This window comes from Halichoerus grypus, chromosome 10, assembly GCF_964656455.1.
Source record: "Halichoerus grypus chromosome 10, mHalGry1.hap1.1, whole genome shotgun sequence".
In the NCBI taxonomy this organism is placed as follows: Eukaryota; Metazoa; Chordata; class Mammalia; order Carnivora; family Phocidae; genus Halichoerus; species Halichoerus grypus.
In genome coordinates this window covers 51,117,202-51,244,866 of record NC_135721.1, presented here as the reverse complement: position 1 = coordinate 51,244,866, position 127,665 = coordinate 51,117,202, and the positions used below count along the sequence as shown (strand labels likewise).

The 127,665-nt window shown below is 40.9% G+C and overlaps 5 protein-coding genes and 1 non-coding gene across 23 annotated transcripts; 1 reads left to right on the top strand and 5 right to left on the bottom strand.

Moving 5' to 3' along the window:
- Positions 1 to 12,618: 12,618 nt before the first annotated feature.
- Positions 12,619 to 40,417, bottom strand: C10H2orf42 (chromosome 10 C2orf42 homolog). 3 transcript variants are annotated; one of them, XM_078056437.1, is made up of 11 exons: positions 40,356 to 40,416; positions 29,237 to 29,463; positions 28,194 to 28,475; positions 26,976 to 27,810; positions 26,141 to 26,251; positions 23,133 to 23,237; positions 20,887 to 20,991; positions 19,348 to 19,455; positions 17,083 to 17,183; positions 15,580 to 15,742; positions 12,619 to 13,301 (listed from the first exon to the last, which is right to left on the bottom strand). In XM_078056437.1, exons 4-11 carry the CDS (start codon positions 27,796 to 27,798, stop codon positions 13,093 to 13,095), a joined length of 1,725 nt encoding a protein of 574 aa, XP_077912563.1. In that variant the 5' UTR covers positions 27,799 to 27,810; positions 28,194 to 28,475; positions 29,237 to 29,463; positions 40,356 to 40,416; the 3' UTR covers positions 12,619 to 13,092. The 3 variants fall into 3 exon arrangements, with proteins under 3 accessions (XP_077912563.1, XP_077912564.1, XP_077912565.1); XM_078056438.1 differs by lacking the exon at positions 40,356 to 40,416 and adding an exon at positions 40,192 to 40,291; XM_078056439.1 differs by lacking the exon at positions 19,348 to 19,455 and having other exon boundaries at positions 40,356 to 40,417.
- Positions 40,418 to 53,822: 13,405 nt separating this feature from the next.
- On the bottom strand, positions 53,823 to 82,501 carry TIA1 (TIA1 cytotoxic granule associated RNA binding protein). 14 transcript variants are annotated; one of them, XM_036087931.2, is made up of 14 exons: positions 82,217 to 82,487; positions 80,654 to 80,758; positions 71,932 to 72,028; positions 69,262 to 69,360; positions 68,444 to 68,498; positions 68,239 to 68,271; positions 66,930 to 67,017; positions 63,701 to 63,776; positions 59,917 to 60,025; positions 59,434 to 59,529; positions 59,235 to 59,319; positions 58,737 to 58,860; positions 57,637 to 57,779; positions 53,823 to 56,529 (listed from the first exon to the last, which is right to left on the bottom strand). In XM_036087931.2, exons 2-14 carry the CDS (start codon positions 80,704 to 80,706, stop codon positions 56,403 to 56,405), a joined length of 1,185 nt encoding a protein of 394 aa, XP_035943824.1. In that variant the 5' UTR covers positions 80,707 to 80,758; positions 82,217 to 82,487; the 3' UTR covers positions 53,823 to 56,402. The 14 variants fall into 14 exon arrangements, 11 of the variants coding, with proteins under 11 accessions (XP_035943824.1, XP_035943821.1, XP_035943844.1 ...); XM_036087928.2 differs by having other exon boundaries at positions 57,637 to 57,782; positions 82,217 to 82,485; XM_036087951.2 differs by lacking the exon at positions 68,239 to 68,271.
- A 281-nt stretch (positions 82,502 to 82,782) lies between these two features.
- Positions 82,783 to 82,853, bottom strand: TRNAG-CCC (transfer RNA glycine (anticodon CCC)). Its single transcript has one exon. It is a non-coding gene; the product is annotated as a tRNA-Gly (tRNA).
- A 6,094-nt stretch (positions 82,854 to 88,947) lies between these two features.
- On the top strand, positions 88,948 to 107,815 carry PCYOX1 (prenylcysteine oxidase 1). Its single transcript, XM_036087914.2, has 6 exons — positions 88,948 to 89,123; positions 90,395 to 90,601; positions 91,826 to 92,000; positions 104,160 to 104,371; positions 104,688 to 104,840; positions 105,259 to 107,815. Exons 1-6 carry the CDS (start codon positions 89,012 to 89,014, stop codon positions 105,915 to 105,917), a joined length of 1,518 nt encoding a protein of 505 aa, XP_035943807.1. The 5' UTR covers positions 88,948 to 89,011; the 3' UTR covers positions 105,918 to 107,815.
- Positions 107,816 to 109,194: 1,379 nt separating this feature from the next.
- Positions 109,195 to 119,883, bottom strand: SNRPG (small nuclear ribonucleoprotein polypeptide G). Of its 2 annotated transcripts, XM_036088068.2 has the most exons (4): positions 119,733 to 119,883; positions 115,682 to 115,704; positions 114,692 to 114,816; positions 109,195 to 109,388 (listed from the first exon to the last, which is right to left on the bottom strand). In XM_036088068.2, the coding sequence occupies exons 1-4, from the start codon at positions 119,762 to 119,764 to the stop codon at positions 109,338 to 109,340; spliced, it is 231 nt and encodes a 76-aa protein (XP_035943961.1). In that variant the 5' UTR covers positions 119,765 to 119,883; the 3' UTR covers positions 109,195 to 109,337. The 2 variants fall into 2 exon arrangements, with proteins under 2 accessions (XP_035943961.1, XP_077912560.1); XM_078056434.1 differs by lacking the exon at positions 115,682 to 115,704 and having other exon boundaries at positions 119,733 to 119,869.
- Positions 119,884 to 121,005: 1,122 nt separating this feature from the next.
- On the bottom strand, positions 121,006 to 125,704 carry FAM136A (family with sequence similarity 136 member A). 2 transcript variants are annotated; one of them, XM_036088055.2, is made up of 3 exons: positions 125,529 to 125,704; positions 124,490 to 124,630; positions 121,006 to 122,498 (listed from the first exon to the last, which is right to left on the bottom strand). In XM_036088055.2, the coding sequence occupies exons 1-3, from the start codon at positions 125,613 to 125,615 to the stop codon at positions 122,310 to 122,312; spliced, it is 417 nt and encodes a 138-aa protein (XP_035943948.1). In that variant the 5' UTR covers positions 125,616 to 125,704; the 3' UTR covers positions 121,006 to 122,309. The 2 variants fall into 2 exon arrangements, with proteins under 2 accessions (XP_035943948.1, XP_077912559.1); XM_078056433.1 differs by lacking the exon at positions 125,529 to 125,704 and adding an exon at positions 125,048 to 125,437.
- Positions 125,705 to 127,665: the final 1,961 nt, after the last annotated feature.

Sequence of the window (127,665 nt, the reverse complement as noted above, 5' to 3'; positions counted from 1 at the left end):
AACCTGAGCGGTGGCAGATGGTAACCGACTGAGCCACCCAGGCACCCCTACCCAGAGAGAACTGTTAATAAATTACTGTATATCCATAAGATAAAATGCTATACAGTCATTTAAAACAATGAGAAAAATATTTTATGACATGGAAATAGGATTGCAATGCACTGTTAACTAAGAAGACAGGTTACAAAATAGCACGTACAGTACCATTCCATTGAGAATTTGTTATATGCACCTTTGGTTAGAGAAATAACTAGAAAGACACAGATCAAAAGTTAGCAGTAATTTTTTTTGAGTGATAAGATTATAAGCAATTTATATTTTTCTTTTTACTTATCTGGACTTTTTAAAACAACAAACATGCACTGATTCTGAAAAAAATGTATTTAAATGTATATGATTGCTCTATTTCAGTAGGAGCAATCAAAATATCTTCTTTTTCAAGAATATGTTCTAGTATGCCCAGTTGCAAGGTATATTGTTTTTACTGAGCACCTACTTACTATCTCTCAAGTTCACCGTATATTATATTACTTAATCTTTCACAGCAATGTATGGGACAGGTAATAAAAATATAAAATAATTCCCATTTTACAGATGAGGCAATGAGGCCCAAAGTCAATCACCTAGTTAACATAAGGACTGGGATTTGAAAGCACATCTTTTTTTTTTTTTTTTTTTTTAAGATTTTATTTATTTGAGAGAGAGAGAGAAAGAGAGCACATGAGAGGGGAGACAGTCAGAGGGAGAAGCAGACTCCCCACTGGGCAGGGAGCCCGCTGCGGGACTGGATCCTGGGACTCCAGGATCATGACCTGAGCCGAAGGCAGTCGCTTAACCAACTGAGCCACCCAGGCACCCCAAAAGCACATGTGTCTTTAAAGTCCATGCCCTAATTTGTAATTTGAAATAACCTAAATATCCCTCAGTGGGAACCAGTAAAATTATAGCATAACCATATACTGTAAAACTCTATAGCCATAAAAATAAAAATGACAATGCTCTATTACTGATAAGGAAATGTTTCAAAAATACAGTGTTAAGTGGTGGGGGGGAAACCCCAACAAGGTGCAGAAGATGTGTATAACATGGTACCATTGAAGTTAAAATGGAATAAAGAGGAGTATATCTTTATTCCAGCTTGTATATACATAAAAACAACATTAGAGGGATAAGCAAAAACCTAAATACAGGGGTATCTATTTGAAGTGGGGGAAATGGGCAGATGGGGCCTAGGAACAGGCCAGAGACTTTTCATTCTATGCCTTTTTATATTTTTTTAGGTTTTTTTTTTTTAATTTTTTTATTGTTATGTTACTCCCCATACATTACATCATTAGTTTTAGATATAGTGTTCCATGATTCATTGTGCATAACACCCAGTGCTCCATGCAGAACATGCCCTCCTCAATACCCATCACCAGGCTAACCCATCCTCCCACCCCCCTCCCCTCTAGAACCCTCAGTTTGTTTTTCAGAGTCCATCGTCTCTCATGGTTCTTCTATTTTTTTAGTTTTGAAGCACGTAGATGAATTACCTATTCAGAAAGTAAACACATATGAACATTTTAAAAGCAAAATAAAATAAAACAAAGCTCCTGTCTTTTCTACTCTCCCACACCCCTTAGACATCCTTGGAGGGCAGGCTGCGTCTCCTTCCTCCTCCAGTGGCTCTAACAACAGCATCAGCACACAGCCCAGGGGAGACTGCCTTGCCAGCAAGCAGCGCCAGGCCAACCACACTCTCTTTCCTTATCCCTAACTTAGAAAAATAAAACCAGTAGGCAAATCGACTTGTCAGCATTTCTGAAGCCAGCTGTTAACCAATCCTCATTGCCCTTTACTCTCTTTTCTTCCTTTTTCCAGAAAAACCTGGAAAGCTCTGCAAAACTTTGCAAAATGCTTTACTAGCTCTGGCGGCCTTGTTTTCCTTCTCTCCCTTGGCCTGTGTCATCTTCATAGGCAAGGACCGCAGTCTGACTTCCTGCCAGCTCACCCTGCTGTGTTCATCTCAGTGCCTTAAAAAAATCTGTATTTTCCTAAATCTACAAACCTCAAATTAGAGGTCATTTTGTACAACTCCTCACCCAAAGGAGAACATTCCAGTTGTAAAATTTAGCAGAGTAAATATATTTGGTTTAAAAACACAATCCCTTGGTTTCACTTTGTCTAGCCAATCAACTCGAGTGACAGCTCTCATAAAATATCTCCTCTTGCTAAGGATCCCACAGGGCAGGTCTATTTGTGTGTGGAGTCTAACAGTGCAGAGAGCCCCAGTAAATTTCCATTTAGTAACTCCATGACTGTTAATCGACACCTAATATGTATCCATGGCTATCTGAGGCCCTGTGCTGGGGACAGAAACAAACAGGAGACCCAGCTCCTGGTCATCTCTAATAATCCTGTTAGGACACCGTCAATTCATAAATGTGTCTGGACTCATTAGTTTTGTTCTTTAAATCCATTTGCAAGGTATCAATTATATCACTGAGTTGTGGACGTTTTCGTGGTTAGCTGTGTGTGTCAGAAATAAGATTTATAGGAATGGCTTTCTCCTGCCTCTCCCTTTTTTAAAGTTTTGGGGAAATAGCTTTTTATATTGCAAAGATCACAGCCAGAGGTCAAACTCTAGGTAATGTAATCCACATAAGATTCATTAACCTTTCAGGGTGTTAATTTAGTCATAACAATGTCACAGCTTTCAGTTTCCAGCTTTCATTAGCTAGAATTCTTTCGCTAACATGCAGGAAATTTGAGATGTATGCATGCCAGATGTGTCCAATGAAAGGTTCTGCTTAAATCAAATGGGAGTCTAAAAGCAAGTCATTTTCAGCGACGCCGAGCTTGGCAAGGATTCAGGTGTCTAGAACCATACCACATACCTCTGGAGGGTGCTGGGCCAAAACACTGCCATCGAGCATTTTTAAATTTGCTAGGAACGCCGAGCCAAAGGCCCCATGGACTGCATGCCCACTCCTTATTACACATGAACAGTATCACCAGGAGTGATACCACGAGATTCATTCTGCATTAGTTTATTCTCAGAGGAAAATCCCAACCAGGTTGAGGATAATGTGCACCAGAGAATATAAAAAGCAGCAAGAAGCTACTGCACCGTTGTGGCTTCTACATATCCACACAACACATCAGCAGGAAGAAGGAGCATTTTATTACTCTCAGGTTTCCTGTCAGGACATCCTGGCTTGAAACACAGTTTTGCGACTGAAAAATGTAAGATAATCGACAGATGCGAAACTGCCAGATTGTGTCCTTGAGGCTCCCAGAAATCTGTCAGCTTGCAAGGAGAATTCAAAAGCAGGTATGAAAAATCACCCATTCCAATTACTGAAAGGTAGGTTTTTTTTGTTTTTGTTTTTGTTTTTGTTTTCCAGGGAGGAAGAGCATGGGAATATGGGGACATGAACTGATTCAAGGAATCTGGCCTGGGGAAAGCCTCATGCACAGATTTTGAGCAGACAGGACCCTGTCTTAAACAGCCTTGGACCAAATTTATAAGATTTTACAAACTTGGGGTACAAGCCTTACCACATAAAGTGGTAGGTGAAACCAGGAATGTAAATTACTGAGCCAAGTTCAGCTACCAGCCTCGCCTCCACCCCCATTTCCCCAGCTTCAAAGAGAATGTAGGTGACCACAGACTCTGAAGTCTTGCAGGCTGGCGCAGACTTCTGAGGGCCTGCTGTACACCTCTCTGCCTTGTTCTGGTGGCTACTACCCGTTAACACTAGTACTCATACTGCCCCACATTTGATCTTTCCTTCCTCAACCACAAACGTATACTACCTTCTACTATTCTGTCTTCAGAATGCCAATTTTTTGTGTTCCAATTTCATCTCTGGTACCAAGCAGTATGATGAACTTTTATAGTTCCGAAATTCTTGGTTCAGAAAAATAGTGCCGTGGAGCACCAGGTGGGCAGGTTTCACTCTCACCCATGCCTGCACCCGTGAACAGGGACCCTCCTAAGGAAACACATGGAGTCTCAGCATAGTCCACGGCCACGTGGCCACCCATCTCAAGGCCTGACTTCCTCTCCTCCCCACTCCCCAGTCCCTACCCCCTGGCCAGGAAAAGTAACAGAGAAGGTGCTTCTTAGAACCATAGTGTTTATATTTAGAGGTCTAGGGTACAATTCCATTTTCCTCTGTCATCACACCTGGCTTTTCTGGCTTTCAGAAGAAAATGCTCCACTCAGAGATCTTGACTTATTTCTTCCCAGGCAGTGAGTCATATTCACAGACAAACTCTATCCCCTGGGTCACAACCTCGTCACCTACCAACTCATAAAAAATGATCAAAGACTGTGTGTCCTTGTACCTCTATATTAACTTGCAAATAATTCACTTAAATTGGGAGGAAAACACCTCAGCATATCCTCCTACCTCCCCACCCCTTGTTTTAATTTTCTCCATAGCACATCTGACATACTATACCACCCTTCCTCCCTCCCTCCTTCCCTCTCCTTTCCTTCCTTCCTTTCATAGTCTTTCTCTCTTTCCTCACTGGACTATTAACTTTTTGAAGGTAGTGCTTCTGTTTTTGTTCATTTCTGTATCCATAGAACCCAGCTCAGTGCCTGGCACATGGTACTCAATAAATGTTGAATAAACAAATTGTTGAATGAACAGTTGATTTTTCCTTCGTTTTCTCTGGGGCCTACCACTCCCTCTCCTGCCACAATGTTTTTCCTTTGGCTTAACAGCTAAGGGATCAGGTGACCGCATATTTTACATCAGCCCTGGAGGGTAACTTCACTAAAGTGGGAGTGGGTACTTCTCCACCTCTGATATCTCCATCTGCTGAAATCACATCCACTTGGCAAGTCTTACCGACCTTCTTGGGGCACCATCCTTTAACCTCCCACAGTAATCTCACCTTCCTCCAAATCCACAGCACTCAATGCTTGTATCACTCAACTATAATTTAGCACTTTCTGCCTTGTGCTGATAATTTTCCTGGATGTGACTGCAACAGGAAGGTCAACAATTAAGACAAGGGTAGTATTTCCTTGGCAAAGCTGGCTTCCTGCCCTTGCTCCCCCACCTCCTACCCTTTTCCCACAGGTCCCCATGAGGCAGTATTTACCTTGCTGAATTAAAACAAGAACCCAGATCTGGGCCTTATACTTTCAGGCTGGCCCACTGCAAGGGGACCCATCTCTCAAACACTATAAACTAAGCTCACACAGAAGCCAAGGGACATATAAACCAAATGCCAATCAACATACAGATTCACACAAAGAATAGCAGACATTCTAAGTGACTGGAATGCTTTAATTGACCTGACTGGCTGATCTTCTCCTCATGGTCTTAAGATTGCTTGGTAAATGTGGAACTTAGGGGACACCTGGGTGGCTCAGTCAGTTAAGCGTCTGCCTTCAACTCAGATCATGATCCCAGGGTCCTGAGATCGAGCCCCGCCATCAGGCTCCCTGCTCAGCAGGCAATCTGCTTCTCCTTCTCCCGCTCTCTGCCCCTTCCCCAGCTTGTGCTCTCTTTCTCAAATAAATAAAATCTTTAAAAAAGATGTGGAATTTAGAACAAAAGTAACTAACCTGAAGTTACATCTCTCCTTTAGGGCAAGGCCTCTCTTCCCTGCTACAAGAGCAGTCTGACTAAGGAAACCATGGAGCTCAATTCCCCTTAGGCAAGACCTGCCCTGCCCTTCCAGTGCTGGGGCTTACTTCTATGCTTCCAAGGATGGCCAAACCCCTTGTGTTCAGGTCTCCAAAATGCTTTATAACACAATTGATTAGACTTAACCTAAATTACAACCACTTTCCAGCCATTCCTTCCTGAGATTGCTCTGAGTCATCTAATCAGCATTTGGGGTGTCCTCAAACTTTCAGGCAATAAATTTACAACCTCAAGGTTTACGTTCCTGGTTAGCTAATCATCCATTACATGTGATTTTTACTGGGCTGAAGGCAAACTTATTTCCTGTCACTTAGGTGTGCAGACTTTATTAGGCAAAACAGAAGAAATATCTCCAATCAGACTATAAGCACCTGTCTTGTAGATTTCAAGAACTATGTCTACGAGTCAGGACATAAAGGACTGCTTTGGCAGCAAACAGGAAGAAAAAAAAAAAAGCTGCCTATTCAAAGTGGCCCTGGGTCAAATAGGCTCATCTGCTCTCTTGAGCAGAAACTACCTGCATTGCTCAAAACCAAGGAGTATTTCCTTACAAACCCTGGGTTTTAAGGACCTACTCCAAAATACCAGAGTCCATATTAGCTTGCCTTATCCTGGGAATTTCTCTATCTTTTGCACTAGCCAAGTTCAAGATTTAAAAAAATGAAAATGAAGAGAGGACTTCTGCCTTTGTTGCCTTTCTCTTGTCTCTTGCAGTTCCACATACAGCCTCAGCAGTGGGTACGGGCTGCCATTCTCACAACATAATACAGAGAACACAGCCATCCTCCCTGAGGTACACAGGATCCAAATTACACAGGCACCACATTTCTGCCTTTTGCGTTGCTGACTGGCAAATGAGTAATGGTTTGTAGAAGCAGCAGGTGCAAGGAGAGGTGGCTCCTGCCAGGCAGTGCTAAAAAAAGGCCCAAGTCTGATATACAGGAGTCCTTCCATTAACACATCCATGACTAAGGCAAAGTAGGGGGAAGCTGCCCCTTCTCTGTCTTTTGGAGCCACAAATGCTGCCCTTTATCTGTAACTTAACCTGGTTTTGTTTTCATACAAATGGCAGGGGTGGCCAGAGTGGGGATATGGAGGTGAAGCCCACAGTGTAATATGTCTTCAGTCATACCCTCTAGGATGGTCCTGAGCATCACATACCCCAGAGAAAGGCTGACCAGGCACTATCTCTTTCTTGCCAGAGCCATGCAACCACACCTTAGTATGGTCTCCAAACACACTGGCTCTACCATATCCTTGCTGTAAGATATGAGGCATGTTATTTAACCTGCTGAACCATAGTTTCCTCTTCTATGTAAAGGGATGATAATTCCACCTAGCTCACAGGACAGGTTGTGGAAGTCGAATGATAGGGTAACTTGTGTGAAAAACCTAATACAATCTGTGACACATGCTAAATAAGCACTTCGGGATACGTAAGTGTTCCTCCTTCCAGGAGATAGTGTTGCATTCTGTTTACTCAGACCAGCCTCCTATAAGCTACTGGAGGCTTGCATGTCCCCAGGGATCAGGCCATCCCAGGAAAAATGACTTGGCCACAGCAACGTAATATGAGATGAAAGATTCTGAGAAGGCACAGCAATAGGAGAAAGACAACTGAAGGGTGCCCCAAGGCAGTGTGCGCCGCAGACAGGGCTTCCAGCAGGAAATCCTGTGGTTCCTCATTAAGTAGTTTCACAGGGGCTGGGGCCCAGGGAAAATTCCAGTAACTCACCCCTCCTTAAATTCTGATTAGGCCCCAGGTTCAACTCATTAGGTCATGGATGAGCCCTTTGCTCCTTGCCTTCCAAAGCCACTGGGCAGACTGTGGAGCTCATACTAAGAAAAGGGAAGCTCTGTCTCTTAAAAACCGGTACACAGAACTACACAAAGTCTTTTAAGGGCACCCAGGGATTAATGCTTGGGTGGCAAAAAGTGGAAATTAATTTTTATATTTTGACTGATCATCATCTACCCTTGCTAGGGGCAGACGAATATATCTGTTAAGTGGACGGTACGCTCGGTATTTTACAAAGCACAAAACCGACATTCAGAGGGAACCGTATGACTCCCTCAAGGCGGAGTAAGCGGCGGGCCGGGATTCAAACCCACGCCTCCTTGCCGAGCCCACGTTCCTCCTCTCTCCCCCGCTGGCAGGACCAGCACGAGTGAGGGCTGGCCAGAATTAGGAGGCGGGGGAGGAGGACAGCCTGAGCCGCGGCAGGGAGGGCGCGACTCCGCCTTCCCCAGAGAGCCGCGCGGTCTGCAGCTCGGGTGCGGCCCGGCCCCACGTGCCCGTGTCCACTCCGCTGCCCCGAGTTGCCAGAAAGTCGGTGCCCAGCCCAAAGGCGGGTCTAGAGGGGCCCGGGCCGAAGAACGACAGCGAAAGGCCCCGCGCTGGGCCCGGCGCCGCTCCCAGCCCAGCCCAGCCCAGCCCAGCCCGCCTCGTCAGCACGTTTGCAGCCGCTCGGCCTCATAGTGGGTCACGAGGCGGGTGTGGCCAGTCAGCCGGCGCGCGGCGCCACCTCCTCCCCTCTCCCTCCCCGCGCGCGCCACGTCCCCGACCCCGGCCCCGCCCCCGCGAGCCACGCGGGGAACCCCAGTGTCGTCACCACCCTCCTGCACACTCGCCTTCCCGCGCTCTCCAGAAAAGACGCGAAGGTGGTGACGTGTCCCGGGCGCCAGCGAGGCTGCGCAGAAGCGTCGGCAACAGAGCGTGCTGCGGCGCCGCCTGGTGGAAGAGCGAGCTGCCAAACCGGCCGGAAGCGGAGGCGCGGGCGGGAGGAGAACGTGACTGACGTCATCTCGGGGTGGAGGGGGCAGGGGGTAGCCGCCGCGTGACCAGCCCCTGCCCGCGGCGCTGGGGCGTCTTTCTCTTTCTCTTCCACCTTTCTGTGGAGTGTGGAGTCGTCTTTATGCCCGTTCTTTTAAGGGTATAACCTTGCCTTTTTCGAACTTATCAAAGTTATATTGTTCGTCATAGAAAATTTGAAAAAAAAGGGGGAAAGATATGTACAATATGAATACTAGCACCACACCCTCCCCCTTCATATTTACTTCCAGCCTTTCTGTTACATTAAACAGAAAAGCACCATACGAGCCTCAAGGCTGTTAGAAAAAAACGGTAGAAGCGGAAGAGAAGTGCAAACAATAGGCGAAAGGGTAATAGCTAGTATTTAATGAGGATTTCCACACACAGTATCTTATTTAGTATGCACATCATCCAGATGAGGACACCGGACCATGGGGCTGAATAACCTGCCCAAGGTCGCACAGTTAATAGCGGGTGGCAGAGTCCGGGTTTGAACCCAGGGCTTAAATTCTGAACCAGATGGTGTGGAGAGAACAATGAAAAAGTGGTGCTGGGGAGAATGGAGAAAAACCGCGCAGGGAGTATGTGTGGTTACAGACTTTATACTTCTGTAACTGTCGAGTTGGAACCAGTTCGGAGGAGTCAGGCTAGTGGCTCCATGCGTTGGAGCAACTTCGTGGGAGCGTGCCATAAAGCAGCTCACACTAACACACTGCCCTGAAGCACTTAGGTGCATGTTAGCTGGTGCTCTAGCAGCCACCGATTGCTAGGTGTCACCGACCTCCAGCACTGCCCTCTCCCATTAGTGCCAGTGAGCAGTGGGAGTCCAGTACCAAGTCAGGCATTAGGTCTTGCTACTCAAAGTGCAGTCTGGAGTCCAGCTGCATCTCTGCAGTCCTGTACTTTCTGCATCCAGCTTGATGACACAAATGCAGAATCTTGGACCCCACCCTAGAACTTCTGAATAGGAATATGCATTCTAACTAGATCCCTGGGTGATGCCTATGCATGTTAAAGCACTATTGTCGAACAAGGCATCCTGCTGCCTTGGTGAGGCAGGTGGGATGGTAGAAAGACGTGAACTTGCAGAGCTGGATGGTGGGAGGGCAGGCAGACAGGGAGGAAGAAGGTCTGGAAGAAGGGTTAAAAAAAAGCATCCAAGGGGTGCCTGGTCGGCTCAGCCGGTAGAGCATGCAACTCTTGATCTTGGGGTTGTAAGTTGGAGCCCCAAGTGGAGTGTAGAGATTACTTAAAAAAAAAAATAAAACCTTGGGTGCCTGGGTGGCTCAGGTCGTGACTCTGGAGTCCTGGGATGGAGTCCCACATTGGGCTCCCCGCTCAGCAGGGAGTCTGCTTCTCCCTCTGACTCTCCCCCCTCTCATGCTCTCTGTCAGATAAATAAATAAAATCTTAAAAAAAAAAAAAAAAAACCTTAAAAAAAAGCATCCAATAAGGAGTATCCGAAAATATCACAAAATGCAAAGGAAGAAAACTAGGAAATCAGAATCTGGGAGATAAAAAAAGAAAAGAGAAATAGGTTAATGGGTAAGGTTTTTCTCTGTGGTTGGCTTTTCTGTGTTATATGTGACACATACTTGAGAGTGTCCAGGTCATTCAAAGTGCTGGAGGAGAGCAATCCCTGCCCATTCTCTCACCTTCAGCAGGTACAGTGGGATTTCCTTGGGTTATTCTAGCAGAGGGCAAGTTCTGGGCCCTGACAGGGGGGAACCAGACGCTGACACAACAGTGCCTCTTATTTGACATACACAGGTTGCATTCTGTAAGTGGCCAGAGCTAGGGGCCACCTACTCATGCAGGGGGCTGGAGTGTGTGTGGTGTGTGTGCATGTGTGTGCACATGTGGGCTGGAGGGAAGCACAGGTTATTCGCAGACTGGACATAACAGGAATCCGTGAAAGACAGGATGGACTTCTGTGACTGGAAATTGCTGGGCCGAGAAGGCCATAGGGCTGATGACATCTGGTACCTTGAGAGAGCCAGGTGGCAGGCCTACAGACCTTCACTCAGGTGGGTGGTTCTTGGAGTCAGATTTTCAGGTCTCTGAGTGGCCTATTACTACTCCTCTAAGCTAGCAAGCTGCTAAGATGACAGCAGTTCTAGTAGAAGCAGGGACAAGACAGGTTAGAACCAAAGTGTTCCAGGCGGATGAGTAGCAAGTTGTTCTCATGGTGCCCACAACATTAGGGGTGCAGCCACGTTGTCTGGAGAAGTTAAGGCAGCATCCCTCTTAGACCTTTTAATTTACTCAGTCTAAGGATGATCAGTCTGTGCAGTAAACAGGTGGCTATGTGAACATGGAGGATTTTGAGCTGTTCACCCCAGAATACAGATGGTGGCTGCAATGTTGAAAGGCAGCAGCTGAACAGCCATCTCCCAGGGATGGGAGATTCCTATGACTAATGGAGGAGGTGTACAATGGATAGCAGGTGCAAGTGTGGACAGGTAGGGAGGCAGGTGGTGCGGGGTTTGAAGAGCCCTTTCCTGGTGGAAGTATCTAGGATCACTCTGTAGTGGTAGTGTGGGGTAAGTCTGAAATGAGGTCAATGCTGGTGGTGTCCCAGAGGTGTCTGGATGTTGAAAGTGGGTGCAGCAGTCCCACTGGTTGGTACTCCTAGGCCCATGCTTGACCTGTTAAGAGAGGATGTCAAGTTATAAAACAGAGTCACCGTAACTCTGAACCCTATTCCAGATTTTGATGGGCTGTGATGGTGGGCTGGGGTGGTCCTGGGTGAAGACCTTAGCACTTGAGTGTGCACCTCTTTGGGTGGATCATTTGTCCCAGCCATGTGTTTTATGGCCTCGATTGTGCTTCTCGTCCCTGTGGCTGTAGTCAAGTACTGCTAGACCCAGGCATTGCTTGTCACTCACAGATTTGTCTTGGTCCAAAAGCTGTGACTACCGTCCTCAAAGTACTCAGGTTGAAGGGTTTCTTGAATGGGCCAACCACTATGTTTCCTTAGGTGGTCTTCCTTTTCAGGCAGGCTCTGCTTCACCTAATTTTAATTTCTCCTCTTTATATCTATGCAAACCCTTTCTCCTTTAAAGCCCAGTGCAAGTTCTAAGTTCTCTGTGGACCTCTCTGGAGTCTCTTCAAGGAATTCCACCACTGCCTAAAGCATTGTGAGCTCTCCACACACACTAGCCCCTCAATCACACAGGATAGACACTTAATTTGCCTACCCGCCTCCCCCTTAGGGGCCCAGCTCCCCCTTTTACCAAAAATGCCTATTAGAGTCTTTCCTCTGGGTCTTTGCCCTTTGGATGAGAGACAGAGCAGAGCAGTCAGTCCTGCTCTAGTGTGGAAGGAGAAGTCACACTTTCAGGCACCTCAGAGGAGTCAGAATTCTGGCCAGAGGGAGCTGCTCGGTGCTGAGAGTGAGTGAAACCCCAGGAGAGACAGTGATGGGTCACATGGGCGAGGGCTCCAGGGTTCCTGAGGCCTAGTCACATCCCAGTGCCACCACACGACAGCTGTCCAGCCCTATTTTAGAGTCCATGAACCAGTCATTCATTCTCATTTTTGCCTGAGCTGGTTAGAGTTGGGGTTTTGTTACTTGCCGTCAAAAGAAAACCAAGAGCCTCCTTTATATGGATTTTTCTTGTGTTCCCAAGGACAATGAATTACAAGGAATTTATATCAAAGCAACATGATAAAGTAGAAAGAACATGTCCTTTGCAGTAAAATGAAACATTATTTTTAACACTGTTTCCAGCAAGATAACCTCAGAGAGGCTGTCTCTTTAACTTAAAAGAAGGGGTAATGCCTAAATTCAAAGAATAATGAGGACTAAATGAGAAAAATGATTGGGAACGTATATGAGAGTGCCTGGGACATAGTAGGCATATAGGATATGTTCATTCCCTTCTTTTCTCCCTGAACACAGGCTTCCAGTTCTGTGTCTTTCAGTATCTCCATTCTGTGATCAATGAACTCAGCAATAGGAATTGAATCTTACTGTTAAACTTTTTTGAGAATAGAGAAGGAAATAAATATCAATGAAATAAGCAACTAGAAGCATTAGTTTGAAATGTCAATATTCCCTTGACACATGGACCTCTTTTTCCTATTTCACTATTACTTAAATCTCCCCAAAGGTTTATAATTTTATCATCAGGCCAATATGATATATACTTTGGAAAAACTAGTGACACTGTGCTTTATTTGAGAACAGGATAAAAGGGCATGACTGGAACTCTGTCAGGATGGTCCTTACCATTCTGCCCTAAGGGTATTAGTAACTTTCCAACACTGTTGGTGTAAGGCGGAGTGCTGCTTACTTCTTAGAGAATTAGAAAAAGGTTGAAACAAACTCTAAATGGGAGTCCTTGAAGAAGGAAAGTGAGCTGGTTTCCTTTTTGTTCTTTAAAAATTCTAGCTAGAAATATCACCTAATTTATAATGAAGACTATACACAGCAGCACCAAAAAGGCCATTTACAAGAGGAGTTTTTCTTCAAAAGAATCCACTCGAATGTGCTGAGAACTTGTATCTTAACTAAGAGCAGTTCACTAAGGAACAGGGCCATCTAAATGCCTAACTAGTATTTAAAATTGTCAAGGGGTGGGGATGTGCAAATTTAGCAGCAAAAGACTGTTTCATTTTGCCTCAAGGGAAAGTGATGGTGGTCAGAGGGGCCAGTTCCAAGGGCTGGTCCAGTGGCGGCCGCTGGTCTTGGTACTCTGCAACATGCCCATTTCGGTGGTGACCATACTCAAACTTGATCCGCAGCTCGCCAATCTTGGATTGGGGAAGGATATCTGGGATCCACTCAATGATGAAAGGTGTTGGCTCCTTTTGATCTGGGGAAGTGTTGCCTGAAGACAAAGAAAGAAATGAAAGAAAGAGAGAGAGAGAGGGAGGGAGGGAGGAAGGGAAGGAAGAAAGGGAAAGCAAGCAAGCAGGGGGAGGGGAGGGAGGGAGGGAGGGAAGGAGGGAGGGAGGAAGGAAGGAAGGAAGGAAAAAAATACTGATTAGTACCATTCCAGAATTTGAGGATGGACAGATGTTACTCTGTTCAGGAATAGAAAAGAAGAAAAAAAATGAAAAAAAAAAAAAAAACCCACAACAAACTAAGAGAAAAACAAGGAGAAAAACAAGAAGAATCAAGGGAAAGGAAAAGTGATTACTGGTATACCTATCCAAAAGAAAATTTCAGGCAGGGCGCCTGGGTGGCTCAGTCAGTTAAGCGTCTGCCTTTGGCTCAGGTCATGATCCCAGGGTCCTGGGATCGAGCCCATGTTGAGCTCTCTGCTCAGTGGGGAGTCTGCTTCTCCCTCTGCCTACTTTCCTGCTCTCTCTCTCTCTTTCTCAAATAAATAAATGAATATATAAATACATAAATAAAATTTTTAAAAAGAAAAAAAGGAAAACTCTGGTTAAAAAATGCTTTTGAAAAAATATAAAACACTAGCAGAATTAAAAATAATACAGTATAGCTTTCAAATATAGTATAGGCATCTGGCTGCTCTGTCAGCAGTGTGCAAATCTTGATCTTGGGGTCGTGAGTTCAAGCCCCATGTTGGGCACAGGGCTCACTTTAAAAAAAAAAAGAAAAAAAGAAAGAAATTTTGACACATGTTCCAACATGGATGAACCTTAAGGACATTATGCTGAGTGAAATAAGCCAGTCAGAGAAAAGACAAATACTGTATGATTCTACTTAGATGAGGTACCTAAAGTAGTCAAATTAAGAAACACAAAGTAGAATGGTGGTTGCCAGGGACCAGGGGAGAGGTGAGAGTGGGGAGTTACTCTTTAATGGGTACAGTTTCAGTGGAGGAAGACAAAAAAGTTCTGGAGATGGATGATGGTGCTGGTTGCACAATATAAATGTACTTAATGCCTAAGAACCATACATACACTTAAAAAAATTTATATTATGTATGTTTTATAACAAAAAAAGTTAAAAAATAATGTTGAAAATAGACATGGAAAGCAGTTCATGATGTATTTTTATGTTAAAAAAGCAGCTGGGGTATGATCCCATGCTTTATAAATTCTTTTCATGCACAGAAGAGAGTCTGAAAGGATAGATACCAAAATCTAATGGTGATGTCTTCCATGATGCATGGGATTATAGGTGGTTTATTTTTCTCTTTGATGCTTTATAATGAAATCTATGACTTCTCTGTAATGAACATGTGTTACTTTTATTCTATTCTTTTTTTTTTTTAAGGTTTTATTTATTTGTCAGAGAGAGAGAGAGCACAAGCAGGGGGAGTGGGAGAGGGAGAAGCAGGCTTCCCGCTGAGCAGGGAGCCCGATGCGGGGCTTGATCCCAGGACCCTGGGACCATGACCTGAGCCGAAGGCAGACGCTTAATGACTGAGCCACCTAAGCATCCCACTTTTATTCTATTCTATTCTATTTATTTTTAAAGACTTTATTTTTACATAATCTCTACACCCACATGGGACTTGAACTTACAACTCCAAGATCAAGTCATGTGCTCCACCGACTGAACCAGCTAGATACCCCCTGTCATTTAAATCAGTTAAATTAATTACTTTTTGGAGAAAAAGAAAGAGAGAGCCTGTGCACAAGCAGGGGTTGAGGAGGGGCAGAGGGAGAGAAAGAGAACCCCAAGCAGGTTCCACACCTAGCCAGAGCTTGACGCCGGGCTTCATCTCATGACCCTGAGATCATGACCTGAGCTGAAATCAAGAGTCAGACGCTTAACTGACTGAGCCACCTAGACGCCCCGTAATATTATTTTAAAAGCATTGTTTCAGGGGTGCCTGGGTGGCTCAGTCGTTGGGCGTCTGCCTTCGGCTCAGGTCATGATCTCAGGGTCCTGGGATCGAGCCCCGCATCGGGCTCCCTGCTTGGCGGGAAACCTGCTTCTCCCTCTCCCACTCCCCCTGCTTGTGTTCCCTATCTCGCTGTGTCTCTATCTGTCAAATAAGTAAATAAAATCTTTAAAAAAAAAACAAAAACATTGTTTCAAAAGACACAAAACACTTTTTTTCCATGATGGCCTTTACAAGATGAATGAATATTTGTTTAAGGTCAAGATCCAAAGTCTAGGACAGTGCAATGCACACAGCTGACCCTCTAAGGAAGCTGCGCTATTGAAAACACAATTTCACTTACCAACTTTGAGAAAGGTTTTTAGTTCCAAGGGTCGCAACACAGGTTGCTTTTCTATACGACCATAGGTTTCTGCTATGCTCTCTACTTCCACTTTAGGGCATTTAAACAGCTCATAAGTCCCATCCCGGTTCTGGATAAAACTCCGAGTGATTTCCAAGGGCATCTGGACACAGAGACAATACCAAGAAAAGGTAAGAAAGGAAAAACTCAAAGTAGACAAACATTTGGATGACGACAGATCTTTTACTTATTCTTTTTTGTTAAGTACACTCCAATTAATTAAAACTTCCTCTTGTATTTTCAAGTAAACGCTGTCAACTGATCTGCCTTTTCTCCTTTACATCATTCACGGCTTTCCTTTTCCTTCTGTAACTTTAAGTTGAACCCCAGCCAAAGTATATACGAACAGAACCCCTAACATCTTCACAGCTATTCAACGGCTACTGGCATGGACTTGCTCTCCAGTCCGTTTTATTCCTCCCGCTGCCGCTCTGCCGGCATCATTCTCCTCCTGGAAGCCCCACTGATACTGCCTGTGGGGGACCTCACACCTGGCATGCTTTACACCATCCTTGGGACTGAGCCACACAGAACTTGGACTGGTCTTTGCCACTAAACAGCACGGTGAGCTTCTCATGGCCTGTTTCTCATCTGCAAAATACAGTTAATACCAATGCATGGCTGTGAGTCTGAATGAGGTGATGCAGGTAAGTAATGGCCAGCAGACCGACACGCCATGATTCTTAGCTCTCTTCCCTCGCCTCACGGTGCCTCCCTGAACCCCTGCTCTGGGCCAGAAACTGTGACACCAACAAAGAGTTTCTCAAATGTCTTTAGTGCTAACACAGGCCTTTTCTAGGGCTCACAATTAAGTTCTATAGCTTCCCAACAACTTATTTTTTTTTTCTGAATGTAACAACACTTTGCAATTAAGCTAATCTTAATGTATCCAATCATACTATGCTGAATTTTCTACATTAACCCTAAAATTTTCAGGATCTGCTTGAAAAAGAAAATGTTTAAAAATGTCTAATATTTCCCTTGCAAAAAGAATGCAAACTAACTAAGGGTCATTTCTCTAATGAGGACTAAATTGCAGTTTGCGGAGAAGCATTCAATTGTGCTGGGTTCACTGACTTTACAAATAGTATATCATCTCAAATTATTTATATACTTTCTAGCTCCCTGCCAGTTAATCTAGGGCTCACCATAGCTAGTAGGGGTTCGTTATTTAATTTACAAGAAAAATGATCTCTGTTTTCTGATCCCAAAGGCAGAGAAAAGGAATACTCTAACTTAAGATACTTTTTCAAGCCATAAGAAATAACCATTAAAATCATAGCACCAGACAGCTATGAATATTTCTGAATAATCTCTTAGTATGAGAAAAAGCAATTCTCTTTGGTGTCTATAACTCAAAGAACTGGTGCAAACGTATTTCTTGCACTTGTTTCTCTCTCTTCCCCTCTTTGCCCTCCTACTATTGTAGAAATACCCTCTTACCTCTGGGGTATCTAAGATTTGTTTAACTTGCAGGATATTAGTGATATGCCAGGTATACTTGGAAAAGGTTCCCAGTGGCAAGGCATCTTTCCGAACAAAAGCTTCAATGTAAAAAGGGAACATGATTAGACTACCAAAAAATAACATTCTCTTTCATTGTATATGTTATCCAGTTTCTAGAAAGTTCAGTGCAGTACTATCCTCTCCTTATAGAATCTCAGCACTTTGAAAAAGAAATTCTAGAGGCAAATCTATAATGGCTTTGGCAAAATGTGATAAATGATATGGATTTCTGCTAAATAAAGTCTCTGATGCTTCTTTGAGATACTATTTATTTTTGCTACCTTAGAAACTTATTTCTTAAACAAACAAAAAAAAGAAACTTATTTCTTTAATACAGCTACACACACTGGGCTCCATTATAAGATAGCCTCTTACAATCTCTTACAACTTTAGATATATCAGAGGTCAAATTATAGTTCTTAAAAGGATTATATGGAGTTTAAGCCAGTTAACGTGGTTGCCAATCTATTGCCTTGCCTGCAGGGTTATAAAGGGTTTCACCAAAGGGCCTGCAAAAATAGCAAAGGGATGGGTTAAAATTAATGTATTAGGAGGCCTAAAGTTTAACGTGAAAGAAAGAATCAATGCTGCCTCAGATAGATAAGCTGTGAAGACAAAAAAAAAATTTTTTTTTAAAGATTTTATTTATTTATTTGACAGAGACAGATACAGCGAGAGAGGGAACACAAGCAGGGACAGAGGGAGAAGCAGGCTTCCCGCCGAGCAGGGAGCCCTATGCGGGGCTCAATCCCAGGACCCTGGGATCATGACCTGAGCCGAAGGCAGGTGCTTAACGACTGAGCCACCCAGGCGCCCCGAAGACAAAATTTTTATGGCCCTAAACAGTGATTCACAGCTTGGACTATTCAAATATAGAATTAAACCTCAAACAGTCCCTATCATATCATCAAATAACTACTAACTAAAGAAATAGCATTGATTTCCAGCTGTAGTTACTGTTGGGCTATTTGCCACTGAGCCATCCTTTCTTCCTCCTTTTCTCCCTCTTATTTCCTTACACTACCTAATAAGTATCTTGACATTTCTAGTAGAAAATGTAATGGAAAACCAAGAAATATGCACCACAATAATGCAAATATAAGGGTTCCAAGCCTAAGAATTACTCTAAAAATAAAATCTTCCTTCATCAAAAATTGGGAGTTGTGAAAAACAAGTTTGTTTTTTTTTTTTAAAAACAAGATTTTAAAGATTTTATTTATTTATTTGACAGAGAGAGGGATCACAAGTAGGCAGAGCAGCAGGCAGAGGTAGAGGGAGAAGCAAGCTCCCTGCTGAGCAGGGAGCCTGATGTGGGGCTTGATCCCAGGACCCTGGGATCATGACCTGAGCGAAGGCAGACGCTTAACCGACTGAGCCACCCAGACACCTGAAAAAGTGTTTTGGTTTTTTTTTAAGATTTTATTTATTTATTTGACAGATACACAGTGAAAGAGGGAACACAAGCAGGGGGAGTGGGAGAGGGAGAAGCAGGCTTCCTCCGAAGCAGGGAGCCTGATATAGGGCTCAATCCCACGACCCTGGGACCATGACCTGAGCCGAAGGCAGATGCCTAACGACTGAGCCACCCAGGCACCACAAGTTTTTGTTTTTGATACATACTGTAGTATGCCTACAAGAAGCCAGCCCAAATAATGATTAGAGCCTGCAATGCTTTTGTTGAAATGGGTTCATATCTAAAAATATCAAACTTCAGGATGCCTGGGTGGCTCAGTCAGTTAAGCATCTGTCTTCAGCTCAGGTCATGATCGCAGGGTCCTGGGATCAAGCCCCAAGTTGGGCTCCCTGCTCTGCGGAGAACCTGCTTCTCCCTCCCCCTCTGCCCCTCCTCCCAGCTCAATATCATGGTCATGCTCTGTCTCTCTCAAATAAATCAATAAAATCTTTTTAAAAAAATAAAATAAATTTTAAAAAATTATCAAACTTCTTGGTGGGCACCCCTATTGCACTTCATTGTTCTTTTACCAGGTTTGTGCTTTCTGAATCTTTCCATTACTCCTTACTGGAATAAGTATGGGGCCTTTGAGGAGGGTGATCATTATTCCAAGAGCTGACTGGCTAAGCCTTCATGCTCTGAGCATGTGACTCAAAGTCCTAATCCTGAAAATTCCACATGGTTTTTCTAAACATAATTCTTTAAGGTCAAGACATCTACTGCTATTCCCGAGGAAAAAAATCCCATACCTGTGGTGGAGTTGGGAAGCCGTTTCTTTGCACTTCCTATAGATATTCTTTGTTGCAGGGCATCGAAAAAGGACTGAGGAATGTGGAACACCAGTGGCTCTGGTTTGCCTACAGCAAATAAGAAGAAACTCATTTAGAGAAACTCAGTGGGCTTTCTGACGTGGAGGGAGAAGTGCAGGAAATGGAACTGGGTGGCAATAATAACTAAAACTGCCACGGAGGCTGCTTTATACACAAGCAAAAGGCTTTGATTGACCTTTATGTGTCAAGCACTGTCACCAGCCCTACTCTTGATCCCTCATAATTGTAACAAATACAGCAGGCCCTTGTCATCCACCAAAGATAAAATTTTAAATCCCCTGTTTTGTAAACACCACCACAGCCCAGACCTTTCCCTTTAAAGAGTATATGAAATGAAATGAGAACAATGAGGCTGAGTTGAGAAGGTAAACTTGATTCAGTCCTGCTCACTGTCCCCAGGCATTTGCTATGTGTGCATTCATGTCCAAGCAAAGTAACTGCAAGCTCCCACTCAGATGGTCTGGGCCATGAGCACTGCAGACCCCAAAGTCAGGACACTGTTTATCCAATAAGCATTGGCCTTTCTCTCTGAATATGATCTCAAAGCAGGCAAAATGTTTGAAAATACTTAACAAACCTCTTAAAGAAACTTGCAAGACACAAGGGTCAACAAAAAGTCAGCAGAAAGAGTGTTCAGGGGAGGGGTCAGAAGAGTTCAGACTTTTTCCTTAAAAATTGTCCAAGCGGGGGGCGGCGTCTGGCTGGCTCCATGGGTAGAGCATGCAACTCCTGATCTCAGGGTCATGAGTTCAAGTTCCACACTGGGTGTAGAGCTTACTTAAAAAATAAAATAAAATCAGGGTGCCTGGGTGCTCAGTCAGTTGGGCGTCTGGCTCTTGGTTTTGGCTCAGGTCATGATCTTGGGGTCATGGGATTGAGCCCCACATTGGGCTCCACACTCAGCAGGACATCTGGTTGGGATTCTCTTTCCCTCTGCCCGTCGGCAACCCCCTCTCTACAATAAATGGATAAATCTTTAAAAAACAAAAAACTGCCCAATAGGCTAGCCCCAACAGAGGGGAAACATCCAGAACCACTACCTGCCTGGATATAACTTAAGAGTGACTCTTAGGGGCGTCTGGGTGGCTCAGTTGAGCCTCCGACTCATGATTTGGGCTCAGGTCATGATCTCAGGGTCCTGAGATCGAGCCCTCTGTTGGGCTCCATGCACAGTGCGGTGTCTGCTTAAGATTCTCTCTTTCTTGGGCGCCAGTCGTTAAGCGTCTGCCTTCGGCTCAGGTCATGATCCCAGGGTCCCGGCATTGAGCCCCGCGTCGGGCTCCCTGCTTGGCGGGAAGCCTGCTTCTCCCTCTCCCACTCCCCCTGCTTGTGTTCCTGCTCTCGCTATCTCTGTCTCTGTCAAATAAATAAATAAAATCTTAAAAAAAAGAACTACAACACAATTACTTTAATTTCTCCTCCTTTCAAAAATAGCCAAGTCAGGTGACCAATACTTACCATCAAACTGATAGTGCATGGTTTGATGGATGCGTTCTGTGACGCTGGCCAGCCAGTCTTGGAAGGATAAGGTCACTTGTGTCTCATCCAACAGCTGACCGGAGGCTAGGAAAAACAAACAAAAAACTTTTCAGTAACTTTTATCTTTTTTTACAGAAACAACAGTTAGCTGAAGATTGAAAAAGCTGAGGATTTTATACAGAAAAGGGCAATAAGTTGAAATTCAAAGAAATTTAGATACATTAAGTGAAATGGAAGATTCTATGTTTTTGTTTTGTTTTGTTTTAAGAATCCTTCACCCGAAGTGAAAAGCTGTGGAGATACTAATGGGTTTAAGATTATTAACCATAGTAAGTTTGCAGCCTTTCATCAACATTAAACTGCAAATTGAAGCGGTGTCTGGCTGACTCAGTTGGTAGAGCATGTAACTCTTGATCTCGGGTTGTGAATTCAAGCCCCATGTTGGGTATAGAGATTACTTAAAAATAAAATCTTTGAGGGGCGCCTGCGTGGCGTGGTCGGTTTTGGCTCTTGGTTTTGGCTCAGGTCCTGATCTCAGGGTCATGAGATCAAGCCCCACCTCGGGCTCTGCACTCAGTGTGGAGTCTGCTTGAGACTCTCTCTCCTTCGCCCCCTCCTCCCTGCTCTCTTTCTCTCTCATAAATAAATAAATCTTAAAAATAAATAAATAAAATCTTTGAAAAGCAAAATAAAATCTCTGGAAAAAAAGTCAGCTGCAGATTGAAGAATAGCCTTGTATAATGGCTGCTTTAGAGATCTATAAATCAGGAGATAATGATGCCGTAGCTACTATTCATTTGAAACTAAATTCTCATTAGGTAAATGTATATAGCGATAATTTGGGTAAAAAGCTATTTTATTCTATTTTATTTTTTCTTTGCACCAAAGGAAGTAATGTTAAAAATCTTCTAACTGGGGTGCCTGGGTGGCTCAGTTGGTTAAGCATCTTGCTTCAGCTCAGGTCATGGTCTCACGGTCCTGGGATGGAGCCCTGCATTGGGCTCCCCACTCAGCGGGGAGTCTGTTTGTCCCTCTCCCTCTGCCCCTCCTCCTGCTCATGCTCTCTCCCTCTCTCTTAAGTGAATAAATAAAATCTTAAAAAAAAATCTTCTACCTGATATATTTTTTTAAGTTCAAGTCATACATATATATATATGTGTATATATATATATATATAAGATTTTATTTATTTATTTGAGAGAGAGACAGAAATAATGACAGAGATAGTGAGAGAGAGCACAAGTGGTGAGGAGAGGGAGAAGCAGACTCCCCGCTGAGCAGGGAGCCCAACTGGGGCTCTATCTTAGGACCCTACGATCATGACCCGAGCCGAAGGCAGCCACTTAACCCCTACCTGATATTTTTGATCACACTCCCTGACCTTCTGGAACCTAAATGTTCCAGGAACATTTATTCCTGGACTGTGTAAATTCTTAATTGGTTAATTATAATTTGGTCTTGTATTATTTGCTATTTATGTACTGGTCTTGTCTTCAAAACCAGAGTATGAGAGCAGGAATGATGTCTGGTTTTTAATCACCCAGCCATAATATATGAGAGTTAAGAAAATGTTGATCCCCAAATGTATAAATTTAATTATTCTGACTAGAAAGGTAAATATGTAAGTTATGTTCAAATTAAGTCATTTTGTCTCCTAACTTCAGAATGATACCCATGCTACTGCTTTTACATGTTTTCAAACTTAATTTTTTTTAACACACATTGACTTTTATTTATCATTTTTAAAAGTAATCTCTACGCCCAACATGGGGCTCGAACTCACGACCCTGAAATCAAGAGTCGCGTGCTCTACCGACTGAGCCAGCCAGCACCCCCAAATTTATAACTTCGGAGAACAGATTATATTTGTCTTTCTCAACAAATATTTATCACTGCACAATTGTAAAATATGTTTCTTCTTCAACTTTGAGGCTCCATACCAACTGCATGTGGGTAATAAGCAACAAAAGGAAAATATCCTACAGAACATGTGCTGCCAAGACACGAAGTAACTTTTGCTGCATTTGTTATTTAAAAGACACGATTCAGTTTTGAGTAGGATTGGAAGCCAGTGGAACAGAACAGACCTCAGCCTCAGTGCCTGCTCCTGTTTATCTTAGCACTCTCTGGGGGATAACATGCAGCATTTCTTTCCATTATATCGCTTTGGGCTTCTTTAGGATGATTTCCACCTCTTTAGCCTGCCCTGGGGAAGGGAAACTTACCCTGCCTTTTTAATGAAGAAGCAACCACAGGTTTTTTCAGGCCACCTTTCCTTAGATGACTGCTCACTGCATCCTGAGACAGTAGTGAACTGTTCGTCTGTGCACCTAAACCACAAACCATTACAGTGTTTAATAACATGTCTGCAGAAGAGAAATTGATTCAATATTAATTTCTGAAGAGTCTAAAATATAAAAAATCTTTGTTAATTTCTAAGTTAGCTTCAGTTTCTAGAAGGAATTAGCATTAGACTTTATACATAACATTTTAAGTTTCATATGCTCTTTACAGGAAATCGGGGTGTGGGTGGAGGACCTAGAAGTGAAAAGAAAAAAAAATTTGCCCACTGCTCCCACCTCTCAGAAAATCACTATCAATTTTCTGATGAACTATTGTCTCGTGTGTGTGTGTGTGTGTGTGTGTGTGTGTGTGTAAATAGTTGATTTTACTTATTTTGTGATTTTAAGTAACCGTGATTATACCAGGATTGCCAAATTTAGCAAAAAAAATTCTGAATTTCAAATAAATAGTTTTATTTTTAATATAAGTATGTTCCAAATATTGCACGGGACATACTTACACTAAAATTATTTGTCTGTATGAAACTCAAATTTAACTGAGCATTGTTTTTTACCTGAGTTATCTAAACATTTCTTTATAATTCTTGTTTAGATTTTATTTATTTATGTATTTGACAGAGAGAGAGGCAGCAAGAGAGGGAACACAAGCAGGGGGAGTGGGAGAGGGAGAAGCAGACTTCCTGCTGAGCAGGGAGCCCTATGCGGGGCTCAATCCCAGGACCCTGGGATCATGACCTGAGCCAAAGGCAGATGCCCAACAACTGAGCCACCCAGGCGCCCCAATAATTCTTTTTTTAAAAAAAAGATTTATTTATTTTAGAGAGAGTGAATATGTGTGTGTGCACGGGTAGGGGTAGGGATGGAGGGAGAGAGAATCTCCAGCAGACTCTACGCTGAGCACGAAGCCTGACACAGGGCTCAATCCCAGGACCCTGGGATCACCACCTAAGCCAAAACCAAGAGCTAGACACTCAACTGACTGAGCTGCCCAGGCACCCCTATAATAATTCTTTATACTAATTTTTATAATTCTTTATAATAATTTTTAATGGCTGCCTGATATTCTATCAAGTAGCTTTATCATGGCTTATTTAACTATCCCTAGTTGGTTGTCTCTTACTTGTTTCTAATTTTTAAATATTATAAATATCTGGAAAATGAGTATCTGTGGACAAAATGTTTTTCCTGTATCAAGGATTATTTTCTTATAAAAGATTATTTATAATCCCCCTATTCACACACATGCACACACACATTCTCTCTCTCTCTCAAATAAATAAATTGGGGCGCCTGGGTGGCTCAGTTGGTTGAGTGTCCGCCTTCGGCTCAGGTCATGATCCCAGGGTCCTGGGATCGAGCCCCGCGTCAGACTCCCTGCTCAGCGGGGGTCTGCTTCTCCTTCTCCCTCTGTGCTCTCTCTCTCAAGTAAATAAATGAAATCTTTAAAAATAATAATAATAATAAAATAAAATAAATAAATCTTTAAAAAAAACAATTATTTAGAATCAGATCTACTGAGTCAAAGGATAAGAACTTTCTTTTTGGGGGCACCTGGGTGGCTCAGTTGGTTGAGCGTCTGCCTTCGGCTCAGGTCATGATCCCAGGGTCCTGGGATCGAGCCCAATGTCGGGGTCCCTGCTCAGTGGAGAGTCTGCTTCTCCCTCTCCCTCTGCCCCTCCCATCTGCTCGTGCTCGCTCCCTCTCCCTCTTTCAAATAAATAAATAAAATCTTTAAAAAAAAAAAAAGAACTTTCTTTTTGAATTTCAGGTTTTCTTGGGAAAGACTAATAAGTAAACATTTAATGACAATCTCTGCTCTATATTGCTGCAGAATTACTTCTTAAAAACAGAAATACCGGGTGCCTGGGTGGCTCAGTTGGTTAAGCGACTGCCTTCCGCTCAGGTCATGATCCTGGAGTCCCGGAATCGAGTCCCGCGTCAGTCTCCCTGCTCGGCAGGGAGTCTGCTTCTCCCTCTGACCCTCCCCCCTCTCATGTGCTCTCTCTCTCATTCTCTCTCTCAAACAAACAAAAAAAAAACCCAGAAATACCCACGTCACTTTGTTTCTCCATCTTTCTCCAACATCCCAGCACCAAAACTCCTGTGCTCATATGACCATCTGACCCACCTCTAAAAATACTCTACCCACAAAAATGTTTCTACCCACATGTGTGGACTGGAATATTTTTCTTTTGTTTAGAGTCTAGGTCTTTTAATACTTATTTACTAGAACAGTATTTTCATATTGATTTATTTGACTACTTAACTGACACTGGTACATTTACATTCAAAAAGAAAAAATATACATATGGTGCCACCTATTGAAAATGAAGCTAAGAAACTACACTCTTTTTTTTTTTCTTTAAGATTTTATTTATTTATTTGACAGAGAGAGACAGTGAGAGAGGGAACACAAGCAGGGGGAGTGGGAGAGGGAAAAGCAGGCTCCCCGCTGAGCAGGGAGCCCGACGCAGGGCTCGATCCTAGGACCCCAGGATCATGACCTGAGCCGAAGGCAGACGCTTAATGACTGAGCCACCCAGGCGCCCCAGAAACTACACTCTTAAATTAGTTTAGAAAATATAATTAACCTTTATCACAAATTTCTAAAAACACTCTATGGACAAAAACTTCATTACACTGTCCTAAGGCAGATTAAGGTGTAAGACTAGTCCAAATGTTTAAGGGCTAAACAACATATACAATAATAAAAGTAGAGTCTGGTTAGATCTTATACTTGGCCAAAAGAACCAACTCTTAGCTCCACTTGACAAAGAATCATCAGTGGACGATAAAACTTTTTTTAAAAAGTTAAAAAACATAACAAACACTATTTCTGTATTTGCTAAGATTCAGTGAAACACATAAAATAGAGTAAAACAATCTCTAAAGACAACACCACTGAACAAACAACCCAAACAGTTTCTCACCGGGTACTTCCTCCTTCTTCCTCTTCTTTGGCTTAGAGGCAGTAGACTCACAAGCTGTTACTGTCGATTCTGAATGGCAACCTAACTGGGGCACAATAACCTCTTTAAGACCTAAAATACAACAGATTTCTTAATTATTAATACCATCTAAGAGTAAGTATGGGCCCCTGCCTAGAGAAAAATTAATTGGTAAAAACTAAATTATGGAGTGATTGCCCGCTTTAAAATAATTTCCTTTAAAGAACTCCCCAAGACATAGGTTTTTGTTCATGGATCATTAACACGATAAAAGACTTTACAGAGAAATAAAACTAAAAAGTTGGGAGCTACTGCCAACTAAAGATCATTAAGAAATGAAAATAAAAAGCATCTACAAGATGAAACTGTTAAAAACCACAACAAAAGACTTGCTGTAAATCTTTAAAGATATTTTGAGCAGGTACTAGTTTTCCTCATCTTCAAAGATAAGAAACAAGCAAGCAACCCAAAATAAAAGGGTTTTTTGTTGTTGTTGTTTATTCTTTGTTTTTTTTAACATAGGGTATCTGTGAAAAAGTTAAAAAAAAAAGGCAAAGCAAAGCTAACTTTTGCTAGATTCATTGTCTCAGTAAAAATGCCCAAGTCTCTTGATCATTAATTTCAACCAACCAACCCACTAATCAACCAACCAACCTTTATGCAAGTGTGCTGACTGGGATTAAAAGAAGGAATGCTTTTCATTTGAATTATCTAGCAACTGCTTCTGAAGGTTGCTAGGACAATCTCCAAATGCCATCAGTGGAACTCTTTCATTGCCATTTTAGAAAAACAGTAACTGTGTCAACACACCACCTACCGCTGGAATCAAAATTTAGGAAGTCTGAGAATTCCTGGGCCAATGTCTCGTCACTGGCAAAGGCACAGATGCAAGCAAAGAAATGAATACATCTCTGGGCCACCTCCTCCTTGGAGGCGTTCGACTTGTGAGATTTCAGAGCCTGGCAGGAGCAGAAGAACCGGCGCTCGGGCAAGCTTTTGGCACTGATTTTCTGCACAAAGGATGTATGCAAATACCCCAAACTGTGCTTCTGGCTCGCCTTGCATTTCACCACCAGGATGTTTTTGGTAATCCTCTGTACGAGGGGACCTGTGGGTTCTGTGGCCAGTTGCCAGATGGTTTGCTTGGTTTCTGGGGAGGCCTGCATTGCATTCAGGACCGAGCTTTTCAGAGTCAGAGGGGTGGCTTCTGCCTGGCAGTTCACCGCCAGCTTGATGTGCTGGCACTGATTTTCCACTACGCCCTGGGTGGCAGCTTTCAGGCATGAGGGGACATGACACCGTCCGGAGCTCAGCTGAGTGATGATTGTCCCGTCCACCGTCTGGATTGTCGTCTCTGACACGCCTAGCTCCACAAAGCATCGGTGATCGGGGCCCCGGTCTCTTTGCCGCACTGAGTAAACCTGCAGATCGGAGCCTGTGATGATTTTGACAGCTTCAACACTGGGCTGCTTCCGTGCCCCGTAGCGGAATATGGTTCCACATGTCTTGTTCTTGCAGCTCAGTCCCCGGGTTCCATTGTATGTGCCGCATCGGGGACACTTTCTGATTCCCCTCAATGTGGCCTTCCCCAAATCAGACAAGAAAGCTGGGACTTTAGTCCTCAGAGAGTTGGGTTCCATTTTTCAAAGGCCCTAGAAAAAGCAATAAGCCCATCAGCATGAATATACATTCATACACACACATACACGAAGTTAAAATCATTTATGATATTTAGTACAGAAAGTAAAATGTAAAGAGGTTAGCTACCATTTTCAAATTGTACGCTCACACAGAACATTCACTTAAGCCATCAAACAAAAGTGAAGGAACCCTTGCCTTTCATATCATATATTTTTAAAATCCTAATATAATAATTAAAGCATTTCTCTAGGCTCAAAACGGTTTTATACAACAACGTAGATTAGTTAACCTAATTTTTACATGCACAGATGTTTAATGTGAACAAGAACTGGAGAACAGGAAAGATGAATTCTTTCCTTTCCACCATTCCCCACAAAACCCGGCACAATCCTACCTGAATCAGCTGCCAGAGCATCTGGAAAACAGTGTAACCTGAATTCGTAAGACCTGAAAGGTGTTTCATTAGTTTGTGATGATCATAGAGGACAGGCAAAGACATAATCATTTGCAGAGTAAATGATACTGTTTAACCCAAAGTCTTTTGAAGTTTGAACTCTATGGTGTAACAATGCAGACATTCTGCCTCCTCCTTCTTGGCCGGCCAATGGCAAAGCTCCTGCCCAGTGTTCCGGAGTCAAAGAAGATTCCCACTGCCCTAAGTGGACATCCTGGCAATCTGTAAGTAAGACAACAAAAAATATTAAGGTCATAAAAATAGTATGATTCTCTCCTCTTAGAATACGAATCCAAGTCTTCTGCACATTATTTGAAAAATATTTGACAGCAATTGTTATGGAAATGGTTGTTTCGTACTTCCGACTTAAAGCAGGTAAAACAGTGCTAATGTCATTACATCGGTAGCTGTCAAGAACACCCAGAGCCATGACATATAATTGGCCAAATACTCATCCTTCGCAATAATAACGCGTTATATTTTAGAGTGCTTCATGCTTTTCAAAGTGCTTTCACATTATTTCATTTGAACCTCACAATACTAGTACCTCATTTGAGCCAAACAACCACCATGCTTCACATGAAAATTAAAAAGTTAAGTAACCTGGGGCGCCTGGCTGGCTCAGTCAGTAGAGCATGTGACTCTTGATCTAGGGATCCTGAGTGTAAGCCTCACACTGGGCATAAAGAATACTCTAAAAAAAAAAAAAAAAAAAAAAAAAACCAATAAAATGCTAAAAAAGAAATTTTGAGGGGTGCCTGGGTGGCTCAGTTGGTTAAGCCTCTGACTCTTGATTTCAGCTCAGGTCATGATCTCAGGGTCTGAGATCAACCCCCAAGTCGAGTTCCGTGCTCAGCCGGGAGGCTGCTTGAGATTCTCTCTCCCCATCTCTATCTGCCCCTCCCCTGCTCATGCTCCCTCTCTCTAAAATAAATAAATAAATCTTTAAAAACAATTGACATTAAAAAAAAAAAGTAACTTGCCTGAGGTCACCCAGCAAAATCAGCAATGTGGTTTCCAGTGTCTGCTAAGAAGAGTGTGAATCTTGGGGCACCTGGGTGGCTCAGTCGTTAAACGTCTGCCTTCGGCTCAGGTCATGATCCCAGGGTTCTGGGATCGAGCCCCACGTCGGGCTCCCCACTCCGCGGGAAGCCTGCTTCTCCCTCTCCCACTCCCCCTGCTTGTGTTCCCTCTCTCGCCGTCTCTCTCTCTGTCAAATAAATAAATAAATAAATAAATAAATAAATAAATAAATAAAAGAAGAGTGTGAATCTCTGCTTTTGATTTCCCCTCCAGTATTATGAAAATTTTCAGACATAGGGCGCCTGGGTGGCTCAGATGGTTAAGTGTTTGCATTCAGCGCAGGTCATGATCTCCGGGGTCCTGGTATGGAGTCCCGCATTGGGCTCCCTGCTCAGCGGGGAGTCTGCTTCTCCCTCTGCCTCTCCCCCCCGCTCATGGGCGCTCTCTCTTTCTCAAATGAATAAACAAAATCTTAAAAAAAAAAAAAGTTTCAAACATATAAAAAACCAGAATTATACAGCGAACTTCCACATGCCCACCCACTAGATTCTACAATTAACATTTTACTATATTTGCTTCATTACATATTTATTTATCCTTTTCTCCATCCATCAATCCCTCTTATATCTTATTGCATTTCAAAGTAATTTTTTTAAGGATTTTATTTATTTGAGAGAGATAGAGAGAGCACGAGTAGGGCAGAGGGAGAAGCAGACTCCCCGCTGAGCAGGGAGCCTGACTTCGGGCTCAATCCCAGGACGCTGAGATCATACCTGAACAAAGGCAGACGCTTAACTGACTGAGCCACCCAGGCGTCCCTAACATTTCAAAGTCATTTACAGGCATCAATTCAGCACTCATATTATTAACTAAAGTTCAACTTCTTTTTTTAAGATTTTATATTTTTATTTTTAAGTGATCTCTACACCCAACATGGGGTTCAAACTCACAACCCCAAGATCAAGAGTCACATGCTGTACAGACTGAGCCAGCCAGGCACCCCAAAGTTCAATATATTTTTTAAGATAATCTGCTTGTGATATTGAAATAGGCTATTAGTATTGCTCTTGCCCCCTGACCCCAAAGGATGATCTTGATAAAATATTTTCCCTCCTCGGGGTGCCTGGGTGGCTCAGTCATTAAGCATCTGCCTTCGGCTCAGGTCATGATCCCAGGGTCCTGGGATCGAGCCCCACATCGGCTCCTTGCTCCGTGGGAAGCCTGCTTCTCCCTCTCCCACTCCCCCTGCTTGTGTTCCTTCTCTCGCTGTGTCTCTGTCAAATAAATAAATAAAATCTTAAAAAAAAATTTTTCCCTCCACATGTTCTATAGTCTATTTTTTTTTTTAAGATTTTATTTATTTATTTGACAGAGAGAGACACAGCCAGAGAGGAAACACAAGCAGGGGGAGTAGGAGAGGCAGAAGCAGGCCTCCCATGGAGCAGGGAGCCCGATGTGGGGCTCGATCCCAGGACCCTGGGACCATGACCTGAGCTGAAGGCAGACACTTAATTGACTGAACCACCCAGGTGCCCCATATAGTCTATTTGTTAATCAACAAATTGTAAAGTACAAATAAGAAAAGTCTAAGACTGCTCACCTTTTCACTGGTGCTATGAATTAATCTCCCAACTGTAATATTTGTTGAGTATCCACTAAGTGAATAAAGCTTTGTGAAATATGATCTATTGCAGGATTTTTTCATCTTGGCACTACTAACATTTAGGGCTGGATAATTCTTTGTTGTGGGGAACTGTCCTACATGCTGTAGAATGTTCGGTAGCATCCCTGGTCTCCACCCACTAGATGCCAGTAGTAGTCAACTCTTCCTCCCCAAGTGGTTAAAAAAATAAAAATGTCGCCAGATATTGCTAGATGTCCTCTCAGGGGGGCTAAATTACCCATTAAAATCTCCTGATCTAGAGACAGTAGCCTGTTTACACAGCATTTCCTTTCCAGGTCAATAAACTTCTTTAGTAGGTATTTTCATTCAGCCACACAGGGGATCTTAGAAGAGAAGGTTGTTCCAAGTCAAAAGATGAAAGATTTAGTTTGCCTTTTACCACCAATTACCTCTGTGACCAAGTTTTTTTTTTTAAAGATTTTATTTATTTGACAGAGAGACACAGCGAGAGAGGGAACACAAGCAGGGGGAGTGGGAGAGGGAGAAGCAGGCTTCCCACGGAGCAGGAAATCACCAAACTGTTTTCCAAAACGTTTTTATATTCATACCAGCAATGTAGGAAGGTTCCTGATGCTTAACCAACTGAGCCACCCAGGAGCCCCCTCTGTATTCTATCTTTGCAACTTTTCTGAAAATGTGAAATTATTCTAAAATAAAAAGTTTAGGGCGCCTGGGTGGCTCAGTCGTTAAGCGTCTGCCTTCGGCTCAGGTCATGATCTCAGGGTCCTGGGATCGAGCCTCACATCGGGCTCCCTGCTCAGCGGGAAGCCTGCTTCTCCCTCTCCCACTCCCCCTGCTTGTGTTCCCTCTCTCGCTGTGTCTCTCTCTGTCAAGGAAATAAATAAAATCTTTAAAAAAAAAAAAAAATAAATAAAATAAAATAAAAAGTTTATTCTTGGGGCGCCTGACTGGCTCAGTCAGTAGAGCATGTGACTCTTGATCTTGGGGTTGTGAGTTTGAGCCCCACATCAGGTGTAGAGATTGCTTAAAAATAAAATATTTTGGGGGCACCTGGGTAGCTCAGTCGTTAAGCGTCTGCCTTCGGCTCAGGTCATGGTCCCAGGGTCCTGGGATCAAGCCCCGCATCGGGCTCCCTGCTCGGCGGGAAGCCTGCTTCTCCCTCTCCCAGTCCCCCTGCTTATGTTCCCTCTCTCTCTGTGTCTCTGTCAAAGAAATAAATAAAATCTTTTAAAAAAAATTAAAATAAAGTATGTTTAAGATTTATTTATTTATTTTAGAGAGAGTGCACGTACATGCACAAGTGGAGAGGAGGGACAGAGGGAGAGAGAGAATCTCAAGCAGACTCCCTGTTGAGCAGGAGCCTGATGCTGGGCTCAGTCTCATGACCCTAGGATCATGACCTGAGCCAAAATCAAGAGTCAGACACTTAACTGACTGAGCCACCCAGGAACCTCATTAAAAATAAAATCTTTAAAAAAAGTTTATTCTTGGGGCGCCTGGGTGGCTCAGTTGGTTAAGCGACTGCCTTCGGCTCAGGTCATGATCTCAGGGTCCTGGGATCGAGCCCCACATCGGGCTCCCTGCTCGTTGGGAAGCCTGTTTTTCTCTTTCCCACTCCCCCTGCTTGTGTTCCCTCTCTCGCTGTCTCTCTCTCTGTCAAATAAATAAATAAAATCTTTTAAAAATAAATAAATAAATAAATAAATAATAAAAAAAGTTTATTCTTGGGGCGCCTGGGTGGCTCAGGCGTTAAGCGTCTGCCTTCGGCTCAGGTCATGATCCCAGGGTCCTGGGATCGCCTGCATCGGGGTCCCTGCTCGGCGGGGAGTCTGCTTCTCTCTCTGCCACCCCCCCACACTTGTGCTCTCTCTTGCACGCTCTCACTCTCTCTTAAATAAATAAAATCTTTTAAGAAAAAGTTTATTCTTAAAAAAAAAAAAGTGCCATTAGTGGGAAAACTGGTGAAACCCAAATAAAGTCTGTATGTAGTAGAGTTAGTAGTATTGTACCAGTGTTAAAACCTTAGTTTTGACAAATGTCTCATGGTTAGGTAAAATGTTAACATTTGGGAAGGCTGGGTGAGGGTATACAGGAATGTCTGTATAATTTTTTATCTTTTCTATAAATCTAAAATTATCCCAAAATTGGGCACCTGCGTGGCTCAGATGGTTAAGTGTCTGCCTTCGGCTCAGGTCATGATCCCAGGGTCCTGGGATCGAGCCCCGCACTGGGCTCCCTGCTCGGCGGGGAGTCTGCTTCTCGCCCTCCCTCTGCTTCGCCCCCTGCTCATGCTCTCTCTCTCTCTCTGTATCTCTGTGTCTCGAATGAATAAAAAAAATAAAATAAAATAAAAATAAAAATAAAATCCTAAAAAATAAATAAATAAAATTATTCCCAAATTAAAAGTTTTTAAAAGAAATGTACATTTGTCATTTTGAAAGATACTAACAAATTGCCCTCTACAGAGAATAATCAAAAAAGTAAAAGAAAAAATAAGAGGAAAAAGTGGAATTCCTATGATGATGCTAAAACTATATAGAGCACCTTAAGGTTTCACCATGATAATTGGCAAACCAGTTCCTCCCTTAATGAGCAAAGTTGTTTTTTTCTACTTTAATGATATGTTAAGTGATCATCAATGAATTTTTAAAATTAATTTTTGTAAGCTCTTCCATATATATGTATTTCATATACATATATATATATATATATTTTTTTTTTTTTTTTTTTTTTTTTTTCTATTTTGCAATTGAAAAACAACCTGAAGCTCAGAAGTTAAACTTGGTCACAGACGGGCGCCTGGGTGGCTCAGTCGTTGAGCATCTTGCCTTCGGCTCAGGTCATGATCCCAGGGTCCAGGGATAGAGCCCCACACTGGGCTCCCTGCTCAGCGGGGAGCCTGCTTCTCCCTCCCCCCGCCCCACTCCTACGCCCAGTTGTACTGTCTCTCTCAAATAAATAAATAAAATCTTAAGAACAAAAAAAGAAACCTCTTCATTGAGGTATATTTTACAGACCATAAAATTCACCCATTTTATGTATACGATTCAATGATAGTCATTACATTTGTAGAGTTAGGTATCTGCCACTATAATCCATTTTGAGAACATGTCTATCACACTAAAAAGATCCCTCTGGCCGTTCACAGTCAATTACCATTCCCATCCCCAGGCAATCACTAACCTGTTTTCTTGTCTCTACAGATTTAACTTTTCTGGACATTTCATATAGATGGAATCATATAATATATGGTATTTTATGTTTGGCTTCTTTCACACAACATGCTGTTTTCTAGGTTCAACCACATTGTAACCTGTATCAGTATTTCATTGTCTAAATTGCTGAAAAGCATTCCATCCAATGGATGTATCATTTTGTTTATCCATTCACCAGCAGACAGATAACTGTTCTGTTTCCAATTTTTGGCTATTATGAACATGCTGCTGAGAACATTAACATGCATTTCTCTTCATTTCTCTGAGGTATCTATGTACCTAGAAGTGGAATTGCAGGGTCATACGGTTTACTTTTAACTTTTTAAGAAACCACCAAACTGTTCTCTAAAATGTTTTTATATTCATACCAGCAATGTAGGAGAGTTCCTGTTTCTCTACTTCCTGGCCAACATGTGTTATTGTCTTCTTTATTATAGCCATTGGATTAGAGTAGGTGTAAAGTGGTAGGTACCTCATTGTGCTTTTAACTTGCATTTCTCTATTGAATAATGATGTTCAGCAACATACTACATGCTTATTTAGACATATCTGTCTCCTTAGGGAAATACTATTCAAATATTTCACCCATTTTAAAATTAAGACTGAGCAGCACCTGGGTGGCTCAGTCGTTAAGCGTCTGCCTTCGGCTCAGGTCATGGTCCCAGGGTCCTGGGATCGAGCCCTGCATCGGGCTCCCTGCTCAGCGGGAAGCCTGCTTTTCCCTCTCCCACTCCCCCTGCTTGTGTTCCCTCTCTCGCTGTGTCTCTCTCTGTCAAATAAATAAATAAAATCTTTAAAAATAATAATAATAAAATAAAATAAAATAAAGACTGAGGGGCGCCTGGCTGGCTCAGTCAGTAGAGAACACCACTCTTGATCTCAGCATAGTGAGTTCAAGCCCCACGCTGGGCCATAGAGCTTACTTAAAAAAGTAAATAAATAAATAAAATTAAGACTGATTATATTTGATACATAAAAATGAAAATTTTCTGCATGGAAAAATGTACCATAATTTAAGTCCAAAGACAAAAACAAACTGAGCAACAAAAGCAGTGCCAAGACTGGTACACTGAAAACTGCAAACATCATTGAAAGAAATTAAAGATCTACGGGCGCCTGGGTGGCTCAGTTGGTCAAGCGTCTGACTCCGTTTCTGCTCGGGTCATAATCTAGGGCTCACAGGACCAAGCCCCATTCCTGGCTCTGTGCTCTGCGTGGAGTCGGCTTGAGATTCTCCCTCTCCCTCCCCCTCTGCCCCTCCCCCCACTCACGCTCGTTCTTCCTCTCTCTCTAAAATAAACAAATAAAATCTTAAAAAAAAAAAAAGAAATTAAAGACCTAAAAAAATGGAAAGATATCTCATGCTTGTAGATCAGAAGACTAATATTAAGAAGGTACTACTCCCCAAACTGATCTATAGATACAATGTAATCACTATCAAAATTCCAGATGCCTTTTTTGCAAACTGACAAGATGATCCTAAAATTCATACAGAAATGCAAGGCACCTGGCAGAGCCAAAACAATCTCGAGAAAGAAGAACAAAGTACAAGGACTCACACTTCTTGATTTCAAAACTTACTACAAAGCAAATTAAGACAATGTGGAAAGAGAAGACAAATATTGTATGATTTAGCTTATATGTATAATCTTAAAAAGCCAAACTCATAAAAACAGAGAATGGAATGACTGCCAGGGACTGAGGGGTGGGAGAAATGGGGAAATATCAACGGGTGCAAACTTCTAGTTATAAGATGAATAAGTTATAAGATAAATAAATTATAAGATGATCTAATGTACATCATGGCGATTATGTTAATAACAGTATATTATATTGCTAATATACTTTCACTAATAGCTGAAAGTTGCTAAGAGAGTAGATGTTAAATGTTCTCACCACACACAAAAAACTGTAATTATATGACATGATGGAGGTGTTAGCTAATGCTTTGGCAGTAATCATTTTGCAATATATAAATGTACCAAAACACACTGAACACCCGTGGCGCCTGGGTGGCTCAGTCAGTTAAGCATCTGCCTTTAGCTCAGGTCATGATCCCAGCGTCCTGGATTCTCTGCTCTCTCCCTCTGCCCCTCTCCTTGCTCATGTGCATGCACTCACTCTCTCTCAAATAAACAAACAAAATCTTAAAAAAACACACATTGAACACCTTAAACTTTTTTTTTTTTTTTTTTAAGATTTTATTTATTTCTTTGACAGAGAGAGACACAGCGAGAGAGGGAACACAAGCAGGGGGAGTGGGAGAGGGAGAAGCAGGTTTCCCGCCGAGCAGGAAGCCTGATGTGGGGCTCGATCCCAGGACCCTGGGATCATGACCTGAGCCGAAGGCAGACGCTTAACGACTGAGCCACCCAGGCGCCCCTGAACACCTTAAACTTACACAAAGTTATGTCAATTACATCTCAAAAAAGCTGAGGAGAGGGGTTCCTGGGTGGCTTAGACAGTTAAGCGTCTGCCTTCTACTCAGGTCATGGTCTCAGGGTCCTGGGATCGAGCCGTGTTGGGCTCCCTGCTCAGCGGGGAGCCTGCTTCTCCCTCTCCCTCTGCCCCTCCCCCTGCTTGTGCGTGCGCTCTCCCTCTAATAAATAAATAAATAAATAAATAAAATCTTTAAAAAAACAAAGAGACATAACCCAATTTAAAAATGGACAAAGGATTTGAATGGATATTTCTCCAAAGAAAATAAACAGCCAATAAACATATGAAAAAATGTTCAACATCATGTAAATTATAAATCAAAACCACAGTGTGATGCCATTGCACAGCCACTATGATGACTAAAAAAGGCAAAAAATAACGAGTGTTGTCATGGATATTGAAAAACTAGAACGCTCATACATTATTGATGGTACTGTAAAATGGCAGAGCCACTTCGGAAAACTGATGGTTGATGGTTCCTCAAAATGTTAAACTGAGTTACCATATGACTCACAAGAGAATATATACCCAAGACAACTGAAAACATACAAAAATTTGTACATATATGTTCATAGTAGTGGTATTCATAATAACCAGGAAGTGGAATCAATCCAAATATCCATCAACTGATGAATGAATAAACAAAATGTGATATACCCACACAATGGAATATAATTTGGCCCTAAAAGGGAATGAAATTCTGATACATGCTATATGAACCTTGAAGTATTATGCTAAGTGAAAGAAGCCAGACACAAAAAAGCTACACACTGTATGATTCCATTTAAATGAAATATGAAGAATAGGCAAATGCATAGAGACAGAAAGTAGATTGGTGGTTGCCAAGAGCAGAGGGAAAAAGAGGAAACAAGAGTGCCTGCTGGTGACTATGAGGTTTCTTTTTGGAGTGAAGAAAGGCTGCAAAACTCTGTGAATATATAAAAAAATCACTGAATCACAACACTTTAAAGGAGTGAATTTTATGTTATGTGAATCATATTTCAATAAAGCTTTTTTTAAAAGATTTATTTATTTATGTATTTATGTATTTATTTTTGAGAGAGAGGGGAGGGGCAGAGGGGAGGGAGGGGACAAGCAGACTCCATGCTGAGTGCGGAGCCCAACATTGGGCCCCACCCCACAACTCAGAGATCATGACCTGAGCCGAAACCAGGAGTTGGACACAACTGACTGGGCCACCCAGGTGATCCTAATAAAGCTGTCATTAAAAGGGGTGCCTGGCTGGTGCAGTTGGTGGAGCTTGTGACTTTTGATATTGGGGTTGTGAGTTTGAGCCCCACACTGGGCATAGAGATTACTCTAAAAAATAAAATTAAAAAAAAGGTATCATTAAAAATAGAGGGAAAATATTTGGAATGCAAATGCTAAAGAGCTAATTTTCTAAAATTGGAGTTTTTTACAAATCAATAAGAAAAAGAAACAAACCCACTAGAAAAATGAGCAAAGAGCATGAAAAGACAGCTTGTGAAAAATAAAAAACAAAAATGATTTTAAACATCCAAAATTCTATCTTACAATAAGAGGCAAATTAAAACAAGATAATACTTTGGCAAAATGACAGAAAAGATAAACGTTATCATTGTGTTCATTAAGATGTGGAGAAACAGTCACTGCACATGGTTGGTGGGGATGTAAACTGCAACATCCTCTTTAAAGGATGTAAATAAAATAAATGTACAACATATACTTTAACTTAGCAATTCTACTTCTAAGACTTCATGAGTTCTCCTGTCACATGTACACAAAGTATGTACAAGGGTACCCCATGCAAAGTTGTCCAGAACTGCAAAGAATGGAAACAGTTTAAGAGCTGACGAAAAAAATTATGGTGCAGGCATACAATATGCTACTGTAAAGCCATTAAAAAGAATCAGATAGATCTATATGTACTGATAAGGAAGACATATCAAGATATACCGTGGGATGAAAAAAGGCACTTCATGTAGGATACTCTTGGTTTAAAAAAGAAAAAGGAAGGGATATACACACACACATGTCTATGGTCTCAGAAGTGACTTAGGACTTGGGAAATAGGAGGAGGGAGACTTACATATCACTGTTTTATACTATTTGAATTTTAAACATGGACTCATATCACTTATTATAGATTCTATATTGCAAGCATATACAAACAAGTAACACAACCTGTAAAGAACCTGTATTTGTCGAAGAAAATGAAAACACTAATTTGAAAAGATATATGCACCCCTGTATTCACTGCACTATTATTTACAATAGTCAAGATATGGAAACAACCTAAGATGGATGAATGGATAAACATTTGGTTTCTCTGTGCGCCTATAAAATGGAATACTATACTGGAATACACCATGGAATACTACTCAGACATAAAAGAGAAGGCAATCTTGCCATTTGCAACAATGTGGATGGACCTCAAAGGTATTATGCTAAGTGAAATAAGACAAAGAAAGACAGAGAAAGACAAATACCATATGATTTCACTTGTATGTGGAATCTAAAAAACGAAACAAAACAAAACTCATACATACAGAAAACAGACTGGTGGCTGCCAGAGGGGAGGGGGTATAGCAGGGTAGGAGAAATGGGTGAAGGGAGTCAGAAGGTACAAACTTCCAGATATAAAATAAGTCATGGGAATGTAATGTACTGCAAGATGACTATAGTAGATAATATCATATTGTATATTTGAAAGCTGTCAAGAGAATAAATCCTAAAAGTTCTCATCACAAGGAAAAAAATTTTTTTTGTAACTTTGTATGGTGACTGGTAACAACTTAATTGTGGCGATCATGTCACAGTGTATACAAATATCGAATTACGTGGTACACCTGAAACTAGTATGTTACACGTCAATTTTACCTCAACTTAAAAAAAAAAAAAAAGGATAAGAAAAGAACCTGTATTTGAATCCTGCCTAAAAAAAGGTCTCTTCTAAACAAGTTTACAAAACTGCCTCCTCAGCAAGATGGTGTAAAGGGACTGATGCTGGAAGAGCCAACCCAGGAATGCTCCCTGGAAGTGGTGCGTTTTAATCAAGGTACTGTTCAGCTGTAGAGCTGTACAGTCTGGTGGATGCTGTTTAATGCTTGTGAAGCAACAGTAACTGAAGAGAACGAATGATTATCATGAATAAAACATAAAACCTGCTTACTTTTACTGAGTAGAAGCCCTTGCCATGCATTTACTCCGGTATTGCTCACCATAATCCAGTAAAGTGGGTACTATTTACCATCTTAGAGTTGAAAAAATTGGCTCAAAGAGAGTAATGATTTGATGAATGTCTCACAGCCAGCAACCAGATAACCTAACATGAGTTTGTAATCTACAGGATTCCTTGTCAAACCACAAGTAAAAGGAAGGGAGATGCCTAGAAGCCAGGCCTCCCGATTCCTAGGTTTTCATTAGCCCTGCGCTGTCTCGGAATAGCGGAGAAAGGCCGCCCCGGCCTTGCGGACGCGTGTTTGGGAACCCCGCCTGCAGGATGCGCACCTCCCGCCTGGCTTCCGGGACCCGGCCCACCCCCCAGAAGCACCGTTCTGGGACCTGCTTCCCGGCATCCTCCCCGCGCGACGGCTCATTTCCGGTTCTAAGTAGGCCCAAGCAGAAGCATCACCTGGCCGGGACCCTGCTCCTTGGCCACGCTCTCCGCTGGGATTCCCGGCTCTACGCCCTCGTCGCACTGCTGTCCCCGCCTTCTGTCAACACGGCCCCCTTGCCTGTTCTGCGCGCCCTCCCCCCACCGCGGCCCCGGGGCCCCAAGCTGATGACCGCCCTCACCTCCTCTCTCTTCGCCTGCCGCGGCCTTTTACAAACGCGGCCAAACTGTTCGCTGTAACGACCGTCGTTATTGGTCAGGGCCGCCCACGCGAGGCGAATACCCGCCCACTCGGCTCGCCTTGTCTGATGGGAGTTGTAGTTTCCTCCTGTAGGCGGCTAAGAATTGCGGCGGAATGCCGGGGTGGAGTCTGCGCTAACCCGGCGGCTGTAATGCGCAGCTTCTTCGGTGGGGCCAGAGTGCGTCTGGACGACCGTGCTGGCACAGAAGGCACCGATAGGGTTCTAGAGCTGATCATGACTGTTTCAGACCCGAGAGAGCACTGTTTCTGCATAGAATTCATTGGTTATCGAAGCAAAAATTGTCATAAATTATCTGCATTATTAGCAGATGTTGACTTGTGATTTAGCGTTTTGTCGAGGGAAGTCTTGTCCACCAAAGTATTCGCTGTTTGTAAAACTTGTGTGTTTATATCAAGTTATCTTTTTCTACCTTAACTACATTCTGACATACTACTTGAACGTTTACCTTTATAATGAACTGAAATCGGCTTCCTGTGTTTTAGTTCTGGTCCTTGAATCAAACAATAAATCTCAGTATTCTTTGTTCATGGTTGAAGGTAACTTCTGAGTTCAGTGTGTTAAGGATGAGGCCCTTATCTGTTGGAAAATTCTGGAATGAGATTTCCTGCGGCTTTGGCCTTGATTCTGTTACTTACTAGGGGTGACACTGTGGGCAGGTTGCCTAAAAACATTAATCTTATCATCTATTAATAAGAAAAATGGTCCTTTCCGGGACTCTGGTTTGCTATATTGTTTCTCAAACTGGCGGCGGGGGGGGGGGGGCGGGTAAAAGGGCACACTTTTCCACAAAATTCTTCCAAGTTTGTGTTGCCATTTCGATTATAAGTTTTTAAAATGATGCTCAGTATATCCTGGGTCATATGGATGAAAACCTAGTGTAGGATTTCAATGCCTGGTTGTGTTTATGATTGTATTGGTGCCAAATGATTCTCTAAAGAAGTTGTTCTTCAACAGGAGCGCTGAATAGATGCCATGGATGTTATTAAAGATCCTAAGGGGCACTGACTCAGTCACTAGAGCCTGTGACTCTTGAGCTCAGGGGTTGTCGTTTGGAGCCCCAGGTTGGGTGTAGAGATTACTTAAAATCTTTTAAAAAAAGAAAGGAAAAAAGATCCTGCAATACACAGGACAGTCCTCTCAACAAAGAATTATCTGACCCAAAATGTCAATAGTGCCAAAATTGAGAGGCCCTGTGTTAGAAAGTGGAGAGGAGGGACTATAAAGTATCCTCCAAATTGAGAAGGCACTTTGAGGCCAAAAAATGAAGCAGTCAACCTCCCTACAGTTTATAGAATTTTATTAACTTACTGACAGAAAGTGTTCAGAGGGTGATGATCCAGGCAGCTGTACAGCTATTCTCTGCAAAATCCAGACCTTAGTCTACAGATTTTATAGAACGAAGGGATGCTCAGGAGGGCACTGTAGTGAGGTCAAAGGTCTGCATACATTTAATTGATAGCTAACATTTAACAGAGCTCAGGCGCCCTCTGTGCATCGGGGAGCTGGGGGGGGGGGGGGGATTGTTATCTCTAGGAATTACCTAAACAAATTTAGAGAAGGCAAGAGCAAGCTTCACCACATTCTGGTCATGGCATACACTAACATCTAGGGGACCTGGAACATGTAGCCCCAGGGGAGATCATCGCAGGGACATGGATAAGGCAGGGGTGGGGGATGGGGGTGGTGGTGGGGGAACGGGACAAAGATGGAGTCAGTAGTGTCCGCACTCCTAAACCCTGTTTTAGAGAGAGTGTTTAAATTTTTTTCACTGGATTTGCCCAAATGTGTCCTAAGAGATTTGTGGGTTTTCTGTTCAGACACGTTATATGTTCCAGTCAGGAAAGAAGCTATCAAAGAGCCCCATTCTAGAAGAGGGGATTTCCTTCCAAGCCAAACACACAGGGTTCTTCTATTCCTCCTTCAAAGAAGGGGCTTTGAAGAAGCAATACCATCATAGAAGTCCTTTCTCAGCCTTCTTCTCATAAACAGAATTCTCAGAATTGTACAATACTCTCATATGACACAGCAGCCCTTCTTTCCCTGTTCTCTGAACATCACTTTTTCAGCCTTGAGGTAGATTTTTGTTGTGATGCCTGAGTCAAGCTATTCATTCACAGTGATCCTCCATGGCATCAAGATATACTGTAATAGTACAATTATTATACAAGGAAAGGAAAACATTAGAGAAGTGATATTGTAAAAGTTCCAACTTGTGGCAAAGCAGGATGTGAAAATAATAGTGACTTTTTTTCCCCCTCTGCTGCTTTAAGATCTGATAGTTTAAGATCTGCAGTTGATAATCTGCAACTTGACTATGTATGTCAGTATGGACTTCATTTTATTTATCCCTCTTAGGATTTATTGTGATTCTTGGATCTGAGAATTCCTAGCTTTCTACAATTCTGGAAAATTCAGTCATTATCTCTTCAAATATTGTCTATCCCAAATTGTTTTATTTTGTGGAACTCCAGTTTAAATGTATTTTAGGGGCATCTGGCTGGCTTAATCAGGAGAGCATGGGACTCTTGATATTGGGTTGTGGGTTTGAGCCCCATGTTGGGTGTAGCGATTACTTAAAATCTTTTTTAAAAATGTATTTTAGATTTCTCATTTTATTTTCCATGCTCTTTCCCTATATTCTATTCCTTTGCCTCTGTACTGTTCCAATGTACAGATTTCTTCATCTCTATCTAAATTGGGTTAGTCAGTCCACTGAATTTTTAATTTTAGCTATTGTATTTTTAATTTCTAGAGGGTTTGTCAGTTTCTTTTAAAATTCTGCTAATCATTTGATAGTTACTTCTTCCTTGCTCATATTTTTATTGCAGCCTTTATTTTTAAAGACATATGAAATATAGTTATTACATATTCAATATATGATTACTATAATGGCTAAAGTCCTTGGAGGTCAAATTCTGCTGTTCTTTGTTTCTGTTGAATCCCTCCTGGGTCTTGTTTCTTCATATGTTTGATAGTTTTTGATTGTGAGCTCCTAACTGATTATTTTAATTTGTTTATTGTTTTTAAAGAAAAGTTTTTTTGTTTTTTTTTAAAGATTTTATTTATTCATTTGACAGAGAGATAGAGCCAGAAAGCACAAGAAGAGGAAATGGCAGAGGGAGAGGGAGAAGCAGGCTCTGCACTGAGCAGGGAGCCTGATGTGGGATTTGATTCTAGGACCCTGGGATCATGACCTGAGCTGAAGGCAGATGCTTAACCATCTGAGCCACCCAGGCACCCCCTAATTGATGATTTTAATCTGAGTTAATCCTGAGGGGCCTGGGTATGGGATACACTCTTCCAGAAAGGATTTGTGAGTATCCAAACTACATACAGGATTCCTGGGTGGCTCAGTCGTCAAGCGTCTGCCTTCCGCTCAGGTCATGATCCCAGAGTCTTGGGATAGAGCCCCGCATCGGGCTCCCTGCTCGGCGGGAAGACTGCTTCTCCCTCTCCCACTCCCCCTGCTTGTATTCCCTCTCTCGCTGTGTCTCTCTCTGTCAAATAAATAAATAAAATATTTTAAAAATAAATAAAAATAAAAATCTAATCAAGAGAATATGAACAATTATGTCACAGAAAAGAAATACAAATATCCAATTATCATGGAAAAACTGATTAACTTTACTTGGACTGGTGTAATACAATTAAAGAGATCATTTTACATGCATCAGGTTGTTGCAAAAATAAAAGCTCAACGATCAGCAGGGGCTCCTGGATGGCTCAGTCGTTAAGCGTCTGCCTTCGGCTCAGGTCATGATCCCGGGGTCCTGGGATTGAGCCCCACGTCGGGCTCCCTTCTCTGTGGGAAGCCTGCTTCTCCCTCTCCCTCTCCCTCTCCCCCTACATGTGCGCTCTCTCTGTATCTCTGTGTCTCAAATGAATAAATAAAATCTTTAAAAAAAAAAAAAAGCTTAACAATCAGCAGTTGGTAAGGGTGGGGGTAAATAAGTACTTTCTGACATCATTGTTTAGAGTGCAAAACGGTACAGTCTTTTAGGAGGGCAACTTAACATAATACAATTTTTACAATTCATGTTTCTTTAACCCATCCTTCAATTTTTTTTTAAGGTTTTATTTATTTATTTGCCAGAGAGAGAGTGTGTGAGAGCACAAGCAGTGGGGAGGGGCAGGCAGAGGGAGAAGCAGGCTCCCCGCTGAGCAAGGAGCCCAATGCAGGACTTGATTCTAGGTCTCTGGGATCATGAAGGCAGACGCTTAACCGACTGAGCCACCCAGGCGTCCCCCAACCTTCAATTTCTGTGTATCTTAGAGAAACAGTATACACCCTCACAAAAACACATTCTTTAATGATAGTTCCAACTTTTTATATAAAAAGGACGTGAATGTTTTTTGTTTTATACTTCCAGATGGTTGAATGGTGGGGTTGTTTTTTTTGTGGTCATCTAATTTTGTAATTTTGTAATTGTATTTATTCATTCAATATTCATTTAATTTTGTAATTTATTGTATTGATATATATTGCTTTCTTAAACCCATCTCCTCTTTCTCTCCTTCCTTCTCTCTATAGCCAAATGAACAGGAAGCCAATCTGCACTAACTAAACTGTTCTCACCTCCCACTCCTTAACCCACTGCAGTCCACATTCTGCACCCACTACCTCACTGAAAATGCTCATTTTAAAGGTACTTCCTTATTGCTAAACCCAGTGGAGTTTTTTTTTTCACACTTGTATTTTTCCTTCCTGCAGTATTTGACACACTTGACTACTATTATTTCCTTGAAGTTTTTCCACCTTGATTTCTGCAACATCAAGGACCCCCCTGTATTTCTCCCACCCATCAAGCAGCTCTTTCTCAATCTCCTTTGGAAGCTTCTCTGCCTCTGCCCCCTTAAACATGATGGACCGAAGAGTTTTCTCACTTTAGCATTTCTCTGGGTGACTGCCATTCCATGGATTTCGAACTATCACCTAAATGCTGATGACTCCCATCTCTAATATTCAGCCTGAATCTCCCTTCTAAATTCCGTATCATTACCTACTGGTTATTTCTGATTGTCACACATGTCCAAGCTGCATGTTGAAGGCTGGATCTCATTAGCTCTCCTTTCCTGTCCTCTAACTAGCTTCTAGCTTTACTTGCCCTCACAAACTGCACCTTTGCCTTTTCCCACCCCAGTAACTAGCCCCACCATCCATCTGCTTTTTCAAGCCAGGAGCCTGGGAGATATCTTGACTAAACACAAACTAGATCAATGGATCCTTTGGACCTTTAGGATAAAAAAAGTTCAGATTACTTGACATGGCATAAAGAATTAGCCCTGAGATGGTCTTTTAGTTTTAGCTCTTATCACCTCACCCTGCAACAACAATCTTAAGCCTGGAAATTTCCTCCTCATAAGAAGTCTATACAGTGGAGAATGCCAATCAGTAAGCCCTGCCCATGTACACAAGTCTTCCAAACAGGTGTTCAGTGCTTCACTTTTAAATAAAGACAGCTAAAGATCACCAGAAATTGGGCGCCTGGGTGGCTCAGTCGTTAAGTGTCTGCCTTCGGCTCAGGTCATGATCCCAGGGTCCTGGGATCGAGCCCCGCATTAGGCTTCCTGCTCCGCGGGAAGCCTGCTTCTCCCTCTCCCATTCCCCCTACTTGTGTTCCCTCTCTTGCTCTGTCAAATAAATAAAAGTCTTAAAAAAATTATATAATCATACAAATACACCAGTTGGCCCTTGAACATGGGTTTAAATTGTGTGGGTCCACTTATATGCAGATTTTTTTCAATACAGTATAGTACTATAAATATATTTTGTGGTTTTTTTTCTTTTTTTAAAATTTATTTGAGAGAGAGAGAGAGCATGAGCAGGGGGAGGGGCAGAGGGAGAGGGAGAAACAGACTCTCCACTGAGCAGGGAGCCTGACGCAGGGCTCAATCCCAGGACCCCGGGATCATGACCTGAGCCGAAGGCAGACGCTTAACGACTGAGCCACCCAGGCGCCCCCAGTTATGATTTTCTTAATAACTTTCTTTTCTCTAGCTTTCTTTATTATAAGGATAGAGTATAGAAGCGCCTGCGTGGCTCAGTCAGTTAAGTGTCAGACTCTTTCAGCTCAGGTCTTGATCTCAGGGTTGTGAGTGCAAGCCCCACATTGGGCTCCACGCTGGGTGCGGAGCCTACTTAAAAAAAACTGTATATAATATTTATAACATACAAATTATGTGGTGATCACTGTTTATATTACGGTAAGTTTTCCAATCAACAGCAGGCTATTAATAGTTAAGTTTGGGGGAACTCAAAGTTTATACATAGATTTTCAACTGTGCAGGGGGTTGGTGCTCCTCTGTATTGTTCAAGGGTCAACTGTATTAATTAAAAATTACGAAAAATGCTATAAAGGAAAAGCTTTATAAGATGGTTTGAGAAGCTACTGACTTATGATTTAGATTGTGGGTAAAGGAATGCCTTTTAGAGGAAGTGACATTTAAATAGAGACTTGAAGACAAAGCAGGCAAAAGGCATCTAGGTGGCAAGGGAGTGATAGAAGTGCTAGGAGTCTTAGTCCCCACCCCACCCTACCCTTCTTTGCCCTGTTTTGTCAAACATCTCTCTTGCCAGTTGGCTCAAAGTTAGGCTTTGTCAATAGAGGGCACTAGGAAAACAATGGAAGGGGATAGTGATGGGAAAGCACTTCCTTTATGGGTGCTAATTCTCTTTTTATTCAGTGTGGGAGCCAGTGGATCAGTGTATGGAAGACCCATTGACACTCCTCTCAGGGGTCTTTGGGACCTGTCCCAGCTAGCTGCATCCTCACACTACACTCTACCCGGCCTTCAGCTGCTTCCCTGGCAGCTTCGACTGCAGCAGCTTACAGATGTTTCTAGGAGTGACAGATATACAGAATACCAGGTTAAATAATTTTTGGTGTAAGTATGCTCCATGCACTATTTGGGATTGTTTTTATTTGCTAAATCTGGAGACCCCGGCTGTTTTCCCACTGGCGGACCATTGCTATAGACCAGTGTCAGCCTGTTCATGCTCTCTGGCAACCGTAGAGGACTTCTATGGACCGGCTATGGCCCATGCCCTCTGGCATGTTTCTTCACCAGGCTGCACATTCTTTTTTTTTTTTTTTCTTTTTAAAGATTTTTTATTTATTTGACAGAGAGAGACACAGCAAGACAGGGAACACAAGCAGGGGGAGTGGGAGAGGGAGAAGCAGGCTTCCCGCCAAGCAGGGAGCCCGATGCGGGGCTCGATCCCAGGACCCCGGGATCATGACCTGAGCCGAAGGCAGACGCTTAACTACTGAGCCACCCAGGCGCCCCCAGGCTGCACATTCTGTGGTAACCAAGTCCCCTTGGAAGAAGTCAGAATATCAGGGCTCTTCTAAACCCCTAGTTCCCTCATTGTCCACTGTTTATACGTAGTAGCTGCTTTTATTTTCACCTGTGACTTCTGGATCCCTTTAACAGTCCTTGTTTTACCCCTTTTAATAGTTAACCACCTCTTACTATTTAGCAACTATTTCTATTAAAATTTCCTTTCTGGGGCGCCTGGGTGGCTCAGTCAGTTAAGTGTCTGCCTTCAGCTCAGGTCATGATCCCAGGGTCCTGGGATCGAGCCCCGTATCGGGCTCCCTGCTCAGCGGGGAGTCTGCTTCTCCCTCTGCCTCTGCCTTCTGTTCCCCCTGCTTGTGCTGTCAAATAAATAAATATAAAAAAAGAAAAAGAAAAAGAAGCTTAAAGATGAATGTGGAGCAGAAAGGCTTATGGGAGAGTGGAGAATGGTTTGCTATGAAGTTCGAAAGTTCAAATTGCACAGAAGGCATTGCAGACCATATTATTTATTTTTAAAGATTTTATTTTTAAGTAATCTCCATACCCAACATGGGCTTGAACTCAACCCCAAGATCAAGAGTCTCATGTTCTATTCACTGAGCCAGCCAGGCACCCCCCTTACTAAAGATTTTAGATTACATCTTAAATGCAATTTGAAGCAGACTTTCAAGCGACAGGGTGTGTGTGGGTCACAATTGGATTTACTTTTTTTTTGTTTTTTAAAGATTTTATTTATTTATTTGACAGAGAGAGACACAGCGAGAGAGGGAACACAAGCAGGGGGAGTGGGAGAGGGAGAAGCAGGCTTCCCGCGAAGCAGGGGGCCCGATGCGGGGCTCAATACCAGGACCCTGGGATCATGACCTGAACCGAAGGCAAACATTTAACGACTGAGCCACCCAGGCGCCCCTGGATTTACTTGTTTAAAAGATTCTTTTGGGGTTCTGATTCTGTAGAAACATGTTAGCAGCCTGGTTCTGGGTCTTTTCACTCCTAGAAACCATAGAGCGCAACAAGGAAAACATATGACCACTGACCCCACAAACACTATCTTAGGTGACACTGAGGAGGCAGAGAAAACTTACAAATTCCACATTGAGTGGTACTGGATGGGAGGCCAACAGAGTGTAGTGTGGGAAGAATGGGATGAGTGGGCTGGTGGTGGCAGATCCCACTCTGCTAATATTCATTCTGAGAAGAGCCACACTCTGCGTGGAGCCTGCTGTGAGGACTGAACAAGTGAGTGGTAGGGAAGGAAGAAAGAGGTGTGAAGTGCCTGGGATTCCAGAGGTCTTTCAGAAAGCAAGTTAGGGGATCTCCTTGAAAGGCAGGAATTAGGTCTCTTTTTTTTTTTTTTTTTTTTTTAAAGATTTTATTTATTTATTTGAGAGAGAGAGAGCACATGAGAGGGGGGAGGGTCAGAGGGAGAAGCAGACTCCCTGCTGAGGGGAGCCCGATGCGGGACTCGATCCTGGGTCTCCAGGATCATGACCTGAGCCGAAGGCAGTCGCTTAACCAACTGAGCCACCCAGGCACCCAGGAATTAGGTCTCTTAATGTAGCAGATGAAGGAACCCAGGGAGATGAGAGCCCACACAGAACTTCTGAGCAAGGTCACATCCTGGGGCGCCTGGGTGGCTCAGTTGGTTAAGCATCTGCCTTCGGCTCAGGTCATGATCCTGGGGTTCTGGGATCGAGCCCCATGTCAGGCTCCCTGCTCAGCGGGGAGCCTGCTTCTCTGTCTCCCTTTGCTGTTCGCACCAGTCCTATTCCCTGTTCTCTCTCTCTCAAATAAATAAAATCTTAAAAAAAAGTCACATCCCAAAAGAGATAATTCATTGTAGCCAGAGGAGGGAGGTAAGAAAACTGGATGGGGTTCCTCTCCTTCATTCTCCTAACGGTTTCAAATACAAATAAATAGAAAGGAATTAACACAACACTTGTGTAGAAACTCTAAAAATATGAAATAGCAAAACTTACCTAGAGTTTCCCTGGAGAAAACACACAAGAAAAATGTTCCCACAAAGCAGCTGCGGATAATACACCAACATTCTAATGTGAATCAAACCAACCTAATGAAGCAGATGCAGCTAAGAAATACAAGAATTCCTCACACCTCTCAGGATGGCGAAAATAAAAAAACACAGGAAACAAGGGTTGGTGAGAAGGCGGAGAAAAAGGAATCCTCATGCGCTGCTGGTGGGAATGCAAACTGGTGCAGCCACTGTGGAAAACAGTATGGAGGTTCCTCAAAAAATTAAAAATAGAATTACCGTATGATCCAGTAATCCCACTACTAAATATTTTCCCAAATATATAGATATGCCCTCCTAGGTTTATTGCAACATTAACTGCAATAGCCAAATTACGGCAGCAGCCCAAGTGCCCATTAATAGATGAATGGATAAAGATGTGGGGTTTACACACACACACACACACACACACACACACACACACACACACACACACACTGACTATTACTCAGCCATGAAAAAGAATAAAATATTGCCACTTGCAAAAACATGGATGGATCTGGGGTATAATACTAAGTGAAATTAAGTCAGAGACAAATGATTTGACTTATATGTGATTTCACTTATATGTGGAATTTAAGAAACAAAACAAATGAAGAAATAAAGAGACAAACCAAAAAAACTCTTAATTACAGAGAACAAACTGATGGTTGCCAGAGGGGAGGTGGGTGGGTTGATGGGTGAAACAGGTGATGGGGATTAAGAGTAACTTATCTTGATCAGCACTTAGTAATGCATAGAACTGTTGAATCACTATATTGTACACCTAAAACTAATACAACACTGTATGCTAACTCTACTGGAATTAAAATTAAAAAAAAAAAACAAAAAACAAGAACTCAGGGAAGATTTGTCCCTGAAGTGAAACAGAAATTGGTATTAACTTAAGAAACAGAAAATGACAAAACCATTTCATGAATGAAGACTAGGGACACCTGGGTGGCTCAGTCAGTTGAGCAGGCGACTCCTGGTTTCTGCTCAGGTCATGATCTCAGAGTCTGAGATGGAGCCCCACATCAGGGTCCATGCTCAGCGGGGAGTCTGCTTGTGGATTCTCTCTCCCTCTGCCCCTCCCCTCATTCATTCGCTCCTGATCTCTAAAATAAATAAATCTTTTTTTTTTTTTTTTTAAGATTTTATTTATTTCATTGACAGAGAAAGAGAGACAGCGAGAAAGGGAACACAAGCAGGGGGAGTGGGAGAGGGAGAAGCAGGCTTCCCGCCAAGCAAGGAGCCCAATGCAGGGCTCGATCCCAAGACCCCGGAACCATGACCTGAGCTGAAGGCAGCCGTTTAACCAACGGAGCCCACCCAGGCGCCCCTAAAAGAAATAGATCTTAGGAAAAAAAAGACTAAAAGGAGCACAAGTGAATCTGGAAACCATAGGAAGCATGTTACGGAACAGAGATTAGAAATGAGAAAAGCAAACAAAAAGATAAAAAGAACTAAGAACAAATGATAGAAACATGATAGGCAGAGGATATCCAACAATATTCTAAGCAGGGGAATACTACAAATATTTACGAATGTCATTCAAGAAAACTTCTTAAATACCTTAGTACATGTACTTGGCCCAGGAAGGGAATGTTTCCTTTTCGTTAGGATGTTTTTCCCGACAATTGCCTCTTCTCACTTGCCTGATTTTCTTCCAACATTAAAGTCTTCTTACATCTTCCGCCCTCCTGTAAAATGGCTCATTCTGTAATTATCTACATAGCCCAACCTGTCAGATGATCAAGTTGAGCCCTCTGACCATCAATCTAGACTGGCTGCCAAGTTGCTTTCACAACTTATCCAGGACTCCCATGTTGGACCCCATTCCTAGACACATTTTTTGATTTGCTCTCATTTTTATGGAGCTTATCCAGTAACTGAGAACCAGTGAATTCAGGGAAGAGAATTTGCACGTCCAAAAATGTCTTTATTCAATGCTCACCCATGGCAGTGCATGTGTGTGTATAAAATATCATTGGATATATAATTCAAACTTTTGAAGACACTACCCCACGCACGGATCCCTAGTTTCTAGCGTTGCTGTTGAGTATTATTCTCAATTCTTTTGCTCTCTGGTAAATTTTATTCTCTTTATGTCTGGTGTCCTAAAATCTCATGGTGATGTGCCTTCCCATGGGTCTTTAATATTTATTGTGCTAACTTAATAATAGCTTTTTTTCAATCTTGAGACTCAAGTTTATCAAGGAAATTTTATTTTCTAATAAATTTCAACCACTGCTTTATTTTCTCCGTTCTCTTCCTGGAACTCCTATTGGTTGTATTTAAACCTCCTGAATTGATTCCTATTTATTTTCCCCCTCCATTTTTGATTTCTGTTCTAGAACATTTCCTTGTCTTTTAATATTCTCACTGAATGTATTCATATTTTAATTTCTTCTAACATTTTATTAGTATCCTGTTCTAATTTCTTAGAGTATCTTCTTATATCTGAGGATATTACAGTTCTTAGAAGTTTGTTGGATTCTTGAGAATTGCTTTTTGTTTAGATCTTTCGCAATTACCCTCAATTTCTGGTGATTTTATTTTTAAAGATTTTATTTATTTGAGAGAGAAAGCATGAGCAGGGGGAGGGGCAGAGGGAGAAGCAAGGTTCCCACTGAGCAGGGAGCCCGATGTGGGGCTTGATCCCATGACCCTGGGATCATGACCTGAGCCGAAGGAAGACGCTTAACCGACTGAGCCACCCAGGTGCCCAATTTCTGGTGATCTTTAGCTGTCTTTATTTAAAAGTGAAGCACTGAACACCTGTTTGGAAGACTTGTGTACATGGGCAGGGCTTACTGATTGGCATTCTCCACTGTAAGGGGATTGGTGGCCAGCTGGCTTTTTGGTGGGGACCCTCAAATGTCAGCATCTGTCTTTTCTTTCTAAAGTTGTTTATTTTTTCCATGTAAGCATCCTCCAAATCCTAGAACTGAACAAGGATAAGGAGCTAGGAATCTAATTTCCCTGGTATTAGTAAAACTGTACTAAATCCCTATTCCTAGCCTAGTAATCCAGAGATGGATGTCTACTTTTTCCTTTTTTAGTTGAATTACCATCAGAACTTCAGCTGCTTCCAACATCAGAGGCCATAATATAAAATCCTATTCAAGTTAGACACATTCATATATGTTTTATTAAGGCTCCTAAATTAAAATGTGTTGTTTTTGGGACGCCTGGGTGGCTCAGTTGGTTAGGCATCTGCCTTCAGCTCAGGTCATGATCTCAGGGTCCTGGGATTGAGTCCCGCATCGGGTTCCTTGCTCAGCAGGAAGCCTGCTTCTCCCTCTGCCTGCCACTCCCCCTGCTCGTGCTTTCTCTCCTTCTCTCTCTCTGACAAATAAATAAAATCTTTAAAAATAAAATAAAATAAAATAAAATGTGTTGTTTTGAAGGTAGGTTCTTGCAGTTCTAAACACAACAGTCAAAATTGCAGTGACAGGAAAAAATGGAAAAACCTCCCACAAAAAATGATTTTGTCTTTAGAACTATTTTTCATTGAAAGAAGTTTTTTGTTTGTTTGTTTTAAAGTAGTCTCTACACCCTATGTGGGACTTGAGCTCACAACCCCATGATCAAGTGTTGGATGTTTTCTACCAACTGCCTCTAAAGGGTTTGCTTTTTAATTCCTACAAACACACTTTACTTTCCAATTTTCAACCTCAAGAGCACCCCACAGCAAACCTAACTCTCTTTGTGTATATAATCTAGTCCCTACCAACCGCCTTCTCATATGTCAACTGAACTCTAACACACATAAAAAAGGAAGACGAGCAAGCACAGGGACAAACCAGGAAAATAAAACTACAATGTGGAACTAATTTTCAACAGGGAGATAGTATCAACAAGGAAAATGAGATCCTAGTTTTATAATGAGTTAAATCTACAGAATGCCAATTCTTTGTGGTATTAAATAGTAATCCAATGCAAACCATGGTTTCTGGAATAAGGTTAAAAAAAAAAAAATCTAACAAATACCTGAGTGAATATAACAATATGGTTAGACCAAAAAGAAAAATCTTTCACACACAATAATCACTGCAAGAAGATCCCACAGGTTATAGAAAACATAAAGGAACTTTAATATCCAAACAGTCAGGGCAAAGAATACTGGATTAACGACCCATTAAGTGTGAATCACTTCAGGTTCTTTACAGTACCAGATGTATTTTATAGTAAAATCTGAATGCATATTGCAGAGAACGAAACCATTTTTAAAACTTTAATTTCCTTACCTGATACTAATACCAGTATTATTTTTAGACTAAAAAATCTTTTAATGATTTTAACACTAGGAGTAAGATTTAAACCAAAGTTAGCAATGTTCCTGAAATGTCAATTTGTTCAGTAGTAACTTTTTTGAGAAATACCACTTTCTTCTCAAAAAGTAGTTAATGTACACTTTAAGATTTGTGCAATAAGAAAATATACTGGCTAATAAAAAGTGTTACTTGAGAAAGTCAAAATGAAAGAAAAACTATACTTTTGCTTAAATTACTTATGCCCAAATAATTTACCCTGCAGTCCACAGATGTACAGGAAATAAAATATTTTTGAGTAAGAAAAATAATAAGGGTCTTAAAATAGAAACATAAACCAGAAGAATCTAAAAATAACTTCCTGATATTTTACTTTTTGAGTATTTCATTTAAGCTGCTTCTGGTCGCATGTCCTGATCTGTAGACGTTAACAAGGAAATAAAATTCCCAAGTATTTAAAAAATTTACTCATCTTCCATAAAGCAACTTTTAATGTATCAACACTTAAAAATACACAGTGACGTACGTAATGAAACATCAGTACAACTGCATAGAATTGAGCTCCAGAGAATTAAACACTTATGAGCTGTCTTTCCTGGGCTCTGGTTTACATGAATATTGGCTTTAGAGACCAGCTTCATTTGCTCCTACCTGGAAGAGACAAGGCCAGGAAACTTAAGATTTCACAGGCCTTTTCTGTTGCTAAATGCTAGGAGCTCTCTGAAGGTCTTAAAAACAACAAACCATCCAAATATGTATACTGAGGACTCTTCCCCTTTGTGAGTAAAGGAAGAAGAAAGTTTGTGACTTTCACTGAAAACAAAACAAAAATCTCCCACAACTCTTCTAAGAGACTCTGAAATGTACTAGAAATTTCAAAACTAGAACAATGCCATCAAAGATTAAACCTAATGCTCGGAGCCACCCCAAAATAATAAAATTGGGAACTCCAGGAAAACAGGTACCAAAAGAATCAAAATAATGATTGCACTGAGGATTCTCCTCTTTGAAGGCTGTTTAAGGAGGTAGGATTTTAAGGTTTTTGTTTTGTTTTGTTTTGTTTATCTTTTGGCCTCTGAACATTTAAAAAATGCTTTGCCCGGCTGGTCCTTCAGGCTAATTTTGAAGTTCACAACGAACTCCAAGCCTGATATAGGATATTCTACAGTTTCACAGCTATCATTTGTATGTATTAAAATTAAGTTGATTTACTCTTTTTGAGTAAATATAACTAGAAAATGGCAAATTAATATATTCCTTTACATACAACTTTGTGTCTCAAAATTCTTGAAAAACAAGAGCAGATGACTTTGTATTCAAAGACTACCAAAGTGTGTATTTGATATTCACATGCAAACAACTTAAAACCTTAGAAATCTCCTGTCAACTCTGCATGATGCCCTTAAGAAGGAAATGACATACAAAGCTTGCTAACTGTGCAAAATATTAAACTGCTAAAACATTTTACAGAATGAAACAATACACGTAAATGTAGAAGTTGACACATGAAATTAACACAGGCTCATAAGAACGTCTCACATTTCAGAGATTTTCTTTAGTAGCAAGTTTTTGTTTTTATATTTCCTGGTACACAGCAAAGTTTATCACAGAAGATAAAAATCCTTTAAACAAATCCAAGAGGGAATTCTTGAGGCACCTTCTCATATAAAACACAAAATGAATGCAATTATCAATCCATCTGAGAAAAGTTTTCAATCTAAGTGAACATCATTTTTTTCCCCATTTAAGTATATTTTACAGAAATTTAATAAGGCAAGACAAATTTGTGAAAAATGTAGTTACAAAAATGATGTAAACTAATAATTTATATTTTAAAACCCCAAAGGGAAAACAGTGGAGATGGGACAGTTCAAACAATGCTTTTAAAAAAACAAAAAACAAAAAACCCTAAAACAGAATTGTGCACAAGCTGAAGATTACAAAGAACTTCTAGACTTTGCACAGTTTTGGTTCTTCATTTTTTTTTAACATCTTTATATTACATGTTTTAAATCATATCAGGAATGCAAACTAGAACTGCACACTACTTTAGTGGAAAAAAGTTCAACATTGTGCAATTTTCTGCCTCTTAATTTTAAAAAAGTGGCAGCAATCCCTGCATTTGTATTTGAAACAAGGATCTGAGAAACTTTATCAAAAAAGGTAATGAAGGCAAAAATTGGCAGACATCCAGCATCTTGTTTCTTTTTAAAACAATGTGGATGATAAGTAATTTCATGATTAAAAAATGAATCTTTTAAATAAATACATTGTATCTGACATTTGCACTGACTGATTTGATAAATCTTTAAGTAAACAACGGCTTTACTACACTCCCTGTAGCCTCAAGCCACTGGCTTTAGATTATGGAGTCCTTTTTCACTGGGTTTCATACCCTGCCACTCGATACCCTGCAGGCTGATTAGGCAACATGCTGCCATTCTGTCCTGGAGGTGGCTGCACTCCATAATTTGGTCCCATCCATGGTGCAGAAGACTGTGTCTGACTGGTAGAAAATGTGAAAGAAGCAGAGAGGAGGGGAAATCCACTGGTTAAAATAAAATGTAATGCCGAGAAAAAATAACATATACATAGAAAAAATACTTTTACTTAAGCCCAAATATAAGAATAATGGTTATGCCAAGCAAAGGCAAAAGTTTTTTCTCTTAAAAACAAGCATCCTCATAGTGTTTAATTTGTGCAGTTTAATTTTGTTAGTTTAATATAGCTAAAAAAAAAAAAAAAATACCCTTTACCTGTAAACATTTCTCTCCTTTGAATTCAGAAAAAAGTCATTTCTAATCTCAGAAAGGAAAACTGTGCACCTGGGTTAGACATAAATTGAACAAACCACTACCTGAAAGAAACTCAATCATTTGGCACAATAGAGACTACCACTTATATTACTCAAAAGAAAACATTAAAACAATTATTAGCATATGTAAGCTCATAATATTTTTCAACATTACAAATATAAGGTTCTTTTATTTTTTAAAAGATTTTATTTTTAAGTAAACTACATCCAACACGGGGCGCAAACTTACAACCCCAAAATCAAAAGTCTCATGCTCTAATGGCTGAGCCAGCCAGGCACCCCACAAATACAAGATTCTTTTAAAATAAAAACTGCAAAGTATTTTTAGTTTCTTTTTCAAAAATTTAAGTGAAATTTCATAATTCAAGGTGTATAAAGGAGCATTCATATAACAATATGTGATAAACCCTAGAGTGCAGAAAAAAAAAAGCATAACAAATAAAACAACTAGCATCAAAATAACTGTATCCAAGAACGGCTAAATGATCATTACTCAAATAAAAAGCTTAGCAATTATTAAGCTCTCATTTTCTTACTTTAATATGAGTTGATTCATTACCAAGCATTACCAAAATTCTTTTAACACTGGTTATGCCTCAGAGCAGCACATTTCCAGACAAATTTTTAAAGAAATACACTTAAAACTATAAATTAAAAACAGCTCTAAACTAAGTCCTTCAAAGGCTAAAACTTGCTTTAGACAGAGGACCACATTACCTACTAATTACTTAAAATCTCTTCCTAAGTTCTTAACTTTTTCAAAGGCTAATAATAAAGGAGAAAAGAAAATATGCTTACTTAAATCCCTGCTGATTCCACGCCTGGCCATACATTCCATACGCAGGTACCTGCCAACCATTAGGCATATACTGGCCAATTTGTTGTGCATTTCCATACCACTGGCCCCACTGGCCATAAGCTTGTGGATATCCAATTTGATTCTGCTATTAAGTAAAATTATAACAAGTAATTTAGTATTATTTAAAGTTATATGTACACATTCACTCCTAATGTACCACAAATATACAGCCATAACACATAGGGCCATCATTGCAATTAAAATAAAAGGATAAACAAGAGTTTATGAGATAAATGCATTAAAAAAAAAAAGTGAGGTTATACTGCTGTAACTCTTCCTCATGCTCTAAATGGCACACTCTTTGTAAGGCAGTAGGTAATGTCCCAATAATAAATATCAAACTCAGTACAATGTTCAAGTGTTTTGTAAATTAAACTAGATAGGGAAAATAGAAAAGACTACTTATTCCTATATTCAGTTTACCTAAAAAACTTATATAGCTTATATAGTTTAGGATTTTCTTATTCCTTTCTTAGTGCTCCATTTACAATTTGTTCACAGAAAACTTTTTTTTTTTTTTAAAGAGAGAGAGTGCAAGAGCATGCAAGACAGTGGATATTAAGCAGGCTCCACGCACAGCACAGAGCTGATGCGGGTCTTGATTTCACGACCCTGAGATCATGACCTGAACCGAAATCAAGGGTCAGACGCTTAACTGATTGAGCCACCCCAGGTGCCCCCTCACAGAAATCTTTATGGGATCACATCTGAACCATTAAAGCTGCCTGGAAAAACGTAAGCAGCAAAATCTAGAAAAAATGCGAAGGCTCTAAATATATTTATAGCTTTTGTTTCAACTGAGTCAAACATGCTTGTGAGTTCTCCAAACAGTATGTGAATAAATCTACCAAGTGTTAAGAAAAAAGCCTGAACACCCTGTTAGGTAAACTACTACTCTAGAACTATAACACATACAGGAAGAGCCCTTATAGATTATCATTTTAGCTAGAAACTATTAACAAGGATTATCAATAATTTCATTTTAAAATAACCTATTATTAGCCTAGCAATTACTCTACAAAGTCAAGAATCCTCTCACCTGTTGCACAGGATTTATCATATCAAGAGTTTCTTTGCCCCAATAGCATTTCACGACATGACCTTCAATGGTAGTTCCATTAACAGAAACGATTGCATGTGCTGCACTTTCATGGGAATTGAACCTATTGAAAAGAATATTAAGAATCACCAATATAAACTGTTTAAGGTACTTATGAATAAAACCCATTTTTAAAAATCAAGCTGAGCCTGAGGTATAAGAGGCACTTCACACAAAAGAGTAAGATGGTATATTTTCTTTGGTATGTTTTCCCAAAAATCCTGTAGATCTGAAGAAACTTCTTTTAACAGAGAATGTTTTATTGATCTTGTGGTTACAAGGAAGGAGCCACTAAAACACAGTGGCAAATACTGCTAAATGCTAGAGAAATTTCTACTTCTTTACAACCAAGGTACATTTTTAAGAAAACTATTAAGTTAAATATTCAAAATGATTTTTGGGGAAAAAGTTTTTAAAAAAAAAAAAAACCACCCATACCGAACAAATGAATATCCTTTATCTGGAAAGACTCGAATTTCCATTATTTGTCCAAATGGTGAAAAAGTCTGACGCATTAGTTGTTCTGTTAGATAAAAAACAAAAATAAACCACACCAAGTTATATAAAATCCTACAGACATTAAGCTTTTCAGTTAAAAAATTAACCTCAAAATGCCTCACAGGTAAGGCTCCCATACCTGTCAGCCCGGAAGTGACACCTCCACAGTATACAGTACAGTTGCTTGGACTAGACTGATTTACAACCTCATCATATGATAGCTGTTTGGTGTTTGCTGGGGAGGGAAAAGTTTAATATTTTAAATTCATTAAATAAAATGTTCAGAAAGAGAAAAGCAGTATCAACTACACTACTATAATGGTAATTTTTACCTTGACCAAAATGCATAATACATAATACATTTGATTGAGGATTAAACCTCCCCCAAGAATGTCTAAAAAATTACTCAATATTCTCTATTTAATAGGAGACTTGACATTAAAGACAATATCATTTATTATTTAAAATTACAAAAATGAAAACTAAGTACATTTTGAACAGTAGTCTTGATTTGCTTCTCATCTATTTCTGCAATAAGTCTCCGGGAACAGCTCTAACATTTAAAATCTAGTGTATTTTTCTCCAAAATTCCACATTTCCTTTTCTTCTCCAATACACCTACACTCATATGTACTCTTTGGAGCTGGAGGCTTTCGGGTTGCCCAGTTAGTTCTGATTTGTCTTCCACCAAGCCACTGGCCACCCATCTGTTGAATGGCGTTTTCAGCATCCTGTTCCGCACAACATTAGAAATGACAAAGAAGCCACCATTAGTTGATGTTGAAAGACCATTAGCAGTAGAGAAAATTCAGTTGCTTTTCACAAATGTCTACTGAATGAAAATGCTTTATAAAATACACAATATACAATATGTTTCCTAAAATGCAATGGTGCTTTTAAATTATCTTTCTTTTATTTGGATATCAGACTTTGGGAATGTTAATTACCTGAAAAAGTTCAGAGCCCCAAAGCCCTTATGAGATAGCTATTATAAAGTTCATGTAATAACTCAGACTATTATGAAAATCTCACTTTATACAATCCAACAAACTTGTGACAATATTTGGTTTCTCATTCATCCAACAAGCAAACAGTGAATAGCTACGATGTTCTAGGCAGCAGATTAAGTGCTAGGGATTCACCGGTTAATGAGACAGACATGGTCTCGGCTGCCACAGAGCTGACATTCTTTTGGGGCCACAAACTTATCACAAATTGTGGTAAATGCCATGACAGAAGCAAAAGGATGGGAGGACCTGGCTGGCTCAGTTGGTTAAGCATCTGCCTTTGGCTCAGGTCATGATCCCAGGGTCCTGGGATGGAGCCCTACGTCAGGCTCCCTGCTCAGCTAGGAGCCTGCTTCTCTCTCTGCCAGCCAATCCCCCTGCTTGTGCACTCTCTCTCTCAAATACATTAAAAAATAAAAAATTTTAAAAACACAAAAGGGAGGTGCCTGGGTGGCTCAGTCGGTTAAGCGTCTGCCTTCGGCTCAGGTCACGATCCTGGGGTCCTGGGATCGAGTCCCGCGTTGGGCTCCCTGCTCAATGGGGAGCCTGCTTCTCCCTCTCCCTCTGCCTACCTGTGCTCTCCCTCTGTATCAAATGAATAAATAAAATCTTTAAAAAAAATAAAATTAAATAACACAAAAGGATGACCTACAGAATATGGGCTTTGGGATCTACTTCAGACAGCATGATTAAGGAAGGTCTCTCTAAAATATATCATGTATGCTGACACGGAGAGGAACAGGAGCTAGCCAAGTCAAAACTCCAGGGAACAAAGCCCTTGTGGAGAGAAAAGCATTGCGAAGTGTGTTCCAGCAGGAAAGAGTTCGGTATGTATCTGAAAAAAGCATGTTGGGGCACCTGGGTGGCTCAGTTGGTTAATGGTCTGCCTTCAGCTCAGGTAAAATCCCAGAGTCCCGGGATCAAGCCCTGTATCGGGCTCCCTGCTCAGTGGGGAGCCTGCTTCTCCCTCTGCCCCTCACCCTGCTTGTGCGTGTTCTCGCTCTCTCAAGTGATATATAAAATCTTAAAAAAAAAAAAACAAGGCCATGTTAAAGACAACTAGTTTCAGTGGAATCTAGTGAGCTAAAAAGGGTGCCAGAGGAAAAAACTAAAAGATTTTAAGTAAGAGATTATCATGATCTGATATATGTTTTAACAAGGCCATTCTTAGCACTAGGAAGAGAATGGTTTAGGGAGGTGCCCCTGTACAACACATTTAAACAATTAGATCCCAGGGCGCCTGGGTGGCTCAGTCAGTCAAGTGTCTGACTTCAGCTCAGGTCATGATCTCAGGGTCCTGGGATTGAGCCTCAAGTCAGGCTCCTTGCTCAGCGGGGAGTCTGCTTCTCTCTCTCTCTCTGCCCTTCCCCTCCATCCACGCTCTCTCAAATAAACAAACAAACAACAACAACAAATAAACAATTAGATCCCAAGATACCATGTTACTATGTGAACAGCTGAGATATAATTGCAGTGCACTCTACATTCTCTTACCCAAACTTGCAAGCCATGTAAACATTTTTAAGGCAAATTTCTTATTTGGAAAATAAATTTTGGGCAAAATGGTTGCAAGCTGTTATGGCAAATATCTGGATAGTAAGAGTTCATATAAGGAATAACCAGACAGTTCCAATGTAAGCAGACACAGGAACTAGTAAAAAAAAGTCTGATAATATTTGGTGTTAACTGCAAACAGATATATTTTTTAAAAAAGTCAGAAGGAACTGGCACAATAACCAATGGTCATAAACTTCACCTAAAGCCATTAAGAAAGGATACAGTATCTATTTCAAATACCTTGTTTATTAAAGAAAACCTTTCTAAAATACATTTCATACTACCAAAAACTTTTTTCTTTAAAGATTTTATTTATTTATTTGACGGGGGGGAATACAAGCAGGGGGAGTAGGAGAGGGAGAAGCAGACTCCCTGCCGAGCAAGAAGCCCGATGTGGGGCTCGATCCCAGGACCCCCGGATCACGACCCGAGCCTAAGGCAGACGCCCAACGACTGAGCCACCCAGGTGCCCCCATACTATCAAAAACTTTTAATAGCTCATTTTCTTTAAACTTTTTTTTTTTCCCCTTAAAAAATTTCTCTATGCCTAACATGGGGCTTGAACTCCAATCCTGAGCCAGTCAGGCTCTCCTAATGGCTCATTTTTTAAGGCATTCTTTTTTTACCCCCTAAGGTATTCTTACACAGAAAGTACAGTAGTGTTTCTGTAACTTATCTTTGGCAAATGACAGTCCTAACATAGAAGCAATACACTAAAATCTAAGGTTAACGAAACCTTAGTATATATTCCAAGGCATATATATATTCTCCCACTTTCACCCCTGTATTTTTGAAGTGTGGCATCCCTGACATTTAATCGTTTTGAACCTTAGTTATCACACTAAAAGAGGTAAATCATTTATTTGAACTTATAATACATTTACAAGGTTCAAACTTCAAACAGTACAATACTGTGAGAAGCTTCCCACTCTGTCCCCCATTTGCCTCTCACTTCCAACTCCCAAACAGGAAACTCCACAGCAAGTTTTTTGTTTATCCCTGTGAGAGGAACACACATACCCAAAAAATACACACTCCCTTTTTTACACAAATGAGCCTTTTCAATTAATTTACCACAGAAATATTTCTATAATCAGTATTTATAGACTCCTTTTACTGTTCCGTAAGTACTAGCTATGGAAAGATTTCTATGGTATATATTTATTTTTTAAAACAACAGTACATGATTACATTGTATGGAGGATATGCCAAAGATTTCATCCCGCTGACATACTGAAGATGAAGCTTTTCCTTCTGTATATACCCTATTCTCACCTCTCATTTGACAAACTGTACTATCCTTCCTTTTCTCCGCAAAACACAGAAATTTCAAGTCCATGCAAATTGGTATTCAATAAATGATTGTTAAATGAAAGAAATGAGAAGACATTTTCAAATACATTAGTATATAACTTCTAAAAAGTCCCCACCCATTGGAGCATTTTATTGTTTTTATTTTTTTTAAGATTATTTATTTTTTTAGTAATCTCTGTAGGTATCCTCTTGTGAAGGTGTTAATTATCTGTGAAATGAGCAAGTGGCAGATGAAAGATAATTATTAAAACAAAATGAGTATCTTTATTTTTTTATTTTTTTTATTGTTAAGATTTACTTGAGAGAGAGAATGAGATAGAGAGAACATGAGAGGGGGGAGGGTCAGAGGGAGAAGCAGACTCCCTGCTGAGCAGGGAGCCTGATGAGGGACTCGATCCCAGGACCCTGACACCATGACCTGAGCTGAAGGCAGTCGCTTAACCAACTGAGCTACCCAGGCGCCCCAAAATGAGTATCTTTAGTCTTTACTCTTAAAGCACCACACATGCACTTTTGAATTGAGCTCACCCATTTGTTGAAAAAGGAGACAAAGCCATATCCTTTAGACTTTCCTGTTGCCATGTCTTTTACCACTCTGGCATCTCTGAAATCAGAAATAATCAGAAGTTTAGGTTTGCAAACTCTCCTCTGGATATCAAGTGAGAATGTCACACACAACTCATTTTTATGTTTCATCTTCATTAAAATGAACCTTTAATGCATATTCACCTTTTATTCTATAAAATTTATCATGTATTAGCAAATGAGGCTTAATAAACATGCAAATCAATAACTTCTTAAATATATATGTATATATTGTACAAAAAATGCCTCCCATTTCAGAAAGTTTTTAAACTTTTAAATATTAAGCATGGTAAAAGCAGCTATTCATATGAAATTACTTAACCATTTATAGGGTTCACAGACACATTAGATGAATGGCTTTCTTTAACCATGCAACTGGTAATTTTCTATTTGACACCATATACTACCTAATCATTAAAAAAATTAAAATAGAAAACTGGAAACTAAAAGAATGAAAAGCTGTATATTTCCTAAATTAATTATTTTGTTTTCTCAGATCAATCAATGCCCCCCTTTTGGACTATGGGTAAATTGAGAACTTGATGTTTTCAGAAATGCTAAATCATTGAAGAAAAACACTAGACACACACTTTAGTTTTAAACTATATAAGAAAAGATTTTATACTGAATTTTAAAATAGCAATCATATAAGATTGATTGGAAACTACAAGATATAAAAGCAAAATTTTAAAAAGTCAGAAAGTAAAAAAGCACGCCAACATTTATCCACTGTGAACCGTAGCTTGTAGTTAGCCAGGGCAATTCTGTCCATTCTTCAGAGATACTCTGCAAAATAACCAGAGCCCTATTATTTGAGATTGAGTAAAAAAACCCAGCCATGATAGCTAAAACTCCATACCTCAAAAAATTGGACTCAAATTGTGCTTCACAGGCAATCTGCTTTTAAGTTAGCCAGGTATGTCACAATGCTTGTTCTCTCAGGACACATGAACAAAACAGGCACTTTCACAACAAAAACCCAAGTCAGAAAGCCATGCAATATAATTTTATATTAAAGTATACATAAGCATATTTCGATTAATTTAGGAGTGATTTATTAAGTGTTTAGGGTCAAAATGACAAAGAGGTGGTAGTGAAAAGGGAAAACTAATGCAAGTCACTTCTCAATACGAAAAAATACTTATTAAATTACCGGTATGGTACACATGCATTTAATTTGGTAGCTGATTCACTTCTATACCAAAATTTGTTAAGACTACCCTAAACTCAAGGAATAGAGTATAAACTGTATAAATTAGGGCAGGAAAGTACTATATCTTTTCTACTAAATATTTTAATAGGCCACCACTTACTGCACACCATCTATAAATTAAGTACTGTTGGAGGATCTCTACAGAGGATATCTGGCTATCATGAGAACCTTTCAATATATATTTATCAATTTATCTCCTTTAACAAAAAAATCAGGAAATGATGCTACCAACTGAAAATCGTTCTTTTAAATTTAGAAACACTAACTCCTTGGGTAGCCGAAAACTTAGACATTACACATTACCTCCACTGAAAATTATAATCCATAAATTATAAAGGCCTTACCAAAAAATATATATATACATAATCATGGTTGATCCTAAGAAAAATCTAGGCTATAATTATGATACCAACATATTTAACAAAAAGAAATTACTGATCCATGATTAAAAAGTCATTATTAAAATTGGAATATCATTTAACTTAAAACTCAGTGATTGTTAAACAATCTTTATCTAATCCCAAACTAAAATCCCCATGTTTTCAGAAAAGCTACTTCAACCAAAATCAAAGCATTTAATAAAATAGCTACTGAATCTGTTAAAATGTTAGAAAATTTTTTTCTTCTTAAAGTTAAGTTTCAGGATATGTTAGCCTTGAAATATATTTAAGTCTTACTTATTTCTGAAAGGATTCTCTAAGGAAGAAGCAGCAAAGATCTAGATCAGGGTTCTTTTATCCTTCTTTAATCCTTTTATGGTCCTGTGACTACTCTGAAAATAGGATAAAACTTACAAAGATACTCCACACCAAAATGAAAACAAACACAAAATTCTGTACACAGAGATTTATAGAGCTTTTGAGAGGCCAAAGGTTAACACCTTCCTGTCTAGGTATTTGAAAGCAAGCTAACCATCATCAAAACCCTAAGACAGATTAAAAGGAACAATCAAGAAACTAGAACTTTATTTTCCTAATTGGTTCTCACAGACAAAGAAAAATGTTGCCCAACAAGAGAGTCCATTTATAAACCCTAATCTTTTGACTGCCTTTAAAGTTAGCCTCTACTTAGGGCCATTCCTTGGTCACTGTTCATTTTTGTCCTCCTACCAATGAACCACAACTCTTCAAATAAAAACTCCCCAAATTTACCACTAATACTATTGGCATTTACTTTCCAGTCTCCTCACCTTCTCATCTCTGCTGTTGTTCTGTTCCTCAAACCAAACCAAAGCTAAAGTTTCCTTTTTACTACTCTTCTAGCTGGAACAACAATAAAAAAGCAACCAGAAACCCAAAAATTCTGTTTTCTAAATTCAACAAGTACTTCTAAGAAAATACTATAATCAACTTATTCTTACTCTATTACGGCATGCTTTTCAAAATATTAAAATTCTTTTGATGAACACTACCTTGAGCGAGCTACTTACAAAGGGCCTAAACTATATGATTAATAACAAATGCAAGCAAGACAGTGCTCCACAAAATACTAAAAGGCATTATTATTAACAGTAACAACAACAACAAAAGGGTAGATACCTGGGGATTAATATTTAACAACTGTGCTTTTTAGGTTGAATTGTTAAGGTTTCTTTTTGTTAAAATATATTAACACAAAATGCATGGTATCATAGAAGTGTCCCAAGGGTCTAAATTCCTTAGTCACAGCAAAAGGTTACTAAAGATTATGACCAAGCTAAGCAAGACACTTACATAAGAAATATGTACAATAGCAAATTTGTCTTTTAGGAGCTAATGCTAACTGAAAAAGGATTTTAAAATAATTGAAGACCAAAGATTTATCAATGGGAAAACAATCTTTGGCTGTTAATGGCTTAAAGTCTCTAAACAACATAATGAATTATATTGAAGGGTTAAAATTCATAACAGATTTTCAAATTACTTCTACATAAGCCTGTTTCTAATTAAAATCAGTTTAAATTTATCTTCTGTTACTTACGATATTCTTCCAAATGGTGCAAAAGCAGCTTTTATATCTTCAGTTGTAATTTCTGGACTGAGATCACCAACAAAGACATGGAAATGATCTTATAAGGGGAAGGAAGGGGGATTGAAAAGAAAAATAAAATTTTAGAATTTAAAATATACTAAAATCTATTCAATAAAATAATCTTAATTTATGGATTAAGTATAAGTAAAACACTATCCTATATCTATACAGATCTTATCAATTTTACACATAATGAATGAAGGTGATAATATAGAAAAGATTCTCTTAAAGACTGATATATCTAACTGGAAACTGACAGTTATATTTCTACTTACAGCCAATTATTATACTGGTCTAAGAAAATAAATAATATTTAACAAGCTTTGCAAAAAAAATTAATGACTTAATTACCATTCTAATAGTGATTATTTACATTTATCCAGTTTACCACTACATTAAGGTTTTAAGATTAAAATAAAATAGTGGTACTGTGAGTTATGTAGACTAGATTTGCCTCAGTTAAGACAACTGACTGAAGCTAGCTACATGATATACTTGGTTTAACCATATTTTGTGAAGAACAATCAAAGAAATACCTTGCATTGCAACAGTTTGATGTTAAAGTATTTGACAGTTTTCTCAAAAGCCAACAGTTTTGGTTGCCCAGACATTACACCATTCAGTTTATGTGAATCCATGTGCAAGTGAACTAAGACTGAAGGCAACAGAATGAAAACAGTAATCCCTTCACTTTATATCAGAGCCATTAAAAAAGCATTGGAGAGAAATAACGATCCCATATGTGAAGTTTTTTTTAAAAAAGACAACGTTCAAAAAAAGAAACACTTTAAAAATACAAAATAGTTGGATCAACACTTTAAAAGGAACACATACATCAACTTTGACAAAGTATATTTGGAAAGAAAAGTTACCCCCATTTGGCAGGCCTTAAGCAACATATTGGGTTGCCATTTGGGAAACAAGAGTTTCAGGAGCAACTCAAGCAATCAGAAGATCTGGTTTGAAGCACAGATCGTGACCTCAAGGAAGCAGGGTATCTTGCCCTTTAGTTGGTGAAAGTATTTCAAAGGCATCAGCTGCTACCAAGGGGGTCAGAGAGCTTGAAATAGCACCAAAGTAGTGGACAAGCCACATTTGGTCAACACTGGGAAGAAGGGGGAAAAATATTGCCAGAGAGACAAATAGAAATACGACCCCCTCCCTCCCACCTCCCCCCAATATCAAACAAAAAAACTTCAAGTGGTTAGTGAATACCCTTTCAAGAGATTTCATTTTATGTTTAAGAAGATACAATTACCTTGTGAACGCTGTGTGCTGACAACGGTACTACCTGATGACAAAGATTAGATTTGTTCTTAAATTTATTAACACAAACACATTCAATCATATCTTAGGATAACGATCAAAACATTACTGCAAACATGTACGATGTTTATATGCTTTACAATAAAACTACTGTGTACAATAAAAACAAATGTTCAAAGAGTATAAAATATACTTACTGCTTGTATCTTTCTTTTGACTGCTGGGGGTTGTTGCCCAATTCACTTTGACTTCCTAAAAAAATGTTTCTACATTTATACTCCATAAAAATAAAGTTCAAAATCAGATATTACAAGATTTGCATCTATAAACACATAGGAAGGCATATGTTGGAGATGAAACATTCAAGAGGATAACAGTTCTGGTCAAAGTTTCAATACTTATCTTGTAACCTACACTTTTTTTTTTTTAAAGTTTCTTTTTTTTTCTTTAGGTTAACCTACACTTTCTCAAATGTTGGCAAATCTTAATCATACTTCTCTGTTAACATTCAACTAACCTTTCTTATCTAAAGTAAAAATCATTTTTCCTTTTATTCTTCCCCATTAGTATCCAAAGTTCTAGAGGTTTCATCCAAGCTTGAGTAATTCAACAAATATTTTAGTATTTACCATGTGTGAGGCATCCTGAAGAATACCAACATAAACATGCCCTCTAAAAAGCTTTATTCCATCTTTTAAATATTAAATGTGACCTTCTGCTATAAAGTGATATAATGCTTCTGAAAGGTAATCAAATTGGGGGCGTCTGGGTGGCTCAGTTGGTTAAGTGTCCGATTCTTGATTTTGGCTCAGGTCATGATCTCAGGGTTGTGAGATCATGTTGGGCTCTGCACTGAGCGTGGAGCCTGCTTGGCATTCTCTCCCTCTGCCCTCCCCGCCACCCCCGCTTGTGCGCACTCTCAATAAATAAATAAATAAATAAATAAATAAATAGTAAACAAAATTGTATACAACTTAAAAATTTCAAGTCACCTTCTTTAAATATGACAGCTTACCTTACCCATTATCTTCCGCCCATTCATAGCAGCTAGTGCTGCAGCTGCATGACGATGCTCATAAAATTCCACAAAACAATATGGATCATTTCCAGCTGTCTGTTGAAGAAACACAAAAGCCAAATTTAAGTTGTATACTCCCATTATCTTAAAGTTATGTGAAGTTTTATATATCTCAAATATCAGGCCAAGGAAAATGAAGGGGTCCATTCCACAAGTAAATCTTTAGATAAGGAAGTAAACACTTAAAAAAAAAATGCAGTTTTTAAAGAATACTATCTTTTTCAACAAGTTATACTATAATACTACATATAATTTAATCTTGTATTAATGATTAAGTATCCTAATTATGGATGGATGCATATAGAAACTACACACACATTCCTCATCACATAATCATTTCTTTATGCTACGGATGTTAATTAAGTTTGCCTAGACTCTTATGCTCTCAAGTCACAGTTCTGGCTTTTAATGATCTTTCCTCTCCCTTCCCTGTTAAATGTTACCTTTTACTGCTATAAATGTACACATACCCTTGCTGCTTCTAACTTGCTAAGTAGCTGAAAATACCAGCCAACTTTCTTAAACCTATTTCAGGCTCTGAAAACTGAAGAGGTTTTCTGGTAAACAAAGTTTTTAGAATAGGTTTTAGAATGTGGCCTTTCGGACATCAATTTTTTGCCTATAGTCTTTTAAAAATTCTCCTCTTTTCTGGTGTTCCAAGTAGTTGAGGTCTGGTAAGTGCAGCTTGGATGCTTTATTGTAAACTAAAGCAGCAGAAAAAACGCCCCATATTTTACATCTATCTGCAAAATACAAAATGACTTTGAGTCCATTTTTTTTATTTTTATTTTTTTAAAGATTTTATTTATTTGACGAGAAAGACACACAGCAAGAGACGGAACACAAGTGGGGGGAGTGGGAGAGGGAGAAGCAGGCTTTGCGTGGAGCAGAGAGCCTGATGCGGGGCTCAATCCCAGGACCCTGGGATCATGACCTGAGCCAAAGACAGACGCTTAACGACTGAGCCACCCAGGCGCCCCTGAGTCCATTTTTTAATTCTTTCCATAAACTCCTAAGCAGAATTGTTAAAATAGGAAACTAATTCAAAAGACTACAATGACACTAGAATAAAGAAATTACTATTTTGTTTCAAGGACAATTAATCGTTTAAAAAAGTCACTGGCAATGATTTCTAAGAATGTTAGAGTAAGGAGGCAACCACAAAATTTATAATATTGAGACAATCATTTTATTTTAAAAACACTAAAGAGGGGCGCCTGGGTGGCTTAGTCGGTTAAACAACCTACTCATGTCATGATCTTGGTGTCCTGGGATCAACCCCCATGGTGGGCTCTGCGCCCTCTCCCTCTCCCTCACACTTGCTCTCTAAATTAAATAAATTTTTAAAATGTTAAAAAAAATTAAAGAATATAAAAATGTTTAAAAAACTGCGTAATTCAAACTAATGCTACACTTAATGGTAATTCTATTACAAAGGTGAGTGTTGGCAGGCATTAATGTTACACAAAGTAACTTACACTTCAGCATAATCAAATGAAAAAGTCTTAATTTTACTTAATTTGTACTCAGAAAAGACTGCATTTCTTTGATAAAAAGATCTAAGCATTCACACTATCAGCCTTTATACTCCAGAGAGTATAAAATTCGTAACTAAGAACATCAGTCCAATAGTATGAATAGACTGGAATTTAGACTTGTCTTTTTATACATGCTATGATTCAGGGTTAACAGCAATTACAGATGAATGGGAATTGCCACAATGCAAGAAAAGCTTGAATCATAACATTTAAAAGTTAAAAACGCTTTCAACACACACAAACACTTTCAGAGTATATTATTTTTGACCCAATTTCCTAATGTAATTGTAATAACTTAGCCAATCAACTGATACCACATATAAAACAATTCTGATACCTCAATGCACCTTAAAACAAGAGCCTACATATAGTTCTTATTTGCTCTAAAAATAATTAGTTCTCTTCTCTTCCTCCTTTATTTATTAGTAAAGTAAGTTAAACTCAGTGGCTAAGACTGACTTAAATTCACTAAAATTACTAGGAATTTAGACTGTATACTTTTTTTTTTTTAAAGATTTATTTACTCCAGAGAGAGACAGACAGCGAGAGCAGGAACACAAGCAGAGGGAGTGGGAGAGGGAGAAGCAGGCTTCCCGCCGAGCAGGGAGCCCCATGTGGGGCTCGATCCCAGGACCCCAGGATCATGACCCGAGCCGAAGATAGATGCTCAACATCTGAGCCACCCAGGTGCCCCCTAAACTACTTTTTTTTTAAATGAATGACCCTGCAGTTTTTAAGTTTAATTTTTTTTTTAAGTAATCTCTTCACCCAACGTGGGGCTCGAACTCATGACCCCAAGATCAAGAGTCCCATGCTCTTCCTACTGAGCCATTTAGGCACCCCTGTATAAACTAATTTAAGAGTTTCTGGAAGAGGGACCCCTCGCTGGCTCAGTTGGTAGAGCATGCAACCCTTGACCTCGGGATCATGAGTTTGAACCCCATGCTGAGCACAGAGCATACTTAAAAAATAAAACTATTCTTTAAAAAAATAGAGGGAGTTCCTGGAAGTAATGGATTTAACTAATCTATTAAAAAAGAAGAAAGTTAACTAAGTAAAATACCCTTACATCCATAATCATTTTGCAGTTTTTACAAGGTCCAATCTGGCTAAAGAGCTGGAGAATTAGAGCTTCTGTCACATCTCTGGAAAGGTTGCCGACATATCTGAAACACAAAGAAAAACAACTTACCATTTTAAATTTGCTTCTTTTGCATCAGTTTCTAAAGTTGCTTACTGAAAAAGAAATTTCGGTAACAGGCAGATCTCTGCCTTAAACTACACACCACCGGGAACAGATTCTAAAAGTTTGCCAAAACTTCAAAATTTCTTTCAAAGCAGATGTATGACACGCTACTTGTAATTACATTGACATCACTAGTAAAGGGGAATCTTGTGTGTGTGTGTTTAGTCAAGGTTTTGCAAATTAAACCTGATGTTTCTAAGTCTGTAGGCTCACCTTAAGAAGATATGCTTTAAAAAAATCTCAAATGAGGGCGCCTGGGTGGCTCAGTTAGTTAAGTGTCTGCCTTTGACTCAGGTCATGATCCCAGGGTCCTGGGATGGAGCCCTACGTCAGGCTCCATGCTCAGCGGGGAGTCTGCTTCTCCCTCTGCCCATCCTGCCCCCCCCATGCATGTGCTCTCTCTCGCTCTCTCACAAAATCTTTAAAAAATTTTTAAAAATCTCAAATGAAATCATTAGATGTATAGAACGTTTTGTACAATCAATCCTAGGAAGCTTTGCAATTATTCCTACTTCTACAGTATTACTGAGAACACTAAAATTTCCTCAATTTTTAATCCACACAATTCCCCTTACACTATCCATTTTAGGTATACTTTGGTTTACACTATATATATATATGTATATATACATACACACACACACACACACATATATATTAAGATTTTATTTATTTATTTGACAGAGAGAGGGAGAGAGCACAAACGGGGGGAATAGTAGAGGTAGACTTTCTCCCCAGAAAAATAAACATCCACACATGCCTGAAAGTATGGATCCAATTCCTTCCTTCCACTTACCCATTCAAGAGACATATACTGAGTGCTTACTATGAAGGCATTGGAACAGGTTAAAATGGCAAAGGGAGAAGGGATGAGTCTTAAGAACAATGAATAGGTAGAGTAATGATACGTAGATCATGGTAGAGTAATTTAAAGCTCTGGTAGAGTAATGATACTCAAAAATCAACTGCAACATCTAAATACCCAACAATTTTTCCAGTATTGGAGGCTATTATTACATCATGTCCTTATTCTAAATATCTGTAATTAAAGGGAAAGAATTAAGCATTTATCTTGCTTTGAGTAGAAACTCCGGTGCAGTATAATTTTTTTTTTTTAAGGGATAGCATAGTTTTTTTGTTTTTTAGAGATTTTATTTGTCAGAGAGAGAGAGAGAGAGTGAGCACAGGAGCAGGGTCAGAGGGAACAGCAGACTCCCTGCTGAGCAGGGAGCCCGATGCAGGACTCAATCCCAGGACCCTGGGATCATGACTGGAGCCGAAGGCAGACACTTAACCCACTGAGTCACCCAGGAGTCCCCAGTGTAGTATAAACTAATAACTCTAGTTAATGAGGGAACTTACAGAAAAATGCTAGTCAATAAGTGTAGAGAGAATTAAATTAGTAAACAATGCATAAGCCCTACTGAAATGATTAATTCAGGCAAGAATCATTGGTGTGAACATGGTTATTTGCAAGGTGCCAAAGTTATTACACAGACTACTGAACACCGCAAAGGGAAAACTCTACCTTAAAAGAGAAAGCTTTGGCTGCTTCTCCCCTGTGAGCAAGTGATCAAACTTTAAATCATTTTATGGATGGACATTTGCGTGTACAATATATATTATACAACATCACCTATGAACTATTCAAATAAAAAAGGTCTAACTTGAATCTAATCAAGCTTAAATTTAAACCTAAGTTTATAGAATATTGGGGGATGCCTAAGTGGTTTAGCTGGTTAAGTGTCTGCCTTCAGCTCAGGTCATGATCCCAGGATCTTGGGATCAAGTCCCACATCGGGCTCCTTGCTCAGTGGGGAGCCTCCTTCTCCCTCTCTAATAAATAAAATCTTAAAAAAAAGTTTATAGAATATCGGGTATATAAAACAATTATACAGGGGCACGTGGGTGGCTCAGTCATTAGGCAACTGCCTTCAGCTCGGGTCATGATCCCAGGGTCCTGGGATCGAGCCCTGCATTGGGCTCTCTGCTCAGCAGGAAGCCTGCTTCTCCTTCTCTCACTCCCCCTGCTTGTGTTCCCTCTCTTGCTGTGTCTCTCTCTGTCAAATAAATAAAATCTTAAAAAAAAAAAACAATTATACAAATCCAGATGTGGAATATTATGTAAGACAACTTGATCTCTTAAAAAAATCGTCCTAGGGCGCCTGGGTGGCTCAGTTGGTTAAGCAACTGCCTTCGGCTCAGGTCATGATCCTGGAGTCCTGGGATCGAGTCCTGCATCAGGCTCCCTGCTCAGTGGGGAGTCTGCTTCTCGCTCTGACCCTCCTCCCTCTCATGCTGTCTCTCATTCTCTCTCTCGCAAATAAATAAAATCTTAAAAAAAAAAAAAATTAAAATTGTCCTAAAAATTTTTTTTATTTTTTTTAAGATTTTATTTATTTATTTGACACAGAGAGACACAGCGAGAGAGGGAACACAAGCAGGGGGAGCAGGAGAAGGAGAAGCAGGCTTCCCGCGGAGCAGGGAGCTCGATGCAGGGCTCGATCCCAGGACCCTGGGATCATGACCTGAGCCAAAGGCAGACACTTAATGACTGAGCCACCCAGGCGCCCCCTAAAAATTTTTAAAGAGAGGATTTTTTTAAAAGATTTTATTTATTTATTTGACAGAGACACAGCGAGAGGTAACACAAGCAGTGGGAGTTGGAGAAGCAGGCTCCCCATGGAGCAGGGAGCCCAATGCGGGGCTCGATCCCAGGACCCTGGGATCATGACCTGAGCTGAAGGCAGACACCCAACGACTGAGCCACCCAGGCACCCCAAGAGAGGATTGTTCTTGATTAAAAGAAACCTGAAAGACACTGACAACCAAATGCAATGACTAATCCTTGACTATAACCTAGATTTGGGGAGAGGAGTTAACTTTTTCTTGGAGAATTCTAATTAATAAATGTAGAAAGAATGAAATCACCATTAAGCCAGCACAATAAGAACTTCTACTGGTGAGATCCACCCATGGATCTTTTAGTTGGTGCAAATTTTAACGAGAAATAGGATATGTGTAGAGCGTCAGAGTATCTCCACTAAAATATTTAATGATTGGTTTTAACCAATGAATTGGTTTTTTTAACTTATGTCCAAACCTCCCTCTATGAAGTGAAGCTTAATTTACATTTTCTTGAGTGTAAGTTAGTCTTAGTGACTCAATTCTAATTAACAGTGTTGAATAAGAAAAAAAAGTCACTGTACAGTGAAGAAACACTACCCTCTCAAGAGAGTGCCATAGTCATGAAAGGCATTCCCTCACATATTAAAGGAGAGTAAAGAGATAAGACAACGAAATGCAATGTAGTATCTTGGATTGGATCCCAGGATAGAAAAAGGACATTAGCAGAAAAACTGGGGAAATTGGAATAAACCTTGTAGTTAATGGTATCGTACAATGTCAATTTCTTATTTTTTTTTTTAAAGATTTTTATTTATTTATTTATTTATTCGAGAGAGAGAGAGAGAACACATGAGAGGGGGGAGGGTCAGAGGGAGAAGCAGACTCCCCCCTGAACAGGGAGCCCGACGCAGGGCTCGATCCCGGGACTCCAGGATCATGACCTGAGCCGAAGGCAGTTGCTTAACCAACTGAGCCACCCAGGCGCCCAATTTCTTACTTTTGATAAGTATACCATGGTTATGTAAGATGTCAACATTAAGGGAACCTGAGTGAAGGTTATATGAGAACTCTGTACTATCTCTGCAACTCTTCCATGTCTATTTTCACCTGACTCTTAGACCTATAAGAAAATCTCAGAATTGCATATGTCTAAATGAAAAAAAATGGTTTTTTTTTAAAGATTTTATTTATTTATTTGAGAGAGAGAGAATGAGAGACAGAGAGCATGAGAGGGAGGAGGGTCAGAGGGAGAAGCAGACTCCCCGCCGAGCAGGGAGCCCGATGTGGGACTCGATCCCGGGACTCCAGGATCATGACCTGAGCCGAAGGCAGTCGCTCAACCAACTGAGCCACCCAGGCGCCCAAAATGGCTTTTTTTTTTAAGATTTTATTTGAGAGAGAGAGAGCACAAGCAGGTAGAGCAGCAGGCAGAGGGAGAAGCAGGCTCCTGGCTGAGCAAGAAGCCCGATGTGGGACTCGATCCCAGGATCCTGGGATCATGACCTGAGCCGAAGGCAGACGCTTAACGACTGAGCCACCCAGGCACCCCAAAAAATGGCTCTTTCTAACATCTACTTCGCTAAAGCTAGATAATCTAGTGACAAGTGGGCAGTATTTAGGGAATGGAAATTCTTTTACTCTTTGCAAAATTGTCTAATTTTCTGAGAAATATTTTGAGTGATATTACCTACTTGAAGATATGTAATTAAAAAAAAGCTACATTAAAAAGCACTAGGATTTGTATTACTTTACAATTATTTATTTAATGTGACCTGTTATGTATATTGTAAGCTCCAGGAGCCTCTATAAATTAACTCTACATATACCTGTTTAGAGAAAAGCTCTTCAGGGGAAGTTTCACAAACAACTTGCTCTCAACCTTCAACACCATTACAATAAACTACAAGTAATACATAGAACATTTTTATATCAAAGAAATCAAATGACAAAATCTCTTTTCCCTCCTCATGCAAATAAAAGCAATCCATTAGAATTTTGCTTTTTACCAATAAGTTAATCATTAATACCTATGTCACATTTTTAGAAGCAACTTTATGTTACTACTTTCCAAATCTATCTGCTAAATAAATATTAATCTGAAACGGAGAGCCCAAATTTGAAAACCGCAGATTCTTTTTATACTCATCATACTTTCTTTCTTTTTTAAAGATTTTTATTTATTTATTTGACAGAGATACAGCGAGAGAGGGAACACAAGCAGGGGGAGTGGGAGAGGGAGAAGCAGGTTTCCTGCTGAGCAGGGAGCCCAATGCAGGGCTCAATCCCAGGACCCTGGGATCATGACCTAAGCCAAAGGCAGAGGCTTAATGACTGAGCCACCCAGGTGCCCCCCACCATACTTTCAATGGAAAAATAAACAAGTTTCTTACAGTTTGTAGAAAGCACTATACAAAGTTAATTCTCATCTTTATGTATATATGTTTCTTTAGCTGTTCCATACTTTGTTACATTCTATTCTATTTTTGAAGTTAAAGGATTTCCTATTAACAGCACAGATTTGTTACAGGTGTAGTGGATTTTTTTGGGGGTGCTGCCAAACATCTTATTTTTAGAGAAATCCTCACTCTATGGCAGAGGCTCACTTCTCTACAGAAGCTGAAAAGGCTTGATATGGTTTTGTAGTCTCCCTTACATGTGATCTAGGTTAGGTTGATTAGAGAAACCGGACCTGAACATAGAAGACAAAGAGAGGGCTTAAAGAAGCAAGAGACTGAAGACAATACATTTTAGTGGCAAACAGCAGTGGAGTCCCACGTCCAGTGAATCCTCAGTGGATGTGGTAGTAACACCCTTTCTGGGATAGTCTGTGGCTTGATAAGGACTGTGGGCCTGACAGCTGTCTCATTTTCCTGAACATTTTCTAAGCCAGGTTCCATAACCTTCTTGCAAATGTGGGAGTGTCCAATATCTTGTTTTTATAAATAGCTTTTATGCTTAAATTTTTTTGTTCCTTGCATTAAAAGAAATGCCAACCGGGGCGCCTGGTGGCTCAGTCTTTAAGCATCTGCCTTCGGCTCAGGTCATGATCCCAGGGTCCTGGGATCCAGTCCCGCATCGGGCTCCCTGCTTGGTGGGGAGCCTGCTTCTCCCTCTCCCACTCCCCCTGCTTGTATTCTCTCTCTCGCTGTGTCTCTCTCTGGTCAAATAAATAAAATCTAAAAAAAAAAAAAAATCCCAACTGATAAAAAAAACTGATACTGGAGCAGAAGCAAGCCAAGGTTCCCTGTCATGTATATTGGACCACTAAACAAAAATGTAATTTTCTTACATTTATGCAAGTTTAAACTTTTCAAAATGCTTTAAAAAAAAAACACATTAAAATATCCCTTTTTGGCTGTTCCATGGACTTCTTATTAACAGCACGAATTAAAGTATCCCATGTTGATATTTATTATATCACCACTGAGATTATGTACCAATCTTGTGCAGAACTGGAAAGTAAAGAGAGGAGTACAAGAGAATTAACTGTTGAAGCAAATAGACTTCCATGGACTATAAAATGTCTTCCTTGGGTAACTGGATAAATATGAATACAGACTGTGCATTAGCTAACCATATTGTATCAATGTAGTCTCCTTAATATGACAATTTTATTGTGGTTATATAAGAGAATGGTCTTGGGGCACCTGGGTGGCTCAGTCGGTTAAAGCGGCTGCCTTCGGCTCAGATCATGATCCCAGGGCCCTGGGATAGAGCCCCGGATGGGGCTCCCTGCTCAGCGGAGAGCCTGCTTCTCCCTCTCCCTGCCGCTCAGCCTACTCGTTCTATCTCTCTGTCAAATAAACAAAATCTTAAAAAAAAGAGAGAGAGAGAAAATGGTCTTGTTCTTAGGAAATATATGGTAAAGTACTTAGGCCTGAAGTGTCACATCTTTTCAAATGGTTCATCAAAAGAATATACCTAAATAAGGCAAATTCAGCTATTAGCAATTGGTTATTAGCACACAACTGGTATTAGCACACAAAGGGTACCTAAGTCCACAACATAGTATTTTGTTACTTTTCTGGTTTTTACTTTTTCAAAATAAAAAGCTACCTGGGAAGATTCAATGGAAAAGTCACCAATGCTACCAGTTAACACTTGATAGTTCTGCCAGGGATAGGATTTCACATCAATTTAATACATTTTTTTGAAGCTGGTAAGTTCAAATAGTTACAAAATTGGAATCCAAAACATTTAAAATATTCATTTTTATTAGCATAGCTCTAGAAAATTTGACAGTAAAGATTTACAAAGCAGAATGATGTATTGAGTTTTGAGCTGCAGTCATTGTATAAAAATGCAGAATTTGATATGAAGCTTCTGTGAAAATGAGTGAAAAGCATAAACAGGATTTTATCTAATGATAAATTCCTTAAGGGTAGAGATTTTCAGTGGGGCGCCTGGTTGGCTTAGTCAGAGGAGCATGCGACTCTTGATCGTGGGGTCGTGAGTTCGAGATCCAGTGGGGTGTAGAGATTACTTAAATAAACTCTTAAAAAAGGGGGGGGTAGATTTTCATTTTTACTCATACTATATATCTAGTGTTGAGAGCCCTGCCTCAAACATTTTAAGTATTCTATAAGTAATTACTCTAATTCAGGGGTAAATGTGTATGTCTTTTACTAATTATGAAATTATGTACAACAGCAAATGGTACACCAGCATCATAACCTTACTATTAGTAACAACTGTCACTTTTCTGATAGCTGAAACCGCCATATTTCATTAGCTGGTACCTCCTTCACTTGGAGATCAGACCATATACATAAACCAGCCTGAACAAATGTATGTAATGTTATGCCCCGACATCCTAAGACATCCATGTTCTCAAGACTGTTCTCATTTTTACTTATATTTTACAATAACCTTTTTATTTTATTTTTAAGTAATCTTTACACCCAAAGTGGGGCTTGAGCTTACAACCTGGAGATCAAGAGTCCACATGTTCTACTGACTGAGCCAGCCAGCCCCCCACCCAACAAACTAACATTTTAGATGACTGATACTACACATTTGTAAGCAAACCTACTTATTATTGACTTCATTCTCACACCCCACATCCAGTCTATAGGTAATTCCTTTTGCTCTATTTTCAAAATATTCCCAAAATCAAACCACTTCTCACAATATGTCTCCAAAGTCCTGCTGACAAGGAACTGAACACTGGCAATCTCTAATTTAATGCTGAATGCTCATCTGTGGCAAATGAAGTTATCTCCTCTGATCCATTTATGTACACAGGTGATACTGAGATTCAGACTATCTTTTCCTCAAGAATGAATAAAATCTTGAATCATTGCTTGGAATTGTACCAGCTTTTAAAACAAATTTATTGATCACTTACCGTAGACTAGACACTGTGCTAAGAACATATTGAAAGACCCTGACTTGCAAGGTCTTTAAAACAAGTATTTTATATAAAAAGTAAAAACACTGCTGGTAAAACAAAACATTACTGGTAAAACAATGATTTACACCTACTCACGTTTAATCAAGACTGGTTTCACTGGAAGAACGGGGAATTTTGGTTGAGGGAGGCAGAAGCAAGGAAGATAATAGGCAGTTAGGACATGGACTACACTTTGGGGAAGAGTTCTTGGATGGGGTGTTCTAGTGAAGAATACAAAGCACATTTAGCGGTAAGAGTTAAAGAGTTGAGGACAGCAGAATTGCAGGATGATGAACAAAAAGGTATATGACCCTGGATGAGTTATTTAAACTTTTTAAGCTTAGCTTTTCCTGAGCTGCAGAATGGACCCTTTACCGCAGAGTTCTGATGAAGATTAAACAAGCATGTAAAGCATTTAACACAGAACCTGGCAATCATAAGCATTCAATAAGTGAATAAAATTTCCTTCATTATTTCTCCTGCAACGGTTGGTCCCCTGTCCCCAAGCTAGTACAATTTAACTACCTGCTTTTGTAGACTGGCCTGAGAAAGCTGAGGTTGTCTTCATTATTTGACATTCCCAAATCAACGTAATAAAAAGGTTAAGTTCCCAGATATTTCTGGCAGTTTCTGAAATTAAAAATTTCACAATCATGTAAGAATCTTAAATTTAAAGACATTATAAAAAATGATCAGTGCTTAATCCAATATGCTGCTGGCTGTCATACTTCTAGTAAAGAGGCAAGGGGAAAAAATAATTTCCATAAAGCCTATGAGGCTAAGTTTTTGAGAGAATATTAATCTATAATCTTTCAAAAAACAAGGGACACCCACTAATTCTTGCATCCTATTAAAAAGACACTCAAGGTAACAGATTATCAGATAAACTAGCAAAAAGTTTACGAATCTCTTAAGAAACAAGTGTGACTATGTTTCTCACACAGATTAAAAACGGAAACACTTTTCAGTGAAAAAATAATGGATTCCATTTTCTTCATAACAACTGTAACATCTAAAAAGTTGCAGAAAGAAACCTAAAATTGTATTTTTAACGCATGGAGTTCTCAAATCGCCAGTATGCTAAGAATAAAAACAAAAAGGTCAAAAACTCATCAGGCCTTTTCTTCTTTTCGAGAAAAGCAACAAAGACAAGATCACCTCTTCTGAGAATACTTTGAAAAACAAAGGAGAATGCTGTCGGGGAAGCTCCACGACAAAGAAAATATCCCCAGCTGAGATCATTTAACACTAACAACTCTCAGAGGTGACTAAATCTGTTAAGGTATTTATCAACTGTTGCTTCATAAAAACTGCCCGCTCGTTCAGCAACATGTCAATCACAAAAGTAGCAAGCGATGATAAAAATGTATTAAATCCACTTCACCTCGGGTGAGAGATTTATATATACCTCCGGGTGAGATTTCCATTAAAAAAAAAAAAGCAGTTTCAAAATCCTGACGGTGTCGGGTTTTCGGGTTTTTGGTGGGGGGAGGGGTGCTACAGAAGGAAAGCCAAAGAGAGGTTAAAGAAAACTATTTGGCTTTTTTCCAGTTGGCAACTGCGAGAATAAAGTTTATCTCACTGAAAACGGAGCACAAGCAGCCTCGAGAGAAAAGCTCCTACCAACGAGAAGAAAACTGAAAGGAAGAGGAAGAATTTCTGGAGCAAATCAAAGTAAAATGAAAGAGACGGCTATAAAGATAAAAAGAGATTAATAAGGGGGGAGCGGGAAAAACACAGAAGGAAAGCATGGTACAAAAAAGAAGGTTCACCGAGTTCTGAAAAGAGGTTTGAATGAAAAAGTCTTTTCTCCAGGCCTACGACCACAGAGGGCCCGTGGCGAGGCCAAAGGCCACGCTATGGTGTAGTTAAGGTGACGGGATTAATTTAGAGGGCTGAGCCCCCTCTCCCTCCACCTGCCCTCTCACAGTCCGGGGTTCGGTCCCTAAGCATCCAGGTGTGCGCTAAGGAGAAGAGCCAAGATATCGCGGCGTCCACAGAGAACAATAGGCTGGGGAGCGCGCCGAGCCGAGGCCTCCCTCCGGGACGACCACCATCCCGCCCCCCTCATCGCTGCCCCAGACTCACAGAGTCTTGGGCATCTCGTCCTCCATGGCTGCAGCTGTCGCGCCGGCGCCTCGGGGTCCAGCTCCCTACCCTTTACTACCTTCCAAATCTTTTGAGCGGTTATGGCTGCGGAATAGCGGGGTTTCTCGGCTGACCGGAGTCCGCCTCCTCCTTCCGCGGCAATTACACTAAACAGCCCGGCGCAACGCGAACAATGAAGCCCCAATACAAGATGGCGGCGAGCCGGGAGTTTAGGAGCAGCCAGCGAAGTGACCCGGACCGCGCAGGCGCAGAATAATCCTGCACTTTCAACCTCCTTCAATCCATAGGTTCACTTGTTGCGCAGCCGCTCTGCAAGCGGACCCCAAGGATATGTCAGACTGCGCAGGCGTAAGAATTAACTCTTTGAGGAGTTGCGTGGAGTTTTTTCTCTTCCAGCTCCAGATTCGAATGTTTCAACCGTGAATTATAATGAAATAGAAATCTTCACGGAAATTAAGAATTCTGAGTGTTTCCTGAGGAGGAAAGATTTATTAAAACTGTTCAGATCACCTCGTTTTATAGGTGGCGGGAGTGAAAAAGGAACCTGCGCCGCCCGGGAATCGAACCCGGGTCGCAAGAATGGGAATCTTGCATGATACCACTACACCAGCGGCGCTGATGGTTGCTGCTTTCGCTAAAACCTTTTAGAACTAAATGCAAGCAAACATTTGTTCCTATGTAAGGATTTATTCATTTAAAAATAAAGTTTATTAAGAGTCTGTAATCTGCTATTTTTCATTAATATAAGAAAGGATGTTATCTTCTCTCATCCCAATACAGTTGAAGGACTATTCCTATTCCATTACGTTATTGTTCTTTAATGTTCATTAAGAAGAATTTGTCTTTAGTAACCAGATTTTTGAGAGGCAGGAAAATCTTTTCAGATATTTTCATTTCCTTGGTATACTCAATGCACTTTGGAAAATATTTAAGAAATGGTTATTTAAATAGTTATGCAAATCGGTCAAAGAATCCTAAAACTAATTGAGTCAGAAGATATATAAATTTCAGTCCTCTTCGAAGGGGGTGGAAGAATTAGGACTCTGAAATGTGGTTCGGTGTAATCATTACGCATTTCGTGTTGCATTTTATAAATTATGTGAAATATTTTTATTTTTTTTATGTGAAATATTTTTAAACATAGGAGAATGTACACATCCAAAAACGTGATGTCCTCTTTAGAATAGTTTCTTCAGACTACACCTTAAGATTTCTATTTGTGGAATTGTCTTTAGAATCTGGGGCACGTTCTTCGATTTTATTCAAAGATTTCAAATATTAGTCTTTGTAGGATGAATAAGACAAGTGTTAATAGTGGGTAAATTTTTTAAAAATAGCTTTTTGAAGCTATTTCAAAATACACTGTACAGTTCAGTGGTTTTTAGTTTATTCACAGAGATTTGCACCATCACTATAATCAATTTTACAACATTTTCATCATTCCAAAAAAGAAATTCTTACCAATTAGCAGTCACTCTCTATTGCCCATCCCACCTGACTTCCTACATATTCATCTGTCTCTATAGATTTGCCTATTCTGGGGATTTCATATAAATGGAATCATGCAATATATGGTTCTTTATGACTGGCTTTTTTCACTTAGCATTATGCTTTTATGGTTCATACAAGTTGTAGCATGTATCAATATTTCATTCTTTTTTTTGCCAAATAAAACTCCATTGCATGGATATAGCTCAAGTATCTTTTAAGCTTTAAAACCTTTATGAAAATTTTCTTATTTTGTTATATGTTTTATTTTTTTTAAAGATTTTTTATTTATTTATCTGACAGAGAGAGAGAGAGAGAGAGAGAGAGAGACAGGAGAGAGGGAACACAAGTAGGGGGAGTGGGAGAGGGAGAAGCAGGCCTCCCGCCGACCTCCCGCCGAGCAGGGAGCCCGATGCGGGGCTCGATGCGGGGCTCGATTCCAGGACCCTGGGATCATGACCTGAGCCGAAGGTAGCCGCTCAACCGACTGAGCCACCCAGGTGCCCTTGTTATATGTTTTAAATTGTCATATATGTTACGTTATAATATATGTATATATTTGTATAACATCATATAAATATATTATTTACATTAACATATATTATATTAAATATAAATATATAAAATACATATAAATATATAAGTGTAATATATATGATATATGTTAACATATATGTTATATATTGAAGTTTTAAAGTTACAAAACTAATACAGACTCACTATCACAAGTGAAACAATATAGGGACACCTGGGTGGCTCAGTCAGTTAAGCATCTGCTTTTGGCTCCGGTCGTGGTCCCAGGGCCCTGGGATTGAGCCTGCTTCTCCCTCTTCCTGCTTCTCGCTCTGCCTGCTGCTCCCCCTGCTTGTGCACTCTCTCTCTGACAAATAAATAAAATCCTTAAAAAAAAAAAAAAAGTGAAACAATATAGATAAATAAGGAAAAGATTAATAATTCCCTCATTCTCCCCCTCTTGACGTAATTAATGTTAACAGATAAGTCAGTAGGTGGGACGCCTGGGTGACTCAGTCCGTTAAGGGTTTGCCTTCTGCTCAGGTCATGATCCCGGGGTCCTGGGATCGAGTCCTACCTACATCGGGCTTCCTGATTGGCAGGAAGCCTGCTTCTCCCACTGCCTGCCGCTCCCCCTGCTTGTGCTCTCTCTCTCTGACTAATAAATAAAATCTTTAAAAAAAAAATTAGAAAAAAAAGATTAGTCAGTCGGCTTCCACATCTTATTTTACAATCATACAAATGCAAATGTATTTAAGTACTTGGGATTTTTATTTAAAAAATGTGGTTAGTCCATGGATATTACTTTGCAACTTTCTTTTCTCACTTAAACTTACATCATAGATATTTTCCAGTTGAACCAATACAGATCTAATTTATTGCTTTTTTGGTAGCTGCAAAATAGTCTATAAAATGAAAGTGCCACAGTATTTGTTAAATTGAATAAACGACCATAAATGGTATTGATGGACATTAGGTTACCCCTGTTTTTGTTTTGTTTTTCCACTACAAAAAATTTTGCAATAAGCATCTGGGTACATATACCCTTATAACTAATTCTTTTATTTCTTTTTTTAAGATTTTTTTATTTATTTGACAGAGAGGGACACAGTGAGAGAGGGAACACAGCTGGGGGAGTGGGAGAGGGAGAAGCAGGCTTCCCGAGGAGCAGGGAGCCTGAGGCGGGGCTTGATCCCAGGACCCTGGGATCATGACCTGAGCCGAAGGCAGACGCTTAACGACTGAGCCACCCAGGCACCCTTATTCTTTTTTTCTTTAGAATAGATTCCCAAATGTGGGATTTTTTGATTAGACAGTATATCTATATATATATCTATCTTAATAGATAATTGTTTTTAAAAAGTTTTTAGTCATTCACACCCCACAACAATGTTTGAAAGTCAGTTCCAGAGATCCCCATCCATTCCACTTCATTTTCTCCTGCATTAAGCTGTCAGTCTTATTAGTTTTTGCTAATATGAAAGATGAAAAATGGTATATCTTTAATTTACTTTTGCTTAAACTACTACTAGAATTGAGCATCTCTTCATGTGTATTTCATTTTTTAAAGACTTTATTTTTTCAAAGCAGTTTTAGGTTTACAACAAAATTGAGAGGAAGGTAGAGATTTCCCATTTACCCAATGCTCCCATTCATGTATGTTTTGTTTTGTTTTGTTTTTTTGAGCATTGGCACTTGCTTTCTCTTTTGTGACTTGCCTATTTATATAGTCTGTATTTATATTGAGTTGTTTACCTCTTATCAATTTGCAGAGCTCTTTGTATGTTTGCAACATATACCGCAATCTTGCCTGCCATATTAGTGGCAGATATTTTTCTGGTGTATTATTTTTTTAAACTTTTAAAATTCTATCTTTTGCCATCTGAAAATGTTTAAGTTTTATGTAGTCAAATATGTTTATATTTTCTTATATTGTTTCTAAATTTCCTGTCTTGCTTAACAAGGAATAAATTTTATTTAGTTTATTTAGAATATGAAAAAAGTGAGATGTAAGGTGGTAAGAAGGTATGAAAAGGAATTTTTTCAAGGTAGTTTCAGAAAAGAAAAAGAAACATGGAGCAGTGGCAGAATTATAGATTTAAGTGTTATCAAAGATAAGCAAAGCCAGCTCTTAATCGGTAATACACTATTGCAATAGGGAAGATTCTAGCATAATCTGAACTTAACTTCAATTTGTACAGATGTGACCTGGCATTTTGAAGGGAGAATGTAGGTATAGGGAGGGGGATGAGCAGGGGCCCAGTAGAGTCCAGGAAGGAAAAGATTACAAAACTTGAGAGAAAGGGTGGTAACTAGTGCTTCTCAGTTAGGCTCCTACCCTCCCACAGAGGCTATGAGACAGGGACTCTATCATGATGTGTTGGCTGGAACAAACAGTAGTTTTGGCAGCCTTGAGTTTTCTCAGACAGGCACTTTAAAGGTAGCTAGGGTCATCCCAAGGACAGAGCTTTGAGCTGTTAGAAATTGTTAGTGTTTTGTTCAAGTCTTAAGAGGCTAAGACTAAGGCCTGCCTAGTGGAGTAGATTGCTCAGAGGAGGCTGGCTGGAGTTTGGTCAAGTACAGAACCTTAGTAAAGTGTTTAGTCTCCTAGAGGGGAGTCTGCTTTTTCGAGCAGCACTCTTTTGTATGAATGTTTGCTATATTACCTTATTATTACTCTCCATATATATGGTAACATTTTCCCCTCTATGACCTTTTTAAAAACCTTTTGGTTTTTAAAGTGGCAGTGTTACTTTGAAAGGGCAAGAGTGCGGAATGAGAAAGCCACTGACCCACCTTCCACTTTGCAAGTCCTTTACACTGTCTCTTCACTGAGTGTTCTTTTCTTTTTTTATTTTCTTTTTATTTATTTATTAAAGATTTTATTTATTTATTCATGAGAGACACAGAGAGAGAGGCAGAGGGAGAAGCAGGCTCCCAAGGAGCAGGGAGCCCGATGTGGGACTCGATCCCAGGACCCTGGGATCATGACCTGAGCCGAAGGCAGACGCTTAACCATCTGAGCCACCCAGGTGCCCACTGAGTGTTCTTTCAGTAAACTCTTTCCCAAGGTTTCAGCAGCAGCAGTGAAAGCTTCCAAAGATGACACATGTGTCAAGGTCACTAACATGGTCCATTCTAATCAACCAACAAACATTTATTGAGGGCCTAGTAGGCTTAATGCATGGGTAATTGTGTTGTGAGGATAATGTAGTTTGGAAAAAGGAAAGTAAAAGACACAGAGAGTTTAGTTTTTTCTTTGTAATTTCTAGATATAGTGAAAAATGGGGCTTACTCTTCATCTTTTTATGTTCTTAACTAGGAGTGTTTATTCCTTGTATGATTTGCATCTTGTTTCATTAACACCACCTTCACTCCCCCTTTCTTTCTCTGCTTAACTGGCCTCCTTGCTGTTCTTCAAACATGCCAGGTATTTTCCTTACCTAGAAAACTCTTTCCCCAGATATTTGCTTGACCCACTCCCTCACTTCCTGCAAGCTTTTGCTTAGATGCTGTCCTGTTCAATGAGGCCTACCCCAACCACCTTATTTAAAACTGTAACCCATTCCTCATTCTTCTTACTCCACTCTGTATAATACATCATTTACTTATTTGTTCTAATTACCATATCTCCTTCCACTAGAATATCAGCTCAATTAAAATAAATATTTAAAAAAATCTGTTTTGTTCACTGATTTTTCTCAAGCACCTAGAACATTGCTTGCCACTTAGTAGGAACTCAATAAATATTTGTCCAATGAATGAATGCTTTTTTTTTTAATGTTTTATTTATTTATTCATGAGAGTCAGAGAGAGAGAGAGAGAGAGAGGCAGAGGCAGAGAAAGAAGCAGGCTCCCCGCCTAGCAGAGAGCCCAATGCAGGACTCGATCCCAGGACACTGGGATCCTGACCTGAGCCGAAGGCAGACGCTTAACCATCTGAGCCACCCAGGCGCCCTGAATGAATGCTTTTTGCACTGGGTTTTATACTCCCTTTTTCCAAGTTCAATATTTCTTTTTATCCAACTTCTGTTCCTTCCATCCACACTGTTCTTCATGTTCACATACTGGTTTTTTGTTTTGTTTTCTTTTGGCGGGGCGGGGGAAGAGTGGAGGTGGGGTATTTTACTTACAAAATGGGATCTTATAATACCCATCACTCAGCCACTAGTTTTTCTCACCTAACAATACCAGGATAGGTCCTACATTCTTTTTAATGCTTGCATAATGCTCTACTGTGTGATACGGGCACATTACTTTTATTCATATCTACCATTACTTTCCACCTTGGACCACCCATCCCTGGTCGCCCTCATTTTCCCTTTCAGCGATCACTGTTTACCCATTCATCTTATGCCCAACAGTCCCGGGAACATAGTGGTCATTCAGTAAGCATTTGTTGCTCCATGGGTCTGACAGCGATTTGCTTTGTGCATTCTCTGACAGGCAGAGACTGAAAAGACAGAAGAGTCACTAGTGAAGAAGTGATGCTCCACCTGAATAGAAGGGGAGTAAGGTGGCGAGCTGGGGTGAGCCTCCGCCTCTGGTGCCCCTGGTGCCTCTGGTGTGTCGCAGAAGTAGGGTGCGCTTCGAAGGGGCGGGACATGTTGGGAACCGAGCGGACCATGCTTGGAAGCTCCTGAAGGGACACCCCGCTCCTTGGGCGGGGCTCGGAGGGGCGAGGCCGGTCGGGGGCGGGGCGTGCGAAGCGCGCAGACTCATAGCAGCCGCGGACTATAGGGCGCTCCTGTGGACGGCCGCGCTCCGGGAGCCATGGGGCTCGTGGCTGGGGAGCTCGTCTCGTCGCTTCTGGGGCTGTGGCTGCTGCTGTGCAGCTGGGGGTGCCCCGGGAGCGCCGAGCTGCGGGCCCCGCCAGATAAGATCGGTAGGTGACGGGGGCGGGGGACGGCACGGAAAGGGTGCGGGAGCGCGCCCCGCGCCGGGCGGCCGCTACGCAGTGCACCAGGCCCCGCGGCCGCGACGTCCACCAGGCCGCGCGCGCCGAATCCTCCGCGCAGGTCAAAGTCTTCTCAGTTCGTGACTCAGGGTCGCTGTCGGTGCCCCAGGGACCGTGTCTTCCTGGGACCTTGTCGATGTGCCCATTAGGGGAATGGGCGGTGGAGGGAGTATTGGGGCGGGCGGCCGCCAAGCGCCCCTTGTGCCCCTGTCTCGGAGGTCTGGGGGTCTGCGGAGGCCGAGGACCCTCTCGCCTCCTTCCCTTGCTGCACCTTTAGGAGGCCAGTCTTCTGGTTCTGGAGCGACCGGCCGCCTCGCTCTGCGGATGACAGGCGCACGCGGTCACAGCACGCAGAGCAGTGCAAACAAGCTGACCCGTCTGCTTCCCTTGATAGGCTGGACTGGAACCCCATTACCCCCTTCCACTTTGCTGAGGTCGGCCTGCTGCCAGAGGCCCTAGCTTGCACAATTTCTCTACCTAGGACTACTACACAGCCGAAATAATCCACTCTCAAGTTTCAGTCTTGGTTTTTGTCGCGTTTGGTTTGCTTTCTTATTCCCCTTAAAGCTTTGTTTTGTGGGGGCATTAACCCATCTATTTTTTTTTTTTTTTAAGATTTTATTTATTTGCGAGAGAGAGAATGAGAGACAGAAAGCATAAGACCGAGGAGGGTCAGAGGGAGAAGCAGACTCCCTGCTGAGCAGGGAGCCCGATGTGGGACTCGATCCCGGGACTTCAGGATCATGACCTGAGCCGAAGGCAATTACTTAACCAACTGAGCCACCCAGGCGCCCCTAACCCATTTATATTAATGAGACAGAACAAATCTTGGCAAAAATGGTGGCCACTTTATTTAAAATGCGTGCTGGAAAGGCCCACCTCCTCTGTTCCCATGCTTTGGGCACGAAGAAGGTTGTGCAGAACGAGTGGTGTCTCAACAAAGAACTATGAGAACCTTTGGGGATCTGCCCCCCCCAATCCAATGTCAATTTGTACATTAATGTACTACCACTTTTGTCCGAGGGCCGTGTCTGTCCAGATTCAGAGAGTTCTATCTTCAGCAACTGTCACTTGCCTCTGGGTCCCCAGCTTCCCTAAATTGGTGATAATAGCCTTGACTAACATCTGTTATTCAAAAACAAAACCCACATAGCTGGGTAAGAAGGAAAGAAACTGTTCCTTTTTTTTTCCATCCATAGCAATTATTGGAGCTGGAATTGGTGGCACTTCAGCAGCCTATTATCTGCGGCAGAAATTTGGGAAAGATGTGAAGATTGACCTGTTTGAAAGAGGAGAGGTGGGAGGCCGCCTGGCCACAATGACTGTCCGAGGGCAAGAATATGAGGCAGGAGGTTCTGTCATCCATCCTTTAAATCTGCACATGAAGCGTTTTGTCAAGGACCTGGGTATGTAATTTGTTCTTAGAGCTAAGCAGATTTCTGTGTGACCATCCATGGATATGTTTATCAGATAGGGAACTGAAACTTTTCCGCCTTGTTGTCTTTTACAGAGAAGTTGGTAAAACGGTTTTCCTCACTTTGCTGCTAGCAATTAGTGCAAGCTTAGTTAGGAGCCACTTTCCCGTAATGGGACACTAGTTATCTGTATCTTCAGTTATCTGGAATTACAGCCATTGGGGGGGCGGGTGGGGATGGTTGCTGTTCTTAGTTCTTAAACCTCTGGGTTCATGTTAAAGAATCAAAGAATGGTTTGAATTAGCAGAAACCTTGTGTACTCATTTAAAGCTGGGAAAATGAGGCCCAGAGGCTTTCAGTGTCTAGCATAAAGTCACTCACACAGGTATGGGTCCAGACATGTGCCTAGAACCTGGGACATCTGACTGCTTCCCTGCCAGCAGAGGAGCTGGACAGGTTGGGGGAAGTCTGGCAGGCCTCCGCAGGCTCTTTGCTCAGAGAATATTGTGTAATTTTTGCCGCCTTATGTCATTTTTGCTATCTGAAATAGCCAGTTATGCAAAATAGGATTCATACAGGAATGGGGATGTCTCCTTTCCCTTTGCTGCTTTCCACATCTCCTGTGGATGCTTCCTGAGCTGCTTTCCTCTATGAGGGCAAATATATGCCAGGAGCAGTTAATGCTGCAAATATTCATGTCTGATGTTTTTTTTTTTTTTTTAATTTTTTAAAAAGATTTTATTTATTTGAGAGAGAGGATGAGCAGGAGGAAAGGCAAAGGGAGAAGCAGACGCCCTGCTAAGCGGGGAGCCCGATGCAGGGCTTGATTCCGGGACCCCAGGATCATGACCTGAGCTGAAGGCAGATGCTTAACTGACTGAGCCACCCAGGCGCCCAACATTTCTGTTTTTAAATTGAATTCAGTTTGTGTTCTGACATTTTCCTTTGACTTTTTAGTCTTTTTCAACTAAAAATAGCCAGTCTGATTTTGATATATGTGCATGACCATCTGACCCTTCCTTTAGAGATCTGCTTTAGGACAGTGTAGTGAATGAATAGTGTATTACACACTGTTCTAAAGATAGAGCTCCTTTAATATGTTTTCTGAGAACTGGGGGAAGCCCAGAATTCACGCACTTCAGAGTGTCCCCCTAGCTTCAGATGATCTTCTTTCATAGAAACCCTGAGTTTAGCTAACCCTTTCTGTTTTTGCAGGTCTCTTTACTATTCAGAGCTCTGGTGGCCTAATGGGGGTGTATAACGGAGAGACTCTGGTGTTTGAGGAGAGCAGCTGGTTTATAATTAACATGATTAAACTAATTTGGCACTATGGATTTCAGTCCCTCCGAATGCACATGTGGGTAGAGGACATATTGGACAAGTTTATGAGGTAATTTTTTCCCCTTCCATTTACCCTAAGACCTTTTAGTTAGATGATCTTTAGGAATTTTATTTCTTGAAACAGTTCTCTACCTAACTGTAAGGCCTGTTTGTCAGATTGTTAGGTAAATGGTTTCCATAAAATATGCAGACCGTTTATCCACTTGAATATTGAAAGAGTAATTTTTGCTTTTGAAAATGTATTTTGCGGGCGCCTGGGTGGCTCAGTCGTTAAGCGTCTGCCTTCAGCTCGGGTCATGATGCCAGGGTCCTGGGATTGAGCCCCACATCAGGCTCCCTGCTCGGCAAGAAGCCTGCTTTTCCCTCTCCCATTCCCCCTGCTCGTGTTCCTGCTCTCGCTATCTCTCTCTCTGTCAAATAAATAAGTAAAAAAAAAAAAAAAAAAAAGAAAGAAAATGTATTTTGCAAATGCTTAGTTTTTTTTTTTTTAATATTTTTAATATTTTATTTATTATCCCAGGACCCTGGGATCATGACCCGAGCTGAAGGCAGACGCTTAATGACTGAGCCACCCAGGCGCCCCTAGTTTTGCCACACACACTTAAATGCTCTACAAATGTTAACTCCTTGAATTCTTATGACAGCTCTCTAAGGTACTGTTATTAGCTTCTTACAGATGTGGAAGGTGGAGGCATAGAGGTTTCAAGTGTGCAAGAACACCAACCTAGTAAGTGGTGGAGCTGGAGTTCCCACCCAAGTATTCTGGCTCCAGAGTTCTCACTCTCTCGCTTTTTAAGATTTTATTTATTTATTTGAGATAGCAAAGGAAAGAGAGTGAGCAGAGGGAGAGGAAGAAGCAGATTCCCTGCTGAGCAGGGAGCCTGACGAGGGGCTCTATCCCAGGATTCTGGGATCATGACCTGAGCCGAAGGCAGACGCTTAACTGACTGAGCCACCTGGGCGCCCCCAGAGTTCTCACTCTTAATCTCTGCACTGTGCTGGTGTTGTATAGGTGAATGAGGTAATGTGTATAAAAGCTTATAGGGGTGCCTGGGTGGCTCAGTCGTTGAGCGTCTGCCTTCGGCTCACATCATGGTCCCAGGGTTCTGGGATCGAGCCCCGCATCGGTCTCTCTGCTTGGCGGGAAGCCTGCTTCTCCCTCTCCCACTCCCCCTGCTTGTGTTCCCTCTCTCGCTGTGCCTCTCTCTGTCAAATAAATAAATAAAACCTTTAAAAAAAAAAAAAAAAAGCTTGTAGAAAGGATCACAAAACTTAAATGAGACATGATGTTTCATTTAATTTAATGAATTGTGACATGATGTTTCAGTGAGCCAGTAGCCTGAGGCAGAGTATTGGTTCTGTGCCCCAAGAATTTAAATTGAGATACTGAATCCCAGCACTCTTCCAGGTAGTGAGAATATAACAGGTGCCACTTTTTCTTCTTTTTTCTGTATTTTCAAATATTTCTATGTGTTTTGCTTTGGTAATTAGGAAAAATGATATAAAATAACCAGTCTAACCTTGAAATATGCAGCCAGCCTATTTTTTTTTTTTTAAGGCCGTTGGCATGTGCTAATTTTTTTTTTTTTTTTTAAGATTTTATTTATTCGACAGAGAGACAGCGAGAGAGGGAACACAAGCAGGGGGAGTGGGAGAGGGAGAAGCAGGCTTCCCGCAGAGCAGGAAGCCTGATGTGGGGCTCGATCCCAGGACCCTGGGACCATGACCCGAGCTGAAGGTAGACGCTTAATGACTGAGCCACCCAGGCGCCCCGGCATGTGCTAATTTTTATGCTGGTTTACAATTTTAGATGCTGGAGAAATTTAACTTGTAAGTGCTAATGATATTTCATTACTATGAGTTTCAGTGTAGTAAAATAATTGTTAATAAGGTAAAATTACATGTCATATATGACCCAGTATTGACAAGGACAGATATAAGGATTGAGTAGGATAAATATACTCTAGTTTTTGTAACTTATGGTAGTTTGGGATTTCTTTCTTTTTTTTTTTTAAAGATTTTATTTATTTGACAGAGAGAGCAAGAGAGGGAACACAAGCAGAGGGAACGGGAGAGGGAGAAGCAGGCCTCCTGCAGAGCAGGGAGCCCGATGCAGGGCTCGATCCCAGGACCCTGGGATCATGACCTGAGCCGAAGGCAGACGCTTAATGACTGAGCCACCCAGGCGCCCCACTTTTTTTTTTTTTTTAAAGATTTTATTTATCTGACAGAGAGTGCATGAGTGAGCACAAGCAGGGGGAGCAGCAGAGGGAGAGGGAGAAGCAGACTCCCCCCTGAGCAAGGAGCCCGATGTGGGGCTTGATCCCAGGACCCTGGAATCATGACCTGAGCCCAAGGCAGATACTTAACTGACGGAGCCACCCAGGTACCCCTGGGATTTCTCTTTCTAGACATCGTTGTTAGGTCAATTCCTCAAACACTTTTCCAGTGGGCACATTAAGGTCAGCTACAGTGCAGATTGTTTTAAAGTAGTCATTCATTTATTCATTTACCAAATATTGACTGCCTATTATGTGCCAGGCACTATTCTGGGTCCGGAGGATGTAGAATAGAACATGTCCCTGTCCTCAAAGAATATACATTGTAGTAGAGAGACAAGCAGTAAACCATAACTAAGAAAATATATAGAATTTGTGTAGAGATAGCCAGTTTGTAAAGAAGGAAGGTAGCATGTTGCTGCATGCTCAACAGGAAAATCAAGTTCAGATGGCATCAGATACAGCCTCTATGTAAATTTTCTTACCCGTGGCTTACTTGACATGTAGAGAACTGCCCTGTGAGAAATTAAGAAATCACTTTTAAAGTGAATTCTGGATATTATAGAACTGTGAAATAGGGGCGCCTGGGTGGCTCAGTTGTTAAGCGTCTGCCTTCGGCTCAGGTCGTAATCCCAGGGTCCCGGGATTGAGCCTCGCATCAGGCTCCCTGCTTGGCGGGAAGCCTGCTTCTCCCTCTCCCACTCCCCCTGCTTGTGTTCCCTCTCTCGCTATATATCTCTCTGTCAAATAAATAAATAAAATCTTAAAAAAAATTTTTTTATTAAAAAAAAGAACTGTGAAATAAATGCAGTGATGGGATAGATTATACTTTTTTTTTTTTGATTAAGTAAACTCTATGCCCGATGTGGGGCTTGAACTCGTGACCTCAGAGATTTAAGAGTCGCACGCTGTATGGATTGAGCCAGTTGTCAGGTGCCCCAGGATAATACTATTTTTGATTTTAAAGTTTATTACCCTGAGATCAAGAGTCGCATGCTTTTCTGACTGAGTCAGCCAGGCATCTGTATTTTTGATTGTAGAAAACAGTTCCCCTACTTTATGGAATTACACTGCCTACCTCTGGTCTTTGATATTTGATTATACAGCACTGATCCTTATGTTGTTCAAAGGGCCATGCACCCTACATTTCTGTTTCTTTCAATAAGTCAGGAACAGAAAAATTTTATTTTGGTAATTTTATCATATCCTATGAGAAGGCTGGCGAGAAGGCTGGTATTGAGCCAGCATGTGCCAGTTGTTGAAGTAGTTAAACACTGCTGGACTAGTGACATAGCTGTTGCCCTCTGTGTTCCTGCTCCTCCCTGTCTGCCTCCTCTCCAAACCCCTTCCCCCCGCCACCAGCAGGGAATCTTGACTCAGTTCTAGTGCTGTCATCAGTCTACTTCCTGTTGAATGCTGTACCAGTTATTAAATAAATGACCCTTGAATAATTTGGGGGGGTTGGGGTGCCAATCCCTTGCATAGTTGAAAATGTGTGTGTAACTTTTGACTTCCCCAAAACCTAACTGCTAATAGCCTGCTGTTGACAGGAAGACTTACTAAGAACATAAACAGTCAATGAATACATATTTTATATGCTGTGTCTAATGCTTACAATAAAGGAAGCTGGAGAAAAGAATGTTAAGAAAATCATAAGGAGGGGTGCCCGGGTGGCTCAGATGGTTGAGTGTCTGCCATCGGCTCAGGTCATGATCTCCAGGTCCTAGGATCGAGCCCCGTGTCGGGCTCCCTGCTCAGCGAGGAGTATGCTTCTCCCTCTCCCTCTCTCAAATGAATAAATAAAAATCTTAAAAAAAAAAATCAAGGAAGAGAAAATATATTTATGGTACTCCCACTGTATATATCTGGAAAAAAAAATAACAACAAAAAACAAAACCCATGTATAAATGTACTTGCACAGTTCAAACCTGTGTTTTTCAAGGGTCAACTGTATTTGTAATATCACCCCATGCTGGAGATACTCTGGGATATTGCAAAAATCAGAATTGGGAACAACAGAGGTTGCCAAAGAGTAATCTGGAACAACAGATTCCCCCGCATTTCAGTGAAGCAGTAGTTCTCAACCCTGGCTGCACATTGGAATCAATCTTTTTTTTTTTTTTTTAAAGATTTTATTTATTTATTTGACAGATGCAGCGAGAGGGAACACAAGCAGAGGGAGTGAGAGAGGGAGAAGCAGGCCACCCGCTAAGCAGGGAGCCTGATGCAGGGCTCAACCCCAGGACCCTGAGATCATGACCTGAGCCAAAGGCAGACACTTAACTGAGGTGCCCATGGGCATTGGTATTTTTTTTTTTTTTTAAGATTTTATTTATTTATTTGACAGAGACAGAGACAGCGAGAGCGGGGAACACAAGCAGGGGGAGTGGGAGAGGGAGAAGCAGGCTTCCCACTGAGCAGGGAGCCTGATGTGGGGCTCAATCCCAGGACCCCGGGATCATGACCTGAGCTGAAGGCAGCCGCTTAACGACTGAGCCACCCAGGCGCCCGGGCATTGGTATTTTTAAAAGTACCTCAAGTGAATCTTACCTATAGTCAAAGTTGCAAATATTAGGTTAAAATGTGCAATTGGATAATATTCTTGAGTTTTTTCTTTCTTTGAATAGTATAGAAACCTAAAGCCCTTGCTCAAATTTTTTTCTCCCTATTTTCAATGTATATGACAAATCCATTTGGGTCCCCTTCTGGAAAAACTTTTGGGGGATTTGCTGACCAGCTTTGGAGAAGTACATTGTCATTTTTGTGCTTCCCTTTCAGAGTGCACAGTGTGAGCGAAGGCCCATGTGACAGTAGTAAACCATGACATTTGAAAGAGGGTGATAGGCAACACCCCACACCCGTGCGAGTATGCATTCATTTTCTTGTTGGTGGAGCTGCTTGGGGTGGAAATCCTGTAGCCCCTGCTGTCCATACTTTCCAGGTTAATTTCCAGTTCTGAGCATTTATTTATGCATTTCTTCTAGTTGGATGCTATTCCTTACTCCAGAGTCCAATCTCTTTTCTCAGCCCTTTCAGCAAAGCCTTCCCCTAAATCTCTAGTTGCCATTCATTTCTTTTCAAACATCCCATAAGTGTTATATGGAGCACAGCACCCACACACTTGTGTTGTTCTATGGTATGTACAATAATTAGAATACAGTAGATACTCAGATGTTTGTTGAATTGAATCCTCTGGTTCAGTGATGGCTTTCTGTTGAGATATCTTGGTTTCTGGGCTAGGTTAAAGCTCATTCTTGTCTCTAGCACTTAGTGTGTTTCTGAGGAAATATTAGATCCTTAACATTTCTTAATCTGAGACTGATAGGATTCACAGTGAAAGGCTTTATAAACACCCTTTCTTCCTTCCAGTTACTCCTAACAAATATACTGAGTCATATTTTACTCTTTTCTCTTCCTCCTTTCCCAAATCCAGTCTATCTTTAATCCTATCAGTTTTCAAAATGTATCCAGAATTTCACCACTTCTCACCACCATGGCTTCTACCACTTTGATGCAAGGCACTATTATCTCGTCTGTATTGTTGGAATAGCTCCCTGTGGTAGGCTGAATCAAATGCCTCTCTCCCCATGCAAGATGTCTACACCCTAATCCCTGGAACCTGTGAATGTGTTACCTTACATGATAAAAGGGGCTTTGCAGATATGATTAAGTTAGGGATCTTGAAATGGGAAGATTATTCCCAATTATTTAGGTGGGCCCAGTGTAATCACAAGAGTCCTTATAAGAGGGAGGCAGGAGGATCAGAGTGAGTAGTAGGAAATGTGATGATGGAAGTAAGAGGTTGGAATGATGTCAGAAAGGTGCCATGAGCCAAGGAATGCAGGTGACTTACAGAAACTGAAAAAAGCAAGAAAATGGACTCTTCCCTCAGAGCTTCCAGAAGGAACCAACCTGGCTGTCACCTTGACTCTCTAGACCAGTGAAATTAACTTTTGGATTTCTAACCTGCAGAACCATAAGATAATAAATTTGTCTTGTTTAAGCCACTTAGTTTGTGGTAATTTGTTATAGTAGCAACTGGAAACTAATATACCTCCTAACTCACCTCCCTGCTTTTGCCCTTGTGCTACCACTATCTGTTTTCAGCATAGCAGCCAAAGAGGTATTTTTAAAAATCTAGGAGTCATCATATTACTTCTCTGCTCAGAAACTTTAGTGGCAAAAATAGAGCTACCCTATGACCCAGCAATTGCACTACTAGTATTTATCTAAAGGATACAAGGGGCCCCTGGGTGGCTCAGTCGTTAAGTGTCTGCCTTCGGCTCAGGTCATGGTCCCAGGGTCCTGGGATCGAGCCCCACATTAGGCTTCCTGCTCGGCGGGAAGCCTGCTTCTCCCTCTCCCACTCCCCCTGCTTGTGTTCCCTCTCTCGCTGTGTCTCTCTCTGTCAAATAAATAAATAAAATCTTAAAAAAAAAAAAGGATACAAAAGTCCTGATTCGAAGGGGCACATGCACCCAGTTATAGCAGCACTATCAACAATAGCCAAATTATGGAAAGAGCCCAAATGTCCATCAACAGATGAATGGACAAAGATGTGGATACACACACACACACACACACACACAATGAAATATTGCCATTTGCAACAATGTGGATGGAACCAGAGTGTATTATGCTAAGTGAAATAGAGAAAAGACAAATATCATGATTCCACTGATGTGTAATTTAAGAAACAAAACAGATAAACATGGGGGAAAGGAAAGAAAAATAAAATAACATAAAAACAGAGAGGGAGGCAAACCATAAGAGACTCTATAGTTAAGAGAACAAACTGAGGGATGCGTGGGTGGCTCAGTCGGTTAAGTGTCTGCCTTTGGCTCAGGTCATGAGGGGATTGAGTACCACATCAGGCTTCTTGCTCAGCAGGGAGCCTACTTCTCCCTCTGCCTGCTGTACCCCCTGCTTATGCTCTCTTTCTGACAAATAAATAAAAGCTTAAAAAAACAAAAGGACAGACTGAGGGTTGCTGGAGGGGGGTGGGTTGGGGGATGGGCTAAATGGGGGTGGGTATTAAGGAGGGCTTGTTGGGATGAGCACTGGGTGTTATATGTAAGTGATGAATCACTAAATTCTACTCCTGAAACCCATAAAGGTTTTATTTATTTATTTGACAGAGACACAGCGAGAGAGGGAACACAAGCAGGGGGAGTGGGAGAGGGAGAAGCAGGCTTCCCGCTGAGCAGGGAACCCGATGCGGGGCTCAATCCCAGGACCCTGGGATCATGACCTGAGCCTAAGGCAGATGCTTAACGACTGAGCCACCCAGGCGCCCCTATACTATATGTTAACTACCTTGAATTTAAATTAAAAATACAAACTTTCAGTGGCTATTTCATGCAGACTAACAGCCAAAATCTGTACAATGGCTTGAAAGACCTGACATAGGTAATCTTATCTCCTAATTTTTTATTTCCTGTTTATTATGGGCAGAATTATGCCCTACCCCCTTCATAGGTTGAAGCCCTAGCCCCCTGTACCTCAGAATGACTATATTTGGAGATAGGGCTTTTAAAACTTTTTTTTTTTTTTTTAAGATTTTATTTATTTATTTGACAGAGAGAGTGAGAGAGCACAAGCAGGGGGAGCATGAGGAGAGGGAGAAGTAGGATCCCTGCTGAGCAGGGAGCTCGATGCAGGACTCAATCCCAGGAACCCGACTCAGGGCTTGATCTCAGGACTCTGAGATTGTGACCTGAGCCGAAATCAAGAGTTGGCTGGTTAACTGAGCCACCCAGGTGCCCCAATTTCTTTCCTTTTTTTTTTTAAATTTTAAAGTAATCTCCACACCCAGTGTGCAGCTTGAACTCACAACCTCGAGAGTCACATGCTGTACCTGCTGAGCCAGCCAGGCGCCTCTGGGTCATAGTTTTTCTGATTGTTTCATGATTTTTGTTGAAAACGGGACATTTAAAGTAACATTATATGCCAACTCTGGAAGTCAGATTTCCCAGCTACCTCAGAAACTGTTGTTAGTTTGGTCACTTTCTGGGACTAATTCTGTGAAGTCTGTATTCTTTGTCATGCATAGTCACTTAATTGTGTGTTGGGGGGTAAGTTTTCAGTGCTCTGGCAGGTGGTCTACTTTAGCCTTTACTTCCTGCTTGCTCAAAGCCTCAAGGTCAGGGGCACCTGGGTGGCTCAGTTGGTTAAGCATCTGTCTTCAGCTCAGGTCATGATCCCAGGGTTCTGGGATTGAGTCCTGCATAGGGCTCCCTGCTCGGCGGGGAGCCTGCTTCTCCTTCTCCCTCTGTCTGCTGCTCCCCCTGCTTGTGCTTGCTCTTTGTCAAATAAATAAAATCTTAAAAAAAAAAAGGCCTCAAGGTCAACCAGAGGTGACATTAGTGCCTTCTAAGGTCTTTCCTAGGCACGTGATAACCTTGTACATAGTCATGGCCTTCTGGGTCACCAAGAATGTGTGTTTTTAATTCCCTAGGTTTTTTTTCTTTCTTCTTTTTTTTTTAAAGTCTTTTGATCAGCCTCTTGTTAGCCCCACTTGTTATCACAACCTCAGGTAGCTGTGATTTTAAATTGCCCCTGATTTTTTTTTTGACAGATGCCCCCAGGATGGGCTGTTTGTACAGATCAAGCTCTGAATCAGGTCAAGTTGAGACAAGCCCCAAGGATAGAGTTTTTCAGTGAGCTGTCAGATAGGCCAAATAGTGGCACTTCCCTGGGGATAGGGATTTGGAGGAGCTCCAAACCTGTCCTATCCTCTTGTGGCTGCCAGGTTGTAGGTTTCACAGGTATTATAGTTGCAAGACTGCTGGTTTTGAAGGCTACCTTGCTGGTCTGAGGGGAATGGGAATAGGGCAAGTTAACATGCCACAGGGCTCACTGTTCCTACTGAGATTGAGCCATTTCTCTTGAAAAAGTACTCCTGGGACTTTGGCAAGTCTGGTTTATTTCCAGAGTTTTGAAAAAGTTGATGTTGATTTTTGCCAGTGTTCTCATTGTTGTTTTTTTTTTTTAAGATTTTATTTATTTATTTGACAGAGAGAGGCACAGCGAGAGAGGGAACACAAGCAGGGGGAGTGGGAGAGGGAGAAGCAGGCTTCTCGCCGAGCAGGGAGGTCCTGTGGGGCTAGATCCCAGGACCCTGAGATCATGACCTGAACCGAAGGCAGACGCTTAACGACTGAGCCACCCAGGCGCCCCCTCATTGCTTTTATGTAGATTTTCTGAGGTCCTTACTCCACCCTTCCAGAAGTGTTTCATCTCTCAACCCCCCAACCCCCACCCAATACTTTTTTTTTTTTTAAAGATTTTATTTATTTATTTGAGAGAGAGAATGAGATAGAGAGCATGAGAGGGGGGAGGGTCAGAGGGAGAAGCAGACTCCCTGTCGAGCAGGGAGCCGGATGCGGGACTCGATCCCGGGACTCCAGGATCATGACCTGAGCTGAAGGCAGTCGCTCAACCAACTGAGCCACCCAGGCGCCCCCACCCAATACTTTTTTTTCTGACTATGCCTCTTCCTGCTCTCCTGGATCTGTTTAAACTGCACTGGCCTCGTTGTTCTTTGAACACACCAGGCATGCTTCTGTCATGAGGCTTTTGCACCACTCTTTTATCAAAATATTTTCTCCCCTGGATGCTGCAATTCTCACCTCCCTCAGGTCTTTGCTCAGATGTTACCTTCTTAGGCTTTCCTTGACCGCTCTACTTATTTTGGGGGACCATCTTATTTAGAGTTGCAACTCTACCAACTCTAAGCCTTCTCAGTCTTCCTTTTTGATTTGCTTTCTCCTTAACATTTATCATCCTCTAAACTGTTTTATAATTTATTCACATTAATTTTTTTACTACCTGTTTCCCCAAGTAGAACACAGGATCCATTAGACATTTTTTCTCTGTTGTGTTGACCTCTGCATCTTTAGCACCTAGAATACCTGGCTCAAAGTTAATGCTTCATAAATATTTATTGAATGAGTAAATGTTAAGGGTTATACAAATGTAGTTTAAAAAGAAGAGGCTGTAAAGCAGCCCGATTAGCAGAAATTACACATCTAACTTCTTAGTAAATATGTATTCTAATGCAAATAGTATTGTAAAACAGTTACATGTTCAATGATTACATGGTCTCTGTTGTCTCACATCTAGGAGGCCTTTACTGGAGGCTTGATGGAGTGGGGTTGGGTCCCAGGCAGGAGGCGGCAGGGAGTAATTTCTTTATGATATTATATGTGTTATTTAATTGGCTACTGTTTTGTCTTGCTGACCGTTAGCCAAAGGTCATTGTTCATTTTTTGAGATAGCCTATTTTCTAAAGAACTCCGTGTTTTCATCCTCTACTTTTTCCAACTTCCTAGGGACTAGAAACCAATTGATAAGGTTGGAAGGAGTTATTTTAGTTTTTGTTTGGGCACGGATATCAGTTTCTTCCACAAAAATGTATTCAGTGTTTTATATACTACACTGTTAGACAGTAGGTAATATTGAAATGGATGGGACATTGTCTCCTCAAAAAATTTACAATTTGAGAGAAGAAAGTTGATGTAAGATAGAGATCTTTCTTTGGTACTTATTTCTTCCTTTGTTTCATATACTTATCTGTGTATGTGCCTTATTATCTGTCCCCAACTGTAGGCTCCTTGAGGGAAAGGAATCATCTTTCTCATTTTTGTATCACAACTTGAAAAATTACATCTTGAATTACTATGTGGACGTCTATGAAGTTCAAGAAAATGTTAGGTGGTATTTTCTAAAAATTAAGTAATAGTTGAGCAAGACTTTGCAGAGGAGGTGGGGTTAAGCCCAAAGTGTATTCTAGTTGGAGAAGAGCTAGTGCAGCGTTGGGGAGAAACATGCAGAGCATATTTAGAGATCAGTGAATGGGTCAGGTGTGTTCAAGTGGAGGATGTAAGTGTGAGTTTGTGTGTGTGTGTGTGTGGTTGAGGGCAGAGGGGGCAGCTTGTGCTTGAACCTTCTGCTTGTCATGTGACTTTTAGACAAGTCCTTTTACTTGTGTCTCTATCTGCAGTTAGAGCAAAAGAGTTAGACTTGATGAGTTTGGCTCTAAAATTCACTCCTTTTTTTAAGGTCAGGAGTTTATTTAGTAATAAGCAGGGTTGTTTTTTGATAAGTCAATAATGACTGAAGATGGGGGCGCCTGGGTGGCTCAGTCATTAAGCGTCTGCCTTCGGCTTAGGTCATGATCCCAGGGTCCTGGGATCGAGCCCTGCATTGGGCTCCCTGCTCTGCGGGAAGCCTGCTTCTCCTTCTCCCACTCCCCCTGCTTGTGTTCCTGCTCTCTGTCAAATAAATAAATATTAAAAAAATAATGACTAAAGATGTATTTTAGGACTTCTGGGAGATTCATTAAATGTTTCAAAGAAAAGAAACTGGAATCAGGTAGATCAGTTACTCATCTTAGTAGTTTTAATATAAATCCTGAGTTAAGATCAGGGAAATGAGAATGAAGTAACAAGAGAGATGTTGTGAAGACTGGTAAGGTTTTCTTCTTGGGTGGGAGAAGCAAAAGAAGTGAAAATATTTAAGTTTGAAATTAAATGAACTGAGGGTGACATGTACGACGTTAGGAGTGAACTAACATCCCAATCTACATTTTGGTTGGGATAGGGAGTGGGTGGAGAGGATCAAGCCTGGTGGAAAGATTAGACATGTCTAACTGCTGCTGGAAGATAAAAAGGTGAATGAGAACAAGACGTAGGACATACCCACTTCTTTAAAGGTGCTCCCAGTGACCATATTAATGCAGAAGAGTATACAGAGGACAGCGTACTACCTGAGGAGGTAGGGGTGGGGATAAGAGCTTCTGGGATACCTGGGGAAGATGGTGACTGAGGTGCATCTTACGTGACAGAAAATCATTAGAAGGAAATATGCTAATTCCCTTCCCCTTATCTTGTTTGGTGTTTAATGGCCACTTCTCTTCTTTTCAAAAGGATCTACCGTTACCAGTCTCACGACTACGCCTTCAGCAGTGTAGAAAAGTTACTACATTCTCTAGGAGGGGACGAATTCCTTGGAATGCTTAACCGAACACTACTTGAAACCTTGCAGAAGGCAGGCTTCTCTGAGAAATTCCTCAGTGAAATTGTTGCACCTGTCATGAGGGTCAATTATGGCCAAAGCATGAACATCAATGGCTTCGTGGGTAAGCCAGGGCTTGGAAGTTATAGACATTAGTTCACAGAGGGGCTTACCTGATGCTATGGTGGCTCCAAACCTTAGGCCATGAGTTGGAGAAGACTTACCTTTCTCTGAAACCTCAGACATGGTTGGCAAAATTGTGTATAAGTAGATCTGTGCATTTTTAGTGGGGAGAGAGTCCTTAGCTTTCACTGTGATTTTTGCCCCCAGGGGCTTTTTGGCAATGTCTTGGAGCAAAACTCACCTAAATTGGGAAGAGAGTGGGTAGAGGGCCTTTTACAGAGTCAAAATTAAAACACATTTTTTCCTACCACTGACAGGGGCAGTATCATTGTCCTCTGCTGATTCTGGCCTTTGGGCAGTAGAAGGTGGCAATAAACTTGTTTGCTCAGGGCTCCTTCAGGCATCCAAAAGCAACCTTGTATCTGGCTCAGTAATGTACATAGAGGAGAAAACAAGGACCAAGCATACAGGTGAGCCTGAAATTCTATTGTTCCTAATTTACCCTCTAGAAAATAATTGCTCAGGGAGAAAAACCACTCTTCTGTTATAATTCCAAATGATGGAATTATAAATTGTGTATGTTGCACCACATGGAAATATTCCCAGATGTGCTCAAGTACAGTGGCACATCTCCTTGGATTTAAAAATAATCTCATTCTTAAAAGTATAATTCCATGTTTTGTACTTATTGATAAAGTATCATTTCTATTCCAGTAGAAAACTGCCTCAGTTTGGCACAGTTATATTAAACGGTAAAACTTTTTAATTCCTTAGAATTATCTTTTAACTATTTTATACTTTATAAACTGCTATGGTAATAAAATTATTTTTGGAAGGTATATAGTAGAGTATGCTAGAAACACTAAAATGTATGCTTCTTTCTTCTAGGAAATCCCACAAAGATGTATGAAGTGATTTACCAAATTGGATCTGAGACCCGTTCAGGCTTCTATGACATCGTCTTGGTGGCCACTCCATTGAATCGAAAAATGTCCAATATAACTTTCCTCAACTTTGATCCTCCAATTGAGGAATTCCATCAGTACTACCAACATATAGTGACAACTTTAGTTAAGGGGCAGTTGAATTCAACTCTTTTTAGCTCTAGAGCCTTAGACAAATTCGATCTCAGTACAATCTTAACTACTGATAATTCAAATTTGTTCATTAACAGCATTGGGATTGTGTCCTCTGTAACAGAAAGTGATAACCCTCAACCATTAACAGATAGGGGATATGTTTGGAAGATCTTTTCCCAAGAAATTCTCACTAAAGAACAAATATTAAAGCTCTTTTTGTCCTATGATTATGCTGTGAAGCAGCCATGGCTTGCCTATCCTCATTATAAGCCTCCAGAGAAATGCCCCTCCATCATACTCCACGATAGACTTTACTACCTCAATGGTATAGAGTGTGCAGCAAGTGCCATGGAGATGAGTGCCATTGCTGCCCACAATGCTGCTCTTCTTGCTTATCACCGCTGGAATGGGCACACAGACATGATTGACCAAGAGGACTTATATGAGAAGCTTAAAACTGAACTATGAAATAACTTTTTTCCCCCTTCTGGTTCCAAATGAAATATCACTGGCAAAGAACACAATCTGAGCAGAGATGATTTTGAATCAGATATTTTGCCGTAAATTAGTATTGTTTAACAAAAGTAATCCCAGTGAATTATGAGAAAATACAAGTTTCTAATTAAGTGTGACAGTGTTAACTACTGCATTTATGCCATCTCCAAAATTTAACTCCTTTTAAATATCCATCGACAGTATAGAATCACGTGGAGTTTGTTAAACATGTGGGTTCTCTAGCTCCTCTGGAGATTCTGATTCACTAGGTCTAGGGGATGGGGGAGGCCTTGGATTTTGAACAAAACTTTAGAGCATTTTAAGCTGAGCACTTGAAGAGTTTAAAGACAAATTTTAGCGGGGGACTAGTTCACTTGTGCTTCACAGCTGGAAGTGACCTTCAGTCAGATAGTTATAACTACTATGGGAACTGGTATCATAATGTCTGGCTTTATTAATTTATATCCTTTTTCAAAGTAGATGTGCCCATGCCAGAAGCCTTGACTTTCTGAATGTTCTTTTGACTGCTTCTGTCTTGATTTTATTAGGGGTGGAATTCAGAAGCCTTAGTAGTTTAACTTTGTCACACAAAAATCTCAAGCAAAATGAAAGCAAATACAGGCTATTGATTTAAGAAATTGGCATTCTAGGGGCGCCTGGGTGGCTCAGTTGTTAAGCATCTGCCTTTGGCTCAGGTCATGATCTCAGGGTCCTGGGATCGAGCCCCGCATCAGGCTCCTGCTCAGCAGGAAGCCTGCTTCTCCCTCTCCCACTCCCCCTGCTTGTGTTCCCTCTCTCACTGTCTCTCTCTGTATTAAATAAATAAAATCTTTAAAAAAAAAAAAAAAAAAGAAATTGGCATTCTATTATCAAATCCTCACCTATGGAGCTCTAAAAAATATTGCTAGACCCCCATGCAACCAGAGATTCTGATTTAGTTGATTGAGGATAGGATCTCAGCATTGTAGCTAAAAAGTTCCTAAGGTGCAACCTGGGTTGAGAATCACTGATGTGGGGGTTTAAGATGTCTCCAAAGGATTTTCAGTGCCTTAAAAGTCCCAGAAAACCTAATGCATTATCAAAGCAGATTCATTTTTTGAAGAATGATTTCTCTCAACAAGAACTCTAGTAGTAATCTTGATAGTAAGCACTGTCAGTCTGACAACAGAGACAACTTAGATTACTCCAGAGCCATTGACACTAGAGTAGGATATTCAGGATACCACACTTGATCAAATCCAGCACATGTTCGAACTGTTAAATGCTTCTAAAACTACTGTAGCATTTGGGGTTAGAAACTGGTTGCTGAAACCTTGTTTTCAAGGCAGTAGTTCTTAACTTTGGCTGCACACTGGAATAACCTTTAAGATTTTAAAGCTTCTCAAATGATTCTAATATGCAGCCAAACTTAAGAACCAGTTCTACATCTACTGTATAAAGATTATCATGAATGGTTGTCCTTACAGTCACTAATAGGACAGAATGAATAAAAGCTTATGAATTCTAAAAATAACTGTAACAAAGTTTAACATGTATTGTTGGGGAAAAAAAAAGTCCATCAGATTATGGCAGCAGCTACTTTCACAAAATGGTGTAAGAAAACACTGATCCTTAATTAAAATGATTTTTGTCTCTACAATTGTGAATATTAATATGCTGATAAAACTGCCAAAATATATCTGATGTAAAGGCAGGGATTAAATTTATAGTTTGTCAAAGGGTCAGCTTTTTAAAAATTTTATTCTTAAGAATGTTAAGAGGCAGTCACATTTTTCTTTTTGTGGTTTTAATGAAGACAGTATTGTAGAGAATGTAATGTGTTATATGTGTGCTAAAGATTGATAAATAAAAATTGGTAATGAAATAGTTAATTCACTCACAGACTTGTTTTGCAATGGGATATATTACTTACTTACAGGAACACCAATGTAAAATGTTGCCATTGTATCAGACCTACTCTGATTAAGTTTTCCAACAGGGCATCTGAAATGGCTTCCTTCAAGAACAAAACAGATTATTAATGTATCGGGCATAATAGTTTTAATGCAAACAGCATTAAATAAGGAATTTTTTTTTTATTGGAACAAAAATACTATCAGAGCCTGTTATACTTCAGTAGACTACTCGATTTGTCTTTGTACAGAAGAGACTGGTAGAAATTACGCAGGAGTTGACTGAAAGCCAGTTCTACTCCAGTGGTTCTCCAACTTGAATATGCATCAGAATCACCTGGAGTGCTTCTTAAAAATACTGCTGGGCCTCACCCTAGAATTTGTTTTAGTGGGTTTGGAGTGGTAGATGAAAACAGGCATCTCTATTAAGTTCCTAGGTGATGCTCTTGGTCTAGGAACTGCACTTAGGAGAACCAGTTCTGTAATTTAGCTCTATGTGGTTGCAAAAAAATGCCTGTCAACAACAGTGAAGATTTAAAGAGCTGCTGGAGAAGGGAATAAAAATGTACTGCACTTGATACCAACTCTCTTTATTGTGATTAAGTTGGTTTGATCCCTCTAGCTATTCTTTGGCTGTAAACATTTTCTATAAAGAGGAAATAACGTTTTAGACATATATATATAAGCCATCCATTGTGTTCTGTTTTTCAAGTACCTTAGTCACCTCTGTATACCCCATTCTCTACAGTTTTAAAGTGATTCAAGATTTGTAGGCTTTTTACAAGATCACAAAAAGTACAGGCCTAAGCATTTGCTTGATAGGTTTCTTGAACATAGGTTTATGATACCACCATTTGCAATTTATCTTTCATCTGAGTTTGTGTGCCATAAAATTTATGACTTATGTGAATATGGGGAGGATTATAACTATTCTCTATACTCCACAAAGAACTATAGTACACTGGAATGTTTTTTTCTAGAGTTCTATTCTTATATTAAAAAATTTTCCCTGTGTATGTTCAAAATAAACAACTGTATCCTTACTTCCTGTGTTTTACTTCAACTGCACTATACTTGGAACGTAAATGTACTTGGAAAAAGTCAGTACATCAAAACTACAAGAGTTTCGAAAGTTGCAGTTAATGTTTCAGAAGAAACCCGCTCAGGTATGCAGGTTCTTTCCATTAGAAGATGGAAAAAAGGCATCCTTGCCATGCTTCACATTTAATCAGATTCTTCTATATTAATGCATAAAAGCTTCAGAACAAATCAATCTCAACCAGGAACAATTCACGTTAGAAAAAATTAGAATAAGAGCTAATACTCAATTTTCTACGTTCAGAATGTCTGAGAAAGCATTTTTGACTATTATAAAAGTTTATTTAACAAAAAAGTTCAGTATGAAAATGCACACGACCTGATTTTTATATTGTAGTAAAACAGGTACTATGGAGGGGACATGTGGAAGCAGGTGATTTCTTCTGATGAACACACCCATTGTTTATACTCGCTCCAAGGCTTCTAACATGATGATACTATTTCCTCGTATTACCTAAAAAGAAAATTTGAAAAGAACACAATTTATTTGACAGACATCAATGAAAGAATTTTCACAAATCATTAATGGGTTTTCAGTATTAAAGATCAGTTTGTGAGGCTTTTTTGGATACTAAATCTTAATCACGACAAGAAGCCAGGAAGCCCTTTTTAAGTAAGATGTATTTTCTAGATTTAACAAGACTAACAAGTACCTTTTGAGAACGCTAAGTCTCCAATGATTGATTTCTCACCTTTTAAACTGCAGTACTGAAATAACATACCCATCTCCGTCCCAAGGGATCCATAAGTCAATGGGAAAAATGTACAGTAGAATGTCAGTTTAGGGGTATAAGATCACTTAGGGAACAAACCAGGATGGAAATTGTTAAAAGTATGCTTTGTGAAGATGGCATTTTAGTTGGTCTTGAAAATGGGGTAGAATTTTGACAGGAAGATAGAACTCTAAACAAAATTGAGATGAAAAAGTGTAAGGGGATAAGGAAAGAATCTAATTTGAATGTAGTAAAAGGTTATTATGGGAAGTAGGAAACAGAGTTTGCAGCCAATCTTAGAAGGCCTCAAACACCAATGTTAAGGTACTTGAAAGACATCATGAAACCAATAATAAGCCAATGAAAATTTCATAGTCAAGGGAATAACCACTGTTCTGGCAATGTAAGAATGGGAGAGAGCTTATTAGGGGCAGGAAGAGAAGTTATGAAGAAAAGGCCCTAGGAGCACAGTGCCTAACATAGTAGCCATTCCATAAATGAAGATAAGGAAGGATCCTTATGAGCACAGGTGAAATGGCTGGTAACTGAGTTTAAGATGGGTAGAAAAATAAGTTAAACTAGAAGGCAAGGGGACTGTGAACATAAGGAACATAAAGGAACCCCCGGTGGAATGTAGGTCATACTACAGATCAGGTCAAGTAGAGCAGGAAAGGTGAAAGGACAGGAGGGTGATGAGAGGAAATAGTAGAAATGGAGGCATTCTGAATAAGATTCAAAGTAGAGCTATGCTTGTAGGCAACTGGAGTAAAAAAAACCCAAAAACCAAAACATTTTTTCTCCCCTTCATTCTATCTGCTCATTTATTTATTACATATACTGTTTATTCATTGTCTTCCTCACCCAAATGCCATTTTTATGAGGGCAGGTGCAATATCCCCAGTGCCTAAAGTGGTGGCAGGCACAGAGAGGGCTCAGTAAGCACCTGTTAAATAAACAAATGACCTTGCATGTTTACTGCAGCTGACAGAAGGGAAAGGAATATGACAGGTGGGACAGTGTCTTGGAGCCTGGCAGAGACAAACAGCAATGAGTATGATGAGAGGGTGGTGAAAAAGAGCAGCATGAAAGGAGAACAATGCCCTGAAGATGATGGGGACTGAGGGAGCCTACAGACTTTTATTCTTTCACTAAGTTAGGGATGGAAATGAAGAAAGCGAAACAACAGGCTTATCTAGTTCTCAGGGTTTTAATTCCTGGCTTATTTGCAACAGACGGTGAACATCAAATCTCATTGATTGAAGCATGAAAAACTACTAGCCTTCTTTCCTATCTCTCCCTTAACTGTGTCCATTTCTGACCCTAGAAAGTGGACGGTGGCAGAGAAGTTATTTCGGATAACTAAGATTTTCAGATCTGAGGCTTTTTTGGGGCATTATTAAAAAACAAAATACAACTGTGCCACTTTCATCAACATTTTCTAAAATAGGTATCGCACACGTCTTTACCTCCTCACGTAATACATGAAGTGAGGCTAGTGGGTGGACACCTCTGCTGTATAGTAATCTTCCTCTTTTCTCACTGTGTTTAGGCCTACTTCTCCAAATCAAACTGGAACCATCAGGTCCAGAATTCCATAGTGCTCCTTTTGTGCTTCAGTGCTAGTTTTTACAAAATGCTGTTCAGGCTTTTAGTCTATTGAAAGGGCACAGCTATCTAATAACAAATACAAACCTAAAATGGAACTACAGAACCACAAAGCTGGTAAGAACTCCTGAACTATGTAGCATCTTAATATAGATTTTTTTTTTTTTTAAAGATTATTTATTTATTTATTTATTTGACAGAGAGAGACACAGCGAGAGAGGGAACACAAGCAGGGGGAGTGGGAGAGGGAGAAGCAGGCCTCCTGCAGAGCAGGGAGCCCGATGCGGGGCTCGATCCCAGGACCCTGGGATCATGACCTGAGCCGAAGGCAGACGCTTAACGACTAAGCCACCCAGGCGCCCCAATATAGAATTTTTATTACATTCTTAGGGGAGCTCTGGGGTGGAATGAAATCTTAAAGGAATAAGAGAGGTGAGGCCACTGACAACTATGGGGATGTTTCAGAAGAGGCTGAGACATCATTAGGTAATTATCCAGCTGACAGATTCCTAATACAAACTACCTCCCCCTCAGAACACACATTTTTTTTTTTTTTTTAAGATTTATTTATTTTAGAGAGCACAGGTGGGAGGAGAGGGAGTCTTAAGCAGACTCTGTGCTGAGCATGGAACCCCATGCAGGGCTCAATCTTATGACCCTGAGATCACAACCTGAGCCAAAATCAAGAGCCAGACTTTAACTGACTGCGTCTCCCAGGCACCCCAGAACACACACATTCTTAATACTACTCTAAACATAACAGCATTAAGTCATTTCAATGGTCCCAGTGGGTCACTGACTTGGACAAGGGAATAGCAAAGCCAATGTAAGTCTCCTTTGCCAAACAACTTGTGAAAACAAAACCGTAACCTATTTTTCTTCCAACCTCAGAAAAAACATTCTTGTGTTTTCTTTAAAATGTCTTTTTTGGGGTGCCTGGGTGGCTCAGTTGGTTAAGCGACTGCCTTCGGCTCAGGTCATGTTCCTGGAGTCCTGGGATCGAGTCCCACGTCGGGCTCCTGGCTCAGCGGGGAGCCTGCTTCTCCCTCTGACTCTCTCCCCTCTCATGTTGTTTCTCACTCTCGCTCTCAAATAAATAAATAAAAAAAATCTCAAAAAAAAAAAAAGTCTTTTTATTCGGGGCACCTAGGTGACTCAGTTGGTTAAGTGTCCGACTCTTGCTTTCAGTTCAGGTCATGATCTCAGGGTCCTGAGATCAAGCCCTGTGGGAGCTCCACACTGGGTATGGAGCCTGCTTAAGATTCTCTCCCTCTCCCTCAGCCTCTTCCCCCTGCTCCCTATCTCTCAGAAAAAGTTTTTTTTTTTTTTTAAAGATTTTATTTATTTATCTGACAGAGAGAGACAGTGAGAGAGGGAACACAAGCAGGGGGAGCGGGAGAGGGAGAAGCAGGCTTCCCGCGGAGCAGGGAGCCTGACACGGGGCTCGATCCCAGGACCCTGGGATCATGACCTGAGCTGAAGGCAGACACTTAACGACTGAGCCACCCAGGCGCCCCAAAAGTTTTTTTATTAAGGACAATTAATATGTTGTCATTGTTCCGTTTTCTTTTTCTTAAAGATTTATTCAGTAGAAAGAGAGAGCACAAGTGCGCAGGTGGATGGGCAGAGGGAGAGAAGTAGACTCCCTGCTCAGCGGGGAGGCTGATGTGGGGCTTGACCTCATGACCCTGAGATCATGACCTGAGCCAAACACTTAACTGACTGAGCCACCCAGGCGCCCCCCCCATTATTTCATTTTCAAAGTGTTAACTCAGCTGCAAGAATTACTGCCTACTAATACAAACTTTTTTTTTTTTTTTGGTCACACGACAAGCATCAGAGGTGGAAGAGCCGACTGCCTAACGCAGTAAGTAGGTGCTCATAACCAATTTCTGTGTAAAGACTAAGCCCATTAAAATTTAGGGGGAAAATTTCGAGAAAGATCCATGATCTAGGTTCAATCCCTTCTTGGATAAAATTCCAAGAAGTGTCACACAATTCTCTGAAAAATTATCTTCCCAAATTAGAACTGACTTTTAGATATCAAAGTCCTTCTTCAATCTTTTTGGCAAATCTGCTGAGATATAAACTAAAAACCTAATTACCCCCTCTTAGAATGAAGATTACTGGATTTGTAAAAGGAAAGGCTAGAGAGAAATCTTGGGGGCGTGTGTGGGTTTTTAGAAGAAACTGGCTGATAATGATTTGCCCATAGTTTTATTCATTTTTCAACAGAAGCTCAAGGAGAACGTACCTGAAAGGAAGGTCCATTTGCATAAAACTTGGGGGGTGGGGTGGGAGTCTCATTTCAAGGGATTCTCTAAGCTATTTTTCCAGCCCAGACCATTGATTTGCTTTTCAAATGAAAATGCATTTCAAAGAAGCAATAACATACACCTTGGAAAAAGTGATTAAAAATTGTGAGGCAAAAAAAAAATCAAGGCTAACAATTAGGAACTCTTACCACCTTTTAGAGATCTTTATGCTCAGTGATTTGCTAAAGCGAAGTTGTCCTTTTTAATTTACTTTTCCCAAGAAACTTGGGACTTACTAACTTACTGGGTATATTCCTGTGCTGGACAAAGAGTGGGATTCAAAGCCTGGGTCTTGCTGACAAACATCAAAAACTTTTTCAGTAGTCACACCACCATGGACTAATGAATGTGGAAATGTTTGCTTCTATAATTAACTCAGTGTGTTTTTTTCCTATTTTCTTTCATGTGAATGGCTGTCACTGTGATCATCCCTTGCAACTTTTACCTTGGCCACTTTTAAATTTGGGTGCAATAAACCAGAAAATCTGGGTTAATTATACACACAATTAAAATCAAGAAGTATGATGGTAGACTAGCAGATTTGCATCACACGGACACTTGTTAGATAGGATCTACATTTTAGTAAGATCTTCTGGGAACTCATAAGCATGTTAAAATTGGGCATAATGAAGTACTGACTATAGGTCTCTATTATAAAGCTCAAAAATGGGGGCGCCTGGGTGGCTCAGTTGTTGAGCGTCTGCCTTCGGCTCAGGTCATGATCCCAGGGTCCTGGGATCAAGCCCCGCATCAGGCTCCCTGCTCTGTGGGAAGCCTGCTTCTCCCTCCCTCACTCCCCCTGCTGTGTTCCCTCTCGCTGTGTCTCTGTCAAATAAATAAATAAAATCTAAAAAAAAAAAAAAAGCCCAAAAATGATTTCCTACAGCTATTTCAAATCCAAGGACCTCAGAGCGTTCTGCATGAGATTCAGACCTAACCTATAGGTAACTAGGATACTATCACAGTTGAATGACTGCCATATGTTAAACTAAAAGGAAAATGGAAAGTCTAATCTTTGCTGTTATTTGCCTAATTTCAATTTAATCCAAGACTTTAATAGAAAGGAAGTTAATCCTTATTTCAAAATATGAAATCTCTAGGAGAAAGCTTCTATCTTTACTTACCACCATTCCAATATTGTTCTGTTGCCCACTAGTTGCCATCTCCACACATTCATCTATCACAAGATTCATAAACGGATCAAACCCCCGCAATATTCCTTGGACATGTCTGCCACCATTTAATTTCACTATAGAAAGGGAAAAAACAGTTTAATAAAACTGACCAATAAATATCAACTATTCATTAAAAATTAGGTGGAATTAAACCCAGGTACTTGAGAAATATAATCCTCTACCCTTACTATATGTCAAGCAGTGGGCTAAACATTTCACATTTACTTCCACATTTAAACTTACAAAAATCCAGGTGGGGGGATGGGTGAAATAGATGGGATTAAGGAGTGTACTTGTGATGAGCACCAGGTGTTGTATGGACGTGTTGAATCACTTATTGTACACCTGAAACTAATACAACACTGCATGTTAACTATTTTGGAATAAAAAAAGGTAAATACAAAATTATACTTACAAAAATCCTATCAAGTAGAATTATTCTAACTTTTCACGAGGGAACTAAAGTATAGAGCTTCTTAAAAACTGGTTCAAGGTTATACAGGTACTGTGGGCTAGAACCTGGATCCAAAGGGAAGGCTGCTTGCCTCTGAAGCCCAGGTCTTTAACCCCTATATCCTTCTAGCATTGTATAGGTCAGATTTTTAGTCCTGGTCCAAGTCCTTTGTTTTTAAAGGAAAAAATGTTGATACATTTTTAACTATCACAAAATAGGAAAATCCCATTAATTTTGTCTAAGTGAGGGAAGGCTTAAAGAAAATAATGAAAAGTCCAAAGTACTGTGCAATTTGTTAAATATCAGAAATTAGGCAAATAGAATTGTCTGGGTAGGATTTTGATAAACCTCCTTAATTAATGGGTGTGAATTAGAGGTTCTGTGTGATTTAAATTTTTATGAAGTTGCACCAAACATTATATACCGCCAAGACACATGTAGAAAGCAACTAATTAAAAACAAAACAAAAAACACAAGACACTTACATGACAATTTCTTGTCCATAAATCTGAAAAAGCGAAAAGGGGTACAAATTACATAAATGATTTAAAAATTTTATGCATAAGCACAAAAGTAGGTACAGTCAATATGATTTGCTAAAATTGCACAATAAAAATAATGAAATTTAAAATAGTAAAAAACTTGTACTGTTGTAGAGCAGGGAATAATAGGCTACCTCATTTAGCACTTACACAATGTAATTTGGGAAGGCGCAAAATAATAAATAAAAATGGAATGGATTTAGAATATATTAATGTACATCAAACTAAGTCTTTATATGATGTGAATTACCAAAACATTCTTGTTGTTCAATACTGACCTAATGTTTGATGACTAGATTTTATTATTTTGCTTTTTTGTTTTTTTTTTAAAGATTTTATTTAATGGGGTGCCTGGGTGGCTCAGTCGTTAAGCGTCTGCCTTCGGCTCAGGTCATGATCCCAGGGTCCTGGGATCAAGCCCCGCATCGGTCGGGCTTCCTGCTCCGGCGGCAAGCCTGCTTCTCCCTCTCCCAACTCCCCCTGCTTGTGTTCCCTCTCTCGCTGTCTGTCTCTCTGACAGCGAGAGAGGGCACAAGCAGGGGGATCAGCAGACAGATGGAGAAGCAGACTCCCTGCCAAGGAAGGAGCCTGATAGGGGACTCAATCCCAGGGCCCTGGGATCATGACCTGAGCAGAAGGCAGACATTTAACTGACTGAGCCACCCAGGAGTCCCTAGATTTTATTTTCTCAAAAAAGATTTTAAAATTATTTTTAAGTAATCTCTACAACCCAACATGGGGCTAACGCACAACCCTGAGATCAAGAGTCATATGCTCCACTGACTTGAGTCAGCCAGGCACCCTTGATGACTGGATTTTAGAGCCATAACAGAAAAACAAAGATTTGTTTATATTTTGGTTATTACCAAAACCGAAGTTGTGAGGAAACTAGAAGGTAATCAAACCATATCCAATTCAATAGCTATTTTACATTTGAGACAATAAGGAGTGTTGTTTTATTTAATATTAAGCATCACACTTAAGTGTTCAAGGTATTTCTCAACACATAAGTATTTTTTAGCAAAATAAATACATATTTTGAAGCTTTAAAAAATCTGAATTAAACAGGGAAATCCCATCTCAGCAGAGTATTATGGAAATATTAAGCCATGTAACCAAACCAGTTTTTACCCCTTCCAGTTACAGGCTAGGAAATATGAAATTACATGCAACTTTTAAAAGTTTATTTATTTGAGAGCGTGCGTGCGTGCACAAGTAGGGGAGGGGCAAAGGGAGAGAGTATTAAGCAGACTCTGTGCTGAGCGTGGAGACCGACAGGGGGCTCCATCTCACCACCCATGAGATCATGACCTGAGCTGAAACCAAGAGTGGGACGCTTAACCAACTGAGTCACCCAGGTGCCCCTGAAATTTCATGCAATTTTAATGTATAACATGTAATGGGAGAGTTTGGAGATAAGTAAGTAAGACACAGGCCTGGGGCACCTGGGTGGCACCTCGGTTGAGCACCTGACTTGGTTTGGCTCAGGTCATGATCTCAGGGTTGTGAGATGGAGCCCCAAGTAGGGCTCGGCACTCAGTATGGAGTCTGTTTGTCTCTCTCCCTCTCCCCTCACGTGAGCTCTCTAAAATAAATAAATAAAATCTTAAAAAAAAAAAAAAAAAAAGTAGTATGATATATAAAATAATCCATTTTAATAGGATATATTATATACAAGCAAATAAAACACACATGAACTTATTTAACCCTTATGATGACTTTGTAAGTTATATATTGTTATTACCACCATTTTATAGATGAAGAACTGAGGCTCAAAAAGATTAAGTAAATTGTTCAAAGTCACAGAGGAGGTGAGAAAGTTTGAGCAAACGCAAATGGTTCGGTTTGGCTGGAGAATGGGGGCACTCCATTAGTGTGTGCAATATTTGGCACTTGTAAGATTTCAGATGGAAGAGCTCAAATCCTGTGTCAAGAAGCCTAGACTTTAGGGCGCCTGGGTGGCTCAGTTGGTTAAGCGACTGCCTTCGGCTCAGGTCATGATCCTGGAGTCTCCGGATCGAGTCCCGCATCGGGCTCCCTGCTCAGCAGGGAGTCTGCTTCTCCCTCTGACCCTCCCCCCTCTCATGTGCTCTCTCTCGCTCTCTCATTCTCTCTCTCAAATAAATAAATAAAATCTTTAAAAAAAAAAAAAAAAAAAAGAAGCCTAGACTTTATCATTCAGTCAGTCATAAATTATTAGGGCATAGTCCAGTCATTGGCAAGACCACTGTGGCAGTGATTTTTAAGAGGTGGGATGGAGAATCTGGGTAGGTTTAGGTATCTCAACCTTGGCATATTAACATCTGGAGTCAGATAATTCTTTGTTGAAGGATGTCCAGTGCACTTACAATGTTTAGCAGCATCCCCAGCTTCTACTTACTAGATCCCTGCCAGTAGAACCAGACTCTCTCCCTCCCAGTTAATAACCATGAGTTAAGCTAAACCAGGAGGAGCATATAAAGAGTAAAAAATATCTGAGAAAGTAAAGGAAAAAAAAAATCTGAAGGTCATTTTGCAGGCAGGTCTCAAAGGATTTTACAATACATGAAATCTAGAGATGAGAAAAATATTAAAACTAGGTTCGTTCTCTGAAATTCTCAAACATCTGTAAAGAAAAAAAAGTATCTGTTAAGAAACAAAAAAGGAAGTCCAAGATTACAAGTAGACAATGTTCTTTCGTTAAAAAATAATTAGCATTTCACCAGTTCTTGAAGAATCCAGGGGATACTTCTAAGATTTTACCAGCTTGTCAGTAAAAGAATAAGTTTTAGATCAGCATTTTCAAAATAATTTCTATTTTTCCTAATGTTAGACTGATGATTAATAATTCTTTAAGAGATCCAACTAAAACATACACGGAGTTTTTGCATAAAAAATGGCTTTGATACAGATGTACATTTAAATGTAAAATTATTTTTTTTTAAAGATTCATTTTTTTGAGAGAGAGACCAGTGGGGAGGGGCAGAGGGAGAGACAAACACTAAGCAAGACTCCAAGCTGTGCTGAGAGCTCCACATGGGGCTGATCTCACCACCCTGCGATCACGACCTGAGCTGAACCCAAGTGTGCCACCTAGGTGCCCCTAAATGTAAAATTATTAAATACGACCTTTTCTTTAAGTCTGACTTCTCTATGAGGCTGGTAATAAGTGAACTATACACAGGCCAGCTGTTTCACAAATCGATTCCTGAAATCAATTTTTCATACTTTGTGCTATTCAACTACTGTGTGCAGAATTTTGGCATTACATGGTATAAACGAGATAGACAAATAATTAGGAGGCATCGAACATGTTAAGTTCAGTCAAGAGTGTTTGCGGAGGTTAAAGCTTTAAAGTAGGAAAATCCTGTTTTGAGTGGATTTTACTGGGTGCAGAAAAAAAAAATCCCTAGTTTTCTGATTAGAAAAATGAACGTTCTCACACAGCTCTGTTAACAGAGCGAGAGATCACATAACATTCAAGTTTAACTTCAGCACAAAAAAGCAAAAGAATGGGATTTCTAAATTAAAGCTCAAAGAAACAGCTACAAACACACTCTAAGATTAAGGTGGCTTTTGACTCCTCATCTACTATTAAACACTTCCATTCCGCCCATCTTCTTAGTTCTTTATAGAATTACTCTCCAGCCACTTTACTTAGAACTTAACGCTATTCAAGAAGTTCAACAAAGGATGGCATTCTAGGATCTCCAAGCAAGGAGAAAGAGCGAGAGGAAGAGCGTTGTGAGACGTGGGGCCGGGAGATGCACCCAAGAAGGCGAGACAGCAGAATAGAGGCATCTTTTCTGTCACTGGTAACCATGCCATGTCAACCAAGCCGAAACGAGACGTCGGCGCGGGCTTTAGGGCGCCGAGGCGCGAGACCCTGTCGGGTTCTCGGCGGCCTCGTGCCGGAACACGCACGCCAGGCACACTGCAGGAAATGGAGAGGATCTAAGGAACTCAAAGCACTCAAAGAAGCTGCCACTTGGACGCGGCCCTCTCACATACTTACTTTTTCAACTCGGGAGGGTGAGCTTTGCTCATGGTGTGCACTCCGCGAGCTCAAAGATGCCTCCAAACGGAATTCGTGGCGTCCCTCACGCTCCGGCGGTAGGCCCGGCGCTTCGCGTCTGACGTCACCGATCCCCCCGGCCAATCAAATGTCGGCTGATTTCACATTCTACCTCGCGATACTTTGGGGGCGCCTGAACTTATCGGTCTCGTGTTTCCGGTTGCGTCACCAGCGATTGGCCTAGATAGGGTTAGGGGTGGGCCAGTCGTCTTCTCAGTTCCGTTTCCTCGTTTGTAAAATTGACATAGCGGTTCGGTCTCTAACTTCTAGGCGAAACCGGTTTATCCCTCTCTTTGTGCACTGCTTTGGTTTTCTCCTTCATATATACTAAGTGAATATAGGTTCTGGAGTAGTAGGCCTCTAATAGTTCTTTGGTATGTATTCCCACATATTGTCACGCTAAGCCTAGGGTTCCAGTAACATCAATTAGTGACCTTTGGACACCAGAGAAGTAGGGTGATGTGGCCTCAGTTTCTAAGAATTTGAATCTAGAGCGCGGAAGTGCATTACCTATTGACAGCCCTCCAATTCTTGTAACACTGCCTCCAGAACCCTACTTGATGTGTCTTGCTCCTATATAAAAAACGTGAACGATCTCTAATATGAGATACTCTTGACTTGAAAATCAACCCAAGTGTAAAAAGTGATCTCCGACTTGTTCCCACTTAAGTTACCCAAAAGAGGCGAATACATATGTATGAATAAAATACAAATTGGGATTATAGAAGACTTAGGCCAAAATAGTAAAGCCTTGGTGATTCTAAGTAGGGGACGAGTCTCCACAATTCAATTCATTCCTAATGTTCAGGAATGGCTCTATTTAAATACTAATGATAGTAAAGACTTAAAACTCATCACATAGTTTATACTTTCTTGACACTCAAAATCCTAGACGTTGCATTTTCTCAAGAGGGATCATTAATTACCCTTTCCCTCTTGCTGTGTTTAGTTGAAGCTAGAGTCCTGAAATGGACACTGAAATTTTTTTTAGCCTTACAGTTTTTGTTTTTTTTTAATGAATGAACTTTAAGTCATAGCGCTGTAGCCTGCCCTCAGTTCTTCCCATTTACAATGAACCAGTCCTGCATCTGAATCATAGTTCATAAATAATTTTTACTCTTCATGACCTCTTAAGAAACTTATTTCACACACTACAAAGAGAAGCATCCTAAGAAGGTTATATATTCACTACCCAGACTAAGAAACATAATAGTGGAGGAAAAACTAAACCTTTATTTTTTAAAACTGAACCACTAGGAAAATATATCACAGCCTTGAAACACCAAACACAGGCTATATTATCATTTCAAGTAATAAGCTGGTAAAAAGACAGTAAGGTCCTTATCAAAATGAAAAGATGCTAGAACTGGGGCAGGAACACTGCTTGCTGCAAAGGCCCCAGGCAAAAGTGGTATTTGGTAATGGGGGGTTGCCCCTCTTTTCCTTTAAAGGAATCCCAGCTCACCCCTGATTGCCTACTTTTTCTCCTTTGACCTTCCTGTTGCCAAGGGATTGTCTCCATAGGGCTCTGTTATTTCAGGGGGCAAAATAAGCAATACTGAGTTTAGGCCTTCATTCCATTCTGTTCTATAAAAACCAGGTTCTTCCACATCCGGTATTTAATAACTCTCGTAATTAAGAAGACAATTCCTCCTTCAATGTTCATTCCTGGATACTGGTATATAGTGCAATAAAAACCCCCTTTCCCTTCAAGGGAGAGTGTCACTTCCGAGATTGTCTTGTTGCTCTTCTGCAGATAGCCTCAGGGCCCATCATGGCAGCCAGTGAGAGGGAAAGTCTGCTTCCCATACCCAGTGTAACATCGCTTGTCATATTTTCACACGGTCTCCTAGCTGAAAGATGTAATATATATTTCAAGAAATGTATATCCACATCTTGATGGCCAGGAACAGATATCCACAAGAACTGTTCAAAGTTCTTATCCGACTACCTCTCCCAACTCCACATCTTAAATCAACTTCATGCCCTTGTATATAAAACAAAACCAAGCAAAACAAAGACCCAGAAACCTTTTTTCCCTTCTAAATTAGTAACCTCGTGGATTTTGTTTTACAGCTTATAGAAAACGATTTGATGATCCTTCTGGTAAACAGGAGGTTGGCAACAAACAGAAACACCTCTGCTTACACCACCAGATCATAGGGAGGTTAGAGGAAACTGCCAGCCTGCTGGTAGCTGTGTACTGAGAAGAATCTGGTATCTTGGAGGGCTCTGGCTTGGTACAAAGGAATCCCTAGAGCCAGGACAAGCACGTGAAATTTAGGCTATCAAAAACTTTCCTGTGACCATCTCTAACCCAAATTTTAGCACCAGTTTTTTCCATTTCACTTTCTAGGGTTGAAACATAAAGGAACCAGTATCCAGAGGCAAGTGACACATGCCTCACACTTGCTGCCATCCTTAATTTCTTCATAAACTTCACTTAAAAGACCAAAACTCCCATTTCTTTTCAAATAGATTCCTGCTGTCAGCCCTGATGGCCAATTGCGAAGACTTCTATTTCCCAATGGACAAGAGAGACTCCTTCATCTTCTTGGTCATGGTCGGGATGAGGTGCATGTGGTCATCCACACACTTGGTCACACAACTCTCCAGCTGCCGTTTCACCTGAAGCTCTTTACTTCCCGCATCTATTGAATCTTTGGCTTTGTCATTGCAATGCATGGTGCATCGGGCCAGGCGGTCCTATGGCAAGAAGGAAGAGGGTAGAGAAGGCTGAAAGGCTGGCCTCCATTTACCAAGTGCTTACCATGTGCTAGGCCCCTTTCTACATATTTTGGCTTCACATATATAATCTTGATCAATTAAAGGGACACTATAGTGCAATTAATCAAGATTATCCTGACTGAAATAGAGGGTGGCACCAGGAGGGTCCAAAGCATGACAAGAAAGCAATGAATGATAGAATAAATTATACAGAAGCCCCCTGCAGAAGTGGGAAGTAACTAGAGGCTACCATTGGTCAGCTATAGTTAAGACTTATGAACATTTGGATTCTTTCATGTCTGTCCTTGCTACAGAAAAACACTCAAAAAATATTTATTGAGTATCTACTATGTGTCAGGTACTCTTCTAATGCTGGGGAATACAGCAATGAGTAAAACATTCTTGCCCTCACAGAACTTACATTCCAATGAGGGGAGTTAGACAAAATGAGGGGAGATGTTGAAGAAGCAGTTAGATATATGAATCTGAGTGAATCTGGTCTAGAGATATGAATGAATACAGGAGTTGTCAGCCTATAAACGATGTTTATAGCTATGAGACTAGAGAATGAAATCGAAAAAAGGTCCAAGGACAATGCTAGGCACTCCAATGCTCACAGGCTGGAGGGGAAAAGCAGGAAAGGAGGCCAAGAAAGGACGGCCAGGGAGAGAGGTGGGAAACCACAGAGTGAGGTGTCTTGGTGCCCAACTGAACAAACTGTTTCAGGAGGCAAGTGATCACTGCGTCAGTGATGCAGACAGGTTGAGTAAGATGAGGGATGAGAAATGACCACTGGATTTAGCTCCATGGAGGGGAGTGGCCAGCGCAGTTCTGGCGGAGTGGAAGAGTAAGTCTAATTAGAGAGGACTAAAAAGTGAACAGAAGGAGAAAGTTATATAGCAATTCAAGAATCAAAATGTCAAAGACCCTATTGATAAAATTAGCTGTCAAAATGAACACAAAGAAACCTCTGTGGGTTCAGGATCTTGGATAAGTTTGTCCTTCACAGTGTCAGTAATTTTGAAGAATTCCGTAGAGCAGAATGTAAAAATTGTACATTTGATACAATTTGTCCCATGTGAGCAGGATCTCAGGCTATGAAAAACTGGTTCAGAAGTGGGCTCTGCTTTCTCCAAGCTCTAGGAAGGTACAGTCATAGGAAGGGAATAAAATGAAGTTGTGGCTACCCTTTTCTCCAGAAAGAGATCCGGTGGGTACCTTTTGCTCTTAGTGACCTCAGAGGGGCTTGTGAGGAATACATCAATGAGTCAGCATTAGTAATACTTCATATAAATGACTGTTCTTTAGTGACACAGGAGCTGCCCTCTAGGTATAGCAAACGGGTGGTTCTGGGTGGGCAAGTCCACAACATGACGGCAGGATAATGTTCTAATCTGCACCTCTTTATGACTAGCCTACTTCACTTTCCTGGGGACTCTACTAGTTTAAGAATGAATTAATATGTGTCTTAGAAAGCTTTATACTATATGGTATATCTATTTCATGTCTATGGGGGGCAAAGGCTCTTGGTCATGAACTCCTTTTTTTTTTTTTTTTTAAAGATTTTATTTATTTGACAGAGAGAAACACAGCGAAAGAGGGAACACAAGCAGGGGGAGTGGGAGAGGGAGAAGCAGGCTTCCCGCCGAGCAGAGAGCCTGATGTGGGGCTCGATCCCAGGACGCTGGGATCATGACCTGAGCCGAAGGCAGACGCTTAACGACTGAGCCACCCAGGCGCCCCATGAACTCCTTTTTACATCATTTTTTCTATGGGGAATACTTATAGCACTCAACCTCCAGGAGTTTTCCCCCAAATTTCAAACCCTGTGAAGACTGGCTGGCCACAGGACTGTCACAAATGTTAAAAGAACCAAGACATTAGAGCCAAGAGTTTTGAACAAATGCTTGTCATCTCTTGCAAAAGAGCAACATCAAGGCCTGACGTCCTCTGCTTGGGATATTTCTCACCTGGAACTTCTCCAACTCACTGGTCACCAAGGCCTGGGCTTGAGCCAGAGGCGCATGGCAGCGTTCAATGCACTGATGAACCTGCTGCATGGAGGCCTGGCTGTCCTCACAGCAGCTGGCACTGCACCTGAACATGAGGCCCTGGGGAGGGAGGGCAGAGAGAGAGAGAGGTTAGGCAGGAAAGCTTCTGGGGCAGAGATAACCATGGAGTGCAACTGAGGAGCATCTATATTTGCACCTCTCCTAACAGACACCAAGAACCGAAAACCACAAATGGGAAAATTATCCCCGAAGCCTAGCAGAAGATTTCACGGCCTTCTTGCTGCCAACTCATTGGCACTTGGTGCATCGAAGGCTGGGGTGGACGGAGAAGGTGGAGGTGGGTCAGATGGAAGTCAAATTCTGAAAACCAGGTACCTATACCAGAGGGTTCAGAGGTCAGCAACCTAGTAATGTACTTTCCACCAGGGGGCAACCGATCCATTATCAATGACCCAAGAAGCACTACAACAGAAACCCCACAATTTGGTAAGGGAGGCAGGACCAACAGCCACATACCATTTAGGGGATCAAAGCACAACGGCATATAAAGCAGCACTGTGTGGAGCAGACACTAAAACGGGCATGACATGGCCACTGAGGAAGCCAAGCGCTTTTGCCTTTCCGGTGTTTCACCTTGGCCGTGCCCTTCCTGGGCCTCGGTCCGCTCACCTGCGGAAGGGGCAGCACAAGACAGGAAGGCGGGGGAGGCCGAACGCCTCACACTAGGGGCTTTCTAACGCTGGTCCAGGGTCTGACAGCCCCTCCCCGGAGCTGGCCTGGGGGGAAAACGGCTTCGCGCGTGGGGAGGGAGCACAGATTTCATTCGCTCGGCGGAAGCTCCAGGAGTTCTGAGGGTGAGAGGTGCTTCCGAGGGGGCCGCGGCGACCCCAGGGACGCCCCGACTCGGGTCTGCAGGGAGGCGGGCAGCGGCGCGCCGCGGCTGCGAGAAGGGAATCGCGGACTGCCGGGACTCCGCGCCATGACCCCCGCCCGCTACCTGCATCTTCCTGATGTTCTCTCTCTCCAGACTCTTCACCATGGAGTCCACCGCCTCCTGTACCCGCAGCTGCTGCATCTCCGCCATGGCGACCCCGCGCTGCACCCACTCCGCGCCGGCGCCCACATGGAGTCCCGCGCTCGGCCCGCCCCTTTTCTGCGGCTGCCAGGGTCACCGCCACGCTTCCCCGCCCACGCCGCCGCCTGGCGTCGGAGAGGAAGAACTGCACGCGCCCGCCCCGCCCCGCGCCCCGCCTCCCCATCGGGCTCGCAGGCGTCTGCCCCTCCTCCCCTCCTGGCCCCGCCCCGCACACCCGGCTAAGCCTGAGCCCCTGGGAGGCTGGAGGGGGCGCTGGGACTCACTGTCTCCATCCTCTCCTCTCTCCTTCCTTCAGTCTTAAAAAATATTTAATATGATTAACATCCAGATCAAAGCGCAGATCTTAGGTATATAGCTCTAGGAGTTTTAACAAACCCTGCCCTTTCATAGTCAATCTCCACCGTTTCTCCCCCCTACTCCCCCACCCTGACCCCAGGCAACCACTGATCGGCTTTCTGTTACTACAGATTAAATTTTCCTTCTCCGGAATTTCATATATGTATGTACAGTCGACCCTTGGACAATGTGGGGTTAATATGGGATTAGGGGCCCGACCCCCCACCCCCAGTGGAAGATCCCCACATAACTTTTTTTTTTTTTAAAGATTTTATTTATTCGACAGACAGCCAGAGAGGGAACACAAGCACGGGGAGTGGGAGAGGGAGAAGCAGGCTTCCCGCTGAGCAGGGAGCCCGAAGCCCTGGGATCATGACCTAAGCCGAAGGCAGATGCTTAACGACTGAGCCACCCAGGTGCTCCCCATATAACTTTTGAATCCCCCCAAACTTAAACTAATAGCTTACTGTTGACCAGAAGCCTTACTGATAATAGTCGATTAATATATTTTGCATGTTTTATATATTATATACTACATTCTCATAATAAAGTAAGCTAGAGAAAAGAAAATATTAAGAAAATCATAAGAAAAGATTTATACTACTGTACTGTATTTATTGAAAAGAATCCCTATTTAAGTGACTGGTGCAGTTCAAACCCATATTGTTCAGGGGTCAATTGTACGTGTGTTTTTAAGGTTGTGTCCCTCTTACACTTAGCTACTCTCACAAGTTTTGAATATAGTATGTTTGTTCAAACATTTTCTAATTTCCATTACAAATTCTTCTTTGATTCATGGATTATTTAGAAATGCATCTCTTAATTTCCAAGCATATGGATATTTTTAAGATAATTTTTTTTTTTTAAAGATTTTTATTTATTTGACAGAGACACAGTGAGAGAGGCAACACAAGCAGGGGGAGTGGGAGAGGGAGAAGCAGGCTTCCCGCCGAGCAGGGAGCCTGATTCGGGCTTGATCCCAGGACCCTGGGACCATGACCTTGAGCTGAAGGCAGATGCTCAACGACTGAGCCACCCAGGTGCCCCTAAGACAACTTTTCCTATCAATTGGAGAGGCGACTGCATTATGGTTAGCAAACATACTCTGTCTTTTGAAATTTGTTGAAACTTGCTTTAGGACCTCAAAGACTTTTCTGACTGCCTACTTCCCCACCCCATATGCTCCTCTGTCATGCATTCCCTTAGCATCCCGTACTTAACCTGTGACAGTGCTCATCACTACTGCTCATTACTTGTCCTGTGTTCTTTTTTTTTTTTTTCCTAGAGTAAAACCTCTTCGAGGACAAGGACCATGTTTATCTTTTTCATTGTTCTTCCTAAATTCTTCGCTTAGTGTCTGGTGTATACTAACCCATTAGTAAAGGTTTGTCTAATGAATGAATAATTTATTTCGTTATAGAAGTAATTAATCAAAAATATTTGGAAACCAGACAAAAGCAATAATAGAGAAATTAAAAATTTTAAATCCATAAATACTACCCTACTATTTTAAATGCCATTGTTGGCATTTTTCTTAATTTTTTTGGATTGAACATGGTAAACATGTATTTCTCATAAATCAGCTGACGTTCAGCTCATGTGGCAGCTCCAGGACTCCAGTCTAGTTCTAGTTGCTCTGCTCTCTCCAAGGGCCACACCCTCCTCTGCATGGTCTTGATTTCTTTCTTTCCAGTCCTTTTTC

Bases quoted from the DNA above. Each gene is read 5' to 3' on its own strand.
- PCYOX1 (XM_036087914.2), top strand. From the start codon at position 89,012: ATGGGGCTCGTGGCTGGGGAGCTCGTCTCGTCGCTTCTGGGGCTGTGG. The intron at 89,124-90,394 runs GTAGGTGACGGG...TTCCATCCATAG, and splicing joins GGCCCCGCCAGATAAGATCG to CAATTATTGGAGCTGGAATT. The intron at 104,372-104,687 runs GTAAGCCAGGGC...TACCACTGACAG, and splicing joins GAACATCAATGGCTTCGTGG to GGGCAGTATCATTGTCCTCT.
- TIA1 (XM_036087928.2), bottom strand. From the start codon at position 80,706: ATGTCAAATAATGAAGACAACCTCAGCTTTCTCAGGCCAGTCTACAAA. The intron at 59,530-59,916 runs GTAGGTGTATTG...TTCCCTCCCCAG, and splicing joins TCCAAAGAGTACATATGAGT to CAAACACCAAACAGCTATCA. The intron at 59,320-59,433 runs GTATGGGAGCCT...TTTATCTAACAG, and splicing joins TGTCACTTCCGGGCTGACAG to AACAACTAATGCGTCAGACT.
- FAM136A (XM_036088055.2), bottom strand. From the start codon at position 125,615: ATGGCGGAGATGCAGCAGCTGCGGGTACAGGAGGCGGTGGACTCCATG. The intron at 124,631-125,528 runs GTAGCGGGCGGG...CTCCCTCCCCAG, and splicing joins AGAACATCAGGAAGATGCAG to GGCCTCATGTTCAGGTGCAG. The intron at 122,499-124,489 runs GTGAGAAATATC...TTCTTGCCATAG, and splicing joins GTGAGTTGGAGAAGTTCCAG to GACCGCCTGGCCCGATGCAC.
- SNRPG (XM_036088068.2), bottom strand. From the start codon at position 119,764: ATGAGCAAAGCTCACCCTCCCGAGTTGAAAAA. The intron at 114,817-115,681 runs GTAAGTGTCTTG...CCCTTTCTATAG, and splicing joins TATGGACAAGAAATTGTCAT to TGAAATTAAATGGTGGCAGA. The intron at 109,389-114,691 runs GTAAGTAAAGAT...TTTTCTTTTTAG, and splicing joins AGAACAATATTGGAATGGTG to GTAATACGAGGAAATAGTAT.
- C10H2orf42 (XM_078056437.1), bottom strand. From the start codon at position 27,798: ATGGAACCCAACTCTCTGAGGACTAAAGTCCCAGCTTTCTTGTCTGAT. The intron at 23,238-26,140 runs GTGAGAAACTGT...TTTGTGGTTTAG, and splicing joins GAAGAAGGAGGAAGTACCCG to GTGCACAGACGAACAGTTCA. The intron at 17,184-19,347 runs GTATGGGATTTT...TTTACATTGAAG, and splicing joins GCTTCCCAACTCCACCACAG to CTTTTGTTCGGAAAGATGCC.